Here is a 144,179-nt window from a genome sequence, read left to right as displayed (position 1 = left end):
CGTTAGAACCCCTTAACTCTGGTTTTGACGGCTAACGCAGAACTCTAAATCTAGGCGTTTATTAACAACAATGCCCTACAAAATGCCAATTTAAGGGATATTAGTAGTTTAGTGTTAGATTAGGGTTTTTTTTTTTATTTTGGTGTTTTTTTTTTATTTTTATAGGGATATTAAATTAGGTTTAACTTTTTTATTTTGAATAAATTTGTTTATTTTTCTGTAATCTTAGCTTTTGTTATTTTTCGTAATTTTAAAGTTTGTTATTTTGTGTAATGTTTGGTTTTGTTATTTTGTTTAATTTTAAATTTTGTTATTTTTTGTAATGTTAGCTTTTGGTTTTTTTTTCTTAGTATTAGGATTTTTTTAAGTTTGTAATTTAGGTTTTTTATTTTTGGTATCTTTTATTTTTAAAAAAAATAGTATTTCACAGATAGGAGTTAATTGCTTTATTTAGGGTTGACGATGTGGGAGGTGGCAGTTTAGGGGTTAATAGGTTTATCTAGTGTTGGTGGTGTGGTGGGATGGCAGTTCAGGGATTATTAGCTTTATTTAGTGTTGGCAATGTGGGGGGATGACAGTTTACTGGTTAATAGGTTTATTTAGTGTTGGCGTTGTGGGGGGCCAGCGGTTTAGGGGTTATTAGACTAGGGCCTTATGCTGGGGTGTTAGGTTTTTAAACAACTTTAATTTCTCCATAGAGTTCAATGGGGAATGCGTTAATGTGATCACCATTTCACAATCACAGGTATTATTATTTATTTTTTCCTACATGTTTTCTCCATTGATCTCTATGGGGGAAAACGTGCACGAGCACGCAAAGTCTGAACTTTGTTATTTTGCGGTGTGTAGCTTACCGCACCATATCGCACAACAAAATATAGTTTTTGGGTGACTTGTAATACCGGCGGTATAGGAATAGCTTAAAGGACCCATTTTGCGCGGTGTGTACGCTATGTCTATACCACACAACTTGTTATCTTGGTCATTATTATTATCAGTTATTTGTAGAGTGCCAGCAGATTCCGCAGGGCTAATAACATAGGCTTGGTCGTGCAACTAGTGCTGCTGATTGGATCAACGTCTGTTTCCCATTAGGATTAGCAGTGCTCTGTCGGTCCATAGTGGTGCTTCTGCTATGTGTCTATCCCGTTTGTGGGAGTTAAACACATAGAGGTGCAGGATCATTAATCCCAAAATGACTTGCTCTAACAAATTAGAACATTAAATTTGTCTCTTAAGTATGTAATGCTCCCAATACAATTGTTATACAATAAGATAACGTAAGTGGCACATAGCTATGACAGACTGCATTTGACAAACCTATCAGGAAACATACTAACCCAGACACTGTGAGACTAAAGGTGAGGTTTATGTTGTGAGAAAATACAAAAACAATGCAAACCAAGGCAAGGCATATACACATGTAATTAAAGGAACAGTCTACTCCAGATTTTTTACTGTTTAAAAATATAGATAATCCCTTTATTGCCTATTCCACAGTTTTGCAAAACCAACACAGTTTTATCTCTGTAATTACCTTGTATCTAAGCCTCTGCAGAGTGCTCCCTTATTTTAGTTCTTTTGACAGACTTGGATTTTAGCCAATCAGTGCTGACTCCTATGTAACTCCACTTGTGTGAGCACAATGTTATCTATGTGGCACACATGAACTAACTCCATCTAGCTGTGGAAAATTGTCAAAATGCCCTGAGATAAGAGGCAGCCTTCAATGGCTTAGAAATTAGCATATGAGCCTACCTAGGTTTAGCTCTCAACAAAGAATATCAATAGAACAAAGCAAATTTGATGATAAAAGTAAATTGCAAAGTTGTTTAAAATTGCATGCCATATCTGAATCATGAAAGTTTAATTTTGACTATACTGTCCCTTTAATATAACTCTGTATGTCATTAATTTAATGCTACTAAAAGCATGCAGTGGATTTGGCCTTCACAAATAAGGGAAAGAATAAAAAAATGACACATGATATATGACTTAAAATTTGAGAAAGCTAACAAAGGTGGTGAAAGAAGGTGAAAGATGTAGAAACATAATATATAGTGCCCTTCACAGTGGTATTAATGCCTGTAAATACCTTATTTGATATTCAGTTTGCCTGTGCGCTACAAGGGTGCACTCTAAAGCTTCAAGGACATGGAATATTCCTATGTAATGAAATACTCTCTCAGCACCCTCAGAGTCATTAGGCAAGAGCTCAGGTGGACAGAACAAATAGGCTAACAACCCTGAGACAAAAGATATGCAAGCCAACATCATTTCAATGCCATTCTATATTTTGTTAAAGGGACATAATACTTATATGCTAAGTCACTTGAAAGTGATGCAGTATAACTGTAAAATGATGACATGAAAATATCACCTGAACATCTCAATGTAAAAAGGGAAGATATTTCACCTCAAAATATCTTCAGCTCACCAGAGTAAGTGCTCTGTGAACAATTATACTTCAGCAGTGAATTGAAACAAAAAAATAGTCAATCAGCATTAGCAGTGCTGAGGTCATGATTTGCTCTGCTGTGATCTCATCAGATTTCACTGAAATATTGTGAGATTTTATATAAAACTTCCTTAAACTGAAAAGAAAAATAACATGACTGTGCCTGCACATGCTAGATGCACGCTCCCTTGCAAGTTCTGGGACTAGTATCGTGATTAACTGCTTAAAGTGACAGTCTACACCTTGGTCATCTTAAAGTCTTACCTTAGATTAATCTGCAAATATCTTCCTGCACCCTATATATATCATGCAGCAGGAACAGTAAAAAAGTTATTTTAAAATGAATATTGTTTCTGGCTACTTTGAAATGGCTGCCAAGCTCAGCCAATTGATTACATTATGATCTGGGCTGCATATGGCATCCAATCACAAAAGGCTCACTAGTTGGATTCAATAGACTGTCAATGCTATTCAGCAGAATGCCTGGATGCAGCCCAGATTGTGATGTCATCAGTGGGCTGAGCTTGGCAGCCATTTCAAAGTGTCTAGAAAAATATTAATTTTAAAATAACTTTTTTACTGTTCCTCCTGCATGATATAGAAAGCAGTGCAGGAGGCTATCTGCAGCTTAATCTAAGGTAAGATTTTAAGATGACTAAGGTGTAGACTGTCCCTTTAAATTCTCTTTACAGTAGGGTGGGAATACTTAGGAAATTTTGAGGTAAAATATATTCCTTTTTTACATAAAGTTGTTCATGTGATAGTTTCTACTCAGCTTTTTACAGTGATGTTGCATCACTTTCGAGTGCTTCAACTTTTGGGTATCATGTCCCTTTAAATATTCGAATAGTCTGAATTTTGAAACCCATGTAAGAATTCCTATCTTTGAAAAAAGATTTCTCTGTATTCCCATAACCTGCTACCAAACAAATAAATTCCAAATGCATCAACGTTTATTGGTTTAGAATTTGCTGATGGTGGGACATTTGTAATGTTGCCTATAATTCAAGAAACATCCCTAGATTACCATAAAAGGTAATTTAATCAATATGTACAGTGCTATGTTATCCACTATTGACAAGAGAGACTTATAGTTTTAATATGGTTCATGTCTACACTAGCAAATAAATATCTGTGTTGATAGCTCTTTATAATCACTGGCAATGATTTCCTGTGTGCATTTATTTCAGTATCTTCCTGTATATTTCACAGGCTGTCATTACAAAAGAAGATAAAATAAACTGGCTGATTAGTTGATAAAAAAGCAAAAAAAACCCACATTTTATAGTTTTTTTTCCCAATCTCAAGTCATCTATAACCGCAATGAGTTCAATGTAAGAGAAACAAAAAATAAAGAGACCCACATATTAAAGGCCAGATTTGCAAGTGGAGCGTTAGTTAATGCTCCCGCTCGAGCGTTTACTCCACTAGAAGTAAGCTTTTTGCACACGTCGGGTAGTGCTCGTATTACAAGTTGAAAGTAAACTGTTTTCACTCGCACGCTAACCCGACAAGCATAAAAAAACCCAGTAGAATATCGCAAGTGCGATAACATATTCCCCCCTAGAAGTTAATGGAGCAAAAAAAGTGGGAAAAATCCTAAAACCCTACTCACTGGCAATCCTCGCTAACCTGACATGAAAATATGAATATTTCACATTCCAATCTTCTTCACATAGAAGAATATGTTCTATGTATTCATAAATACATATTTCTACATATATCTGATTTTGTTTTGCACAAATATATATTTATATCTATATATACATGATTATATAAAGGTGTACACACATATATATATATATATACAGTGGATCAAAAAAGTCTACACACCCCTGTTAAAATGTCAGGTTTATGTGATGTAAAAAAAGGAGACAAAGATGAATCATTTCAGAACTTTTTCCACCTTTAATGTGACCTATAAACTGTACAACTCAATTGAAAAACAAACTGAAATCTTTTAGATAAAGGGAAATAAAAAAAAAAAACTAAAATAATATGGTTGCATAAGTGTGAACACCCTTTTATAACTGGGGATGTAGCTGTGTTCATAATTCAGCAATCACATTCAAAATCATGTTAAATAGGAATCAGTACACACCTGTCATCATATAAAGTGCCTCTGATTAACCCCAAATAAAGTTCAGCTGTTCTAGTAGGTCTTTCCTGACATTTTCTTAGTCGCATCCTACAGCAAAAGCCATGGTCCGCAGAGAGCTTCTAAAGCATAAGAGGGATCTCATTGTTAAAAGGTATCAGTCAGGAGAAGGGTACAAAAGAATTTCCAAGGCATTAGATATACCATGGAACACAGTGAAGACAGTCATCATCAAGTGAAGAAAATATGGTGCAACAGTGACATTACCAAGAACTGGATGTTCCTCCAAAATTGCTGAAAAGACGAGAAGAAAACTGGTCTGGGAGGCTGCCAAGAGGACTATAGAAATATTAAAGGAGCTGCAGGAATATCTGGCAAGTACTGGCTGTGTGGTACATGTGACAACAATCTCACGTATTCTTCATATGTTTGGGCTTTGGGGTAGAGTGGCAAGACGGAAGAAAAACAAAGAAAAACATCCAAGCCCAGCTAAATTTAGCAAAAACACATCTGAAATCTCCCAAAAGCATTTTGCAAAAGGTGTTATGGTCTGATGAAATCAAAGTTGAACTTTTTGGCCATAATTCCAAAAGATATGTTTGGCGCAAAAACAACACTGCATATCACCAAAAGAACACCATACCCACAGCGAAGCATGGTGGTGTCAGCATCATGCTTTGGGGCTGTTTTTCTTCAGCTGGAACTGGGGCCTTATTCAAGGTAGAGGGAATAATGAACAGTTCCAAATACCAGACAATATTGGCACAAAACCTTTAGGCTTCTGCTAGAAAACTGAACATGAAGAGGAACTTTATCTTTCAGTATGACAACGACCCAAAGCATACATCCAAATCAACAAAGGAATGGCTTCACCAGAAGGAGATTCAAGTTTTGGGATGGCCCAGCCAGAGCCCTGAATCCAATTCAAAATCTGTGGGGTGATCTGAAGAGGGCTGTGCACAGGAGATGCCCTCGTATTCTGACAGATTTAGAGTGTTTTTGCAAAGAAGAGTGGGCAAATCTTGCCAAGTCAAGATGTGCCATGCTGAAAAACTCATACCCAAAAAGACTGAGTGCTGTAATAAAATCAAAAGGTGCTTCAATAAAATATTAGTTTAAGGGTGTTCACACTTATGCAACCATATTATTTTATTTTTTTATTTTTATTTTCCTTTACCTAAAAGATTTCAGTTTGTTTTTCAATTGAGTTGTACAGTTTATAGGTCACATTAAAGGTGGAAAAAGTTCTGAAATGATTTATCTTTGTCTCTTTTTTTTACATCACAGAAACCTGACATTTTAACAGGGGTGTGTAGACATTTTATATCCACTGTATATATATATATATATATATATATATATATACACAGATATATATAGGAATATCTATTTATAAATACTTTGGACATATCCCCCTATCACCTAGATTACAAGTTTTGCGTTTGGTTTTTAACTCTGAATAAATGGCCATTTCAGCATAAAAACCGGAATGCAGCCATTACGAGTCTTGTCGGTATAGCTATACCACAAGCATTTTAGCCTGTAACGCAACGTCAGTCCCGCACAAAAAAATTTAATTTTTGGGTGGGATTTCCATAGCGCTGACATTACAAGTTTTGCGGTGAGGCTAAAAAGCTTGCATTACAGCCTATACCGACATGATCCGTTCTGCAATCTGAGGCAAGTAGTTATGAGTTTTACGCAAAAAAACTGTTACGCAAAACTCATAACTAAACTGTTACAAAGTACACTAACACCCATTAACTACCTATTAACCCCTAAACCAAGGCCCTCCCGAATCGCAAACACTATATTAAAGTTATTAACCCCTAATCTGCCGCTCCTGACATCGCCGCCACTAATAAAATGTATTAACCCCTATTCCGCCGCTCCCGGACATCGCCACCACTATAATGAAGTTATTAACCCCTATTCCCCCACACCCCACACTATAGTAAAGATATTAACCCCTATTCCGCTGCTCCCCGACATCGCCACCACTAAATAAAGTTATTAACCCCTAAACATCTGGCCTCCCACATCACTGCCACTAAATAAAATCTACAATTACAAAAAATAAAAAATACTAAATTACAAAAAATAACAAACACTAAATTACGAAAAATAACAAACGAAATTATCCAAAATAAAAAATTACACCTAATCTAATAGCCCTATAAAAATAAAAAAGCCCCCCAAAATAAAAATAAAAACCTAGCCTACAATAGCCCTTAAAAGGGCCTTTTGTAAAGCATTGCCCTAAAGAAATCAGCCCTTTTCCCTGAAAAAAAATACAAAGACCCCCCCAACAGTAAAACCCACCACACAACCAACCCCCATAATAAAAAACCTAACTCTAACAAAAACCTTAGCTACCCATTGCCTTAAAAAGGGCATTTGTATGGGCATTGCTCTTAAAAGGGCATTCAGCTCTTTTTCTTGCCCTGAAAAGGGCATTTAGCTCTTTTAAGAATGCCCAAAACCTAATCTAAAAAAAAAACACTCAAAAAAAGTTTAAAAAAACCTAACACTAACCACCGACAATCCACTTACAGTTTCTGAAGTCGAGACGGCGAAGTCTTCATCCAGGCGGCATCTTCTATCTTCATCCCGGCGGCGCAAAGTGTGTCCATCCTGAAGACATCCGGCGCGGAGCATCCTCTTCATACGGTCGCCGCCATATACTGAATCTTCAATGCAAGGGAGCCTTTTCAAAATGACGTCCCTTGCATTCCTTTTGGCTGATTTGATTTTTGAAATTCAAATCAGCCAATAGGATGAGAGCTACTTAAATCCTATTGGCTGTTCAAAGCAGCCAATAGGATGAGAGCTACTGAAATTATATTGGCTGATTTGAATAGCCAATAGAATTTCATCAGGTAAGCGTGTGAGCGAAAACCTTTACTTTCAACTTGTAATGCATGCAGTATCTGATGTGCGCAAAAAGCTGAAGATGAATGCAGCTAGTGCGGGAGCGATAAATAGCACTTCACTCGTAATCTAGCTCTAACTGAACTTGGACAGGATGCTATCAACTGCAATAAATACAAGCTCCCCTTCAGTCAATAAACAATGCTTTTCCAATGCCCTTACTGCAGTTACTGCTAACCATGACTTTTGACATAAATCTAAATGCACTGTACCAAAGCTCCTGATTGCAAATAACCATAACACTACAAATAAACCTAAACCAACTACATTAAAGCTCCCCACAGTAATTAACGTTAAACCTTCCCACACTTCAAATACATTTAATGGCAGACTCAATTCTCAAAATAGAAATTAATATAACCAGGCTGAGCTGTCCAGATACATCATCACAGTGAGCACGATGGGCTCCATTTATCATAGGTCAGGCGGACATAATTCGCTACCCGCATAAGCTGTCTGCATTTAACATTGCGCAATTGCTTGTGCAATACCGCCTCTGTTCACTTCTGGTCAATCAGCTGCTAGCAGGGGCTGTCAATCATCCTGATCATATGGTGGATAGGTTATGCAGCAGCAGTCTTAAGACTGTTACTAATTAACTATCGTTTCAGGTGAGCCTGAAACACCAGGGCCCTGAAGTTGCTTTTGCAGATTGATAAATGGGGCCCTATGTGTAATCTATCCTATTGTAAATATGTTTCTAATAATTGATTTGCACCCTATTGCTAATTTCCTAAACAACATCCACAATCACAAATCCAACTTAACTTTTAACATGTTAACTAAACAATCCCCATCTGTAATCCACCACTAAATCTAATCTCTTTATGAGTCCTTAATTTCATTTCCCCAGGAAAAATCTGACCACCTGTGCATCCCACCATTGGTACCCCCCAACTATATGACCCTGTCAACATCCAAACCCCTAACTCCAAGTCTCCCAAATTATTTGATAAACAGAATTGCAATACCCCTTAAAGGACCAGTAAATACAGTATATTTGCATAATCAACATATGCATGATAAAGAGACAATGCAATAGCACTTAGGGGCCAATTTACCAAAGTGCGAGCGGACATGATACAATGTAGCGTATCATGTCCGCCGCACATCGATAAATTCTTGTGAACTGCTTGTGCAATGCCGCCCCCTGCAGATTTGCGGCCAATCGGCCACTAGCAGGGGGTGTCAATCAACCCGATCGTATAGGATCAGGTGGATTGATGTCCGTGGCCTCAGAGCAGGCGGACAAGTTATGGAAGCAGCGGTCTTTTATTGCAGTTGCAGATTATTATTTATTTCAATCCTCCCTACTGAATTCATACAGCTGTGGGGAAATGTGATCTGCCACACATAACAGTGGCACTCATGAGATGTTATCCCTGTTTTAGCCACTCTCATAGAAAGTATTAGATGGTGCCACTACCAGTACCAAAGTGATTGAGAGGCTCAATCTTTGGGGCGGCTGGAATGTGATGACTGAAACATTGCTATTAATACTGGTAGTGCTGTGGTTCTGTCAATATCAGCTTGCATAAGATTTGTTTTAAACAATATGGCGATTGAGAGGGCGCTAAAAAGCTGGGTATACTTAACACACCTAATTGATTAAGATTATATCAAAAGTAAGAATAAATCAAATACAGTAAATTTTATCAATCATTTACTAGTGGGAATAATCCCTAATTTGTGCAATACATAAATTCATAAAACAATGTATGAAAACATTTTCAGACACATAAAATATTGGACACGATATCTATAACTTTTACTATTGGAATACCACCCTGATATAAAAAATATATAATTGTAATAAGCGCTTAAAAATAGATTTGATTAAATGCTTAAATCCTTAAAATCAATTAATTTATTCCTGAATATAATGGACAGTCTCTGTGGTCCTTATTAAATCTTCAACAGATGAAATCCCTTTTGGTTGTATGGTATATTACATACGAGACTTATCTCCGTGATTAAAATCAATATACTGGGTAAAAAACGACAAATTGTTCCTTATTTTAGGATACTTTGTATCTTTGCTTGGTTTTATATGTAGCTTTAACTCACAGAGAGTTGCAGCGGCTGTATCCAAATGTCGCTGTAATGTCTCTAAGAAACTGTGGTCCTTTATCACAACACGCTCCTTGCGTGTGGGCCGCTTTGTGTGCGGCAGCTCCTATTCTCTGGCACAGGATTCACCACTCCCTCCGTGGGGAGGTGACCGGCACAGGTACGCCGCTCCCTGCGTGTGAGTACCTGACGGGCTGTTGTCTTTTGCTTCCAATGCTCACAGCTCCCTGCTTGTAACAGACAGTCTGGAGCTTCGTAAGTGCAATCCTTGAGGTGGAATGGGCACCCGCTCTTAGCGTTAATACGCGCGGGCAAATACTAGGTACCTAGTGGGTTTGGTTCTGGTAACAGGCAACTTCTACTTCTACGCGTTTCACCCGTGTATGTGGGCTTTATCAAGATATCAGTTGCTGCCAGAACTTCGATTTAAAAAGCCGTTACTTCCTTCTCATTGGTTAATATGTTGTTTGGTTATTGTTTCTTAAGGTGGATTTCTCAGGTGAATGACTCTTAAGGTGGAATCACATTAGTTATTATTTTGTTCCTTTGTGAATCATATTTTCCGTGTTTTCTTGTTATGTTTCTTTGGCAATACTGAGATTGTGGAATGATGTATTAACAAGAATCTTCTTTGTATATATAAAACAATAATATTGTAAATTATAATTAGAATTGGGATTGTTATTGCCTCATGGTGGTAATTCCAAACGGTGGTATTCCATTTGTTTTAGACAAAAACAAAAACAAAAAATAAAAATAAAAATAAAAAATAAAAAATAAATAAATAAAAAACAAAAATAGAAATGTAAAAAATTTTTAATCGCTATGATCCAGGGAAATCTTAAGTTATTTTTATCTTACTATTGTTATGACTATGATTTGTATATAGTTTTTCTCTTTTGCTGATAAAGTGGGCTTCTTATGAATCCTTTTCTTCTCTTTGTTTATTGTCTTTAAAAATGGATCTATTAATTATTACGGGGTAGTTTCTGTTACACATGAATAGTGAGGTAAAATATTCTAACGGGTTATACTACTAAAAAGGGGGATATATCTAACTCTGAATTTAACCCTCTAGGATAGAGGGTATCCAATTTGTATATTAATTCCGATTCTTTTTTAAGGAGTTTTGCCTCAAAATCCCCTCCCCTCCAATTTCCTCTGACTATACAGATCCCCCAAAACTTAAAATGTTGTAGGTTATTATTATGGGTTTCCCTAAAATGCTTGTATAAATGGGTATCGAGGTTGCCTTTATCAATGTTACATAAATGTTCTCGGATCCTGTCACGTAACATTCGGGTGGTCTCTCCGATATAAACCAAATGGCAAGAACATTTAATGAGGTATATAACCCCCTTGTTTGAACATCTAATTATGTCTTTTATAGCAAAATCTTCTCCTATTCCATCTATGTATACAGAGCTATTTTTATTACTATATCTGCACGCTCTACATAAGTTGCAGGGAAAAAAACCTTTGGGGGAATGGCCTTTAAGAGTCCTTAAGAGTCATTCACCTGAGAAATCCACCTTAAGAAACAATTACCAAACAACATATTAACCAATGAGAAGGAAGTAACGGCTTTTTAAATCGAAGTTCTGGCAGCAACTGATATCTTGATAAAGCCCACATACACAGGTGAAACGCGTAGAAGTAGAAGTTGCCTGTTACCAGAACCAAACCCACTAGGTACCTAGTATTTGCCCGCGCGTATTAACGCTAAGAGCGGGTGCCCATTCCACCTCAAGGATTGCACTTACGAAGCTCCAGACTGTCTGTTACAAGCAGGGAGCTGTGAGCATTGGAAGCAAAAGACAACAGCCCGTCAGGTACTCACACGCAGGGAGCGGCGTACCTGTGCCGGTCACCTCCCCACGGAGGGAGTGGTGAATTCTGTGCCAGAGAATAGGAGCTGCAGCACACAAAGCGGCCCACACGCAAGGAGCGTGTTGTGATAAAGGACCACAGTTTCTTAGAGACATTACAGCGACATTTGGATACAGCCGCTGCAACTATCTGTGAGTTAAAGCTACATATAAAACCAAGCAAAGATACAAAGTATCCTAAAATAAGGAACAATTTGTCGTTTTTTACCCAGTATATTGATTTTAATCACGGAGATAAGTCTCGTATGTAATATACCATACAACCAAAAGGGATTTCATCTGTTGAAGATTTAATAAGGACCACAGAGACTGTCCATTATATTCAGGAATAAATTAATTGATTTTAAGGATTTAAGCATTTAATCAAATCTATTTTTAAGCGCTTATTACAATTATATATTTTTTATATCAGGGTGGTATTCCAATAGTAAAAGTTATAGATATCGTGTCCAATATTTTATGTGTCTGAAAATGTTTTCATACATTGTTTTATGAATTTATGTATTGCACAAATTAGGGATTATTCCCACTAGTAAATGATTGATAAAATTTACCGTATTTGATTTATTCTTACTTTTGATATAATCTTAATCAATTAGGTGTGTTAAGTATACCCAGCTTTTTAGCGCCCTCTCAATCGCCATATTGTTTGTTCCATTTCTATCTTGGGGAGATAGTGGAGAGTGGCTTAGGTATCCTTTTTAGATTTTAAGCGCTGAAATTCCTGTGCTATCTTTTAAGATTTGTTTTAAGTTTTGCCCTAATATCCATTTTTATCGTGCATTAGTCACTCAGTTGCTTGATCAGTGCTCTCAAGACCATTACAAAGAATGTTTGTTTATATTTCATGATTGTTTTTTGGGGGGTTTTGCCTCTTGATTGATGTCTTTAACTGATCCTGGTTAAACATGTCTAGGATTAAAAGTATATGTTATGTATATTGCACTTTTATATTGTGAATATTACTTAAAGGGACAATAAAAACACTAAATACATTTCATGCACCTCCTTCTCATCGCAGGTGCTGCTGTTATAGAACCTAGGTTACACTTCATATATCTGAAGGAGGGTTGCTGCACATGTGCAAACAGGCAGCACCCATGCCTAGAGCAAGGTAGGTAATAACCTCAATGCTGTGCTTATAAAATGTATTTAGAGCTAGATTATGAGTAAAGCTCTATTTATCGCTCCTGCTCGAGCATTAACATCACTAGATGGAGGCTTTTTGCACACGTTGGACTCGTATTATGAGTTGAAAGTAAAAAGTTAGTGTGAGAGCAAAAAACTCAACATGTGCAAAAAATAGAACTTAGAATATTGTGAACACATGAACATATCCTTCCATAGACTTCAATAAAGTGCAAAAACTGCAATTAAAAAAAAAACATGCTAACCCAATTTTACACACCACATTTATTCAAGTGCGCTAAACCCGACATGAAATATGAATATTTCACATTCCAATGTTCTTCACGTAGAAGAATATGTTCTATTTATTCTTAAATAATATTTCTATATATATACGATTATTTATTGGTAAAATATATATCTATACCTATATATATATATATACACACAAACAATTAAACACTTTATTAAATATGAATATTGCATATATATGATTTTCCATATTTTCAGCTACTTGACTGCAAAAAGCTCAGTTAACCAGAGCTCTGAAGTCACGCTAACCTGACATGTATTAAATTTGATTTTGCTCAAGCAAACGCATTTACTTTCAACTCAAATAGGCCTATTTATCAAGTCATCAACTGTGCTGCATTCGCCGGCACCAATACGCTCGCCTGACATCGCCTAACATCGCTGCGGTGGACCTGAATACGCTCTCCATATTTAACAAAAAAGCTGTCAAAAAGCCGCACACCAAGTACGGGGCGATGAGCAGCAGACTGTTATTAACTAACAGTCATCGATCTCGCTGCTATTCGGCTTTTTCCCAGCTTTATTTGTATACTGTCACTAAACACCGCCACTATACTAAACTGTTTAACCCCTATCCCGCTGCTCCCGGAGCCCATCGCAACTAAATAAAGTTATTAACCCCTAAACCGCCGCTTCTGGAGCCCACCGCAAATGTTATAAAGTTATTAACCCCTATCCCGCCGCTCCCGGACCCCGCCGCCACCTACATTATGTTCTTAACTGCTAATCTGCCACCCCCTAAACCGCCGCCACCTACATTATGTTATTAATCCCTATCCCGCTGCTCATGGAGCCCACCACAACTAAATAAAGTTATTAACCCCTAAACTGCCAGCCCCCCACATCGCCATAAATTAAATTATCCTATTAACCCCTAAACCTAACAACCCGCTAACTGTACATTAAATATTAACTCATCCCTATCTTATAATAAATTTAAACTTACCTTTATATTTAAATTAACCAACACTAAGTTACAAAAAAAATAAACACTAAGTTACACAAAATAAAAAAGAAATTATCAAAGATTTAAACTAATTACACCTAATCTAAGGGCCCTATGAAAATAAAAAAGCCTCCCCAAAATAAAAAAACCCTAGCCTACAATAAACTACAAACAGCAGTTAAAAGGGCCTTTTACGGGGCATAACCCCAAAGAAATCAGCTCTTTTACCTGTAAATAAAAAATACAAATACCCCCCCCAACAGTAAAACCCACCACCCACACAACCAACCCCCCAAAATAAAAACCTAACTAAAAAAACCTAAGCTCCCCATTGCCCTGAAAAGGGCATTTGGACAGGCATTGCCCTTAAAAGGGCATTTAGCTCTATTGCAGCCCAAACCCTAATCTAAAAATAAAACCCACCCAATACACCCTTAAAAAATCCTAACACTAACCCCCGAAGATTCACTTACAGTTTTGAATATCCGACATCTATCCTCAACGAAGCCAGCAGAAGTCTTCATCCAAGCGGCCGAAGTCTTCCTCCAAGCCCGCAGAAGTCTTCACCCAGACGGCATCTTCTATCTTTATCCATCCGGCGCGGAGCGGCTCCATCTTCAAGACATCCGATGCAGAGCATCTTCTTCGTTCGACGTCTTCTTCCCGAATGAAGGTTCCTTTAAATGACGTCATCCAAGATGGCGTCCCTTAGATTCCGATTGCCTGATAGAATTCTATCATCCAATCGGAATTAAGGTTGAAAAAATCCTATTGGCTGTTGCAATCAGCCAATAGGATTGAGCTTTCATCCTATTGGCTGATCCAATCAGCCAATAGGATTGCGCTCGCATTCTATTATAGTTGCGAGCGTACCTGGTCGATATTTGTTAACTAGCAAAAGTAGTCAGATAGAATTTGCATTCGGAACATCTGTAGTAACGTAAGCAATGATCTTTGTCAGACTGAGACCGGCGGATCGTATGTTACGTCACAGATTTATACTTTTGCCTGTCTGTTGGCTTTGATAACTAAGGGGAATAAAGCTCTCCACAATTACGCTGCGGAATTCCAGCGTATTTGCGGTTAACGGCATGATAAATAGGCCTCATGGTATGCACGCTATTTCCGTTGCACGCAAAAAGACAGAAATATAAAATATTGCTTGCTCGCAACAGTTAGTGCGCCACTCATAATCTAGCACTTATCATACGCTGGCGGTATTTAACTTTGCACAAGCAGTTCTGGTGAACTGCTTGTGCAATGCCGCCGCCTTCAGATTGGTGCTAGCAGGGGGTGTCAATCAGCCCGATAGTATACGGTCGGGCGGATTGCGGCAAACGAGTTAAGGAGCTGAGGTCTTAACACAGCTGCTTCTTAACTCCTGTTTCCAGCGAGCCGGAAGGCTCGCATGGAAACAGCTGCATCAAGCTTGATGAATCGGCTCCTTAGAGTGTTTAATGCCCTTAAGTATTTCCATCTTTAATCTCAAGCTATTTAAAGTATAGACCAGTAAATACAGTAGATTTGCATAATCAATAATTGCATGATAACAAGACAAAGCAATAGCACTGTTGGCATTTATCATTGCACAAGCATTTCTTGTGAAATGCTTGTGCAACACCGCCCCCTGCACATTCACTGCCAATCGAACTCTAGCAGGGGGTGTCAATCAACCCGATCGTATCCGTTCCGCTGTCCGCCACCGCTGCTTCTTAACTTCCGCTTCAGGCGGACCTGAAGGGGAGTGGGTCGGAAGCAGCATCTGCTGCTTCATAAATTGACCCCTTAGTCTGAATTTCAAATAACTAACGGATTTTTTTCAAACAATTTCATTTATGTCCATTTCCACTCCTCCTGTACCATGTGACAGCCATCAGCCAATCACAAATGCATATGCGTATATTTTGTAAATTCTTGCACATGCTCAGTAGGAGCTGGTGACTCAAAAAGTATAAATATAAAAAGACTGTGCACATTTTGTTAATGGAAGTAAATTTAAAAGTTGTTTAAAATCGCATGCTCTATCTGAATCATGAAGGTTTAATTTTGACTTGAGCATCCCTTTAAATATAAGAAACAAATGCCATTTATTCCAACAATTTTTAGTACCAATATCTTGGTAATAAATGAATCCACACACAAAGAAGCCATTATACATCCTTTTTATTTATTTTTGTAAATTCATTTAGTTACTTTCCATTTTCTTGTTTTTACTTTGCAGAATATCACTTAATTTCACATTGTTGATTACACATAGGTTACCAAGGCAACCAGGGTACGCATTGGGTGATTTTTACATGACTCTGACATATCAGGTTTACTAATAGGCAGCAAATGTGTTTTGCAATTTTTTGTTTTTTTTTTATATGTAGCTGCTATGCTAATTGTTCTGTCTTATTCTGAAGAAGGGAGTCCGACCACCCAAAAAAAGAAAAAAAGTGTGTGGGACCTTTGCAAAATCATTTGTAAAAGTGTCTTTTTTGGCACAGGACCAAAGTGAAGCCAGCAGTGACATTGCTTCCTTAGTGAAGTTTTGATATATATTAGCACAATGTAAAAAGAAACTTATGGAGATTACAAAAAAAAAAAAGAAATCTTTTACAAGGGAAATGCTCTATTTGAATTCATCTTATGTTTGCACGCAAAATAAAACCACATGTTTTTTCCTGTTCTGACAAAAGGGAAACAAAATAACATAAGCAAATTAAATCGTTCTTTCTGATAAAACATTATGCTTGCTCTGATGCATTGATCCTTTTGTAAATAACCCAGCACAGCAAAATATGTTAGGGCATTAGGTTACCGCATAACAGATTGTAATAAAAACAATACTCTTTTAGTTATTTTTTTGCTTTGCTATGTGCTGTGCTAATCCCATGCGTGTTGATTTTCTCGTATAATGGTGATTGAAAGGCAACGCTGGATGTCATTTCCCATTAGCGACAAGTTTGTTCATTTCTATATATTTTTTTAGTGATAATAACTTAAACAAGTCAACATAAATGTAATATAAGAAAAAAATGACTTCCATTTACAAAGCAAAACAGTGATCAAAAGAAAATAATTTCAACATATTGCAAAATCAAGTCATAAACGTTTTTGGATTCTCATGAGTGCGCTACAACAAATAGAATATTTAATGCTTAAACAAATATTGCCCATTATTATTCTTGTTTTAAATGTTATTTGTCAAATGTTTTCAATTAGCACTCGCAAAGAATGAAACAGAAAAATGGGAGAAAATTCAAAATATGCAAATAATGCTTTTGTCTTGTAATAACTTGTTTTTCTTTTTACTAAAGGTTGTAAACAAGAAAATGATGGGATTTGTCCAGAAATAACAAAAGCGCCACAATGCACAATTCTGCCATATTTTGTGTATTTGCAGAAAAGACAACATAAAGCTAAAAGCTTATCAGAAAGAATGAGCTGTTAACAAATTTAGCTTAGATATAAGAAATGTCATTAGAAATGTGACCTGCTACCATCATTGCACAAGTCTTGGTAGTCTTTATGACATGTATTAAAGGGACATAAAACTCCCACATTTTTCTTTCAGGGTTCAGACACACAATTTTAAACAACTTCCAATATACTTTAATTTTCAAATGTGTTTCATTATTTTGCTATCCTTTGTTGAAGGAGCAGTAATACACTACTGGAAGCTAGCTGAGCAGATCAAGAAAGCCAATAACAAGATGCATATATGTGCAGCTACCAATCAGCATCTAGCTCCCAGTACTACATTACTGCGCCTGAGCCTACCTAGGTATGCTTTTCAAAAAAGGATACCAAGAACACAAAGCAAATTAGATAATAGAAGTAAATTGGAAAGTTGTTTAAATTGCATCCTTTATCTAAATCATGAAAGAAAGATTTTGACCTTACTGTCCTGTTAAATAATAACCCCTATTTGCTATGAAGACCACAATCATATTCTAGCCCAACTCATGCATTTGCAAATACAGCTACTGTTGATTCCATAATTCATTTATCTTTAACTGAGATGTCTTGTACTTTCTGTACAAGACATTTTTCTGTATTGTATGTATTTTACTAATATTTACTAATTCTGCACCCTGCTATGGGCCACATTACAGTATTTAGCTCTCACGCTTGATCGCTAATACAATGAAAGTAAACTTGTATTACAAATTGAAAGTAAAAAGTTAGCGCAACCACATTAAATTCTTCTCCCCATAGACTTCAGTGGGGAGCGCAACTTAAAAAAACCTGACACCGCATTAGACCTACAGCACTAATCTGAAGTGAGTAATACATATTTTACATTCCTTTGTTCTCCACGTAGGATAAAATTTACTTTTTATTTATAAATATATGTATATGTGTGGAGGGTAAAAAATTTACAGTAAACACCATAATTCATGTTAATATTCAATAAAAATACTTTCTTTTTTCTTCAGATATTTGAGTGGAAAGGGCTCCAAAGTATATATACATTTGTATATATGTGCATATACACCTCTCACAATCCACCCTATTCCCTTCTCACTGTGATGGACACTCTATTGATCTGGTATTCTCCTATCTCTGCTCTCTCTCTGATGTTGCCTGTCGCCCATTTTCCATCTCAGACCACCATCTGCTCACCTTTAATCGGAAATAAACAGGCTAAACCTACTTCTCCCCCTCGCCCCCGCACCTGTAGAAATCTGCACACTGTAGCTCCTCTCCAACTTTCCAACCTTATTCAAAAACGCCTCCCCCACACTTCCACAATATCCTGCCCCAACCTTGCTAAAACCCACTATAACAATACTCTCTCCTCTGCACTTGACACTCTTGCTCCTCCGCAACTACGCAAAGCCCCCTGTTGTCAGCTCGAATCCTGGCACTCTCAGCAAACACGCCACCTACAAAAATGCTCCCGCACTGCTGAACATGCCTGGAGAAAATCATGCTCTGAACCTGATTTCATTATTCTTACACTTCTGCCCTTCACTTAGCTAAGCAAATCTACTTCTCTTCTCTTATATAAACTCACTCCTCAAAGCATAAAAGGCTCTTCTCCATTTTCAACTCTCTCCTCTATACACCTGCACCACCTCCTTCATCTGCATTCAGTGCTGAAGACATGGCTGACTACTTTTTCAATAAAACACTTACCATCCGAAGCAACATCCCAACACAATCCTGCAATCTCCCAACTTTGCTCCCAGTCACCCCCTCTGCCACTCTCTGCACCCTCCTCCCAACCACTAAGAGTGAAGTGGGTTCCCTATTGTCTTCCTCACACCTCACTACCTGCCCACTTGACTCTATTCCTTCACATCTAATACCTTTTCTGTCTCCTATCCTCACTTCAGCTTTCACTCACATATTCAACCTATCCCTTTCTACTAATTCATTCCCTGCCTCCTTCAAACATACAAAGGTAACCCTCATCCTCAAAAAACTCTTCATTGACCCTAACTCTCCTGCAAACTTCCGCCCCATATCACTGCTCCCGCTACCTTCTAAAATCCTTGAAAAACTAGTTTTTGCTCGCCTAACCCACTTTCTGTCCTCCAACTCATTGCTTGACCCCCTGCAATCTGGTAAACGTCTCAACAGTTATGGATTCATCTATCACCTCTATGCTGATGACACCTAGATCTACCTATCCACCCCTGCACTCTCTCCTTCTGTCAATTCTCACATCAGCGACTGCTTATCTGGCATTTCCTCCTGGATGGTCTCTCACCACCTAAAATTAAACATGTCCAAAACCGAACTACTTATAATCCCCCCCCCCCCCCCCCGTCTAACTCTACTCCAGTTTCTAATTTTTTTTTCACTGTTGGTGGCACCACTATCTCCCCATCACCCCAAGTCTGCTGCCTTGGAGTCACACTTGACTCAAACCTGTCCTTCATTCCCCACATCCAATTGCTCTCTTCATCCTGCCACAACCACCTATGTAATATCTCCAAAATTCGTCCGTTTCTGAGCGCTGAAACTACTAAACAGCTAATCCACTCCCTGGTAATTTCCGGACTTGACTACTGTAATAACCTACTAACTGCGCTCCCTCTCTCCCGCCTATCTCCCCTTCAATCCATCCTAAAAGCTCTGCCAGGCTAATCAACCTCTCCCGACACTCTGTTTCTGCTGCACCTCTCTGTGAGTCCTTTCACTGGCTCCACATTCACAGTAGAGTTAAATTAAAAATTCTCACCCTAACCTACAAAGTCCTCACCAATGCTGCCCCACCCTACCTAAACGCTCCCTAAAGAACTTTTAGTTCAGGGAAGTTTATCACCCAACTCAGCAACAAATTCATTTCACTTACCTAACAATTGCCCTCATCTATCTCCTCACTAATATCATTCTCACCTTTGCAGTCCCCACCTCTTGTTTCCCATCCTCCTACCCATCTAGGTGCGAGATTACATATGCGGCGCAGGCTTCATCGTAACTCGTAATTTCACCTTGCACCTAACACCCCCTAAATTAACCCCAATTACCTAAATTAAAAAATACTAAGTTGCAATTAAAATTAAAAAAAGCTAACTTTCCTTAAAAATAAAAAAACCTGATATTTAATTATTCTAAGATTACAAAAAATAATAAACCAAATTTTAAAAAATAAAAATATTAAACCTAATCCGTATGAAAATAAAAAAGTCCCCCAAGATAAAAACACCCCCTAATCTAATACTAAACTACCAATAACCCTTAAAAAGACCTTTTGTAGGGCATTGCCCTAAATTTACCAACTCTTTTACCTTAAAAACTACTATGTCCCCCCTCTAACAGTAAAACCCCCCACCCACCAAAATAAAAAAAAACTAACACTAAAAAATCCTAAACTACCCATTGCCCCATAAGGGGCATTTGTATGGGTATTACCCTTAAAAGAGCATTCAGCTATTTTACTTCCCTTAAAAGGGCATTCAGCTCTTTTACACTGCCCAAAATCCCTATTCTAAAAAAAAAAAAAAAAAAAAAAAATTAAAAAAAAATATTAACTCTAACTCTCTGATTTGAACAACCAATAGGATTTCAGTAGCTCTCATCCTATTGGCTGATTTGAATTTGAAGAATCAAATCAGCCAATAGGAATGCAAGATAAACCATATTTAAACGCGTACCTTGAATTCAATCCTCAGTGTGTGGCGGTGATTGTACGAAGAGGATCTCCACGCTCGATGACTCCGTAGTGGCTGGTCTTCTGTTCCGCACTTATCTCATTACCTCTCCGCGTTGGCTTGGTCCTGGATGAAGACAGAAGACTTCACCGCTTGGAAGAGGACCTTTTCCGCCAGACTTTAGGAGTACCTATTTGGGGGTTAGAGTTGGGATTTTATTTTTTTTAAAATAGGGATTTTGGGCAGTGTAAAAGAGCTGAATACCCTTTTAAGGGCAATGCCCATGCAAATGCCCCTTTAGGAGCAATGGGTAGTTTAGGATTTTTTAGTGTTAGGTTTTTTATTTTGGTGGGTGGGGGGTTTTACTGTTAGAGGGGGGACTTAGTATTTTTGAAGGTAAAAGAGCTGGTTAACTTAGGGCAATGCCTTACAAAAGGCCCTTATAAGGGCTTTTGGTAGTTAAGTATTAGATTAGGGGTGTTTTTATTTTGGGGGGGGGGCTTTTTATTTTCATAGGGATTAGGGTTAATTTTTTTTAAATTTGATAATTTAGGGGGGTGTAATTTGCATTGTGGGGGTTTGGCGGTTTAGGGGTTAATAGTTTTATTAGGTTAATTTCGTTGTGGGTTATTGACGGATTAGGGGTTAATAGTTTTATTAGGTTTATTGCATTGTAGGTTAATGGCGGATTAGGGGCTAATAGTTTTATTAGGTTTATTGCGATGTGGGTTAAAGGCGAATTAGGGGTTAATACATTTATTAGGTTTATTGCGATGTGGGTTAATGGTGGATTAGGGGTTAATATATTTTATTAGTTATTGCGGTGGCGGTTGGCGGCGGATTAGGGGTTAATATATTTTATTAGTTATTACGGTGGGGGTTGGTGGTTGACAGGAAGCTAGATATTGCGCATGCGTTAGGGGTTAGTTAATATTTTCAGGCAGTTATGGGAGTTACGGTGTTCACATTTTCAGCATAAGGCTTGCTGTACCTGTCTATGTGTGGCAAGGTGAAAATGGAGTAAAATTTCTCCATTTTCGCTGCGTAAGTCCTTGTGCTGAATATGTGATACCGATTTGCAACGCGTTTCTATGTTAGCTTATGGGAGTAAAAATTGCGGGCGATGGATGAAATATAAGCGCTACATTTATATGCAGCTCCATATATGTGATACCAAAACTGCGTTAAAACCGGCGTCGCCGGCTTTTGTAGGAGACCCGCATATGTAATCTTGCCCTAGATTTATCAATTCCCACTGGAATAGGGCCCTCAATTCCCTCTGTATTTGTCTGTACAATTTTGTTTTTTATTGTATTGTTTCTCCGTTGTACTATTATATTTTTACCCATGGGCAGCGCTGCAGAATCTGTTGGCTCTTTATAAATAAAGAATAATAATAATATATATATATGTGTATCTGTGTTTGTTTAATTGTGTATATATGCATGTATTTACATACAGTCATGGCCAAAAATATTGGCACCCTTGCATTTCTGTAAGATAATGCACCACTTCTCCCAGAAAATTGTTGCAATTACAAATGTTTAGGCATTTTCATGTTTATTTCTTTTCGCCTAGATTTAGAGTTCTGCGGCCAAAGGGGTGCGTTAGCTACGCATGCTTTTTTCTGGCCGCACCTTTTAAATACCGCTGGTATTTAGAGTTCACAGAATGGCTGGGTTTTCAGTGCGTTAGGCTCCAAAAAGGGAGCGTAGAGCATAATTTAACGCCACTGCAACTCTCGATGCCAGCGGTGCTTACGGACGCGGCCAGCTTAAAAAAACGTGCTCGTGCACGATTCCCCCATAGAAAACAATTGGGCAGTTTGAGCTGAAAAAAAACCTAACACCTGCAAAAAAGCCGCGTTCAGCTCCTAACGCAGCCCCATTGTTTTCTATGGGGAAACACTTCCTACGTCTGCACCTAACACTCTAACATGTACCCCGAGTCTAAACACCCCTAACCTTACACTTATTAACCCCTAATCTGCCGCCCCCGCTATCGCTGACACCTGCATATTTTTTTAACCCCTAATCTGCCGCTCCGTAAACCGCCGCTACTTACATTATCTATGTACCCCTAATCTGCTGCCCCTAACACCGCCGACCCCTATATTATATTAATTAACCCCTAATCTGCCCCCCCACAACGTCGCCTCCACCTGCCTACACTTATTAACCCCTAATCTGCCGACCGGACCGCACCGCTATTATAATAAAGTTATTAACCCCTAATCCGCCTCACTCCCACCTCAATAACCCTATAATAAATAGTATTAACCCCTAATCTGCCCTCCCTAACATCGCCGACACCTAACTTCAAACATTAACCCCTAATCTGCCGACTGGAGCTCACCGCTATTCTAATAAATGTATTAATCCCTAAAGCTAATTCTAACCCTAACCCTAACAACCCCCTAAGTTAAATATAATTTAAATCTAACGAAATAAATTAACTCTTATTAAATAAATTATTCCTATTTAAAGCTAAATACTTACCTGTAAAATAAACCCTAATATAGCTACAATATAAATTATAATTATATTATAGCTATTTTAGGATTTATATTTATTTTACAGGTAACTTTGTATTTATTTTAACCAGGTACAATAGCTATTAAATAGTTAAGAACTATTTAATAGCTAAAATAGTTAAAATAATTACAAAATTACCTGTAAAATAAATCCTAACTAAGTTACAATTAAACCTAACACTACACTATCAATAAATAAATTAAATAAAATACCTACAATTATCTACAATTAAACCTAACACTACACTATCAATAAATTAATTAAATACAATATCTACAAATAAATACAATGAAATAAACTAACTAAAGTACAAAAAATAAAAAAGAACTAAGTTACAAAAAATAAAAAAATATTTACAAACATTAGAAAAATATTACAACAATTTTAAACGAATTACACCTACTCTAAGCCCCCTAATAAAATAACAAAGCCCCCCAAAATAAAAAAATGCCCTACCCTATTCTAAATTAAAAAAGTTCAAAGCTCTTTTACCTTACCAGCCCTGAACAGGGCCCTTTGCGGGGCATGCCCCAAAGAATTCAGCTCTTTTGCCTGTAAAAAAAACACATACAATACCCCCCCCCAACATTACAACCCACCACCCACATACCCCTAATCTAACCCAAACCCCCCTTAAATAAACCTAACACTAAGCCCCTGAAGATCTTCCTACCTTATCTTCACCATACCAGGTTCACCGATCCGTCCTCGGAAGTCTTGATCCAAGCCTCGGAAGTGTTGATCCAAGCCCAAGCGGGGGGCTGAAGAGTGACGTCCACCCTCGGGCTGAAGTCTGGATCCAAGCGGCGGCTGAAGAACTCCATCATCGGGCTGAAATCGGAAGTCCATCATCGGGATGAAGTCTTCTATCAAGCCGCATCTTCAATCTTCTTTCTTCTGGAGCGGAGTGGAGCCATCTTCTTTCCAACCGACGCGGATCCAACCTCTTCAACCGACGCCTACTCGCCGAATGACGGTTCCTTTAAATGACGTCATCCAAGATGGGGTCCCTCGAATTCCGATTGGCTCATAGGATTCTATCAGCCAATCGGAATTAAGGTAGGAATATTCTGATTGGCTGATGGAATCAGCCAATCAGAATCAAGTTCAATCCGTTTGGCTGATCCAATCAGCCAATCAGATTGAGCTCGCATTCTATTGGCTGTTCCGATCAAAGAATTCAGCTCTTTTGCCTGTAAAAAAAAACATACAATACCCCCCCAACATTACAACCCACCACCCACATACCCCTAATCTAACCCAAACCCCCCTTAAATAAACCTAACACTAAGCCCCTGAAGATCTTCCTACCTTATCTTCACCATACCAGGTATCACCGATCGTTCCAGGCTCCAAAATCTTGATCCAAGCCCAAGCGGGGGCTGGCGATCCATAATCCGGCGGCTGAAGAGGTCCAGAAGAGGCTCCGAAGAATTCATCCTATCCGGGAAGTAGAGGCGATCCGGACCGGCAACCATCTTGATCCAAGCGGCATCTTCTATCTTCATCCGATGACGACCGGCTCCATCTTAAAGACCTCCACCGCGGACCCATCTTCTTCTTCCGACGACTTCCCGACGAATGACGGTTCCTTTAAGGGACGTCATCCAAGATGGCGTCCCTCGAATTCTGATTGGCTGATAGGATTCTATCAGCCAATCAGAATTAAGGTATTAAAATTCTGATTGGCTGATGGAATCAGCCAATCAGAATCAAGTTCAATCTGATTGGCTGATCCAATCAGCCAATCAGATTGAGCTCGCATTCTATTGGCTGATCGGAACAGCCAATAGAATGCGAGCTCAATCTGATAGGCTGATTGGATCAGCCAATCGGATTGAACTTGATTCTGATTGGCTGATTCCATCAGCCAATCAGAATTTTCCTACCTTAATTCCGATTGGCTGATAGAATCCTATCAGCCAATCGGAATTCGAGGGACGCCATCTTGGATGACGTCCCTTAAAGGAACCGTCATTCGTCGGGAAGTCGTCGGAAGAAGAAGATGGGTCCGCGGTAGAGGTCTTTAAGATGGAGCCGGTCGTCATCGGATGAAGATAGAAGATGCCGCTTGGATCAAGATGGTTGCCGGTCCGGATCGCCTCTTCTTCCCGGATAGGATGAAGACTTCGGAGCCTCTTCTGAACCTCTTCAGCCACCGGATTATGGATCGCCAGCCCCCGCTTGGGCTTGGATGAAGATTTTGGAGCCTGGAACGATCGGTGATACCTGGTATGGTGAAGATAAGGTAGGAAGATCTTCAGGGGCTTAGTGTTAGGTTTATTTAAGGGGGGTTTGGGTTAGATTAGGGGTATGTGGGTGGTGGGTTGTAATGTTGGGGGGGGTATTGTATGGTTTTTTTTACAGGCAAAAGAGCTGAATTCTTTGGGGCATGCCCCGCAAAGGGCCCTTTTAAGGGCTGGTAAGGTAAAAGAGCTTTGAACGTTTGTAATTTAGAATAGGGTAGGGCATTTTTTTATTTTGGGGGTCTTTGTTATTTTATTAGGGGGCTTAGAGTAGGTGTAATTAGTTTAAAATTGTTGTAATATTTTTCTAATGTTTGTAAATATTTTTTTATTTTTTGTATCTTAGTTCTTTTTTATTTTTTGCACTTTAGTTAGTTTATTTAATTGTATTTATTTGTAGATATTGTATTTAGGTTAGGATTTATTTTACAGGTAATTTTGTAATTATTTTAACTATTTTAGCTATTAAATAGTTCTTAACTATTTAATAGCTATTGTACCTGGTTAAAATAAATACAAAGTTACCTGTAAAATAAATATAAATCCTAAAATAGCTACAATATAATTATAATTTATATTGTAGCTATATTAGGGTTTATTTTACAGGTAAGTATTTAGCTTTAAATAGGAATAATTTATTTAATAAGAGTTAATTAATTTCGTTAGATTTAAATTATATTTAATTTAGGGGGGTGTTAGGGTTAGGGTTAGACTTAGCTTTAGGGGTTAATCCATTTATTACAGTAGCGGCGAGATTCGGTCGGCAGATTAGGGGTTAATAATTGAAGTTAGGTGTTGGCGATGTTAGGGAGGGCAGATTAGGGGTTAATACTATTTATTATAGGGTTATTGAGGCGGGAGTGAGGCGGATTAGGGGTTAATAACTTTATTATAGTAGCGGTGTGGTCCGCTCGGCAGATTAGGGGTTAATAAGTGTAGGCAGGTGGAGGCGATGTTGAGGGGGGCAGATTAGGGGTTAATAAATATAATATAGGGGTTGGCGGTGTTAGGGGCAGCAGATTAGGGATACATAAGTATAACGTAGGTGGCGGTCGGCAGATTAGGGGTTACAAAAATTTAATCGAGTGGCGGCGATGTGGGGGGACCTCGGTTTAGGGGTACATAGGTAGTTTATGGGTGTTAGTGTACTTTAGAGCACAGTAGTTAAGAGTTTTATAAACCGGCATTAGCCCAGAAAGCTCTTAACTACTGACTTTTTTCTGCGGCTGGAGTTTTTTCTAACGCTCACTTCAGACACGACTCTAAATACCAGCGTTAGAAAGATCCCATTGAAAAGATAGGATACGCAAATGGCGTAGGGGGACCTGCGGTATGGAAAATTTGCGGCTGGAAAGTGACCGTTAGACCCTTTAATGACTGACTTTAAATACCGGCGGTAGCCCAAAACCAGCGTTAATAGCCTCTAACGCTGGATTTGACGGCTACCGCCCAACTAAATCTAGGCCTTTATTTGTATTGGTATGACACAAAAAAATGGAGAGAAAAAAAAGCCATATCTGACACATTCCACGCAAAACTCCAAAAATGGACTGGACACAATTATTGGCACCTTCTCAAAATTGTAAGAAATTATTGCATTCCAAGTGTGTAATGCTCCTATAATTTGTAATTAAACTCACCTGTATCAATTAACAGGTACTGACAATATAGAAATCACACCGGCAACCAGTTAAAGTGGTGAAAACTTGACTCAACCTTTCTGTTGTATGTCTCTGTGTGCCACCCTGAGCATAGAGAAGAGAAAGAGCAGCAAAGCATTGTCTAAGGATTTGAGAACACAAATTATGGAAAAGCATGGAAAATCTCAAGGTTACAAGTCCATCTCCAGAGATCTTAATGTTCCTGTGTCCACTGTGCACAACATTGTCAATAAGTTTACAGCCCATGGCACTGTAGCTAATCTCTCTGGACATGGACAAAAGAGAAAAATTGATCAAAGATTGCAATGAAGAATTGTACAAATGGTGGATAAAGACAAATTCAAGCTGACCTTGAGGCACAGGGTACAAATGTGTCAGCTCACACTATACATCACCATCTGAATGCAAAGGGAGGCTAAGGTAGGAGACCCAGGAGGACCCCACTGCTGATACAAAAACATAAAAAAGCCAGATTGGAGTTTGCCAAAACTTACCTGAGGAAGCCAGAATCCTTTTGGGAGAATGTGCTGTGGACAAACTAAACAAAAATACAGCTTTTTGGTAAAGCCCATCTCTCTACTGTTTTCAGAAAAAGAAATTTGGCTTTTAAAGAAAATAATACAGTCCCTACAGTCAAACATGGTGGAGGTTCACTGATGTTTTGGGGTTGCTTTTCTCCTTTAGGCACTGGATGTCTTGACTGTGTACATGGCATTATGAAATCTGAAGACTACCAAAGAATTATGTGGTACAATGTGGGGCCCAGTGTCAGAAAGTTGGATCTCCATCAGAGGTCATGGGTCTTACAGCAGGATAATGACCAAAAACACACGTCAAAAAGCACCCAGAAATGGTTTAAGACAAAGTGCTGGATAGTACTGAACTGGCCAGCAATGAGTCCAGATCTCAATACCATAGAGCACCTGTGGAGAGATCTCAAAACAGCAGTTGGGAAAAGGAACCATTCCTATCTGAGAGACTTGGAGCAGTTGATGAAAGAAGAGTGGTCCCAAATTCCAGTAGAGAGGATTAAGAAACTCATTGATGGTTACAGAAAGCGATTGATTTCAGTTATTTTTTTCAAAGGGGTGGGCTACCAAATATTAAATTATGGGTTCCAATAATTTTGTTCAGTCCATTTTTGTGTGGATTGTGTGAGAGTCTGGAGATGGACTTATAACCTTGAGATTTTCCATGCTTTTCCACAATTTGTGTTCTCAACGCCTCAGACAATTATTTGCTGCTCTTTCTCTTCTCTATGCTCAGTGTGGCACACAGAGACATACAACAGAAAGGTTGAGTCAAATTTTCACCACTTTTACTGGTTGCTGGTGTGATTTCTATATTGTCAGCCCCTGTTAATTGATACAGGTGAGTTTAATTACAAATTATAGGAGCATTACACACTTGGAATGCAATTATTTCTTACAATTTTGAGAAGGTGCCAATAATTGTGTCCAGTCCATTTTCGGAGTTTTGCGTGGAATGTGTCAGATTTGGCTTTTTTTTTCTCCATTTTTTGTGTCATACCAATACAAACAAAAGAACTAAACATGAGAATGCCTAAGCATTTGTAATTGCAACAATTTTCTGGGCGAAGTGGTGCATTATCTGACAGAAATGCAGGGGTGCCAATATTTTTAGACATGACTGTATATAAATATATAAACACATAAATACACATTGATACACACACACACACATATATATATATATACATACATACACATATTTTTAATGTATTTATGTTGAGTATGGTGCAACTCTTTATTTAGCTCTAACCGACGAGCACAAATTTAGTTTGTGCTTTGCAGTTGAGCTGCTTGGAAGTCACCCTTTTCAAAATAAATATGCAGCCAAGTTTATATTCATGGTAACTCTCTTAAAGGGATACTAAACCCAATTTTTTATTTTATGATTCAGATAAAGCATGCTATTTTAAGAAACTTTCTAATTTACTCCTATTATCACATTTTATTAGTTCTCTTTCTATATTTATTTAAAAAGCAGACAGGTAAAGCCTAGGAGACAGCCAATTTTAGATTCAGCACCCTGGATAGCGCTTGCTTATTAGTTGCTACATTTAGCAAACCAATAAGCAAACATAACCCAGATTCTCAACAAAACAAATGGGCCGGATAAAAAGCTTTAATTCCTGCTTTTTAAATTAAGATAGCAAGAGAACTAAAAAACAAATGATAATAGGACTAAATCAGAAAGTTGCTTAAAATTGCATGCTCTATCTGAATCATTAATGAAAAAAAATGGGTTTAGTATCTCTTTAAACCAGCGGTCGCCAACCAGTGGTCCATAGAAGATGTTGGTGGTCCATGACACCATAAAGCAGGAATTAATCTCCTCTGATGGTGTCACCCCTGTTGCGCCGTAACACCCTACAGTGCCTGGCTGGATATCAGTGAAAACAGTAAAATTTTTAATCTCCCTATGCACGTTGCATAGTACTGCGCAACTTGCATAGCTAGATTGTATTTTTAACTCGTCCCACCCTGCGCGCTGCTCAGAGGAAGATGCTTCCACTCTAAAGTCAGCAGAGGTTGGTATAGTCTTGGCTTGAAATAGTGGAATTAAAGTATAAAAAAAAAAGAAAATCTTAAAAAAAAATCTCTCATATTTAATTTATTTTCTTCCCTTTTCCTGTCTCTCTGTAGTAGTTTTCCTAATTCCTTCAGATGGACTTACATCACTGTTTGTCTTCCTCCCCTCCATCTTCTTTTTTTAAAATTAAATATTAATTATTTTTGATTCTAATAATTTTCCCACGTACAAAGTCATTCCACCTGAATTCCAGTAATTGCCATCCAGCAGATCAGCCATAGCCCACCAGTATTATAGTAATTGCCAGTAACATCAGTCGTGGTTATCTCCCATCCATATTGAGAGCTTTCTGATATACATTTTATTTATGACTCCAATGTCTGTCCATGATCATAAGTAGTTTTGAATAATTCCTAACTGGGTTGGTAACTTGCAAGTCTTGTGGTCCTTTTAAACATCATTATTTTTTCCCACTTTCTGCCTCTTTGTTGCCAGCTCAAAAGTTGGCACTCACCCTTTATCTGTCATGTGGAAGTATTCTCTAAGTTCTGTCATTCAGTTAGTTAATTCCAAAAAATAATTCTTAAAAATGTGTAAATATATACATCGTGTAAACTTCACTATGGTTATACTAGTTATGTACAGTATGTGTGTGTATATATATATATATATATATATATATATATACACACACATATTATAGAGGTTTGTACCTTTTAAAAAAAAATTCATGTTAGTGGTCCACAGGATTCAAAATTATGGGTTTAGTGGTCCCTGAGGTCCGAAAGGTTGGCGACCCCTGCTTTAAACAACCATTCATTAAAGGAGAGGGCTAGTTTCTGACATTCAACAGCCCTTTTTCTTTACTTAAAAGAATATCAAAGTGATAGTAAATTTCAGACTTTAAGAATGTTGCAATGAAAAATATATTAGTGTGCAAGCAAACCACATATATATATATATATATTTTTTAAAGTGTATATTTATTTTATAATAAAAGATTTATAATCCTACTTGGTATCTTCTGCTCCTCCACCCCCCCTTAATTTCTCTTTTGACTGGACTGTTACATAGAGAGCAGTCTCACCCATTCTCTGTATAGACTTCCTAGGGGCACACTTATTGGAGGTTCATTGGAATTGTCATAAAAAAAGAGTTCATCCAAGTGGGCCAGCATAACATTGTAATAGAATCATTACTATAGGCACAGATTTAACCTTTTTAACAGATAGAAAAAAAAAGGCACACATATACTTTTTTTAATGGAAAAGATTACATATAGGGCAGTTGATTAGCTAAAGTTTTGCATCATTTTAAACATTAAAGGGATATGAAACCCAATTTGTTCTTTCATTATTCAAATAGATCATGAGATTTTAAGCAACTTTTTAATTTACTTCTCAGCAAATTTTCTTTTGCAAAAGTAGACACTCTAGGGTATTCCAAAAGGGCCATGTCTTGTCTTTTTGTGAAGCCCCTTAGCAGGGATAGGCAAGGTGTCCGTACATGGACACTGGTGTCCGTGACTAGCCCTTGCAGTGTCCGCCACAACCTTAGTATATCTTTTCTTTCTGATTAAATAATAGAAATAAAAAAAATATGTAGTGTGAATAAAGTTAGTGGCTTGTCAAGAGACTGCTAGCGATATTGGGTGATAAGTTATGGAATAAATAAAGCCTGAGTAAAATACTGGATGTGTATCTGCATCTGTATAATAACACCCAGCACTATACAAAGACACAGTAGTGACACTGGCACATGCGTATAGCCAGACAAGGGCTGGTTATGGGGTCAGTGTTATCTGCATCAGTATTATAAAACCCAGCGCTATATAATGACACAATAGTGACACTGGCTCATGGGTATAGCCAGACAAGGGCTGGTTATAGGGTCAGTGGTATCTGCATCAGTATAATAACACCAAGCACTATACAAAGACACAGTAGTGACACTGGCACATGGGTATAGCCAGAGGAGGGCTGGTTATAGGATCAGTGGTATCTGCATCAGTATAATAAGACCAAGCACTATACAAAGACACAGTAGTGACACTGGCACATGGGTATAGCCAGAGGAGGGCCGGTTATAGGATCAGTGGTATCTGCATCAGTATAATAACACCCAGCACTATAAAATAATGTTTTTAATTTCAAATGTACCTTGGTGTCCTTCACTAAGGTCTGTACTTTGGAAAATGTCTGCCACAGCCTTTGTCTGTGCCTATCCCTGCCCCTTAGTCACAACACCTGGCCAAATGTAGTGCTCATATTTTTTATAAGCTTTGTTTACACAAACTCTGCACTTTGTTTCTGTCAGCAACCTTTTATGTTTTGCTGCTATAAAACACATATATCTGTGTTTAGCAATAACCTAAGAGTACAACAATAACCCACATGTACAGGTTTTATGGGGTTTACAGAAGTTACAGGGCCAAATATGGGGTCTGCCCATTTCAGTCTTCATGCATGGAAATTTGGCACATTCATTTTCTGGGCTTAAGTCGCCTTTCATACATTTTAGCAGCCCAGCAATGAAAATTACCCCATCATGGCATACCATTTGCAAAAGTAGACACCCCAGGGTATTTCAAAAGGGCCATGTCTAATCTTTTTGTAAAGCCTCTTAGTCAGAACACCTGGCCAAATGTAGTGGTCATATTTTTTGTATGCATTTTTTTACGCAAACACTGCCCTTTGTCTGTTTCTGTCATCAACCTTATATATTTTGCTGCTATAAAACACACATATTTGTGTTTGGAAATGTCCTACGAGTACAACAGTACCCCCCATGTACAGGTTTTATGGAGTTTACAGAAGTTACAAGGCCAAATATGGGGTCTATCCATTTACATGGAAATTTGGCACATTCATTTTCTGAGCCTATGTCCTCTTTGAGACATTATAGCAGCTCAGGAATGGCATACTATTTGCAAAAGTAGACACCCCAGGGTATTCCAAAAGGGCAATGTCTCATCTTTTTTTGAAGCCCCTTAGTCACAACACCTGGCCAAATGTAGTGGTCATATTTTTTTGTATGCGTTTTTTACACAAACACTGCATTTTGGCTGCTTCTGTCATCAACCTTTCTTTATTTTGCTTCTATAAAACACACATATTTGTTTTTGTAATTGTCCTATGAGTACAACAGTACCCACTATGTACAGGTTTTATGTGGTTTACAGAAGTTACAGCGCCAAATATGGGTCTATCCATTTACATGGAAATGTTCTGAGCCTATGGGGCCAATTTATCAATGCTTCAACTGATAATATGCTGGAATCCGATGAAAATTTGATCCGCCATAGTTAACAAAGCGTCAAGATCGTCAAATGTTGAAATGGGTGATAAAATATATATGCTCCCACGATATCAATTCAACACAGATCGATGCTTGTGTTATTCAAGCGGAATACTGATCATCCGCCGTCACATTCAACTCTATTTGACCCTCTTGCCAATTTAGCAAACATTCAACACGTCTATTCCATTGCAGCATACCTATCGTTCAAACTGCCATGAATGCCATCAAAATCAATGGGAGTCTGAAAACACAGAAAGGTTATGTTCAATGCTGCAAGACAATGAATCATATTAGATAATAAAAGTAAATTAGGGAGATGTTACCCTACTTATGGATTATGTTACATCTTTGTCTCTCATTACAAAGCAAGGGGACAATATTATTTGCTCCAAATTAGTTAAATAAATAATTTTGTTTCGGCAAATTAGTTTAGTTAAGTTTAAAAAAAAATTGTTTCAGCAAATTAGTTATGTTAAGTTAAATCTTTTCTGATCCGTTCGTTTTTTCGGATCCATTCTTTATTCATATGCATTATTCTATTATGAAGTTCTATTCGGAGGGCTGAGAGCACCAGCATTAGATGCATCACCCAGGGGCTCTATATCTGATGCCGTAAGGGTTGTGCTGTAAGACAGAGCAGAAAGGGTTTCACTCCCAAAATCTTCGACAAGAATGGAATAAGCTTCTTCTGCTGAATAGCGTGCAGCCATAAGGGATTTTTTTTTTATTATTTCTACCAATTTACACTTCATCACCACCAATTCCCACTTCACCTCCCTCAAAATCCCACTAAAGCACCCCAATTACCACCCACCTATTCCCACTCACCCTAATCCCTCAATTTTTATTTTTATAAACTAAAAAAATTAGGACAGCACTGGGAAGAGTGGTGATTGGGAACAGCAGGAAAGAGCAGGAAAGGGGTTAATAGTTACTAAAGAACTCCACAAATAAACCCCAATATTTTTGGGCACTGATCACAGTAGCAGCTCAGTGATCAACAGCAAAACATATATATTTGTAACTAAAAATCCCCACAAATAAGCCCCAATACTTTTGATCAGCACTGATCAAAGTCCTATCAGGCTGATCACAGTGATATTAGGCTGATCACAGTAGCAGCTCTGTGATCAGCAGCAAAAATATATATATTTTTTTATATATAGATATATTTTTTTCTTTTTTTTTAAGCACACACACACACGCTGATCTGTCTTCCTAGCTCCCTCTCAGATCGCATTGAGGGAAGAGAGGAAGTGGATACACTTGTAACAGCCAATGAATGATCCCACTCATTGCCTGTTACAGTGTTGCAGGGCATGATCAATACACCCCCTGCATGCTGATTTGCTCCTGGGGGAGTGCCTGAGGTGCTAGGCACTTCCCCCAACCGGATCCAGCACGGAGGAGGCAATGGAGGGGGCACAGGACAGAGAAATCGTTAGGACATTCTATACGGAGGGGACGTGATGGAAACGGGAGCAGCCATGGCAGGAGTGGGCGTGGCGGGGGAGCTGCACTGCAGAAAATGGCCCGTGTACACAGGCTTTAGGACTAGTTATAATATATTTGGTAGGTGATTGCAATTTGCCTTGAATATGAGAGCTCCCTTCTTTCATAATGTGTTTTAAAGGGTTGGTAAGGATCCAAAAAAGCCCTTGGTACCTAGTTGGGGAAGATAATCATTACCACAGTTTTGGTGATAATTATGCATAAGCTAAAAGGAGTTTAACACTTGTGCATCCGGTTTTTCGCTCGTATTACAAGTTGAAAGTAAACGCAATCGCATGAGCGCAGCTGAAGTTAACACGCATTGGGATAGCGCATCCTCAGAGCTCTGGTTAACTGTTTAGCAGGGAAAAAAGTGACACAAAACACATAAAAAATAAATTAAAAAGTACAGTTATACGTATAATAACACCATCTAATAAAAATATTTAAAAAAAATTGCACAAAAAAAGTTATAAGGGCTCAAAGATACGAGGTCTAAGAAAAAGGCTGTACCTAAGTATTTATGTATTTATATGTGTATATATGTATTTACAGACATATATACACATATAAACCTATAAATACATATATGCACACACACACACACACATATATATATATATATATATATATATATATATATATATAAAATATATGTATATACAGTATATGTGTACATTGAAGCCCTTTGCAGTTAAAAAAATGAAAGCATGTAAAAGCATATTTATACAATATTTATTTTAAATAAAGTGTTATACTGTGTATTTACTGTAAATATTTCACATTACAATGTTCTGCACATGGCAGAATATGTTCTATGTATTTATAAATAGACATTCCAATAGATATCTGTATATATCTACACCTATATAATATATATATATGTACAAATAAATATGTGCAAAATACCATATATATATATATATATATATATATATATATATATATATATATATATATAAATGTATATATATATATACAGTATATATATATATGTATATATATATATATACAGTATATATATATATATATATATATATATATATATATAGACATATGTATTTATGAATAAATAGGACATATTCTTCTATGTAAAGAACATTGAAATGTGAAACATTTGTATTTTAATGTTGAGTTAGCGCACTTGAGAATATGCGATCAGGTTTGAGAGCGAAGAGGGTTTTTTTTCCATTGTATTTGCTCCATTGACTTCTATGGGGGAATACGTTATTGTGGGCACAATATTCTATATTCAGCTATTTATGCACGTCGGGTTAGCGGGTGAGCGATAACAGTTTACTTTCAACTTGTAATATGGGCACCGATGAACGTAAAAAACTGACGTCTAGCAGAGTAAGCTCTTAAGCAGGAATGCTAAATACTGCTCCACTTGTAATCTGGCCAAAAATGTTTAAAGGCAGTTTTTGTCAACATTATTTTAATTTTTGGCAACCTTTAGGGGTATCCTTTGAGTGACAGAGGGTTTTGTTGGGGAGTCATGTATCGAAAAAAAACTTTGGGTAATTTCACTTGGAGGGGGGGGGGGGTCATGTCGCTGATCAGACATCCACAGATAATATAATTATTAAGAGTAGGAGGTCAGTATTAATAGCAGTAGGGGGGTTGGGTTAATAGAAGAGCGCTACAGAATTTGGCGGCGCTATACAAATAAATGATAATAATAATACACATAGGTCTCCATTTATCAAGCTGCATAGCAGCTTGTGAGCACTAGTGTTTCAGGGTCTCGTGAGGAAGTCTTAAACACTAGTTAGGTAGCAGTGGTCTTAAGACTGCTGCTATTTAACCTCTCTGAAACCTAAAGTGTAGCAGATTTCAATCATATCGATCAGATTGGCATTATCGACAGCCCCTCTTGTGCGAGATTGGCCAATGCGTAAGCAGGGGGCAGCATTGCTCAAGTAGGGGCTTGCACTATATTAAATGCAGGCAGCGTATTGCTGCTAGCTCGCCGTAAAGCTGGACAGACGAGGTTCATAACAACAAACCCCATCAACTCTCCTGATGATAAATGGAGCTTTTAGTGTTGTTATATTTGGATGTTGTGATTAACAAAAATAAAGGTTTGGAAAGGTCAGCGAGGTAGGGAAGCTACTGTTAGGGTAAATTGTATTTGGGTATTAGGTGCAGTTAGGGTTTATTGCAGTGGTGGAAAGCTGCAGTTACATGTGATTACATGAGCAGATGATGGTCTGAAGGTTAAGAGGATTCACTGATACAGTATATTGCATTAACACTGGTGTGCTTCCTATAAAATATGTTATTGCATGTGCTTATTGCATGTGCTTTTTACAGGGCTGGTGATTCAAAGCAACTGTAAAAAATGTATATGCAATTTCAAGATAATAGCTATAGGACTATTATACTAACTTAAAAATAAAAGTGCTATTAAAATGTGCTGTTGCAAATTATTTTAAGAAAGGCTAATTTTTTTCAGCTCGACTGAGATTTACTCCTTGATCACTTGCATGTGACAGGCTAAAAGATATGTAATAAATACATGTTTTATGTTTGGCATGTGCAAAAGTAGTTTCCAAAAGTTTGGGCATGCCTTTCAGACAATTTATCTCTAGCCCCATTGAATTTGGAAACAAACCTGAAGTTGCTGAGAAAGTTCCAAAGGTTTGTAGACTGCACCATAGTCATAGGTGATTCATTTTTTCCCCTCTCACTGTTGGTTCTATGTGGGTCCTAAAACACCCTGATCTTAAAGACTGTACACCTACCATCCCTCTCCCACTGTACCTTCCTATGTAACCATGCCTTGAACCATCTATCCACACCCCAGCCCACCCAACTCTGTTCATGTTAACAACTCCATTTCCACCCATAATCCTCCCTTTTTTTTATTTCTAGACTGCTGCTGATTAGATCATGAAAATGAAATATTTGTATATTTTCTCATATGTGTTTGCATTCTCTTCTGTTCTTAAGGCCATGAAATTGTCACAGACCTAATGGAAAATAGATGATAGCTTTATAATGTTATCCTGCAAAATGTTCTCCTTATAAGCACCTTCCCTTTCCATTCAAGCAAAGCGTTCTTCTGAGTAATTAGAACCATAGAATTTCTCCTAATCATTCTAATTGTCTCATCAGTCATGCAAATTAAAGTGATTTTTTTTTCTTCTAGCAACACAGAAAGTATATTGTGTAAAGACAATGACACGTGAAATGAAAATTACAACTTCCCAGCATGTATGTTCTATAAGAACATTTTTGGCGTTATTGTATTTTTCTATAAACAAACACAGATGCTTGTGCTACCATAGGTTTTATTTTTTTTCTTCTTTTTTTCTTCTTCATCCTTTGACTGTTCATTAACCCAACTGCTAAAGAACATCACAAAAATACATAACGGCTTTCCTTCTTTAGATGTGGGTTGCCACACTTGGAACCCTCACAACATATTAGAAGTGGGCTGAGAAAAAGAAAACAAAGATTTTTTTTTATTGTATAGAACAATAGAAATTTAGTAAACACGTATGTGGCCAAGAATACTAGATATTTTGTAGTTAGGATAGTTAATTTATGATCGAAAGAAAGCAGGAAGTTGCAACACTCACTCTACTCTGCCATAAGAGAGAATGATCTATTGCTCTTGTATAAAACTGCAGATTCAAACACACATACGTAGAAAAATAAAAATCTAAGGGCTAGATTACAAGTGCCGCGGTAAAGTTACATTTTTCGCTAGCAAAAACATTGCTAGCGTAATGCTTTTTGTGCTTCTCGGGATCCGCTTGAACGATAAGTTTAGAAATTCATTACTTTGCACTACCAGTAGCCCGAAAGCGAACAAAAAAACGCTAGTGGAGTTTTCGTGTGTGCATGCATGTGTTCCCCCAAAGAAATAAATACCCTACTCACGAAAATAAAAAAAAAAGGTGAAAAAAACTAACATCCTACTATAAGCCCCTAGCCTAATAACCCCTAATCCTCCCCACATCGGAAACACTAATTAAAAGTATTAACCCCTAAACTGCCATCCTACCACAACGCAAACTACAGAAATAAAATATTAACCCCTAAGCTGCCATCCCCCACTACGCAAACTACCTGAATGAACTATTAACCCCTAAACCACCATCCCCCCACAACACAAAGTAATAAACTATCATCTTAACCCCCTAACCTAACACCCCCTAACTTAACCAAAATGAAAATACCCATAATTAACTAAAAAAAAATCCTAACTACCTTAAAATTAAAATAAAAACTTACCTGTAAAATTAAATTAAAACCTAATCTTACCAAAAATAAAAAATGAAAGCCTACCATTACAGTGCAAAACATAAAAATTCCTACAATTTACAAAAAAAACAACCTTCCATTACAAAAATAAAAAAACAAAATTACCAAAAATAAAAAAGAATCCAATTCTAATACCCCATAAAAAACAAACAAAATAAAAACCGTATTAACTACTGATAGCCGTTAAAAGGGCCCTTTGTGGGGCATTGCCCTGAAGTGATCAGCTCTTTTGTTTAAAAAAAAAAACACCCCCCTAACATTACTCCCCCCCAATAGAAAATAAAAAAATAACAAAAAAATCCTAAACTACCTCTTGCCCCTGAAAAGGGCATTTGGATGGGCATAGCCCTTAAAAGGACATTCAGCTCTTTTGCTGCTCCATCTTCATCCATCATGGGTCCATCTTCTTCCTGGTGGCGGCGGAAATGGCGGCGACATCTGTTCTCTTTAGACCTTCAACAGGGAGGTCCTCTTCATGCAGTCTCCAGCTGCACACTAACTAGTGAATGCAAGGAACCCCTTTTATATAGGGGTACCCTTGCATTTCTATTGGCTGATTTGAGACTGCAGAATTCATTAAAAGTTGCATTTCCAGTTGAATTTGGGGAAAGCACTTGAAACATTGTTGAGTTAAACAAATTTCAATTGCTTTTGTTTGATTTGTGCATTGCAAACAGCTGAAAGTCTATTTTGACAATAAACCTGATTTGTAATGGGGGTTGAATAATTTTAATTACAACTGTATATGTAAATACTTATACATAAGCATATATATATATATATATACTTTGTGTCCCATGTTATCAAGACAAGTAAAAAAGCAAGTAATGTAACCTATGTTTTCAAAATGCTGCAAATCAAATAGCTGGCTTAGGCAATTTGCAGCATTTTGTAGGTTACAGAATTGCTTTTTGGGCATTGGACAAAACACAATTTATTACACATTTGTTTTAATGTCACTTTACTTTACAACACAAAACACACAAGCATTCCTGTTTAAAAAAGTGATTCTCAGTTAATCTACTCTTCAATCCATATAGTGTTTTTATTACATTTACTCTGGGCTTTTTGATGACCCGGGATGACATATGTGATCTTTTAAATGATACTAGTTGAACTTCACTTGCTTTCTGAGGTTGTGTTTTCAGTACATTCAGGGTCATCACAACTAGAAATTTTGGGTCCCCTTACTTAACCATTGATCCACACAGACACTCAGCACTTGTTTACTTTGACCTGACAAGTAATGAACTCAAACACAAATTTGCACATACACCCAAGGAAACACCCACAGAGACAGCCTCAGAAAACACACAAAGACATACACACTCACAGGCACCCACAGAAAACACACAAAGACATACACACCCACAGAGAGACACCCACAGAAAACACACAAAGACATAAATATACCTTCGCAGAGACATCCACAGAAAATGCATAAAGACAGACACACAAACCCTCACAGAGAGATCCACAGAAAAAAATACATACACACTCATAGAGACACCAACAGAAGCACAAAGACATAAACACAGACACCCACAGAAATACTCACAGGAGGTAAAATTTCTGCACATTGCCACCCCCTAAATCAACAGCGTGTGACATGCATGGTAAAAAAAAATAGCAGAAATTAAGAGATCACTTTTTAAAGAATCATATTTGTAAATGTGTAACAAAAATACTTCTGTGACAAAGTCACTCAGTGACAAAGAATCCTCCAGTCATGGTTAGGGCAGCTGGGTGGGAGTGGATTCGGGCATGCCACTTGATGTAGCCTGCAGGCATGCTTAGTAAGGGGGGCATCCAGGTGGGTTGTTAGAGTGAGTTTGACAAGAAGTAGAAGTGGGGGGTGGATTTCATTCTTAGACCCAGGCAGCACAATTTCTGTTAACCCCTATGGCCTCTACTTATTAAGCCGTCAACCACAAATATGCTGGAATTCCGCAGCATATTTGTGACGAGGCTGATTCGCCATAGTTATCAAGCCCTACAGACCGTCAAAAGCAGAATCTAGTGACGTGACATACGATCCGGTGGACTCAGTCCGACACAGATCGATGCTTACATCACTACAGATGTTCCGAACGCAAGTTCGGCACAATCTGACTACTTTAGGAAGTTATCAAAATACAACCAGGTACGCTCGGCACTATTCCGGCCATCATACCTGGTTTTCAATCCGCCGCCCTGGAGGCGGCGGATCCCATAGGAATCAATTGGAGTCTGACAGCAGCGAGAGCTCATGTTCATTGTTGCCCAATATCCCATTGATTCTTATGGGAAGTGTCTGCACCTAACACCCTAACATGTACCCCAAGTCTAAACACCCCTCACATGTACCCCGAGTCTAGACATCCGACGCGGAGCATCCATCGATCCTGATGACTAAACGAAGAATGACGGTTCCTTTAAATGACGTCATCCAAGATGGCGTCCCTTGAATTCATATTGGCTGATAGGATTCTATCAGCCAATCGGAATTAAGGTAGGAAAAATCCAATTGGCTGATGAAATCAGCCAATTGGATTGACCTTGCATTCTATTGGCTGTTCCAATCAGCCAATAGAATGCAAGATCAATCCAATTTCTTCTCTGTGAAAGGCACATGTTGAGCAAAAAGAGGCTGCTTCTTGGGTGGTAACTAGCCATAGAACAAGTTATTATGCTTTTATTCGTTCCCAGGTTCAGCGCTTCTCTCTTTTTAGTTATGTAAATTATGACTCTTAGGAAAGTCTCCCTAAGCGTGATGCAGGAATCCAGACGTGAATCCGTTGCTCAGTGTGCCTAGAGGGATATGTCTGCACCTCACTGACAAGGCCCTCACTAGGCCGAAACGTACGTCTGGGGTTTTGCCGTTTCTCTCATTCAGAGAGGGATTGCCTGGTATTTTGGGGCTGGACTGTACTGTTAAGTCAGGATCAGACTGGTATGCTACAGGAAAGTTCTTCTCTGTGAAAGGCACATGTTATGCAAAAAGAATCTGCTTCTTGGGTGGTAACTAGCCCTAGAACAAGTTATTATGCTTTTGTTTGTTCCCAGGTTGAGTGCTTCTCTCTTTTTATTTATGCAAATTATGACTCTTAGGGAAGTCTCCCTAAGCGTGATGCGGGAATCCAGGCGTGGACCCGTTGCTCCTTCTGCCTAGAGGGATATGGCTGCACCTCACCGACGAGGCCCACACTAGGCCGAAAACATACTTCTGGGGTTTTGCCGTATCTCTCATTCAGAGAGGAATTGCCTGGTATTTCGGCACTGTACTGTTAAGTCAGGAATCAGACTGATATGCTACAGGAAAGCTCTTCTCTGTGAAAGGCACATGTTGAGCAAAAAGAGGCTGCTTCTTGGGTTGTAACTAGCCATAGAACAAGTTATTATGCTATTGTTCATTCCCAGGTTGAGCACTTCTCTCTAGAGGGGGTCTTTTAAATTGTGGTCACTTCAAAATGGACATTTTTAGTTCAATGCATAAGATTTACATTATCCCTAGGCCTGTACATATTTATATACATATACAGTTAAATACATTAATACATTTGTATATATACTGAAATGTATTTGAATGTGCATGCATACATATTTATGAGCTTATGTGTTCTGTTCATATAAATGTGTGTGTTTATATTTTTGTGAACCTATAATACTTGGCATCGATTAAATGACTGTGCATTTAATAATTTATGTGTGTGCATACATTTGTTTATTTGAGATACATTTGTTTATTTGAGATACATTTGTTTATTTGAGATACATTTGTTTATATACATATTTTCATTTCCTATTAGTGTACTTATCTGTATTTATATCTAGGTTAATATTAGTGTGGTTAGGATATGCATAGCCATCTTGTTATAGCTGACGCTCCTTTCATATGTGCAGAATATTGTATACATTTGACAGAACTGTGGTATTTTTTTCATCAGATGCAATACCAGTTATGTAGAGTCCATTAGGGTTGCAAATTAAATCACAATTTATTTCTGTGTTCCAACCATGAATAAACTAGCACTCAGGGGTCCAGGTTTTTTTATGTTCTGTTGACTGCTCTTCACAAATGTTATTCAAATCCCAGCCTGGGATTAGTACTGCTGGATTTAATGATAGTTTAATTACGACAAAATCAGTGAACCACAAAATCTCACCCTTATGAGTTTCAAAGGAATGGAAAATCCTGTTGGCTTTTCTTCACTACAGAAAGGTTAAATACTTGTGAAGTTCTAAAATTGTATTCAATTATATGCATTAGGATATATAATAGGACAATCCAGCAGGCTCTATTTACTTTTTAACTACTTGTGATCTTTCCTCTCCACCAGCAAACACCTGCTAAATATTGATGTTCACTCTCAGGTTAAGCAAAATCCATGAAATGCAGTGTGGTTACCCAGGAACAGGTATCACAAGACACATAGAAGAGACAATACTAACATATATAAACGTACCTTTTTATGCCCCAACCCCATTTTCTGCAATAGTCAACAAAATACAATTCTACTTGCTGTCTGTAAACTATCTGCCAAACAGTTCTGAAGCAAATAAAAAGGAAGACAACTAGAAAAACAGCTGCAATGGAAAAAAAATATGTGTCAAGTTGTGTATTTTTAAAACATAAATACTGTATATACCCTTTGTTTTCCATAAAATACAAGGCACATGTTCATTTAGACCCACATCAAAATCTGAAATTAAAGTTGATTATACTAATATAGAATCGCAGTATGTTTGTTTTAAGAGCCTTGGAAGAGGGCTAGCAGCTCAAGGCAATATACTTAATGCCCTTTTTGTTGTCCAATAGGTATAACAGCTGTTAACTGTAATTTTTTACTTCTGAAATCTGGTAACCTATTATTTTCCTTAACTCATGCTGCTGTGGAACAAAATAATGATAGCTGTTACATCTGGCATAATAATTGGTTGCAAATAACTGTGTGGGTATTGATATATGATAGATAGATAGATGATAGATAACTAGATAGATAACTAGATAGATAGATAGATAGATAGATAGATACCGTAGATAGATAGATATATAGATAGATGATAGATAGATAGATAGATAGATAGATAGATAGATAGATAGATAGATAGATACTGTAGATAGATAGATATATAGATAGATGATAGATAGATAGATAGATAGATAGATAGATACATAAGGTATATAGATTAAGTAGATAGATTATAGATAGATCGGTAGATAGATTAGGTAGATAGATAGCTAGATAGATATAGGTAGATAGATTAGGTAGATAGACAGTGAGACAGAGAAACAGGTAGATAGACAGACAGATTGATTCATTCATTTGCTCAGTCCAAAACCTATCTCTATTAATGGGCCATAGTTACAATTTTGATTTCCAAACTGTAGTTTCTTTTTTTAACATTCATTCTATAACAAAAAAGCTAAAATTTAAAGTACAAAAAAAATACATACTCTAATTTGTTAGAAAATAATTTTAATACTAGCAATCCTGTACTACTAGGGACTAAATTACAAGTGGAACGCTAACAGTTACACTCAAACAAAAGGAGTTTATTGCAGGTGATTGCGCATTGGGTTTTTCGCTCATATTACAAGTTGAAAGTAAGCGTGATCGCTTGAGCACAATTGAAGATAACGTGTGTCGGGTTAGCACAACCTCAGCATTACACTACTGGCAGCTAGCTGAACACATCTAGCTAGCCAATAGCAAGAGACACATTTGTGCAGGCACCAATCAGCTGCTAGCTACCACCAGTGTAAGATATGTGCATATTCTTTTTCAACAAGGGATACCAAAAGAACGAAGCACGTTTGAAAATAGAAGTGAATTTAAAAGTGTCTTAAAATTGCATGCTCTATCTAAATCACACAAATTTAATTTTGACTTTCCTATCCCTTTAAGTAGATGAAAAATGTTTATAGAGTAAGTGTAGAGCCAAATAGGCTTGCAGCGGCATAAGGGTTAAGGCTGTCAGGGAGAGTGAATACAGAGGGGAGTTTTTGTGTAATTTACAACAATGTTGCAGGGGCAGGGAGTGGCTTACCTTTCTTATGCTGGTGCCTGCAGTTCCTGTTCTTCTTTGATCCTGGACAAGAAGCTGACAAATTGATTCTTCTTTAAAGAAGCTGACAAGTTGATTCTTCTTCTCTCCATCTTCAATTCTTTGGCATTCATGAGAAGTTCCAGACGATCTTCCTGCTCCACCCCTAAGATTTAGAGAGGGAAATATTCCGGTTACTAGGCGTGGATTACAGGTACAGCAGCTAAGTATCATTGAAGCTGAGGAAATTATTCCTCTTTCACAAGTCATTGAAGAAAACCCCCCTCACTTCCCCCACTTCAGGGCCCTGTTCAAATTCCTATACCCACAACTAGACAATCCCTACATACTCTGGTAGAGGTTCACCCCCCTCCAGCTTCCCTGCTTCCCAGCCCCCCTGTTGTTCTCCCTGATTCTCAGCCTGATCCTCCTGGGTTTCTAAGTATGGAACCAAATTTAGCACCTTCAGTCCCCATGGGCCACAATCTCAGCCCAGATTTGTCCTTTCTGGGTATGTTTGCTGCCCTTCCCCCTACTGCGGCAGGTGCAGTAGCATCCCTGATTTCTTCCCTAGCTGTAGACATTTCTTCTGGGAATCCCCTGCAAAATTTAAATGATGCTGCCCAACGAACTTTGCTTGATCAATCTTCCCAGCCTTTTCCCCCCCTTTACATTTGGCGCCAGAACCGCCATCTTTGGCCTCCCCCACGAGGATTAACCCAGATCCGCCATCTTTGGCCTCCACCACGAGGCTCTCCTCCATAGCAGCCACTGCCCCTCCTCCTGCCAATCAAGCTTTTACCCCACGTGCGGTGGCTCCTCCCCCATCACCCAGGTGGCCCGTGATCTGTTTCCCCGGGTGCCCCTTGGCCCTGCAACTACCTCCACTACTTACCAGGTGAGCGTGCCAGTTGCGCTCCTTCCTGGCCCCTCTTCCATGCCTCCGTCCGGGCCGCTTCCAACTGGGCCACATCCGACTAAGCTGCATCCATCTGGCCTTGCGCTGACGTCACTTCTGGTTGAGCGTAGTTACGCTTCCGGTGACGTCAGCGCTCCCCACAGCATCACACGCAGTGGGCCGGCAATCAGACACGGACCCCAGGCAGGTGAGCACCGTAAGTGCTCTCTGGCCAGGGGCCGCCTAGTCGGTCGCCGGAGGGGCCTGGGTGGGTCTAGACAAATTTTTACCACAAATAGGGCAAGCGCTACTGGGCTTCAAGCAGGGGGTAGTGTGGCGGTAATGAATAGTGGGCATGCCGATAGGTTTGCGTCCAGGAGCGTATGGAGATGGCGAACGGGGGGAGTGATGACCAGGCTGATGAGGGTGGGGCCGATTACTTCAGTTAACTGGAGTGCCCCTCCCTCTGGGTAGGTAGGCCAGGAGAACTGGGAACACCCCTAGTAGCATCTCCATCCCTCGAGCAGAGTTTTTTGCTGTTGCCTAGATAAGGCCGCTCTCCTCTTCAGTCCGGGGTTTAGTCTTAGCCTCTCATTTGCCGCCATCTGTTTAGTCTGTCGGTTAATTTTACTATTTATTCCTAAGTTAATAGGGTAATAAAGGGGACCAGTGATGGTCCAAATTTTACCCAAATTATTGTGTCTGTCGTTATTAAAGGTAGGCCCTGTGGGTCGTTTAAAGCTATATTAATGAGTATTAAGAGTTATATGTTTTTCCTCACCCTCTTTCCTGGGATCGACATGGTAAGCCTTTAATCCCTTAAGTAAGTGTTGAGCCAAATAGGCTTGCAGCGGCATAAGGGTTAAAGCTGTCAGGGAGAGTGAAGACAGAGGGGAGTTTTTGTGTAATTTGCAACAATGTTGCAGGGTCAGTGAGTGGCTTACCTTTCTTATGCTGGTGCCTGCAGTTCCTGTTCCTCTTTGATCCTGGACAAGAAGCTGAGAAGTTGCCCACCCTCCCACCCCGATGGCGGCTTGAGAAGAATTTAGGTAGGGTGCTAAGGCAGAGATAGGGATAGGTGTCCTAATCTGCATAAGTCCTCAGCTGTAGATCTTTACCTCCCTCTGCTGACTAACCAGCTTAAGCGGCTGGTGGTCTCTGAGCCTATTGGATGGTAGGTTATAAGCACCCTAACTGCGGGAGGTTTGCGGCCAGGAGCGTACGGAGATGGCGAACGGGGGAAGTGATGGCCAGGCTGATGAGGGTTGGGCCGATTACTTCAGTTAACTGGAGTGCCCCTCCCTACGGGTAGGTAGGCCAGGAGAACTCGGAACTCCCCTAGTAGCATCTCCATCCCTCGAGCAGAGTTTTCTGCTGTTGCCTAGATCAGGCCGCTCTCCTCTTCAGTCCGGGTTTAGTCTTAGCCTCTCATTTGCCGCCATCTGTTTAGTCTGTCGGTTAATTTTACTATTTATTCCTAAATTAATAGGTTAATAAAGGGGACTAGTGATGGTCCAAATTTTACCCAAATTATTGTGTCTGTCGTTATTAAAGGTAGGCCCTGTGGGCCATTTAAAGCTATATTAATGAGTATTAAGAGTTATATGTTTTTCCTCACCCTCTTTCCTGGGATCGACATGGTAAGCCTTTAATCCCTTATGTATATTTACTGTAAATATTCCAATGTTCTACACATAGCAGAATTATGTTCTAACTATTTATAAATAGATATTCATATATATATATATATATATATATATATATATATATATATATATATACAGTATATATATACAGTTTATATATATATATATATCTATATATATATATACACACAGAGAGAAATGCACTCACAGGAACGAACAACCAGCTCAATACCATTGTTAGCCTGTTCTAAGGCGATTTTCCACCTGGGTGCAACTTCTTTTAGCCTAGCAATGCTTTTCACAGAGTAGAACTTTCCTGTAGTATATCAGTCTGATCCCGCCTATTACGGTCAGTCCAGTGCCGAAATACCAGGCAATTCCTCTCTGAACAAGGAACAAAGCAACCCCAGACGATCGTTTCGGCCTTCATTGGGTCTCGTCAGTGAGGTGTAGCAGTGTTCCTCTAAACACACTGAGCAAGGAGTCCACGTCTGGTTTCCCCTTTTTCCCATAGGGAGACTAAATACACACAGAGAGAAATCCACTCACAGGAAAGAACAACCAGCTCAATACCATTGTTAGCCTGTTCTATGGCGATTTACCACCTGGGTGCAACTTCTTTTAGCCCAGCAATGCTTTTCACAGAGTAGAACTTTCCTGTAGTATATCAGTCTGATCCCGCCTATTACGGTCAGTAATAACAATGGTATTGAGCTGGTTGTTCGTTCCTGTGAGTGCATTTCTCTCTGTGTGTATTTAGTCTCCCTATGGGAAAAAGGGGAAACCAGACGTGGACTCCTTGCTCAGTGTGCTTCAGACTCGCCAGAAACACAAGTTATGGAGCAGCGGTCACAAAGACCGCTGCTCCATAACCCTGTCCGCCTGCTCTGAGCAGGCGGACAGGAATCGCCGGAATTCAACCCGATGGAGTACGATCAGGTTGATTGATACCTCCTGTCTGCAGGTGGTGGCGTTGCAAAAGCAGCTCTTGTGAGCTGCTGGTGCAATGCTGAATACAGAGAGCGTATTGCTGTCCGCATTCAGCGATGTCTTGCAGACCAGATACGCACTGTCGGATCAGGTCCGCAAGACATTTGTGAAATTGGCCTCTAACTATCTCAGGCGATGTTGTCTCAGCAGCTGATAACTGCCCTGCTCGCAACCTGCACTTCGCTGCTTTGAACATATCAATCTTGTGTCGATGTGTCCAAAGCAAAGTGCAGGCTACTCCCACTAGCACACCTCGCTAACTCCCTTTGAATGCCTATAACTACATCACGACTAAGCTAACTCCCCCTACTCCTCTCTCTTCCTCTCACCAACCGCCTACACCTACATAACAGCTAACCTTCACCCCACTGCACCACCCAGAAAACTCCCTCTGACCGTCTACACCTACGCCACGCTTAACCTTCAGACCCCCGGAAAGCCCAGCTAAGTCCCTAATACCATCTACACTTACGTAATGGGTAAACAACACTGGAACGCCCCAGCTTCCTACTGTCAAAAATAACTAAATATAAAAAACTACTATAAGTAATAAACCTTCTTATTATAACTATGAAGCTATGTTATCATCAATCTTTAAATAATGTGTCACAGAGATGTGCTAAAATGACTGCCGGAGGACCAGCAACACCTTCTCGCCCTATCCGGGCTCCTGAAACTCAGTGCTGGACCAGAATTGAGCCCCGGTCTGGCGACGGCCAACTGCTGGAGGACCATCAACACCCCCTCGATCTATCTGGGCACCTGGAACTCAGTGACGGACCAGAATTGAGCCCCAGTCTGCCGCTTCTTAAAAGGGGTGTCGATCGAGTAGGGTGCAAGGGATTAAGTCAGTGGTTTATTATGTTGTCGGCAACTTGATGAGGCACCTAGGGATACCACTTGTTTGGGGGTGCTACTTTCTGGGAAGAATGGGGGACACTTCAATTCCGGTACTGAAGAAAAGAACATGTGGAGTGAAGGCGGCGCAAGAGGCCGCCGAAGACTGCCTCCGCAAAGATGAGCCCATGGCGCCCAGAGCCAGGATGAAGATGAACCCTGCCGTTGGAGAAGATGTGGAGTGGATGTGGCGGAAGAGGCCGCAGAAGTCTGCCCTCCATCACTGCAAAGATGGTCCCACGGCACTTGGACCTTGGAAGAACATGGGCCCAACGTCAGATCAAGAGGAACCATAGTAGGGGGGGGGGTGGCGTTATTTTTAAGAATAGGTTTTGTTATTTTGACTTTTATTTCTTAGGCTACGTTTTTATTTTTTTTTATTTAATTGTTTTTATTGAGGTAGCAATGACATCCATAAATAGCATCATATACTTTCATGGCAACATACCTATATACATACATCAAGTCTTGTGCATTTAATACATAGTTATGTCTTAGAACTATAAACAATATAAGTTCCTAAACTCTAGGAAATACAGTAGGCCATGAGCGGCGCCTCTTTTTATATATAAATATTTTAACATGGACAAAGCATAACATAACAAGTGATAATCATAAAACCTAGTTTTTGTAACAGGACTCTAAAAGAAAAGAAATAGGTCTTTGTGTGTCCACAACATAGACAGCAGCAAGGAAATGTGATACTCTAGATCTGCTTAAAGCAGTACATAGTCAGATAACAAGAATAAGGTTATTCTATAATATTGAGTAAACTCATTATCAAGAGAAGCAGGGCCACTCTTGATATTCTATAGAGATATTACTGGGTTAGCAACTTATAATGCCGTTCTAGGGAGCCCTTCTAACTTTTAAATACCCCTTAGTCTCAGAAACTGAGCCCAGATTGAATAACATTTCTCTCTCATAATCTAACTCTAATGAGGTTAAGTAGGGTGGGGATTCTATGGGGTTATAAGAAACCTATGTTTGCTCTCCATTAGGGCATCATGACAGCACATCTAACAATGGCTATCTCTCAAAATTAGGAAAGTACATATACTCTCACAAATATGCAGGGTCACTATTACACCTCTAAAGATCCAAATAACATTATTTTAGGTTTGTTTAAGTAACCTCCTTAGTAAAGTAATATTCATGAATATAATAACTTATCTTACACCGACTCTTGCTGGTCTTCTAGGGGTAGTGAAACAGTATTGTAAATGCATCTCTACATTAAGACACATACAAGCAGCAATTAATTATTTAAGCAGCCATATGGATTGAGTGCTCTCCAATAAAATATATTCACCTAGATTACGAGTCTTGCGTTAGCCTTAAAAAGCAGCACTGAGAGGTCCCAACGCTGCTTTTTAACCCCCGCTGGTATTACGAGTCTGGCAGGTACTGGTGTACCGCTCACTTTTCTTCTGCGACTCGAGCATACCGCAAATCCCCTTACGTCAATTGCGTATCCTATCTTTTTAATGGGATTTTCCTAATGGCGGTATTACGAGTCTTGGAAGAAGTGAGCTGTACACCCTCTTCTGTCAAGACTCCTACCGCATTTAAAAGTCAGTAGTTAAGAGTTTTATGGGCTAACGCCGTAACATAAAACTCTTAACTAAAGTGCTAAAAAGTACACTAACACCCATAAACTACCTATAAACCCCTAAACCGAGCCCCCCCCCCACATCGCAAACACTTAAAGTTTTTAACCCCTAATCTGCCGACCGGACATCGCCGCCACTTAAATAAATATATTAACCCCTAAACCACCGCACTCCCTCCTCGCAAAAACTAGTTTAATTTTAATAACCCCTAATCTGCCATCCCTAACATTGCCGACACCTACCTACATGTATTAACCATTAAAAGTGGCATTATAAAGGCCTTTAACCACACCCACATTACTACCTCCAATTAACCCCTTAAGTTCAACATATATACAAAAATCAATTTTAGCTCCACCTAGTGGTTGCCTTATATTTAGAGTTTATCTTATTCCAATACTTAAATCTAGACTCCTAAATATTAACACATATAGAGCTCCATCTAGTGGTTACTTGAAAGAATATACACACATTTTGTTGGATTATTGTTGTTAAAGACAAGCATTCCAATCCATCTCTCTATTTAATCCCCCTGGAGACATAGTCCCCAGTTCATGTATCCAATAGAGTTCTCTATATAATAGGGTTTTAACCCTATTACCTCCTCTCCTTGGTATTTTTATCTGTTCCAATACCTGAAACCTAAGTTGGTTAATTTGGTGCCCTGCTTTAATAAAATGGTATGAAACAGGTGCCTCTAGGTCACCCATCTGTATTTTGCTCTTATGCTGGTTTATCCGTTCGCGGACCCTATGTGTGGTCTCACCAACATACCCCAACCCACACGGGCACTTAATTAGGTATATAGCAAAATTGGTATTGCATGTGTAATGTCCCTTTAATTTATACTGTTTGCCCGTATGTGGGTGGGTACAGGTAGGACCTTTAATAATGCTGTTACAATTTTGACAGCCAAAACAGGGAAAACAAAAAAATAAAAAAAATTAAAACCCTATTATATAGAGAACTCTATTGGATACATGAACTGGCGACTATGTCTCCAGGGGGATTAAATAGAGAGATGGATTGGAATGCTTGTCTTTAACAACAATAATCCAACAAAATGTGCGTATATTCTTTCAAGTAACCACTAGATGGAGCTCTATATGTGTTAATATTTAGGAGTCTAGATTTAAGTATTGGAATAAGATAAACTCTAATAGGTAGAGCTAAAAGTGATTTTTGTATATATGTTGAACTTAAGGGGTTAATTGGAGGTAGTAATGTGGGTGTGGTTAAAGGCCTTTATAAGGCCACTTTTAATTGTTTGTAAAATAGACATGATTAAGGTTGTTTAACCGAAACGTTGTCATTTTATTGGGCTATAATGGCTTAAATAAAGATTTATAACTCTATCCTTGGTGGTGCTGCTATCCGCTTTTTTTGAACATTGACATTTGGAGACTAAGGTGCTGATCTTGGGCAGCGTGCACACCGGCATGTATTGCTAAATCCCATATTGGGAATTACCTTGGTGCTGGAACTTTCTTACTTTTGGATTATCTTGTGCACCTGTTCCTGGCACAAGGGGATATGGAAGAGCAACAGAATATGGATAAGCCACATACCTTTGGGTATACTGATACTGAAGCGGCACGCATTACTACCCTTATACGGGGCTCCAGGAAGTTTCTTAAATCTACACCCACACAAACAGTAAGCAAAGACTTTGAAAAATTGAAATAGAAACATACTGCTTTTGAACTTCATGCTGTTACCCTTGCAGAGTACTATATGGTTAAACGCATCTCTAGGGGGTTACGTATGAATGTGTACCCTACCCTAATATGGGACAATAAAGAGTACTGCCAAAAATTTGAAAAGATTTTAAACAAATGCTCTTTTGACATTATAGTCCTTACCGTGGAATGTCTGCAACAGGAGCTGGATAAGAAGAAGCTGCAATTGGACGATCTAAAGCAGGAGCTGCATAGCAATTTGTCCTCGGATGACATGCAGAAATATATTGAGACAGTGGACCAACAGATAGCTGAATTAAGGAAGGTGATTCAGGAATGCAAGAAAAACAAATTCAGCCGAGATGAGATTGATTACACATCCGGAACAGTATACCGATGGATTGGGGACAGGTCCGGTAACACCAAGAGTTCTACTTCCGGTTACAGACTTGGAGGACGCCATTACCACCGGGGCTCATGGAGCCAGACATCAGACTCAGGATCGGTGGACTCTGACCCACAGGCGGGGTGGTAGACGCCACAAGAAGAAGCACAAGGGGTCGGAATCGGCAGAGGGGCAGAGGCAGAACTCCACAGCAGGTAATGACCCACAGCAAACAACACAAATAGTACTAAACTTAAGTACTGTTATGCTATCACTTGAGGAACAAAGGGCATTGAATAAGGGACTGTCTTTTTGCCCACAACAACACCAGATGGACATTTTTGCATTACAAAAAGGCTTGCATGGATTTTTCAGGACTTTAAAATTAAAAAGTCACTTTGCAGGTTTAACAAATGTGTTGGGGGTGATTTTGGCTCGTATACACAAAACAGGCTTGATTTACAATGCTTAGGGCTCAGGAATAAAAGCAAGTTTGTACCTTTACAGGTTAATGCTGGTGTGAATACTTTTATACATCTGGTTGAACATGACATGAGTGATCTTTATAAGAAAATGAATAAGGGTGTTCCTAAGAAGGGTAAACATATTAACAATTTCAGCAAGGAGGAGAGAGATGCAATTAGTAATTTGCAAGGAAATAAACAGCTTATTTTTAAAGAGGCTGACAAGGGTGGAGCCCTTATTATCTTAGAAAAGGATTACTATGTCACAGAAATTGAGAGCCAACTTGCTGAAAAAGAGGTTTACCAATTACTACCAAATAATCCAACTATGAAGATAAAAAAAGAAATTGAGATGTGTTTCAGGCAGGCGCACAAATATGGATTGATTGAAAGTAAAGTTGTAAAATTTCTTTTAGAAACGGAAGATATAATACCAGTGTTTTATACACTTCCGAAGGTACATAAGGACAGGGATAGACTGCCTGGCTGGCCTATTGTGGCTGGGGTTGGTTCTGTCCTGTCCAAAGTGTCCATTTATTTGGATAGAGTACTGAGACCCTTTGTTAATTCCACCTCCTTTATTAGGGATACAGGTGACTTTGTCAATAAGGTACAGGATTTGACACTTGAAGGGAATAAGAATATCCTTTTTTAGTTTGGATGTAACTAGTTTATATACATCCATTACTCATGAGGCTGGACTGGGTGCTGTGGGAAGATGCCTGGGACAGAGTGTGATATAACTAAGGAACAGAGGGAATTCATTTTGAATCTTCTGTGCATTATATTAAGGTGTAAATATTTCTTGTTCCATGATCAATTCTACCTACAGCTCCAAGGCACTGCCATGGGTTCCAATGTCGCCCCAACATATGCCAATATTTTTATGAATGCATTTGAGGAATATTTTGTATACAATCATCCATTGTTTCTTCTGTATGGCGCCACTTGGTGGCGCTATATAAACGATATATTTGGCGTATGGTTGGGGGACATTGAAACCCTGGAAAAATGTGTAGAGGATCTTAACATTGCCACACAGCATATAAAATTCAAATTGAATGTAAATGAAGATAGACTTCTTGGATACTACTGTATACAAGCAAGGTAATATGTTGGCTGTGGATCTATACAAAAAAGATATGGATTGCAACAATTTGTTGCATTTTTCCAGTGCACAACCGCCTGCTCTGTTGAAGAGTTTGCCCAAAAGTCAGTTAATGAGAGTTAGAGGTATAGTCTCAGATGAGAATTTAAATGAACAGAGGAGTGGGTGAACACTTCATACAGAGGGGTTATACTATGGATTTGATCCAGAAGGAGATTCAAGCCACATTAGAAATCCCTAGGACTGCTTTATTGAAAGAAAAGGCTAAGATAGAAAAAACTCCTAGAATGATTTTTGTAAATGAATACTCCCTACTTGGAGTGGGCATGTACAAAAAATTTTACTCAAACATCTAGCCCTAAATGTTAATAACCCTATTTAGTTTAATAAATAACTTTCACATTTCCTATTTACCTTTAAACTCTCTATTTGTTATGTCTAAGTGTTATTTGCAATTTTTCCTTTTGCAATTTTACAATTAAAAAATGAATTGGATAATCTTGTCATTTTTCAAAATAAATCCCTGCAGCCATCTTGTGGGCCAAGAAAACTAAACTAAAAGCCACTTAAACTGTCATTATAAACCTAATAGTGTCAATTACGTTATGTACTTGTGCTATAGTTCTGCTGATCCTCAGCTTTGAGCCTCAGGAAATCTTCCTTAATCCTTTTGAGGTCTGTTTTGAAGTGACAGTGTGTATAATGAATAGCAGCCATATCACCGTAGACAGCAATGCATTTTATACAATGGATAATGTCACTTACATAGTATAATTATATTTTCTGCTAGAAGACTTAGACTAGAGGTGAATGCATGAAATGATTTACATCATAATAGAGCAGTAAAGAGGGAAGATTAACTTTACAGGGCATTGTCAGATATACAACATAATTTAATTACATCATAAATGAGAAAAGCAATAGACACTGATATATATAAATTAAATAGACTGTGTTTAACACATTTGAATCCATTGGCCCCCATTTATCAGATTCGCTGCTGAGAAAATGTTGTCCCAAAATTGTGCCCGTGGCCCACAGTAATCATTACACAAGAAAATGCTTGTGCATCAATGCCACCACAATTGGTTGTGCGAGAGACGGACTTGTCAATCATCCTATTCGGAACTGACCAGCATGATTTATCGCTGTCACCCTTGAGGTTAACTAGCATTGCATGCTATATCGCGCAGGCCTGCATTGCTAGGGCTCCGAAGCTCTAATCACAGCTTGATAAATGGCCCCATTTAATACAGTGGATTTTCATTATGTTAACGCACTAAATAAAATTTTTTAAAAAAAATGCAAATCACAGGTTACAGTTCCTGTAATTGAAATAGTCTGAACCTTATATCTGAACATAGATCAGGAATTTTTATGTGACATAGTTAATGTGTTAGAGCATTCTATCATTGCACTATTCTTTGCACATAACTATAGGCTTGATTCCAATCTAGCACTTGTTTGCTGTAGAAAATAATTTCTGAACTTCGTCTGGTATTGTCAGTGTGTTGTTCTAGTGATCACAATCCAAAAATCCTTGTGGTGTTAATACTCCTGAAGCTCTGAATCATTACCTTCCTAAAACAACATCAAATTGTTATCTGCCTTGATTTAATAATCCAGAAACCAAAGGCACAGGATTACCAAAAAAAAACCAATGTAATTTTAGGGGGTTTAGAGATTACATCACAGGTTAAAGGGCCTGTATGTTGATTGAGCATGTGTGCAATTAATCTGCTATGCTCCAAAACCATAGAGACAGGAGTGTATGACTTTTTAAGGGATTTGAAATGGGGCATTGTGGGTATAGTGGGCATTTGTGCTTGTTGAGTTATTGAGTAGGTTATTTTTTTAGTATCTTTAGCATTTTTATATATTTTTTCTCAACTTTAATTGATTAAGCAGGTAGCATTTGTATATGTTTGGTGACGTTGTTTTCTAATGTCAAGTAGCATTGTGGGGGTAATTTCAGAGTGTTTGCTTATGCTCAAAAACAACACTATTTTAGCTGTTGAATTTAAAAAGTGAAAAATGGTCCGGTAAATATGTTGGTAAAGGGACAGTCTACAATATAATTTTTATTGTTTTAAAAGATATATAATCTCTTTATTACCTATTACCCAGTTTTGCATAACCAACATAGTTATATTAATATACTTTTTACCTCTGTGATTACCTTGTATCTAAGCGTCTTCTGACAGCCCCCTGATCACATGACTTTTTATTTATTATCTATTGACTTGCATTTAGTACTGTGTTGTGCTAACTCTTAAATAACTCCTCGGGCGTGAGCACAATGTTATCTATATGGCCCACATGAACTAGCAGTCTCCTGTTTTGAAAAGCAAATAAACAAGCATGTGATAAGAGGCTGTCTGTAGTGGCTTAGAAACAGGAAGAAATTTAGAGGTTTAAATGTTATAAAGTATATTAATATATCAACGTTGGTTGTGCAAAGCTGGGAAATCGGTAGTAGAGGCATTATCTATCTTTTTAAACATTAACAATTTTATTGTAAACTGTCCCTTTAAGTACTAATAATTTGGATTGTTATAAGAAAAACAGGACTGAACAGGTTAAGTATTTTTCATTTTTCACCAAAACGATAATTTATAAAAGTGCTGCCAATTAACAATAAAAATGGCTGATGATGAAAAGACTTATCTGTGGTCTGTCACATGCCTATAATTATCAGACGTTAGATTTTGACTAACTCCAATGTGTTGAACCCCTGCAAGACACATAAAGTCAGCTTTAGAGCAGAAATACAGTAGTGGGACCTAGCTGAAAACTGGTGAACCATTAATAAGAGGCATACGTGTGAAGCTACCAATCATTAGTTTCCATTAATGCATTGCTCTTCCTGGGCATACATGGGTATGCTTTTCAACAAAGGATACCAAGAGGACAAAGTACATTTCATAATAGAAGTAAAATGCAAAGTCTCTTAAAATTGCGCTCTCTGGCCCCAATTTATCAAGGTCTGTCGGACCTGATCCGACAGTGCGGATCAGGTCCGACAGACCTCGCTGAATACGGCGAGCAATACGTTTGCCGTATTCAGCATTGCACCAGCAGTTCACAAGAGCTGTTGGTGCAACGCCGCCCCCTACAGACTCGCGGCCAATGGGCCGCCAGCAGGGGGGGTGTCAATCAACCCAATTGTACTCGATCGGGTTGATTTCTGGCGATGTCTGTCCGCCTGCTCAGAGCAGGCGGACAGGTTATGGAGAAGCATCATAACTGCTGTTTCTGGCGAGCCTGCAGGCTCGCCAGAAACACGGGGCATCAGGCTCCATTCGGAGCTTGATAAATATGCCCCTCTATCTGAACGATTAAAGTTTCATTTTGACTTTCCGGTTGCTTTAAATAGGAATGACCATAAGTAAATCTACATTTTGTTATACATTTGTATTAGTAAAAGCTATCACCTGCTGCTCAGTGAGACAGCGATGGTGGGTTTTGTATTGTCAATAACTCAATTTGTGTCAATGCTGACTCCATATGTGCCACTGCTATAAACAAAATCACACATTGATCACATTGGCATTATGTCAGGAATTATCTGATGATATGTACTATGGTTTCAGTGATATTACATGGTTTACATAGACAATATAAACAGAATACATGGAAACAAAATAATGTTTACTAGATATCTGATCTCAATAGTCTTAAGTATAGTAGAACATAGAAATGGCTGTTATTGTTATATGCAACAAGCTAGTTAGTAACACGTTCTAATTCTGCCTATTCATTTGCTTCTTTATCTCCTGATAGTATTCTTTTTTATAATGTTTGTGTATCAGGGTAACTCATTCATGGGTTCCTAATCCTGCTCTCAAAACACATCAGAAGTCCAGTGTTTGAGGACATCACTAGGTAGGCCACTAGGGATAGGAATTTTAAATTATTGTTATTATTGTTTACTGGTTGCTGTAAAAAAAGGCAATTTAAAATATATTACTGTTTTTTTTATTTTTTATTTAAATTATAACAAAAATATGTTCCTGTGCTGACACTATTGTATCTTTTGCTTTTGAGGAGTGGCACTAAGTTGCCCTTATCAGTCCATGACCAAACTGTCCCTAGTGATGAGTAGTGAGTTATAGCTTCAAATAAATGAGTTTTGTGTAAACATGCACGTCAATTTAACAATAAAATAACGTTACTGTAAACTTCTATCAAGCAAAAAAACTCTAAGTGCACTTTCTCTACTGTTTTAACTCTTTTTCCTTTCCTCTTGCCAACCACTTTCTGCTTAAAATCAACACTATGAAAAACAATATATTCTAATGCCTAACACAAGAACTATTCCTCAACCATCTTCCTTTCCATAAGCCACATTTTCCCATGGAATATGAAGTGTCTTCACTCTTGTCATCCTTATACCCCAAAACCTGTTCTCAGTGAGCTTTCTGGCAATAGGAGCTGCTTCTGTGTGATTGTAAGTCATCTTACCCTCTTGTTATTCTGCACTAGAAGATATGCACTTAAAGGGACAGTCTACACCAGAATTTTTATTGTTTTAAAAGATAGATAATCCCTTTATTACCCATTTCCCAGTTTTGCATAACCAACACAGTTATAATAATATACTTTTAACCTCTGTGATTATCTTGTATCTAAGCCTCTGCAAACTGCCCCTTTTTCAGTTCTTTTGACAGACTTGCAGTCTAGCCAATCAGTGCCTGCTCCCAGATAACTTCTCGTGCACGAGCACAGTGTTATCTATATGAAATACGTGAACTAACGCCCTCTAGTGGTGAAAAACTGTTAAAATGCAATCTGAAAGAGGTGGGCTTCAAGGTCTAAGAAATTAGCATATGAACCTCCTAGGTTAAGCTTTCAACTAAGAATACCAAGAGAACAAAGCAAAATTGGTGATGAAAGTAAATTGGACAATTGTTTAAAATTACATGCTCTGTCTGAATCATGAAAGTTTATTTTGGCCTAGACTGTCCCTTTAAGCAGCCTTCCTGTACAAGTATGGTGGCAGGCTTTTTTGTTTGGCCACACTGTAAGAGCCCTCTTGGAAACTCCACTACCATGTTTGTAAATACATGCACAATTTTCTTTACACTGCAAGCCCTGTTCTTCAGGGAGGGGGGGGGGGGGGGGTAGGCACAAAGATAGGCCAGGCATAATGCAGGTGGAGCCCTGGCCCCACCAGACCTTGCTGTAGCAGAACCAATACTGATCGAAGGGTTAGATGGGCCCCATAGAGGTGCGTGTCCTATCAATCCTCTGAGACCCCTGTTTCCTATCTTCCTTCAGACAAGCAGTCATCAGTACAATTTAAAGAAGTATTCCCTCAACCAAAGTTCACTTTTTATATGCTACTAGAAACTATCACACTCATGTCTGTTGTCATGGGGCTATTGACTCATTAAAGGGACAGTATACATCAATTTTCATATAACTGCATGTAGTAGACACTATTATATAGAATAACATGCACAGATACTGATCTAAAAATAAAGTATAAAGCCTATTAAAAACATACATAGAAGCACCCATTTACATAGAATCTCCCAGTTTAGCACTGTTGATGAGGTTAGGCTGGGACCAACACTGGAAAGGGCTGAGAAAAAGGAAGATTATACCCTCCCCCCTCCCCTACATATGAGAAGACCCATTACACAAACAGGCATATATACACTTTTGATCCCTTTCCAGGTAAGTACCTTGAAATATGAAATATCATTTTTAATCAGTTTTAATAATTTTTTATGTGTTTTATTGTCTTTTTAATATAAATACTTTACATTTCAATGTTCTTCACTTACTAAATATATATTTCTTTATATACATGTATATATATATATATATGAAATCTATACCTGTATAAATTCATATAGGTGTAGCTATATATTTAAAAAAATATATGTTATCAGATATATATATATATATATATATATATATATATATATATATACATATAAATATATATTTAAAAATAAAAAGAGAACTAAAGTAAAAGTTAGCGTGCCACTTGTAATCTGGCACATGGTGTGTACACCCATTATCTTTTGTTTAAATTTCTAAATTGATAACAAGAACATGCAAAATGTACCAATCTTAATTATATGAATGATATGAATAAAATTGTACTTAATTTTTCTTTTTGTTTTAATTACATTAGAGTCCAAAACAACCCTATTTGATGTTAAAGTAAAATGTCCCTTTAAGAGAAGATGAAATATTTATAATATTGTCTTACCCATTCTTATTATGACCTCATTTGTCTGTAAGTAATTTATAAGCAAAAACACCTGGCCTTAAGCAACTATAAGAAGTGCCTTCCTGTTGTACATCTCAGGCAGATGGGTCTAATTTTCATGTACTCTAGGCTATTTGCTATTAGCAAGGATATGTTGCGTCAAAGGTAGCAAACCACAGTCTATTTTCAAATGCACTGTGATAGTTAAATAATCTCTTCTCTGGACAGTAAAACCCTTTACATGCAATACTTAAATAAAATCTTATTTTTATTTACACAATCTGTTCTTGCTGAGCTAGACAAAACAGACATTATACTGTAGCAAGCAATGTTTATTTTAATTATAGCATATATATTGAAATATAAAGAGCATTGTGTTCACAATTACCTTGATTACAATAATACAAATACACGTCTTTCAAATCAAGTATTTCTGTTTTAGGATTTTTAGCTATAAATGTAGCTTTAGCTCAAAATGTAGCTATGTTCTTGTGCTTGTGTCAAATAAAATATGTTTAAATGTATTAGACATGTGCATTTCGTTTCGGACAAATTCAGAATTCGGACAAATTTTGCCCAATTTGGCGATTCGAATGCATCAGAATTTCCAAATCGGCACATCCCGAAAAATTACGAAAAATTACGAAAATGAATAATTATGTTTCCGAATTTTTGGATCCATTCATATTCGGAATTTTTCATTGTTCCTTCCTTCCTTCCTTTTTTTTTTTTTTTTTAAAACAGCTTTATTGTGTATAAATCAGTATTTTACATAGGTGGGGAGACGCAGCTCCCAAAAAAATAGATCACAACAACAGCTGTTAAATTTGTGGATAACCTTGGGTGTGCTCAAAGCACTTCAAGATTAAACAGCAGTGTTCGTACCCTGGGCAATGCCAAATCAATCAGAAAGGGGTCCGATTGTAAGTTGTGTTGCCCTAAGGGGAAGCCCACCAAAATACTTTCATTCGGTATCCAACTATTTATATTTAGATAACAAGAAGTAAATAACGGATAACAAAGAAACTGTACGTCCCGGTCCGCCGTCACCCCGATATACCACATTCAACCGGCTCACGAGAACATCTATTCCCTTGGTTAGTCATGAATAGTTCCTAGACTATGAATAAACCTATTGTTTATTTATATTGAATGTAATTGGACCAAAGCTGCGAGAACTCTGCATAGTAATCTATTTTATCTTGTTTGAGGTAATAGTATTCTTCTAGTCCAATGGTTTCTGTTACTTTCTGCCTGCACATGTCTATAGATGGTGCCTCCCTACTTCTCCAGTTTTTAGCTATTAGAATTTTTGCACTATTAGTCAAGATGTTGAGTAGATGTAAGTATGGTTTGTATTTGATGGATGGGGGGATTTGTGTAAGAGCCAAATCAATGGGTCGAGTGGTAGTAATATGTCTAGAATGGATTCCACTTCCGGGATCAAATCTCTGCAGAAAGTCTGGATGCTGTTGCACCACCACCACATATGTGCTGTATCGCTATTTACATGGCCACAATGCCAACATTTATTACTTTGGGTGCGAAATAAGCAGTGTCGTTTTTTCGGGGTGTGGTACCATCTATGAAGTAATTTAAGATTAACTTCTAAGATAGAGGATGAGATTGAAGACTTCATCACGGCTTTAAACATTATTTTACTCGTGTGTGGTAGTATTATGACACCTAGATCCCTTTCCCCGCTCTCTAGGTATGGGGGAATGAGTTAAGATCTTGTATATTATGGATAAAGTGTGCCTTAAGGGAGGGGTTTGGGTGCACAGAGACTCAAAATTGGTCAGGGGTCTGACCATGTTTTCATAACCTAAATGCTTGGTGATGAAATGGGTCATTTGTCTATAGGTGAACCAATTAGCGAAGCAATCGTGTCCCCTTGAAACCAAGTCTGCCTGAGATAGCAGAGACTCGTTCTCTGTTAGTGTATGTACCGTGAAGTCCCTATTAGGCGTGTCCACTGTCATGTGGGTGAAGAAGGGCCTCACTGTAAAGTCTCCATTTTCGATCAAAGATGTCAGGGGTGAGGAGATCGAAGAGATATTGTGCGTCGTGTTAATAGTGTACTCCCAGGTCCGATAGATTTCCTGGATCATAGGGTTATTTGTTTTAGACGTTTTAAATAAGGATGGGTTGCCCCAACAATGGTTTTCCCATTATAGAGTGTTCTAGTGTGACCCATCTTTTATAACCGTGATGAATGTTCCAATCTACTAGCCTCTGCAGGAAAATGGCCTGGCGATAGGCTGCAAGGTTCGGGACTCCTAGACCACCCTGTGCTTTGGATATTTGCATTATTTGTTTACTTATTCTGGGTGGTCTCCTGCGCCAGATAAAATCGCTAAATGCTCTTTGCAATGAGGGGATGTACACTTTAGGAAGGGGGATTGGCAAGGTTTGTAGGAGATATAGTATACGTGGAAAAACATTCATTTTGATGATATCGATACGTCCCAACCATGATAGTTTTTTTAGATCCCCATGATGACAAATCTCGTATGATTGTGTGTTTGATGGGCATGTAGTTTAGTCGGAATATGTTATCTAATGAGGGGGTAAGGGGCACTCCTAAGTATTTTAGTGAGGAGGGGCACCAAGTAAATGGGGTTACCTTTCTATTAACCCCAAAACCACACCCCCCACATCGCTGACACAAACTAAACCTATTAACCCCTAAACCGCACCCCCCCACATCGCCAACACTAACTAAACCTATTACCCCTAAATCGCCGTTCCGAAACATCACCGACACAAACTAAACTTATTAACCTCTAAACCGCAACCCCCCACATTGCCGCCACTAAATAAAGCTATTAGCCCCTAAACCGCACCCCCCCACAACGCTGACAAAACTAAACATATTAACCCCTAAACATATTAACCCCTAAACTGACATTCCAAAACATTGTTGTAACTAACTAAAGCTATTAACCCCTAAAACGCTGTTCACAAACATCACCAATACTAACTAAACCTATTAACCCCTAAAACGCCGGCCCCACATCGCAACAACCTAAATTAAACTGTATTAACCCCTAAACCAACACCCCCTAACTTTAAACATAACCCTAAACCTAACACCCACTAACTTTAACATATTAAAATATAACTAAATTAAAGTTACAATTATTAACTAATAATATCTATTTAAATCTAAATACAAAGTAACTTACCTATATTAACCCCCGAAACCTATCAATCCCTAACTTTAAACCTAACCCTAACCCTAAACCTAACACCCCCTAACTTTAACATAATTAAAATATAACTAAATTAAAGTTACAATTATTAACTAAATAATACCTATTTAAATCTAAATACAAAGTAACTTACCTGCGAAATAAAACCTTAGCTAGCTACAATATAACTAATAGTTACATTGTAGCTAGCTTAGATTTTATTTTTATTTCACAGGTAAGTTATTTATTTTAACTAGGTAGACTAGTTAGTAAATAGTTATTAACTATTTGCTTACTACCTAGTTAAAATAAATACAAACTTATCTGTGAAACAAAAATAAAACCTAAGCTGCCTTAAACTAAAACCTACCATTACAAAAAATAAAAAACACTAAAATTACAAAAAATAAATAAACCTACCATTACAAAAAATAACAAACAAAACTATCCAAAACAATAACAATTGTTCCTATTCTAATACCCCTTTTTTTTAAAAAATGAAAGAAAAAAAAAAACACCCCAAAATAAAAAAATCCCTAATCTATAATAAACTACCAAGGGCCTTTTGTAGGGCATTGCCTCTAAAGTTAACAGTTCTTTTGCTAAAAAAGAAAAACACAAAGACCCATTATTCCAATGCCCATACAAATGCCCTTTTCAGGGCAATGGATAGATTAGGTTTAACTTTATTTTTATTTTGTGGGTTTGGGGGGGTTGAGGGTTTGTAATGTTAGTGGGTCTTTGTGTTTTTCTTTTTTAGCAAAAGAGCTGTTAACTTTAGGGCAATGCCCTGTAAAAGGCTCTTTTAAGGGCCAACAAAAGGCCCTTTTAAGGGCCCTTGATAGTTTATTATAGATTAGGGATTTTTTTTATTGTGGGTGTTTTTTTTTTTTTTTTTTTTTTTTTAAAAAAAGGGGTATTAGAATAGGAATAATTTTTACTATGCATCCCGGTGGATCCCAAAAATGGCTGGGTGGTGAAAGAATCCACCATTTTCGGGAATCCAGTCACCAGGGTGCAGTGAAGGCAAATGAAGCCTTCGCTCCAGGTGAATTTTCGGAAGGTGGATTCTTTCACCACCCTGCCATTTTTGGAATCCACCGGGATGCATAGTAAAAATTATTCCTATTCTAATACCCCTTTTTTAGAAAAAGTGAAGGCAAACGGAGCATTACAAAAGCAACAACGAACCGCCCGCCTCAAGTATTAAAAAAAAAACACTGCCCGCACGAAATATAACAAAAGAAAAACCTCTTACACAAATTATTAACATATACACACCAAACCCCCACATCGCTAAATATTAAAGCAATTAACCCCTTAATCAATTAACTGTCAACCACCCACATCGGAATATAGCTATTAACCTCTAAAATGCAAAACCCCCACATCGCAATAAACCTAATTATCCTATTAACCTCCAAACCGCAAAACTCCGACATCGCAATAAACCTAATTAACTTATTAACCCCTTAAACTGCCAAAACCCACAACGCAAATAACTATTTAATTTTTGTAAACTTTCAGCTAGATTACGAGTCTTCCATTAAGATGAAAAAGCAGCGTTAACAGGTCCTAACGCTGCTTTTTCACTACCGCTGCTATTACGAGTCTTGCAGGTTTAGGGGCACTGCACACTTCTTTGGCCTTACCGCAAAACGACTTACATAAACTTCGTAAACCCTTTTTTCTATGGGACTTCCATAGCGCTGGTATTACAAGTCTGTCCTGGGAGGCCAAAAAGTGAGCGGTACACCCTCTACCTCCAAGATCCGTAACGCATTCTAAAGTCAGTAGTTATGAGTTTTACACTACAACGCCGTAGCATAAAACTCATAACTAAAGTGCTAAAAAGTACACTAACAACCATAAACTACCTATTAACCCCTAAACCGAGGCCCTCCCGCATCGCAAACACTATAATACATTTTTTAACCCCTAATCTGCCGCTCTGGACATCGCCACCACTAGAATTAACATATTAACCCCTAAACCGCCGCACTCCCGCCTCGCAAACACTAGTTAAATATAATTAACCCCTAATCTGCCGTCCCTAACATCGTCGGCACCTACATTATACGTATTAACCCCTAATCTGCCGCCCCTAACATCGCCGCCACTATATTAAATTTGTTAACCCCTAAACCTAAGTCTAACCCTAACACCCCCTAACTTAAATATAATTACAATAAATGTAAATAAAATTACTATCATTAACTAAATTATTCCTATTTAAAACTAAATACTTACCTATAAAATTTACCCTAAACTAGCTACAATATAACTATTAGTTACATTGTAGCTAGCTTAGGGTTTATTTTTAATTTACCGGCAAGTTTGTATGTATTTTTTTTTTTTTTTTTTGCAAATAAATTTTTATTGAAGTTGAAACAAAGATTAACAAACAGTATTCACCTTTAAGATAATATTACATCCAATAAAGTATTACAATGCCTATAAGCAAATATTAATGACAACACAGAATGCACCTGTAATAAGAGAATTACATATCAAAGATTAACATGGTGCTAGGCAAAAGCTTAGGTGAAAAGAATTAGAACTTCATTTTATATTATAGTACTAGCAAATGATCTCCACTACCTGATAGGTAACACTTATTGACATATCTGAATCAAGGTATCTACCTGTGGAGGGTTAGCATATGAGGCGGCCACTCTTGGGCCGAAGAATATAAGGGGGGGGGACTATCAGCGGGCGAAAGCCGCTTAAATATGTAGAAGGGGGGGGGGTGGAGGGCGGAGCCAATTAGTATGTCAAATTTATAAACAGGGGTTACTCAGGGTATGGGAATTTATATGGATAGTTGAGGGGCTTTCAATAAGATAGATAAGGAAAGTTCTTAAGAAAGTTATATAGAGAGAGAAGATATTAGTATGTATAACTTATACAGGGTCACTGGGTGAGCTCCTCCCCTGGGGAAATGTCAGCTATAGACGGTGCAGGAAAAAGGAAAAGGGATATGACCCGCAGGCAGCCAGTACCGGCGGGAAAGGGAGGAGAGGAACCCAACAGTAACAGGGTGTGAATTGATAACACGTCACACTGCCTCGGCCGCTGGCAGTGCGGAAAAATGCCAAAATATACTGGGGTCTCAGAAATTCTAATGTAATGTAACATAACACTTTCCACTATAATCCCCTGTAACATAAGGATGCAACCATGTACAATCATTGATCCCAAACAGATTAGTAGCCCCAAAGATTGCAACAGCTAGGAATAAGGATATTCAGTAATACTATATAAAATCCTACAGTAGCAGAGTGTATAGTATTAAGCTACATAAAGGAAACTTAACACAGACTTACAGGTTTCTCGTTGTATATGGAAGTTAGCTATCAACTCAGAAAAGGTTTGCTAAATAAGATAAACATCTAGGGTTGGCGTCAGATTAACAGGGCTTTATTTAACAATAGAGCTGAAGGTGTAAATCTATATGGCTATAGAGTTATTAGAAAATGTGACATATAACAGAATACCTGGTAGCAAATAATTAAACAGTGCTAGAACTTCTACAAAAGACAGAGACAATTGGGTTATAGAATGAATAAAGTCAGAGGTTGATAATAGAAAATATGTCTAAGTGACCCATAATAAGCTGTATGACCGTATGTCCAATTTTTAAACTAATCGTTAGGAGAAACTTATTAATTGCAGTAGTCCAGGATTCTTAGATCAACAGTAACCTAGACTTATTTAGATACATTCTTGTTGGTACAGATTATTGCAGGCTACGCCAAAATATGAGATATCAATTATGTTTCTGGGGGCGTTGCGGTGAAAAGGTAAAGGTTATGCTCACACGAAGCTAAACAAGCAGGTATCAGTATTTAAAATAAAAATTCAATAACATAGAAAATAAGAAATTAAAGGAGCTTCACATAATGCAATGTAAACATTTCGCTAGAGCAGGGAAATTAACAATAACTATGATCCATACTATGCAAACTGTAAATAGCTCAATACGCTAGGGCAACAAGTCTACAATAGGGCATTCCAATATATACACATATGTTAAGTTAGGTTAATGTTATTAGATTAGCAAAAGCTAATAGGTAGAACAAGAGACAACTGACTATAGAGTGCTGGTAGTAGATAAAGTAGACATAATGCTATTTTGAGCCTTAACTGTTAGGAGAGCAAAACAAATAAAAACAAATTGCGATCATATAGCTGATAAAAGATATTAATATCCAACCAGACATAACATAACAGAGCAAGGGTCAGTAATGTTCATTTCTCAATATATGAAAATATTTAAGTAAAGTTTATAAGTTAACGGTGACTAGCTAAAAATATAAGTATTGTGAACACTTCAAACAAGGGGTAGCATGAGAACTAAGTTAAATTAAGATCATATGCACATAGTTAAACACCACATCAGACATGTTAATCATATCGTCATTATGGATAATCAGTGGAGCTGAGAAATAGCTGAATATTCTTCAAAAGCCATGTAAAGTTTTCCAACTATCCTATCAAAAAGGGACAGTAGAAGTGCTGTATCCTCTCTTCATCCGATGCCACGTATTTCAAACATCAGACAACATTGTCATCATTAAAGGCCAGAATAGCAATAGTAGTATTGGTATGCATCCATGACTCAAAATTAGGCAGAGGAGAGTTCTCAAAACGCTGAGTCCCTTTTACTGCATGATATCTTGCTGCTTTATCCGATGCCAGCTACCATAAAGAAACAGGAGAAGAGATACTTAAGGTGCTGCGGGTCTAACCCTGGTCCTACAAGAGCAGTTTGAGAGTCAATCATCCAGCATTTGGGATCAGGGGACCAGCTATCTTTAAACAACTCTGACAAATTTGACATAGTTCCCTTGTGGATAGAGTGTGAGGTTGTCTTCTTAAGTTTTAGTGCTACAGGCCAGTGAGGTGGGTCATATGATGTTTCCCTCTCAGTATATTCGGCTAAGCAATCTGCTGTTAGTTCCTTCTCCCCGGGAGCCGATGCAGTATGTGGCTCGAGGTGATCTGTAAGGCGCACCGCACCTCCCGCTGCCTCCTCTGTAACCGCTATTAATTTGCAAAGTAAGCGCTTCAGTTCTTTACTCCTATCATCTAACAGCTGAGTCATCCGGGACTCCCAGTTGTCCAGGGACTCCAAAACAGCAGCCATTTTGATAGGGCACCGGACAGACATCCTCTGGCTAGTGTATTTTATAGTGCGTCTTGGCTCGTGTTATAGTGTTTTGACTTAGCTAGTTAGGAACATTATGTGGAATACGGGTACCGTCCATACTCTTACAGGGTAGTTCTGCCAACCTGTTAAGGGACATGGTGTTGGTACGAATCAGCTTCTACACCTTGTAGTTAGAGACTTATCTACTCTCTATCTCACTGCAGTTTTTTTTATGCTGTGCTGTGTGTCGGAGCTCAGAATCCCTAGCCGGGAGTGAGTGTTGAGAGCTGTAATGCCACGTGGTCAGTGCGACTGTTCTTACGGCTTAATTGTCAGTGCGCGGTTGGCGGACTCTGTGATCTGGGCTTGCTATTTCTTTAAACGGCTCTATTGGACTTCAAAATGGATCCGGTCTTAATACCCCCTATTTTGCCATTCCTTAGGTGTGAATTAGACCTCCTTTAGGCTCCGTTGTAGCTTGAGAATTGTGAAGATTCACCGGAGCTCTAAACAATTGCGGCCATGTTGGTCTGCGGCTGGCTCCGCCCCGTGAGTTTGTATGTATTTTAACTAGGTAGAATAGTTATTAAATAGTTACCTAGCTAAAATAAATACAAATTGACCTGTAAAATAAGTTATACTAACACCTAACACTACACTACAATTAAATAATTACACCTAATCTAATAGCCCTATCAAAATAAAAAAAGCCCCCCCCAAAATAAAAAAAAACCCTAGCCTAAACTAAACTATCAATAGCCCTTAAAAGGGCCTTTTGCGGGACATTGCCCCAAAGTAATCAGCACTTTTACCTGTAAAAAAAAATACAAACAACCCCCCCAACAGTAAAACCCACCACCCACACAACCAACCCCCCAAATAAAACCCTAACTAAACAAGCCTAAGCTCCCCATTGCCTTGAAAAGGGCATTTGGATGGGCATTGCCCTTAAAAGGGCAGTTAGCTCTTTTTAGGCCCAAAGCCCTAACCTAAAAATAAAACTCACCCAATACACCCTTAAAAAAACCTAACACTAACCCCCTGAAGATCGACTTACTCTTCTGAAGACCGGACATCCATCCTCAAGGAAGCTGCAGAAGTCTTCATCCAACCGGGCCAAAGTCCTCAACGAAGCTGGGAGAAGTCTTCATCCAAGCCAGGCGAAGTGGTCCTCCAGACAGGCAGAAGTCTTCATTCAGACGGCATCTTCTATCTTCATCCATCCGACGTGGAGCGGGTCCATCTTCAAGACATCCAACGCGGAGCATCCTCTTCATCCGGAGTCTTCTTACTGAATGACGGTTCCTTTAAGTGACGTCATCCAAGATGGCGTCCCTTAGATTCCGATTGGCTGATAGAATTCTATCAGCCAATCGGAATTAAGGTAGAAAAAATCCTATTGGCTGATGCAATCAGTCAATAGGATTGACATTCAATCCTATTGGCTGATCCAATCAGTCAATAGGATTGAGCTTGCATTACTTGCGTTACTGAGTTTTATGCTGCTTTTTTGCAGGTGTTAGACTTTTTCTCAGCCGGCTCTCCCCGCTGATTCCTATGGGGAAATCGTGCACGAGCACGTACGACCAGCTCACCGCTGACTTAAGCAGCGCTAGTATTGGAGTGCGGTATGGAGCTCAATTTTGCTCTATGCTCACTTCTTGTCTTTTAATGCTGGGTTTGTAAAAACCCATAATACCAGCGTTGCAGGTAAGTGAGCGGTGAGAAAAAACTGCTCATTAGCACCACACAGCTCCTAACGCAAAACTCGTAATCTGGCCGTTTGTTTTTTTCTATTTTTTTTAACTTTAGAATTTATTAGTTTAGATAATTTGGGTTAATTTAAGGGGATGTGAGGTTAGGGGGTGTTAGGTTAGGGTACTTAGTTATTTAAATAGTTATTTACGTTGTGGGTTTTTGCGGTTTAGGGGTTAATAGGGTAAATAGGTTTATTGCAATGTGGGGGTTTGCGGTTTAGGGGTTATTAGTTTAATTATGTTTATTGCAATATTTAAGACAGTAGTCCATTATAATTATAGTATTGCTACACCTGTAGCTTAAATATTTATATAAAAGAAGAGTTACAAAATAGGTTGTTTCTACATCTGTAGTTTAAAAATTATTAGAGTGCCTTCTGGGCAGGCTTATCGACTAGTTTAGTTAATAATTTAAACTTTAATTTAGGTCTATTTAAATTATGGTAAAGTTAGGGGCTGTTAGGTTTAGGGTTAGGTTTAGCATTAGGGTTAGGTTTAGGGGTTAATATAGTTTAATTTAGGTTGTTGTGTTGTGGGTGCCGGCGGTTAAGGGGTTAATTAATAGGTTTAGATAGTGTTGGTGATGTGGGGCGGTTTTGGGGTTAATAGGTTTAGTTAGTGTCGGCGATTTCAGGGAACTGCAGTTTAGGGGTTAATAGTTTTAGTTAGTGTTGGCGATGTTTGGGAACAGTGCTTTAGGGGTTAATAGGTTTAGGTAGAGTTGGCGATGTGGTGGGGTGCTGTTTAGGGGTTAATAGTTTTAGTTAGTGTCGGCGATGTCGGGGGATGGCAGTTTAGGGGTTAATACTTTATTTAGTTATTTATTTAGTGTTGGCGATGTTTGGGAACAGCGGTTTAGGGGTTAATAGGTTTAGGTAGTGTTGGCGCTCTGGGGGGTGCGGTTTAGGGGTTAATAGGTTTAGTTTGTGTCGGCGATGTCGGGTAACTGCGGTTTTGGGGTTAATAACTTTATTTTGTTATTTAGTTAGTGTCGGCAATGTGGGGGGTGACGGTTTAGGGGTTAATAGGTTTAGATAGTGTTAGTGGTGTGGGGGGACTGCGATTTATGGGTTAATAGCTTTATTTAGTGGCGGCGTGGGTGGCGGCGGCTTAACATAATTGTGTTTTGGCAATTGCCGGAACATTAGTTAGAAATAACGATTCGGTCCGTAATAAAGATTCAGTCCGACATTAATAATAATTCGGTAATGGTTTTGAATGCATCTGAATTTCAAAATTCGGAACAACACTTATAAATTCCGAAACCGAATTACCGACACATATTGAATTATTACGAATGTCTCAAACTTCATTTTTTATGACCCGAATCAAACCGAATTTTTCGATCACACACAAGTCTAAAATGTATATGAAACCCAAATTTTTCTTTCGTGATACTGATAGAGCATGCAAATTAGAAAGTTGCTTAAAATTGAAAGAAAAATTTTGGGTTTGATATTCCTTCAACATCAATTTATTTATTTTTATATTTTAAAATCTAACAAATAAAACTAAGCTAGTAAAATATAAATATATTTGTGGATATTATTGTTTGATATTCCTAAATTAGTTAACATGTTTGGGTGCTCAAAAAAGTTAAAATTTAAATAGGTCACATCTCAATATTTTGAGTGGCTGTGTTAAAATTAATTATACTAAAAACAGATATTATAATAAGTATATGTGCATATTACAGATTTCCCATCTTTCCCGCATTTTATGGGACTGTCATTTTTTATGAGTTCTGTCTGCTATCGTCCAGCAGCTCCCCCAGGACCATACAAAAATTATTGGATGCCAAGGGCTAGGCACACAATGACCCACCCACTCCATGTCCATCTCCAACTGGATCCCCCCATCAAGCTCCATTCACTGCCCCTCTCAAAAGGTCCTGATGCCACCCCCACTAAAACATTATTGTGCCCTGGATCTCCTTGACTGAGCCACCAGCCTCTCCATTCCAAATAGTCTCTAGTAAATGCTGGGATAGGTGATATCACCCTACCCCTCAGGCAAGCTTTGCTCCCCATATTAAGTTCCTTCCTTACTCAAGACACAACTAAGATTCTTATCCACTCCCTTATCTTTTTCTGCCATTACTACTCAATTATGTTTTCTGTGGTCTCACAAGCTACCGCCCGTCCCCACTGCAATCCATCATGAATGCTTCTGCCAGGCTCATCTTCCTTAAAAATCGCTCCACATCTTGGCCAACACCTCCAATGATTTCCCTTAGCCTCACGAATAAAATTCAAAATTGTTGCCCTTGTCTGCAAATACTCCCCAACCCACCCCTCCACTCTGCCCAAAAACTACTTCTCTTCTCATCTGTCATTACTTCCTCACACTCTTGTCTGCAATATTTTTCTAGAACTGTACCTATCATATGGAACTCCTTGCTTAACTCAGTCAGACTTTCTTCTAATCTCAAAACCCCCAAGTGTTCCTTATACACATATCTGTCTCCCTCTCAGCTTCCCTATGTACTTCCTTTAGAAAGCTCAGAAGTCCAACTGTCCAACTGTTGGTCACTTTATTGAAAGATAGCTTACAGCTTACAATGACTCAAGGGCAGGGCCTTCTACCCTCAAGATTTATGTAAATGTCTTCTGATTATTGTACCCCATAACTGTATACTTATGATTTATGTAATTAACTTCTATTGTACTTCATAACTGTATACTAATGATTTATGTAAATGTCTTTTGGTTATTGTACTACTTAACTGTATACTTAAAGGGATAGTCTACACCAGAATTTGTATTGTTTAAAAAGATAGATAATCACTTTATTACACATTCCCCATTTTTGCATAACCAGCACAGTTATATTAATATATGTTTTACCTCTGTGATTACCTTATATCTAAGCCTCTGCAGATTGCCCCCTTATCTCAGTACTTTTGACAGACATGCAGTTTAGTCAATCAGTGCAGACTCCTAAATAATTCCACGGGAGTGAGCACAATGTTATCTATATGACACATGAACTAGTACTGTCTAACTGTGAAAAACTTTCAAAATGCTCTGAGCTAAGAGACGGTTTTCAACGGTTTAGAAATCAGTTTGAGCCTAGCTAGGTTTAGCTTTTCAAAAATACCACCAAGGGAACAAAGCAAATTTGATGATAAAAGTAAATTAGAAAGTTGTTTAAAATTGCATGCCCTATCTGAATCATAAAAGTTTAATTTTGACTAGACTGTCCCTTTAATATTTATGTAAATGACTTATGTTATTGTACTCCACAACTGTATACTTATGTTTTATGTAAATGTCTTTTGGTTATTGTGCTCCATAACTGTATACTATATATACAGCTTTGCATAATATGTTGGCACTTTATAAATAAATGATGATAATAATAATTATTATTAGCAAAGTGCCACAAAATTCTGTATCTCTGTATAAATGAGTAGAGACACACAAGAACACTGATTCATATTAATAAAAGAAAGACAAATGCATAAAATAAACTAAGCAAAAGTTATTAATGTAGGAGGAGGATGCCCTTACTCATCAAGGCTTTTATGTTACAGTTTATAGTAAAATATATTAAAGGGATAGTCTAGTCAAAATTAAACTTTCATGAATGAGATAGAGCGTGCAATTTTAAGTAACTTTCTAATTTACTCCTATTATCAATTTTTCTTTATTCTCTTGCTATCTTTATTTGAAAAAGGAAAAATGTAAGCTTAAGAGAAAGCCCATTTTTAGTTTAGCACCTGATTGGTGACTACATTTAGACACCAATCAGCAAGCGCTACCCAGGTTCTGAACCAAAAGCATGTGATATGTGTACAGGATTCTAATAGCTGTGGGATCAGGACTTAATGGTGTTGCTCTGGGGATTGTTTGCCATTCTCCTCATTGATGAGCTCCTCTTCAGCGCTATTATTGTAGGCAAAGATTCACTTGTTCTGCAGCAGTAAGTATTCTGACTATGCCTAAGTATTAATTTGTTAATAACAATCAGTAGATTTGCACCCAGTGCTCCCTGGGCACTAAGTAACTACATAGCAGTACCAGTCATGATGTAATATAAGATATATACACAACTATTGTATTTATGCATGTCTATATATTTGTGCTTCTTCTTGGTCCTCTTTGTAATTTGACACATATGATTCCTATCTTGCTGGAAATAAATATTTGCTGCTTGTGGTACCAAGCAGGCCTGTAGCTTCAGCTTCTAATGCTGTTCCATATTTAAAGTTCTATCTTTACTGTAATTTGAGCTAGATTAGGAGTTCTGAAAAGAGGTAGATAGTTAAAAAATCTACTTTATTAGCATTTAAAGGACCACTAAATGCAGTAGAATTGCATTAATAACAAGTACATAATAAAAAGACTATTCAATAAACCTACTCTGAATTTCAAATAAGCAGTAGATTTTTTTTCCTGGCAAATTTATCTTTTCTCCTATTTTCCATCCTGTTGTATCATGTGACAGACATCAGCCAATCACAGACTAGTATATGTATACCATGTGAGCTTGTTCCCCAGAAAGTGTGTACAATAATTTGATATGGGAAGTAAATTTGAAAGTGTCTTAAAACTGTAAGCTCTTTCTGAATTATAAAAGTTTATTTTGACTTGAGTGTCCCTTTAAAAACAGTAGTAATGCTAGAAATGTCTTATATGTTGTTTCCTTCTAACAATCTGATGAATGGATGAATACATGCAAATATTTCCAAGGTAGTTAGCTTTCTTTTCTTTTTACTTCCTGATCATTATAAAATGACTTAATCACTCTTGCCCAAAACAATGCTTGGTGCATTCTAATCCTATCTTGTTTTCTCCCTCTCAACTTATTTCTTTACACAATGACACAGTTGCTAGCATTTGAAAACAAATTCCAGGGACACTTGGCAGCAGAACCACGCCCATTTATGGTTTGTGTTGCTCCACCCTCTCCAATCCATACCTGTCAGGGTACCAGGAATCAGACTGAGACGTGAAATGCAAAAATAATAACACCTTTATTAATAATAACAAAAAATAATGAGTCCAAAAGCCAAACGACAAGCCAGGAGTCAAAGTGAGAGCAACTGGTAGTCAGATAAGCTGGGGTCAGGAACTAAGAGATCAGCAGATTCAGGAATAAGCCAGGGATCAAAACCAGAAGGGACGTCAAACAAGCCAGGTTATACACAGGAGCTGGAACACAGGAATTCACAAAGAAGTCTGAGACCAGGCAGGTGCAAAGGCAGACTTAACTGAGACTAGGCGCTAGCGAAACACTTACAACATTATTTGATTGGTTGTGTGTTCTGTCCCTCACTGACACACGGACCAATCAGATAATGCAAAAATGTCCGAAGGCACATACGTTCCAGAGCGCTCTGCTTTAATCAGAGCCTTGGGCGCCCAACCGCCTCTGGGAACCTAACCATGGGTCACATACCCCCACGACGTTCTTTTACCCGAATTCTGTCAGAGAACCTGCAAAAGCACAGTAGTGGGGGATGGGACCCACGGTTAGGTTCCCAAAGGCAGTTGTGGCACCCTAGGCTCTGATTAGAACTGATTGGTCCGCTTGTCCATGAGGGACAGGAAGCAGAACCAATCAGATAATGTTACAAGTGTGTTGTTAGTGCCTTGTGAACTGAGGCACTTTAAATAGTAAGTGATGACATCATAATTCTGGGACTGTAAGCTGTCTCTCACTGACGATGTTCTCCAGTTTGGCCATAAGAGGCCGCCTAGGTGTAGTGAGCAGTGTAACACACTCTGCAAAAAGCAAGGGTAGAGACAGGTGAGTAAAAATGGCAGCCAGCAAAAAATGACAAACGGAAGCAGGGTTAAACCCTGACAATACCAAAACCAGCACATACATATTAATAGTATCATTTAGCCATTCTGATTGCTAAGAGTCAGGAAAGTTAATTAAACTTTTATGATTCAGATAAAGCACGTAATTTTTAAATTCACTTCTTTTATTGCATTTACTTTGTTCTCTTGGGTACCTTTTTGAATATAATATGTACATATTCTCAGCAACAGCAATATGTCACTGTGAGCTAGATGTTGATTAGTGGCTACACACATTTGTCTTTTGTCATTGGCTCACCAGATGTGTTGAGGTAGTTCCCAGTAGTGCACTGTTTTCTGGAACTGCCTTTAATTATGTGTTTAATCCCTTTGCAGGGGTTAAATACATGGTTATGTGCAAGCAATAGTATAGTTTCTAAAAATTAGAGCATTTTCTTTTTTGTACTGTAATAGCCCTGTAATGCAGGTTAAATCATCAAGCTCCTCATCACCTCCCTTACTCTGGCAAGGCAGAGGGTTTTAATTAATGGAGTACATTCAAATGAGGGTTCAGTTACTAGTGGTGTTCCCCAAGGGTCAGTTATTGGGCCTGTTTTATTTAACATGCTCACCAGTAATATTGGAAGTGGGCTTCAGGGGTAGTTTGCTTGTTTGTTGATTCAAAAATTTGTAACAGAGTTGATGTTCCGGGAGGCGTAGATGAAATGAACAGTGCTATTAATAAAATGGAGGGCTGGAAAAATAAATGAGATCTGAAATTTAATATCATCAAGAGCAAAATTATGCATATGGGATCCAAAAACCCAAAGGCCAATAATAGTCTCTCTCAATGGTACATTACTGACTATAACTAAAGAAGAATGGGACTTGGGAATTATTTTTTAAGATGATTTAAATTTGGTACACAATACAGCAGTTCAGCCAGTAATTTCAATTGAATACTTGGTTGCATTGGGAGAGGTATTAGTAGCAGAAATAGCAAGGTTCTTATGCCACGTTACAGATCATTAGTTAGGCCTCAGCTGGAATACTGTGTACAGTTATGAGAACATATCTTCAGAAGGATATAAATAAACTAGAAACGGCACAAAGGAGGGCTACTAAAATGGTACACAGTCTAAAATATAACAAGTACAAAGAAAGACTCTATGACCTAGATATGTATAGTTTAGAGAAGAGAAATGAAAGATGTGACATTATAGAAACCTTCAAATATAGAAATTAATTATATTATATTAATTATAATATTAATTATATTAATATTATAGAATATTAAAGTGGAAGCTGAAAGCATTTTCCACAAAAAAACAAATGCCAAAACAAGGGGTCACAATCTTAAGTTAGAGGGTAGCAGATTCAGGAGAAATATGAGGAAGCATTGTTTTACAGAAAGGGTGGTAAATTCATGGAATTTACGAATGCTGCTTCAGAGACCCGTTGTTTCAGGCTCGCCTGAAACGGAAGTTAAGAATCAGCGGTCATAAGGCCGCTGTTCCTTAACCTGTCCACTACCTTTTAGGTTCCGGATCTAAATCCTCCCAATTCAATATGATCGGGATGATTGACAGCCCCTACTAGTGGCCGATTGGCAGCCAGTGAGCAGGGGGCGGCATTCCACAAGCTTTTCACCATTTAGCGAGGTGGAGCAGACATGATTAGCATCGCATTTCAACCCCAAAGACTTTAAAGAAATTCAAAAATGCCTGGGACATGCATAAGGCTATCCTAAGGAAAAAGTAACATGTAATATGGGTAGACTTGATGGGCCTTTCTGGTTCTTATCTACCGTCAAATTCTATGTTTCTACGTTTTTCTATCAAGCACTTAATTGGCATAAAAAGAATAGCTTTACAGCTAATACCAAAATAGGCAAGCAATAGTTAAATAATTAACCTTTCCGCATCTGTATAGCAGGACACCACAAAGCACCCTATTAGACTAGATTAGACAGTAATCTGACTTTAGTATGCTTAACCTAATAACCACTGTCCTGGAGCTGCTGGAATTGTGACCAATATAAATAGATATGTTGAGGATTTGTATTTAAAGGGACAGTAAACTGAAAATTTAACTTTCACGATTCAGATAGAGAATGTGATTTACAACTTTCCAATTTAATTCTATGATCAACTTTGCTTTTTTCTCTTAAAATCTTTTGTTAAAGAGTAAAGCTAGGTAGGATGATAGAAGCTTCTAGCACATGACTTTAGCAGTCTGTGGGTCAGATTACAAGTAGAGCACTAATTAATGCTTTCGCTCAAGTGTTAATTGTGCTAGAAGTAAGATTTAGCATAAAAAACTACTATATCAAGTGTGTGTTGACATATTCCTCCATAGAAGTCAATGGAGAAAATAGTTAAACAAAAAATCATAACACTCCTCTCTCGCGCAAACCCGATCGCATATTCTCATTCGCGCTAACCCGACATGCAAATATGAATACTTCACATTCCAATAGTCTGCACATAACAGAATATATTCTATTTATTCATAAATAAATATTTCTACATATATCTGATGGTATTTTGGTACAATATATATCTATACCTACATATATATATTTATAGGTATAGGTATATAAAGATATATATATATCTATTTAGAAATATTTAGAACATATCCTGCTATGTGGAGAACATTGGAATAAGAAATATTTACAGTAAATACATACATAAAACCTTTATTAAAAATGAATATTGCATAAATATGTTTTTTTCATGTTTTCATCAACTTAATTGCAAAAGGGTTCAATGCACTTCTATATATGTCTTTATATGTATTCTTTATATGTATACATATGTATTTATCTATTTATTGATATAGAAACATAGATATTGATGGCAGATAAGAGCCATAGGCACAGCAAGTCTGCCTGATATTTTCTAAAAGTATAAACTTATCTAGTTCCTAGGATAGCCTTATGCTTATCCTAGGCATTCTTAAAGACCCCCACTGTGTTTGTCATTACTACCTCTTGTGGAAGTTTATTCCATGGGGCATATTTTTCAAGCGTTGTACGGAAACAGAAGTTATGAAGCAGCGTCTAAAGACCACTGCTCCATAACCTGTCCGCCTGTTCTGAGGCCGCGGACAGAAATCTGCAGAAATCAACCCGATCGAATACGATCGAGTTGATTGACACCCCCTGCTAGCAGCCGATTGGACGCAAATCTGCAGGGGCAGCATTGCACCAGCAGTTCACAAGAACTGCTGGTGCAATGATAAATGTCAAGAGCGTATTCTGTCGGCATTTATCGATGTGCAGACCGACATGATCCTCTATATCGGATCATGTTCCCTCGCACAATCATAAATATGCCCCCATGAACCAATCAACCTTTCTATAAAGAAATGCTTCCTTAAAGTACTCCTGAATATACTACCCTTCAACTTGAGATCATGACCCCTTGTTCTTGAATTTTTCTTTTTATGTAAAATTCTCACAGCCTCAGCTTTATTAAGCCCTTTGATATACTTAAACATTGCTATCATATCATCACTTTTCCTTCTCTTCTCTAAGCTATACATATTTAGGTCATTGAGCCTCTCCTGGTAAGTTATTTTTTAGACCATGTACCATATTTGTAGCCCTCCTTTGCACAAATTCCAGTTTGTTTATATCCTTCTGTAGATATGGTCTCCAAAACTGCACACAAGACTCAAGATGAGGCCTAACTAGTGATCTGTAAAGTAGCATAAGAACCTTACTATTTCTGCTGCAAATACCTCTACCAATACATCCAAGCATTCTATTGGCCTTACTCGCTGAAATACTTAATTGGTTACTAAAGTTTCAATAATCTGAAATAATAATTTCCAAGTCCCGTTCCTCATGTGTATATATGTCTGTATATATACACATACATATCCATCTTTAGACATGTATATGTATGTATCTCAATGTTAAAATCCTTTGCAGGCTTTTTTCTCCTAACACCTGAGATCTCATCTTTGAACCTTTATAACTTTTGTATTCAATAGTTTTTTTTAATAATTATTATTAGATGGTGCTATTATGAGTGTAACTATACTTTGCAATGTATTTTTATGTGTTTTTTGCAAATTTTAAGTTTTGCAAAACAGTTAAAGGGACACTGAACCCAAATTTTTTCTTTTGTGATTCAGATAGAGCATTCAATTTTAAGCAACTTTGTAATTAACTCCTATTATCAAATGTTCCTTATTCTCTTGGTATCTTTATTTGAAATGCAAGAATGTAAGTTTAGTTGCCGTCCCATTTTTGGTGAACAACCTAGGTTGTCCTTGCTGATTGGTGGATAAATTCATCCACCAATCAAAAACTGCTGTCCAGAGTGCTGAACCAAGAAAAAAGCTTAGATGCCTTCTTTTTTATATAAAGATAGCAAGAGAACGAAGAAACATTGATAATAGGAGTAAATTAGAAAGTTGCTTAAAATTGCATGCTCTATCTGAATCACGAAAGAAAAATGTTGGGTTCAGTGTCCCTTTAACCAAAGCTCTGAAGTCGCAGTAATCATTCTAGCGTAAATCATAATTGCGCTCAAGCGATCACGTTTACTTTCACCTCTTAATACGAGTGGTAAGCCCAACGAGGGCAAACACCCACGATAAACCCCTTATCGCTCACGTGCAAACGTTTGCGCTCCACTTATAATCTGGCCCTAGATTGCTAGACATATGTGCACGCTCCTTTTCCATCTTCTCCAAATTACTTTGATGGCTCTTAGTTCTCCAATGTCTAAAAACAGAAGAAATCTGGTGATCCATATATTTATTTATTCCATTATTTTTATTTATTTATCATTTTTCAGTGATGTGACCTGCAGGATGTGCAGATATAGTTTCCACGTCAATTAAATACTGATATAACAGATATTACATGCAATTTAAAGTAATAGATGAGTCATCTGAACAAAGCTGCATTTGATTAATGTGCAAATGATCAGCTTCCTATAGCTACACAGAGCACAAAACAAGTGCTAGAAATTTATTGCAGAAAGATTGCAATGTTGAAAGTTTAATTATCTCTTCCATCACTTCCAGTTCTTCCAGCAGTGCCGTTTGAATGCATTTTGTCTTGAAGCTTGTGATCTTGTGATAGTACAAGAAACCTTTTGGTGTATTGCCCAAGTCATTATAGACAAAGCAATCATTTTCCTGAGGATTTCTGTGAGACTGTGGGTGCTCTGTACTGCTTCCTTCCAAAGCAACCACACATTACCTTTTTTAAATAAAATGGCTCATTTAATTCTACCCCTGATTGGTTGTATAATCATGACCCTCTTAAAGCTAAAATTAGTGAGAAGAAATTGTTTAATAATTGCAAAATCAGTGTATTAAAATTAAAAATATTAATGACTGCTTGTATTGTAAGTAGTTTGATGCATTAAAGTCACTCCCATATCCCTTTAATCAAATATTTCATGTGATACTACCTCTTATTGGCACTATAACCACAAACTTATTTTTAGCTAAAGTTAGTCTGAGGGGATGGATCTAAAGAATGAAAGCTAATAATTCAGATTTTTGGCTGAAAAATGACACTGTTTGTGTTGACAAAATCATAATAGCAGGTTTGTGGGTGTTTCTCAGATCTGAGAACATATTTTCGGGCTAACTAGAAGAAGCCCTATGTTTAACATGGAGTCAAAATTTTATTGACAGTCACAATTAATTTTCTCAATACATTCAAAGGGTTTTCAAGATTATTTTACACTTATAAAATTCTACACCAAAAGACACTTGATTATATTTAATACATATTTAATATCCCATATAGCTAAAGGTATTTTCAGGGAAACTGAGATTAAGACCCCAACTTCTGGAAATGACGTGTAGCAGTCACTTTCTGTAAATGTTTCTAATTCACACTTGAATTGTCAAGATTGTCATTTTTAGTACAGGCATCTTCTTAACCAGCTTTCAAATGGAATCACACATTCATTCACTGGGCTTTCAAACAGGATTGTGTTGTTGTGACTGAGTAATGGAATTGGAATGCATTTTCGAGACTGCAAAGACAAAACCCATTCACCGCAGTGCGGTTTCTAGTTTTTGCGGCTACAGTATTAAAATCCCAGTTACAAAGGTACAATATGTTTGGAAACCAGGGTCACAAAGGTGCAGTTCCTATATAAACCCCTATCACTAAGATGTGATCCTGTCTGCACAGCATTTTTGCTGTTACATTATTGAATTGGAGCGGTTTCAGGGTTTACATTGTGAAAAGTATAAAGATACAATTTTAGAAAATGAGAAAGTAGTGTTTTTCTATTTCAAAAGTATATCTCACCAAACTGGAAAACTGTGCTTTTTAAATCAATAATTAAAATATATATAAATCTAATATATTAAAAGTTTCATTATAAACATTGAGCAGTATACCCATCATGCCTATCTACAAATGACATTCATGTTGTTTACCAGTTATCAGGATAAATTCAGATTACAATAGGTCAATCTCACACATCTAAATTAGTATTTCCCTTTAACAGTGTACAAAGGGGTTAAGTCAAAAGAACTCTAATGTAACCTTAAGAGGTTAAAGGGCCTTTGTAAATATCAGTTTTACTAGTTTCGATACCTATAACAAATACTTAGCAACTGAAAACACATTTTCTGGAAATTGTCTATTGAGAGCACGATCACAGCTGTGGGCTTTTAGCAGACCAAATCCATTTTGGCATGTGATGACCTTAAAAACACGCTTTCTATATCAGCCGAAACCAAAATCGAGTTATCTAGAGCCAATATTGGATTGATTGTGATTGAGACTTTTATTTCAAATAATTGCAGAGTGAATTAGTAGTTTAATTCATTAAAATAACTTCCATATCCCCTTATTAAAATTGCTAATGTGATACCACCCCTGATTGGCAATGTAACCATGAACCTCTTTAAGATAAAGTAAATCTGAGGGGATCACTCTAGAGGATGCTGGCAATTTTATTTTAAAAATCAATCTATAAAAAATATGCATTACTGCAAGTATTAATTTGATGCATTAAAGTCCCACTCATATTCCTTTAATTGATTAATTAATTTATAAAAATGATTCTTATATTCTTTGATACTAATAAAAGATAAAGTGACCAGGCTTGCATTGCATGGGAAATGTCACTTATTGTTACACAAGGTAATGCCATAGTATTTCAATCAGCTGCTTGTCCTACTCAGAAACCCCTTGCTTAGAAGTAAACGATCACAGCTGTGCATTTAACTCTGGAACAGTCCATTGCTGATGGAAAACCAATTTAAACAATGTGTTTTCTGTTTTATAATCATTTGTTCTGAAGGTCATTATTTCCTTTTTTTCAAAGTTCTTTTAAGCATAATAGACATTTTATATGTATGGTCAGCATTACCTACTGTGTGATGGTCAGTAAAAATCTGTTAAGGTATACATTATTTTTTTTTACATACAGTGTTTTACTGTTAGCATGAAATATATTTTTTAAATACCACATGATATATTAATTTATCATGCTATTTTATACAATGTAAATAGACCAATGTTACCATCCTCTGGCAACCCCTAATCTTTTTGTAGCTGTTGACAGATCAGCCTATCCAATGGCTAACGACTGTGCAATAAAAAACAAAAACCCTTTATTAAAATCAAATTATAAAAATATAAACGTTATTACCCTGCGCTAATGATTGCACTCACATATCATCCAGCCCTAAATGTGATGTGCGTGTAATACAAATAGATGCACTTGAGTATTGAAATCCCTCCGTTACTTTGATTATTCCACTACTGCTTGCGTTTAATACACTGAGACTAGGGATGGGCGAATGTTTCTAAAAATTTGAAATTTAAAACAAATTTTGATACATTTATTCGTTCGAATCGAATTTCGAATGTTTATATAACATTCTAACATTCTATTTTCGAATTTTCGCTTTAGAATTTTTCAATAAAATTCGAAAATATTCATTCGAATAATAGAATGTTTAACTATGTATTCATTCAATTTCGAAATGTAATATTCGAATTCGAATGTGACATTCAAATTTGAAATAGTATTTCTAGTCTATAACTGTGTTTAATAAATGTAATATTCGAATTCGAATGTGATATTTGATTCGAATGTGATATTCGATTCGAATGTGACATTCAAAATAGTGTTTCTAGTCTAATACTGTGTTTTAAATGTGATATTCGATTCGATATTCGATTTGAATGTGACATTCGAATTTGAAATAGTATTTCTAGTCTAATACTGTGTTTTATAAATGTAATATTCGAATTCGAATGTGATATTTAATTAGAATGTGATATTCGATTCGAATGTGACATTCAAAATAGTGTTTCTAGTCTACAATTGTGTTTTATAAATGTAATATTCGAATTCGAATGTGATATTCGAATGTAACATTCAAATTTGAATGTGACATTCGAATTCGAATGTGACATTCGAATTCGAATGTGACATTCGAAAATCGAATTTTTAAGAATATTCGTTCTTATCAACATTCTATTATGTAAATCGAATTTCTACAATAACATTCGTTCTAACATTTGAATTCAGATATAAACACATTCGCCCATCCCTAACTGAGACCTAGCTGAACACATCTGGTGAGCCAATAACAAGAGGCATATGTATCTTATCACCAATCACTAGCTAGCTCTCAATAGTCCAGGGCTGTTCCCAAGTAAATTTAATAATAGTAAAATAAATGGAAAAGGCTGTAAAAGTTGCATTCGCTATTTGAACCATTAAAGTTTTATTTTTACTATCATGTCCCTTAAAGTTAAAATTCTACACTTCTTTCATAAATAATATTGAAGTAAATACATTTAATAAATACATTTAAGAAAACTCTAGTGAAGAATGATTAACATGATTTTTCACCCCGTTGTAGTTTGGCGCTATAAATAGCTCTATTTTGAAGTCTTGCCTGTTTTCCATTACATGCATGGCACATACCACTCAGTTATCAGAATTCAGCCAAATACATTGTTACTACAAAATATTAGACTTATACTTACCTCTTGTGTGTTGGGGGAGCTGCGCTAATCCCGAGCCTTATTTACAGAGCACAGGGTCGCGTTAATAAGAGGCTTAGCAGGGCAGGGCCCAGAGCCTTTCCTAAAGGACTTTCTCCTTTAGTGCAGGCTCCGGGGAACCGTCGCGCTAAACCTCATATTTTTTTTTTTTTTTTTTAATTTTTAAAAGGAGCTTTATTGAAAAATAAAGATATAAACATACAAACATCTCAACAATGTCACATCAGGTTACAATATACAGTCTCAAAAACAGAATCTATAGTTCTCGACAGACTATAAACATCCAAAGTGTTCTAATTCAAATAAGCATTGTTCGAGAAATTGTCCGAGGTCCAAAGCTCCTGTTTTCCACATTTTCTTAGATTTTCTTACAGCATGTGGACTTTTAAAACAATCCAAACTTTTGAAATAACATTAACAATATGGTGCTCCGTAGAGCAGGTACAACTTAAAAAAAAAAAAGATAACTGTATAGAACCGCACAGAAATGTCAGGTAAACAAGGCCTAACACAGGCGGCTGATACAATCAATAAGAAGAAAAAAGAGAGGAAAAGAAGAAGAAAGAGGGAGAGGGGAAAAAAAAAAAAAAAAAAAGGAGGGGAGAAGGGGAAGAGGGAGAGGGGTAAGGTTCCATCAATAGGGGGAGGAGGAAGAGGGCAAGGGGGGAGGGGAAGGGGACAAGGCGCCAGCGAGTGGGGTCCAGTTCCATCATGGCTCAAGCCATTCGGATTTCACCTTCGCTCCAAAGTTGGAGCAACAGTTCATGGGTGTCCAGTTTGCCTATACGGGCATAGTGATATCTTTCCAAGCGTAAGAGGTTGGTCACCCCCTGTTTCCACTCCGAAGTCAGGGGGATTTGGGTCGTTTTCCATTTGGCAGGTATCAAGTTTTTAGCGCTTGTCAACATCAGCAACAGCAGTGTTCTCTTGGTCATATCCGGAATCTTTGTGGGAAAGTGAAACAATAATGTCTCCATGGTTTTTGGTATTTCTAGGTTCAGTGTCAAATGGATGTGCTCCCAGACCTCCCTCCAGAACACATCCAGCATAGGACAATCCCACCAGATATGTGTCAAGGAACCCACCTCGCCACACCCCCTCCAGCACTTGTCTGAGGAGTTAGGGTAGATTTTTTTGAGACGAGATGGCGTGAGGTACCATCTGCTCAGAACCTTATATTGTGATTCCTGTATACGCGCGGACACAGACACCGTTCTGGTGGCTCGGAAAATCCTTTGCCACTCCTGCGGCTCCAGTACAACCCCCAGCTCCCGGTGCCACTGTCTAGTGTACACCGGTAAGCTGTCAGTTCCTTTACATAAGATCCCGTAGATTTTTGAAATTAAATGCCTGGGCACTGTTTTCTGTGTACATAGTCCCTCAAAGAGTGTAAGGTCTCTTAGGAACAGTCGCTTATGTTTATGCGTTGTGATGTAATGGCCTATCTGCAGATACACAAACCAGGGGATCTCAATGGCGGGTTCGCCCGACCTGAGCAATTCCCTCGGTTTCATGCTTCCATTCGCCACAAATTCTCCCACGTGATTGTTGGCAAATTGTAACTGAGCAGTTGTCACCTGAGTCTGTAATGGTATGTCAGGGTTTCCATAAACCGGTGTCAGTGGGGAAAAAACTGTGGATATGTGTGTTTCTGTGCGTACAGACCTGTCCCATTCCTCCAAGACCACTTTGGTCAAGGGGTATCTTTCCACCTCTGCGGGCCTGAATTTTTTATCTAACCAGGGAAGGGAGGCAAGACCCCCCAGCTGGAGGACACCAGCTTCTAACGCAATCCAATCTTTTTGAGGGTCGTTGTGGCACCACTCAACCAACCTCTGGAGAAGAACAGCCCTTCTGTAAAAAGATACATTAGGGAGCCCTAGTCCACCCTCATCCCTAGGGAGATACATAGTTCTTCTATTTATTCTGGGCTTAACATCCTTCCATATATAGTCTTCTATCAGATTTTGCAGAGAGGGGAGAAAGGAGCGTGGAAGAGGGATTGGAATAGTCTGGAGGATATACAGCACCCTGGGGAGGACATTCATCTTAATGACGCCTATCCTCCCCAGCCAAGAGATCATTTTGTGTTTCCACACCGAGAGATCATTCGAGATATTTTTCCTAAGAGCTGCATAATTGGTCTCGTACATAACCGAGGTCTCTGCAGAGAGCTCAACTCCGAGGTACTTCAGCGAGACAGTGTTCAGGACAAAAGGGCTATAGGTCTTGAGCCAAGTCAGGGTGGTAGGGGTCAAGTTAATGCTTAGTAATTCCGACTTGGTGTTATTAAGGAGAAAATTCGAAACAACCCCATATTTATGGAACTCGTCCAACAGTGCCGGAATCGAGGATTCAATTTCGGAGATAGTAAACAAGAGATCATCAGCATACATAGCAATCTTGTATTCCTTATTATTTACGTGGACCCCCTGCACTAACTTGTTGGCTCTGATGCTGCACGCAAGCGCCTCTACCGAGATGGCAAACAGTAGGGGGGACAATGGACACCCCTGCCTGGTGCCATTGGTGATCTTAAAGGGGGAGGAAAGGATATTATTCACCTTAACTCTGGCATTAGGTGTTGAGTACAATGCAAATGTCATACTCAGGAATTTATTCCTGAATCCCAACTTTTCCATTACACTTCTGAGGAATTGCCAATTCACCCTATCAAACGCCTTTTCGGCATCGGTTGACAGTAAGGCTATAGGTTGGGCACTATTTTTAGAATATTCAATTAGTTGTAGAACTTTTAGGGTATTGTCCCTCGCCTCCCTTCCCGGGACAAACCCCACCTGATCTTGTGAAATCAAAGTGGGTAGGATAGTGTTTACTCTGTTTGCCAGGGTTTTAGCTAAAAGTTTGACGTCTGTGTTGAGTAATGAGATAGGTCTGTAGCTTTGAGGGACGTCTGTGGGTTTGCCCGGTTTTGGCAACACAGTTATATATGCAGTCAACATTGATGAAGGTAGTGTCTCTAGGTCAGATGTACTGTTAAATAAATTTTGTATATATGGGAGTAAGATTGGTAAAAAAGCTTTATAATATCGGGCTCCAAAGCCATCAGGGCCTGGGCTCTTCCCAGATGGTAGGTCTAACAAAGCGGCCTGTATTTCTTCTTGCGTAAGGGGAGTGTCAAGGGAGCAAGCAATTTCGTTCGGCATAGTGTTCATATGTATGTCCTCCAGGTACTTTGCTATCGCTAGCGGTTCCTGTTGTGTGTTAGGTGTATTGGCTATCGCAGTGGCTCTCAGGTTATATAATTGGCTATAGTAATTACGGAATGTCTCCGCAATGTTTGGGCTGTCTTTGTGTGTTTTACCAGTTTTGTCTTTAATTGTGTGAACGTATGTTTTAAGTTGAGAACGTTTGAGGGCCCTGGCCAGTAATTTACCCGCCTTGTCTCCCCCTTCGTAGTATGTTTGTTTAAGCAGCAGTGCTTTCCTCTGATTTTCTTCCTGTAATAATTGTTTAAAGTCTGTCCTAGATTGTGATAGTTCAGCCAACAAAGCGACATCTGTCGGGGCCTTTTTATGACGTTCCTCCAGTCTTCCTATCTGCAAGAGCGTATTATTATATTTTTCCCTAGCCTGTTTTATCCTCCTACTTTTATGGTCTATCAGGAGCCCTCTCATAACACATTTGTGCGCTTCCCAAATTGTTGTCAGTGGGAGATCCTCAGTCACATTTAAAGCAAAAAACTCAGTCAATTTGGTAGATATGTCCTCTTTGATAAGCGGGCAGTCCAGTAAGGAGTCGTCTAGGCGCCACAAGAATGGCGTTGCTGGAGTGTTTGGCCAGTGCATTAAGCACGATACCGGGGCATGGTCTGACCATGTGATAGGGGTGATGTCGCTATTTGTGGTATATGCGATGCCCTGGGAGTCAGTAAAAAAGTAGTCAATTCGCGAGTATTTCAGATGTGGGCTAGAGTAGTAAGTAAAGTCAGATTCCGTCGGGTGCAATGTACGCCACACATCGTGTAATAGATGTGTCTTCATCGTGTTATTTATATGTTTTAGGATATGGTGCGGGACGCTAGACACCCCATTTGATGTGTCCAACTTAGGGATTAGTGGTGCATTGAAGTCGCCTCCCATAATCACCACCCCCTTAGAGAGCTCTAAGAGTCTCGAGGAAAGTGTTCTGAAAAAAACGTGTTGTGCAGTATTCGGTGCATAAACATTTACTAGGGTAACTGGCCTACCGTACAAGAGACCTATCACGATAAGGTACCTACCCTCTTTGTCTCGTTCTACTGTTTGTACCTGAAAGGGAACATTATGATGTATGAGTATTCCTACTCCATTGTGTTTGTGTGGGCCTGAAGCAAAGATTGCAACCGGGTATTTGTGGTTAAGCCATCTCGGTTCTTTATGCTTGGTAAAGTGGGTTTCCTGTAAGAAAAACAGGTCTCCCCGCATTCTATGGAGTTCACGTGAGACTATAGAGCGCTTACCAGGACTGTTAAGTCCTTTTACATTAACAGTAATGAATTTAGTTGGATGAACCCTCGGGTCCCTCTCGGCGGCCGCCATGTGGAGGAGAGGGAGGGGGTGAGAGAGGAGGAGAGAGAGAAAAAAAAAAAAAGGGGGGGGGAGGAAAAAAGATGGGAGGGAAAAAGGTGGTTAGGGAGAGGGGATGGTAATGGGAGAGAGAACAGAAGAACAGAAAGTAAGTGAACAAAAGAGAGAGGAGTCTAGAAAAGAAGTAAGTCAGGAGACACAACAATTAAATAATACAGTGTATACTTCGTGTGTGACTAAAACACACAACCACAAGTGACACTAGCAATGAAATAAAAAGGAAAATTCTAAAGGGTATGTGCCTTTGGCTAGTCATATTATTTAAAATAAAAAGGAGATGAGCTACTATGGAAAAGTGCATATAGAAATAACATTTGGAAACAATACCCAGCTATAACTTAGGGTACTGAGAAATATCAGGTGAACCGAGGGGGGGGGGAATATAAGGGGAGGAGGGGAACCGTAAGGGTTCCTATAGACATAAGTCTAACTAGGGCTGATAAATGTTAATTGTGACAGATATATTTCACTTATGAGTACGTTCACAGGGGTTAAAAAGGCCTCATCCATAAACATTTAGTTTGCTACAGGACACAGTAAAGTGGAGATATGGGTAGAAAATTAAGGGTACCAAACATGAGAGTAACTTAAACATTTACAAACAATGCAGACAATATATAGAAAACATTTATGGCTAGTGCCCATTACCATAGTCTTGAACATATCTTTCGTGCCCGTAAGGGCCAGGAAGCAGTCCATTTCAGTGAACTCTGTGAAATAAAAGTAAGATTAAGGCAATTGAATGATAGTGTGTTCTCACACTTGCTACAGCAAGTCCTCCTGAGGTCTGTTCGTTAGTTGTTGGCCATCAGAGTCTGGAACTGGAATACCCAGGGTAGAGCAAAAGGCGTCTAAGTCCTCTATAGATCTGTAGACGGCCGACGATCCATTGTTGGTAGCCACTATGCATGTTGGGAATCCCCACCTGTATTGTATTTTGTTGCTTTGTAATGAGGTGGTAAGAAACCTCAACTCCCTGTGTTTTTGGAGAGTCGCAGGGCAGAGATCCGAGAACAGTTGAAGAGTGATACCAACATGTTGGATTGGTTGCTTATTCCTGCAGTGGCGTAAAATCTCATCTTTATCCTTGAAGTTTAAAAGCTTGAGGATGACATCCCTTGGGGGAGCTTTGGCAGAGGGTTTTGGGCGTAAGGCTCTATGAGCTCTTTCTATGGTGATCTCCGGTGACATGGGGGTGCCCTTGATTACCCTGAATAAGTCCTGTAAATAACCCTGCAGAGCAGTGGAGTTAACACTCTCAGGGATACCCCTGATGCGCAAGTTATTCCGCCTCCCGCGGTTATCCAGATCCTCAATTCTTTCTAGTAAGTTCTGTATAGCATTAGTGTTCTGCTGTACTTGGGGAATTGTTTCTTTTATTTGGGCCTGCATAGTTGTCTGAGAGTGTTCAATATCTGTGACCCTTTGAGTTAAAACAGATACATCTTTACGTAGTTCCCCAAACAGATTTTTGATCTCACTCGCTATTTCCTTAATATCTTGTTTGGATGACAGATTTTTCAAGTCCTCCTTTGTGACATATGGTGTTGGAGGTGTAGGGTCTGGGAGAGCGTGGTCAGGGTCTGCTACACTAGGCCCTGGCTGAAGCGTGTTATCCTCAAAGGTCTGGGGCTCTATCCCTTTCAAGTAATGATTCATGTTCCTAGTTTTAGTGTTCTTTTCCCCCAAGCCAGCTTTCCTATGTGCCATTGTAGTCTTAATTTATACTTATATAGTGGGTATAAGCAGCTTATGATGCAAATCCAGTTGGTAGATAAGTTCAGAAAAAGGAGATGCAGTAAACAGAAAAAATAATGGTGCTTTTTGTTTTTACTAAGCCCCCTATTTCTTTATACAGATGTCCGGTTTGCAGAGACAATGTACAAATTAGCAGTGGTCTTAATCCCACAGGGTTGTGTGCTTAGGACAATAAGTGGATTATGCCCAGTTCCCTGTATATCTCCCAACCCGGTCTGGCCAGGGAGTTAGCAGTGTAGGGATGCGTACTCACCGGAACACAAGTTTCTCAGCTATCAGCGCTCCGGGCAGGGGGAAGAGGCTCCGCGGCCTCCTTTATTCCAGGCTTTTCAGGCACTCCACGTGGGCGACCGCTCCAACGGTCGGATCTGGGCGCTATGTAGAAGGCGGGTAAGTTAGCCGTGTCACCGCCAAGTAAAGGTACTTCACCTGCAGGCCTTAAGAGACAGTCCGCGCTGCATATGTGAATGTGCCCAGGTCACAGGGGTGCAGAATTTAGACAACAATCCCGGCTTGAGTTATGTGTAGGGTGTAGTTCTCTTCAAAGAGTTGGGTGTTGCCGGGTATTATACAGGCCCGCGGCCCACAGCTGCAGCGATGCGGTAGGCTCGCCGGACTTCAGTGTGCCCTTGAAAAGTAAATTTCTTCACAGAGATGTGTCCCCCTCGGTTCAGTAAGGGTATTTATGAAATTTGTAGCTCAATTGTGGGCATTTAGATATAGTAGACTAGCCTTTGGCTCAGGAGCTCTACACAATTGCGGCCATTATCCTGCACAGCCAGGCTCCGCCCCCGCTAAACCTCATATTAATGTGGCCCTGAGCTCTGTGAATAAGGCTCGGGATTAGTGTAGATCCCCCAGCATGCAAGAGCTAAGTATTTTACCTTGAAAAGATCATTTAAAGGAAATGAATGTATACTAACAAATTTGTTTAGGTTTTTAAGTGCATTCGTTTAATGAAAACTAAACAAATATCCCTGAATGAGTGCACAAGCCTACGGTGTGTCCATTTAACATTTACTAAAATATAATGCTAGTCACACTGAGTAATGTTGTATATGACAAGATAATAAAGCACAGCACCTTCTGTTGTAGTGCACGCTGATTCAATGACCCTGCCAAGGCCTTTAATCACATCTCAACAAACAGCAGCACTTGTATAATAAAATCACTGGTGTCATCAGTTAGGATTTTATAAATAAATATATTATGCATTGTTTAACAGGTTTGCTTAATTGTGGATTTTTTGACCAAATGCCGTGTAGGCGCTAAATTTAATTTGTTTTATGGTCTCGTGTTTTTGAGCCTGTTATTAGTGGCTATACTAGGTTTTAGAAGTGTAGTTTGATTGGTTATCTGGGATATTCAATATTAAATGTATGACAACAAATGCAAGAAGCATGACAGGTAAAATGGGGGAGCTGACGCTCTTAGTTGCAGAAGAGGACTATGATGTTATCAGTATAACTGAAACTTGGTGAGATGATTCACATGACTGGGCAGTTAACTTAGAGGGGTATACATTATTTAGGAGGGACAGGAATAATAAAAGGGGTGGAGGAATCTGCATGTATATTAAACCTAACCTTAAACCTACAATAAGGGAAGATATTTATGATGCAAGTGACAATGTAGAGACCCTGTGGGTTGAAATAAAGAGTGGGGGGAAAAATCCTAAAAAAATATTACTAGGAACATGCTACAAGCCTCCCAACATTAGTGACCCGGAGGAAACTCAACTACTTATCCAAATAGGTAAGGCTGCTAATAACAGTGCTGTAATTATGGGAGATTTTAACTACCCTGATATAAACTGGGCCAATGAAACTAGTAATTCAGCTAAGGGGGATAGATTTTTAAATGTTCTCAGGGATAACTTCTTGTCACAATTAATAGAGGAGCCAACTAGGAGTAAAGCTATATTGGATTTAGTGCTATCAAACAATACAGATATAATATCAAACATAGAAGTTAAAGAACATTTGGGTAACAGTGATCAGAACATGGTCACATTTGAAATCTATTTTCAAATGCAGTGTTTTAAAGGCTTAATTAAGACTTTTAATTTCAAGAAAGCAAAATTCAACGATTTAAGGAAATCATTAAATAATATAAATTGGGACAATGTATTTTCTAATAAAAATACAGAGAATAAATGGATAATATTTAAAAATGTGTTAAATAAATATACATATCAACACATACCATATGGTTATAAAAATAAAAAAATAAAAAAACAAAGCCGTTATGGCTAAATAAAAATGTGTTAAGAGAAATTAGGAAAAAACGTAGGGCATTTAAATTATTAAAAGAAAATAGTACAGACTCAGCATACAATATTTATAAGGAATGTAACAAAGCATGCAAAAAAGCAATCAAATTAGCCAAAATTGAAAATGAAAAATTAATTGCCAAGGATTCTAAGTCTAACCCTAAAAGGTTCTTTAAGTACATAAATAGCAAAAAATCTAAGAAGGATAATATAGGTACATTAAAATGCGTGGAGGGTAGCATGATAAATAATGACAGGGAGAAGGCTGAGGTACTAAACCAGTTTTTTTCTTCAGTATACACAAGAGAGGAACCATTGAATGATACTTTGGAACAGAATAGAACATGCCAGTCCATACCACTAACTGGGTTTTGTTTAGAGGATATCAGGAAAAAACTGGAAAATATTAAGGTAAATAAAACTCCAGGCCCAGATGGAATACACCCAAGGGTGTTAAGGGAACTTAGCACTGTTATAGACAAACCTTTACTCTTAATTTTTCAAGACTCATTATCCTCAGGCATGGTACCCCAGGATTGGCGTAAAGCTGATGTGGTGCCACTCTTCAAAAAGGGAAGCAGGGATGATCCAGGAAGCTATAGACCAGTTTGTCTGACATCAATAGTGGGGAAGATATTTGAAGGGATTATAAGGGATTATATTGATGAGCATATTCGTGTAAACAAGATTATGAGTTCTAATCAGCATGGCTTTAGGAGAAATAGATCATGTCAAACTAATCTAATTAGATTCTACGAGGAAGTAAGTAAAAATATAGATAAAGGGGAATCAGTTGATGTGATATACTTAGATTTTGCAAAGGCATTTGATACAGTGCCACATGAGAGATTAATGCACAAAATTAAGGGACTGGGAATAGCTGAAAATGTTAGCTCATGGATAAATAACTGGATAAAAGATAGGGAGCAACGAGTAGTAGTAAATGGATCATACTCAGATTGGACAAAGGTAATCAGTGGCATCCCCCAGGGATCAGTACTGGGCCCTGTTCTTTTTAATATTTTTATAAATGACTTGGAGCAAGGATTAAATAGCGACATCTCTATTTTTGCAGATGATACTAAATTAAGTAAGGTCATAAGGTCAGAGCAGGACGAACTCTCTTTACAAAGGGATTTGCTAAAATTAGAACTATGGGCAAGTGAATGGAAAATTAGATTTAATACGGAAAAATGCAAGGTTCTACATTTTGGAAGTAAAAATAAGCAGGCTACGTATTTTTTAAATGGGACAAGACTTAGCCAAACACAGGAGGAAAGGGATTTGGGAGTAGTAATAGATAACAAGCTAAAGATGGGTGCACAATGCAGGGCAGCGGCTTCAAAGGCTAATAAGATACTAGCATGTATTAAAAGAGGCATTGATTCAAGGGAGGAAAGCATAATTCTGTCATTATATAAAGCCCTGGTAAGACCTCACCTTGAGTTTGGAGTGCAGTTCTGGGGACCAATTGCTAAAAAAGATATTGCAGAACTAGAAAAAGTTCAGAGAAGGGCAACAAAGCTAATAAGGGGATTGGAGGAATTAACCTATGAGGAGAGGCTAGCCAAACTGGGTCTGTTTTCTTTAGAAAAAAAGGCGCTTGAGAGGTGACATGATTACTTTATATAAATATATTCAAGGCCCATATACAGAGATGGCAGAAGCTCTGTTTATTCCAAGAAAATTGTTTCTGACAAGAGGTCATAATTTAAGGTTGGAGGAAAGGAGATTTAATCTCCTGCAACGGAAACGTTTTTTTCACTGTAAGAGCAATAAAATTGTGGAACTCATTACCAAAGGAGGTAGTGAATGCCAATACCATAGATACATTTAAAAATAGTCTGGATAAATTTCTGTATATAAACAAAATTCATGGATATGATTGCTAGTATTAAATGGGTCACATTTTAATGGGGTTATTTAAGCTTAACTGGAGCTTTTTGTAAGTATTTTAGATTTGTATAGGTTGAACTCGATGGACTTCAGTCTTTTTTCAACCTTATCTACTATGTTACTATGTTACGTGCTACTTCCATTCTGCATACATGTCATCCAGATGTAGATGTTAATTTGCCTCTCATGCTAGCCTTAAGGAGGAGATACAATCTCAGATATGAGCTTGTAAATACTTATGTAGGGAGTTTAAAAAGGGTGAAACATAGTTTTTTGACCTGTAAAAGCAATGGTTGCTATCCATGTCTGAAGTATGGTAACTATAATTCTGTAATAAAAGATTCATTTTTTCTACACCATTAACCGGCAAAAAGTTTAAGATTAGGGGATACTTTACATGCGAAAATACTCATGTCATCTATTTAATAAAGTATCCATGTGGGAGTATCTATATTGGTAAGACACCTGCAATATCTGTGACAAGATTGATGAGCATAAAAGTAATATTAGATATAAAAATAGTGAAGCTTCAGTCTCATCAACATTTTACAGTATGGTCACAACAATAGTCAACTTTGTTATTAGGTTATAGATCATACACCATATCCAAAGAGAGGGGGCTATAGGAAGCTCCTTCTAAAAAGGAAATACTTTTATATATATATAAATTAAATTCAACACAACCTGTAGGTATGAACAAAGAGTTGAATCTTGCTTATGTCGTCTGTATAGGATAATTAATATTATGTTTAATGGTTTTAATTTTGTTTTTAGCTACAATGTAACTCCTTGCAAACTGTAATTTGGTATTTTAATTGTATATCATGCAATGACATTTTAATCCACTAGGGGCGTATGTACAGCTGGACACTAATTGGTGTTGGAAGGAGTGTTTGATGTCAACTAAGCATGATTAAGGGCCAGGTGCCCAAAACGTTGCTTGATACATGACCTTGATGCTTTCTGAATAAGGCTCATTTTATTTTACAAGTGCTGCTGTTTGTTGTAATGATGTCAATGGCCAGTGATAGCTTAACACAGTCAGGCAAAACCAGGAATAGATTGTAATTCTTCTTTGGTCAGTGGGGTTGTGTTAGCCAATCAAGAACATATCCCTTCCAATGCTGTCCAACAAACATTTCATCAAGAATACACCTGTATTGTAAAAAGAAAAATATTATTAGCCCTGAGGTAAAATCAATTGCATTTGAAATATAAGATGATTTGTCATAGGTCTGTAGGCCATATGCATACATATTTGCACAAACAATCATATACAAAATATCTCTAATTGAATTTAAAATATACTGCTGTTCAGTTTTCAATCCATTCAAATTGTCCTGAACTTTTAAGACCCTGAAATTTTTTAAATACAAATGTGAGTCATTAATGCCAGAATATTCTGTAACTGGAAATATCTAGAAATATGTATAGATGATTATATATACATATGGTTTTAATAGCTGTTTTTTCAGAGTAAAGCATTCCACCTTGCTTTCTATCATAGGCATGGCAACAGATTAATGCTAATATTGATGTAATAATATGGTATAATTTTTGTTTTTACAGTCAGATAAAGTGTGCTAATAATAATAAAGTGTTTGGTCTTTTAATGTACCTATATATAATAAAGATATGGCACATAAACACATATTTCAAAACTTGTAGCCATGTGATTAAAGTGACAGAATTTTACATATTTATAAGCCACACACAAAAAGTAGATTCCTAAAAACAAATATTACAAAAAAAGATATTAACAAACTTGAGTGTGATTTAATGTGTTCAATCTTCTAAGGTATCCAAGATTTTTATGTTTTCTAATTTAAAATTAAATAAAATATTAAATTAAATACAAATTCATAATAACATTGCATATTGTACACTTTTTATTATAGACACAGGTTAAATGTGTTTATATGAACACTCTGTGAAAATGTGAACATTATCTTTGTTTCACATTTGTTTGTGCTTGCATAAAATGAGTTATTACTGTTTTTACTGAACATAACTTTTATATCAGAGTTCTTATACATAACTATTACAATTAAAATAAATAATAACAAAAAAATATTTTCTGATACCTTGGATGACCATTGGTGAATCAATTATCTGAATGCAAAATATTAATGGCATTTTCATGGTACAAAGCCACTTTAAAAACCAAGCGATAGCCAGGTTTTCTAGTTAATTTATTTTGAACTGAAATGACCTCTAATTTGAAAACACACAATAACCTTGTGAAACACTTTACCCAGTATTTTAAAGAATAGATATGGGTTTCAACAACATATTCATAACATTGGTACAAAAACAACATGGATTCAGTGTTTCCACTGAGTTTTGGAAGGAATCAGCGGAATGTTGGAAGAAGTTATAAGTTCTGTTGTTTCATTTGTCTTTATTGTACACACACACATACACGCACATACACGCACACACACGCACACACACTTAAAACAATTAAGGCTGCATTGCGATGCTTTAAAACCAAGATGTTGAGTGTTGTAGTATGATCCATTCAAATTGCAGACTTCAATCTAACTCAGAAAATGTTAAATTGCTGTTGAGCAGTGCTGTTTATTTAAAATCTGAGTGCATGGGGGGCGGAGCTAGCCTGAGACCAGAGCAGACGTGTTTTCATTGAGCTCCTGCATTCTTACAATAAACCTTAGATTTAAACCCTTTTTTATTATTTTATTACTTGCTTCTCAGACTACCTAAAGTACTAACCAGCTGATGAGACTAGCCTGCTGTTGGTTGCTGCGGGAAATTAACTGATAGGAACCAAGGGCGCTAGCTGACATTCTACATCAGAGACCCCAGGAGAAGTACCTGCCACCCGGGAAACTACCGCATCACAAGGACTAACACACCCCATCCAAGGTGTTCCGGTTGCTGAGGAAGACACCCGGTTTCCAAACATACCTGGCGGTGTGTGGTTATTGATCCCATACTACCTATACAGCTGTGGGGACCTAGAAGCAGAAAGGCGCGAAGATCGCCATTACGGAGTGACGTCACCAGAAAGCTGCGGGGAAGACGGAGACAGCCGACCTGAGAAGTGGAAGCGGTGCTGCAGTCTGGGACATCAGCGGAGGCTCTTCTGCTGAGACGCTGCTGGGAGGGTTGGAGGCCACAGTGAAAGAATAAGAAGACCAGGAAGGGTGAGTGACTTTAGCACACTGTGTTCCGGAGGGTCGGGGCTCCGCTCCGGAACGCTCACCCACGTGACATCCACACTTTGAGACCATAACAACCTCCCTGCACATTGGTGGTACCCACCGGACTGCCCTGCTAAACCTGCCACAGCCATAGCTTAGACCACAGCTACGGAGAATAACACAAACCCTTACTCACGACCATCCGGCTCTACTGCCGCTTTAACTTTGCAGCGCTTGATTCACTTGACTCACAACCAAAGTGTTAAGCCCCATCTGAAACTTGGCTGCATCTCTTACAAGTAAACGCTTTGGGCCTAAACTTAACTCCTGCTGCCCCAGATACTATACCCAGCTACTATACCTGGAGGTACTTATCCATTCAAAACTGAGAGGTTTACTAAGAGAAGCAGGATAGAACTTTCTAAAGCACTCCCAGCCTATCTATTGCTATTAGCCTGAGTGGCAGCAACACCCTGATAACAGTGGAAGCCACTTGCCTCTCACTCTAAATCAGAAACACCACTGCGTGCCTTGTGTCACCACCCACACCCTGCAGCGGAGTTCCCTATTCAAACAACGGCAGATACTGAGCCACTACCTTCCAAAATTGTTGCACTCACTGGGGTCACCCCCTTCACTCAGACATAGTAGTCCTCTATTTATACCCACAATAGCCGTGGACTCAGAGACTCCATACAACATCCCAAAGCACTTTGAACTTCCTGGCTTACCACAATCCAAAAACCACGATCCCTCTATACATCCCAGATTGCCACTGCTCTATAGTGACTCTCCTCCTCCTTTCCCGCTCTGCTCCCCAGAGCGGGTCATAACCTGCATCCTTTTCCCGGCTGTGCCCAGTGGTGGCATTTCCGCTGAGGAGAGCCACACTCTACCAAAGCCCCTGCCCACAGAAACCACCAGACCTCTACAATACTGCAGCTTCTATAATACTTATTTCTCTTAATTACCTGGCATAAGCAACTTAGCCATGATTTGCTAAATCCTGTGGCGCCCCTCCCTACCGGTGTATTCCAACTGAACCCGCCAGGTTCTACTCTTTCCCTGCAACTACCTATTGACATCCCGCCACTATCTGTTACAACATCTGGTATACAATGTCACAGCAAGCCAAGAAGAAGACAAAAGGACTAAACCCTTCAAAGCATACAGTTCGGGACCATTTTCAACCTATCAGGGACCCACTACCGGACATATCAGATGATGATAGATCTGTCTCACCTCCTCTATCAGAGGGGAGAGCTAGTGTGAGGAGCTCTCCACCCTCTCTCAGGCAATCTGAAATGATCACCATGGATTCCATGAAACTACTACTAGAACAACAGACTCAGTCATTCACGAAAAGATTTGACAAATTGGAAAGGTCCTTTGACGACCTCATAAAAGATATTGTTACAGTTAATGAACGAACAGACATAATAGAACGCAAACAGGAAGACCTGTTAGTGGACCACACAAACTGGGTCAGCTATACACAGAATCTAGCGGATCAGGTGTCCTCTTTAGAGGCGAAATTAGCGGACCTGGAGGACCGTTCCAGGCGGAACAATGTTAGAATCAGGGGAATTCCGGAGTCTGTGGGCCCCCAGGAGCTAGAAAAATTTGCCCAAGCACTATTTAGATCTATCATAGGTCCATCAGGGGAAAAAGATGCAAGAATTGACAGAATACACAGGGCTGCTAGGCCGCAAAACCTCCCTATGGATAAACCCAGAGATACCATAGCTAGGTTGCACTATTTCTCCTTCAAGGACAGACTCTTGAAAGTCACCCTGAGGCAACCTCAGCTCCCGGATCAGTTTAAGGACATCTCACTATACCCCGATCTGTCCTCATTCACGCTTCAACAAAGAAGAAGTTTCAACGAAACTACTAGAACGCTGAGGGCCCACCAAATTCGATACAGATGGGGATTCCCTACTAAATTAATTATCACTAAAGATGGTACACAGCACACTGCTCTTACTCCACGTCAGGCGCAGGACCTGCTAAGAGTCTGGAACTTACCTCCTGTAAATGGAATTGAGGACCCTCCACGACCACAGAGAGCAGGACCCCTACTGAGAGTGGGAGCCCAAGCATGGAACCCGGAAAGACAAGAGGCACCCCGACAAGATCCTGGCCGATGATCCTTACCTTCCTACACCATCAGAAATAACTCCATGATTGCCTATCTACCCCTAAGGGGGTGTTGTGAAGATTCCCCATTATTACCTAAATCCCGAAAGGATTGAGTCATCTACTGGCGCCATAGTGGTGCTGAAGAATTGGTAATGCACAGAGGATTGACGCTCTTGTATATTGCTCACTACTCCCTTCCTTTCCCCATCCCAAGTTGCTAGAGTCCTGCTTGACTTGTTCCCTCGCCTCCAGTAGACTGAGTTATGGAACACAGATGTTAGTTCATTCCTTCAAGAGAACTGTTAATGCTACCGAGACCTGGAGGTGGCTAGGGAACTGGTAAAGTACATGTGAAAGATCATCTAGCTCAAGTTTAAATGTTTACTGTTCATATAAGTTAAAGTTGCAATGTTTGTTGTATTTGATGTCTCAGCTATGATGCCAAATCAATGTTTACATAAAGGTACCTCAGATGGTTGTGTCGCTTTCCCCTGCCTCTCCTCCTCTCTATCATCTCTCCCTTATCCCTCTTTCCCCATACCCTGCCCTAATCACAACCCTCCTGACTCTATTACCTCCCTTACTATCCTAGTCCCTCTTTTCCCTAAATGTCCTTCCTTTTCGCCTGGAATGTTGGTACCCCCAACCAACCACATTCATCCACTACCTACCCCTCTGCCCTTCCCAACTCTCTAATCCTACTAGGCCATCTCCTCTTTCCTTTTCGCCTCCTCTCCTCCCTTGCCTGAATCTCTTTCTCTCAACTCTTACACTTCGCCAATGTTGTTTGTCCAACCTACTACCGCTTCCTTTAGGCATGGGAAACCACTGCCCTGAGGGGAAATACTGGGAAACCGGTATAGTACATTGACATTATTAATTGCCAAAAGCAGCTGTATTTGAGGTCTATATTAGTCTGACTTACACTGTTGATTGTACATAGTGCTTCATTGATGATTTCAGATTAATGTTCTACATAAAGATGTTTTGATGGTTATGTCTTCCTCTCCCATCTCTTTCTATCTTTACACCTCTCCCATTTCTTGCCCCCTCCCTATACCCCGCTCCCTCACTAACTTTCTCAGTCCTAATACCCTTTTACTACCATATTCCCCTTTTTTCTCCCTCCTCTCCCTCCCTCGGATTGCTGATGGCCTACTACCCGCCTATTCTACCCCTCTCCTTCCACCTTCTTTCCTCCCTCCCTTCCCTCCTCACTTTCCCTTAGCCTTCTATCGCTCAACTTTTCCATACTCGCCAACGATACTGCTTAATCTATTATCACTTCCTCTGGATCTGAGAGAGGATTGTCCCTATGGGAGCGACGAGGTAGGGATTTGCTTTATAGACATTGCTGAAAGTTGAGTACAGATTGTATTTAAAAAATCTCTATGGGTTTAATTTGCACTGTTATTTTTTACAATGCTCCACTGATGATGTTTTACAAATTGGTGTCTTCTACTGTTGGTATTTCTCTTACTACCTCTTCTCATATCCACCACCTTTCCCTCTGTTTTTCCTTTTTTCTCAGTACTCACTCATCTTACTAAAGCAGCTGTATTTGAGGTCTACACTAGTTTGACTTACACTGTTAATCTTGCATAGTACTTCATTGATGATTTCAGATTATTGTTCTACATAAAGGTGTTTTGATGGTTATGTCTTCCTCTCCCATTTCATTCTAACTTTCCACCTCTCCCATTTCTTACCCCCCTCCCTATACCCTGCCCCCCTCACTAACCTTCTAAAAGGACAGCTACCATATGCTTACTCGTACCTACCCATACTTTGTGACTTATCTGACCCCTGATGTAGGCTTTTAGCACCCTTTAAACTCTCCACCCCATACATTGACTTGTACCCCGATATATAGCATAAACACATTGCACTTTCCTAACCTGACTGGACTCTCTGATACCTTCTCTCTATCTTTCCTCTCCCTAGCATTTTACCACTCTTCTTTTCTTTTTTCCATCACGCCCTTAAGACTACCTGGCCATAGGTTCCTATGCAAGACGATTAAGTGACATATAACACACACCGGTAGTGGAGGGGAGCCTCCAAGCTCTCTCCTCTAACACTACCTTTCCCCCCCCCCTACGGGGGCTGTATTTTTGGTGCGGTTAGGGATTATTTACTTTATCCTCCGCACTCTCTATTTGGCAGAGTGTAGTAGTCTCTGCCCAACCCCGAGAACCTGGTAGAATCCAGCGCGTACCCTTCCTTATCTCCCATAGCTTTTGCCTCGCACCCTTATTCCCCCCCCCTTTTTTTTTTTTTTTTTTTTTTTTCCCGCTCAAAATGAAAGTGGGCACGCTGAATGTTAGAGATATGAACTCCCCCACTAAAAGAAGTTTACTCCTCAAGTTTTTGAAAACCCAACGTCTGGACGTTGTATATATACAGGAGACTCACTGGACGGAGTCTCGGGCCGCCATGTTCCACCCCAGGGATTTCCCGATTCGCTTATCTTCCACGTTCCACAAAAAAGCCAGGGGAGTCACTGTCCTAATTGGTAGACATGTCTCCTACGAGCCTATATACCTTGAAACGGACCCATCTGGCCGTTACATAATATGTGTATGCCGCTTGGATAATAATCTGGTCACGTTAGTCGCTCTGTATTCCCCCAATGTCAACCAGACTCGCTTCCTTGGCAGCCTGTTGGGTAAAGTAAGCCGACTTAAACAGGGCCATGTTATTGTGGGGGGTGATTGTAACCTAGTGTGGGATCCGCGAAGGGATAGAAAGTCGCAAAGAAAGGGACCCCCACACCGAGGAGAAGAACATTACTCTCACCTCTTCAGGAATGTTGTCTCACAACACTCATACCACGATGTCTGGAGGGCCCTGCACCCTGATGTCGATGACTACACTTGTTATTCGACTTCCTTCCAGTCTTTTTCTCGGCTTGATTATTTTTTCTGTCACTCATGGACATTACAGACAGTTGCGGCAGCTAGGATTGCACCTTGCGTTTGGTCGGATCATGATGCAGTAGTTGTAGATATCACTTTTTCTCCCTCTGGGGAGGGTAGACACTCTTGGCGTCTATCAGAACGCCTCCTCGCGGACCCACAAATCCCGCTTTGGATACGGGAAATAGAGGAGTTTTTGAAAATAAATGATACGGGAACCACATCTGTGCTAACCCTGTGGGCGTCGCTTAAGGCTTATCTCCGCGGGCTCTTCATGCAGAAATCCTCAGAGATTAGACGACACAGAGGAGCCAGCCTGGCCCAACTGTATCATGACTATTCTACCTCTAGGACTCAACTCAGAAAAACCAGAACAGACTCCTTGGTCAGGAAGGTTCAGAGTCTCAAAAAACATATTGAAACTTATGAATTGGAGAGGGTCCAGAGAGGACTTTATCTCCTGAAGCAGAGATATTACCACAAAGGAGACAGGGCGGACCGGCTCCTGGCCCACAAACTTCAACAGAAAACCTTATTGAACAAGATAGCGTACATCAAAAGAGATAACAAAAATTTTTACTCTCCTAGTGATATTGGAGATGTCTTTGCAGACTATTACAGCGGTTTATATCAGATCTCTGCTGATCCCTGTTCCCAGTATAAGCCGGCACACGCTATCCCTAAGTTTCTATGTGAACTCCAACTGCCGCAGGTTCCGGACGATATGAGAGATCCTCTCACTGCCCCTATCTCGGTGGAGGAGATCGAGAAGACGATCAAAAGTCTTAAGACACATAAATCTCCTGGGCCGGATGGCTTTGATGCCATGTTCTATAAAAAATTAATTACCCCATTGTGTCCTCTTCTTGCTCGAGTGTTTGGTGAGGCCATGGATGCCGGTAGCTTCCCCCGGGAATTTCTAGAGGCTTCAATCATAACTATACCCAAACCTGGGAAAAGCCCTGATCTATGTGAGAATTACCGCCCAATATCTCTTATTAATGGGGATGTTAAATTATACGCGAAAATTTTAGCCTCAAGGCTGAATACAATCCTTCCAGACCTGATCCACCAAGACCAGGTGGGATTTACTCCGGGACGACAGGGCTCAGACAATACCAGACGCCTATTGAATATCTTTTCTGAGACAGCCGCACTTGATATCCCACTGGTTACCCTGTCGTTGGATGCTGAGAAAGCGTTCGACAGGGTCTGGTGGGAATATATGGTCGAGGTCCTGCGTTCTTTTGGATTTCCCTCCACATTTATTACAGCGGTAATGGCCCTATACTCGGGCCCATCCGCTAGAGTCAGAGGACTGGGGTTTGTATCTAGAGCATTTGAGATTAAGAACGGCACGAGACAGGGGTGCCCCCTGTCGCCACTTCTTTTTGCTCTCATGATGGAACCGCTGGCAACGAAACTTCGAGCATCCCCCTCTATACAACCCCTGGTATTGCATGATATCCCGCAAGTCCTAGCACTATTCGCGGATGACTTGACAATCTTTTTAGCAAATCCTGAGGAGTCGCTCCCTGAATTGTTCAAGATTCTGACCGAGTTTGCTAAGCTAACATACTATAAGCTCAATTACACCAAGACTGAAGCCTATGCTATTGGTCTAGATGAGAGAACTCTGGAGACCCTGAGAAAAGCATACCCATTTAAATGGTCAACCGAAGGATTGAAACATCTGGGGGTAGTACTCTCTCATGACCCTAAACGAATAGTGACCGCAAACTACGGGTCACTACTCAAAGAATTCCAACAGACTGTCTCTAGTTGGAGAGTGCCAGAGGTCTCCTGGACGGGTAGAATTGCGGCTGTAAAGATGCTTTTACTCCCAAAACTGATCTATTTCTTCAGATGCCTCCCGGTCCCTGTTCCGGCATATCTTCTCAACCACTTTCAATCCATCTTTACTAAATACGTGTGGAAGGGACGCCATGTGCGGCTTCCCCTGACCCAACTACAAAAGCCAAAACGCTGCGGAGGCTTGTCGATGCCAAACATTACATTATATTATAAGGCTGCTATGCTTTCGCATATCACCGCCTGGGGGGTGAGAGATTGCTCTGCAAGATGGTACCAATTGGAACAGGGATCATTGCCCGCTGGTGTGGACTTGGCCAACCTCATATGGATCCCAGACCATGCAGAGGTACTGAGCGGAATACATTGCCGCACAGTCAGGACCTGTCTGAAGCTTTGGAGAGAGCTACGTTCTCTTGATTCGGTAGCCCCACACCCCTCCGCTATACACTCCATTAAAGCTTTATTGCAATGCCTTCCTGACTCGCATCCCAGGAAATGGGAAACCCTAGGGATCGGACTAATCTCAGATTTATATAAGAGAGATGCTCTAGCTATCCCACCCCAAACTTATCCGACAGACAACTTCCCTAGAGAGTTGCAATTTGAATATCTCCGATTGGTCTCACTCCTTTTATCCTGGGGATTTCAGAAAGCTAACATGAGAGTACTCACCAAATGGGAGAGGAGGTGGCTGGTCGGTAGGCATCTACGGGGCTCCCTATCGTTCCACTACAGAATCCTCCTTAACTCCCCACACTTCCTAAAAACCCGGACCACAGAGGACTGGGAGAGAGACTTGGGGGTAGTATCATCGGACGACAAATGGCAGCGTGCTCTCCAAGATGCTGGTGCAGCGGTACGCTGCTCCAACCTTTTCGAACTATACCTTAAAATCCTACTTCGGTGGCATTGGGTACCAACCAGGCTACACAGAATATATCCCTCTAAATCAGCGGACTGCTGGAGAGGATGCGCCCAGCGAGGCACCCATCTACATATCTGGTGGGAATGCCCCAAACTGACCCAATTTTGGACTCAGGTGGCGGGTCTGCTTCGGAGATTGGGTCTGGTAGATGACCTCACAGGAGATACGGCGCTCTTTCATCTTGGCTTGCAGAGCCTCCCAAGGGCAACCCGACTACTAGGTGTTGTCATCCTTTTAACGGCAAAACTGGTTTTAGCTAGGCAATGGATGAAACAAACCCCGGTGACACTTACCCCAGTCCTTGAGTCTTTGGACTACATCCAAAACATGGAAGAATACGCGTTAAGGGTCGAAGGTCGTTATGACTTCTATTGCTCTATATGGTTGACATGGGAAGAGTTTAGGAGACCTGGCAAAGCCGACACTCTGGGAGATGACCAGACATTGGGACAACTTTAACCCTGGACTTGGCGGCCTGACTACTCCTCCACCTTTCAGTGATCCTCCGCTCTCCCCCCCCCCCCCTTTTTTTTTTTTTTTTTTTTTTTCTCTCTTCCTTCTCCCTTTTCTTACCTTACCCTTCCCCCACATCTTGACCATGGTTCTCGGGGAAATACCCCTTCACTGTATTCATGAGTTGACCTCCAGAGGTTCCCCCCTTCAGAACCTAACAAATACATCAGTGATTGTTTTAAGATATTGACAACTATTCAAAACTTACTTTCTTCTCTGTAAGACCTATACTGCGAACCCTTGATCCAGAGAGTTTCTGTCTCCTAATAAGTACCAGATTGCAGGGCCCATAAGTGGCCCTAAGTTACACTGTTGACGCTTGTATGTTATGTTAATTTATTATAAGAAAAGAGGCATTATTAAGGGCAATACCATGTTCCCAAAATAGCCAAATGTATCTATGTTTGATTGCAGGAATTATTGTCATATAATATTGATTGAGATATTGTCCTTGCAACTGTGAATGTAACCTTACTTATGTCATTGCCTCAATAAAAATAAAAATTTAAAAAAAAAAAAAAAATCTGAGTGCATGAGCTTTTTTACCTTGAAGAATGGGCAAATAATGTATAGCTTAAAGGGACGTGGAACCCAAAATATGTATTTCATGATTTAGGTAGAACATACAATTTTAAACAACTTTCCAGTTTACTTCTATTATCAAAGTTGCTTCTATCTCTTTGTATAATTTGTTGAAGGAGCAGCAATGCACTACTGGTTTCTAGCTAAACACATGGGTCAGCCAATGGCAATCAGTATATATGCAGCCACCAATCAGCTGCTAGAACCTAGCGGCTAGATTTAGAGTTTGGCGTTAGCCGTCAAAACCAGCGTTAGAGGCTCCTAACGCTGGTTTTGGGCTACCGCTGGTATTTAGAGTCGTGTAGGTAAGGGTCTAACGCTTACTTTGCAGCCGCGACTTTTCCATACCGCAGATCCCCCTACGCAATTTGAGTATCCTATCTTTTCAATGGGATCTTTCTAACGCCGGTATTTAGAGTCGTGGCTGAAGTGAGCGTTAGAAATCTAACGACAAAACTCCAGCCGCAGAAAAAAAACAGGAGTTAAGAGCTTTTTTGGGCTAACGCCGTTTCATAAAGCTCTTAACTACTGTGCTCTAAAGTACACTAACACCCATAAACTACCTATGTACCCCTAAACCGAGGTCCCCCCACATCGCCGCCACTATAATAATTTTTTTTAACCCCTAATCTGCCGACCGCACACCGCCGCCACCTACTTTATACTTATGTACCCCTAATCTGCTGCCCCTAACATCGCCGACCCCTATATTATATTTATTAACCCCTAATCTGCCCCCCTCAACGTCGCCGGCACCTACCTACACTTATTAACCCCTAATCTGCCGACCGGACCACACCACTACTCTAATAAATGTATTAACCCCTAAAGCTAAGTCTAACCCTAACACTAACACCCCCCTAAATTAAATATAATTTAAATCTAACAAAATAAATTAACTCTTATTAAATAAATTATTCCTATTTAAAGCTAAATACTTACCTGTAAAATAAACCCTAATATATCTACAATATAAATTATAATTATATTGTAGCTATTTTAGGATTAATATTTATTTTACAGGCAACTTTGTATTTATTTTAACCAGGTACAATAGCTATTAAATAGTTAATAACTATTTAATAGCTACCTAGTTAAAATAATTACAAAATTACCTGTAAAATAAATCCTAACCTAAGTTACAATTAAACCTAACACTACACTAGCAATAAATTAATTAAATAAAATACCTACAATTATCTACAATTAAACCTAACACTACACTATCAATAAATACATTAAATAAAATACCTACAAATAAATACAATTAAATAAACTAACTAAAGTACAAAAAATAAAAAAGAACTAAGTTACAAAAAATAAAAAAATATTTACAAACATTAGAAAAATATTACAACAATTTTAAACTAATTACACCTACTCTAAGCCCCCTAATAAAATAACAAAGCCCCCCAAAATAAAAAAATGCCCTACCCTATTCTAAAATTAAAATAGAAAAGCTCTTTTACCTTATCAGCCCTTAAAAGGGCCATTTGCGGGGCATGCCCCAAAGAATTCAGCTCTTTTGCCTGGAGAAAAAAAACATACAATACCCCCCCCAACATTACAACCCACCACCCTCATACCCCTAATCTAACCCAAACCCCCCTTAAATAAACCTAACACTAAGCCCCTGAAGATCTTCCTACCTTATCTTCACCACACCGATCCATCCTGGCTCCGATGTCTTGATCCAAGCCCAAGCGGGGGGCTGAAGACATCCATCCTCTCGCTGAAGTCTTGATCCAAGCGGGCAGAAGAGGACATCCGGCCAATCGGATTGAACTTGAATCTGAATTTTCCTACCTTAATTCCGATTGGCTGATAGAATCCTATCAGCGAATCGGAATTCGAGGGACGCCATCTTGGATGACGTCCCTTAAAGGAACCTTCATTCGTCATCTAGTCGTCGGAAGAAAAGGATGGATCCGCGCTGGAGGTCTTCAAGATGGAGCCGGTCATCATCGGATGGAAGAACATAGAAGATGCAGCTTGGATGAAGATGTTTGCCGGTCCGGATGTCCTCTTCTGCCCGCTTGGATCAAGACTTCAGCCGGAGGATGGATGTCTTCAGCCCCCCGCTTGGGCTTGGATCAAGACATCGGAGCCAGGACGGATCGGTGTGATACCCGGTGTGGTGAAGACAAGGTAGGAAGATCTTCAGGGGCTTAGTGTTAGGTTTATTTAAGGGGGGTTTGGGTTAGATTAGGGGTATGTGGGTGGTGGGTTGTAATGTTTGGGGGGGTATTGTATGTTTTTTTTCTCCAGGCAAAAGAGCTGAATTCTTTGGGGCATGCCCCGCAAATGGCCCTTTTAAGGGCTGGTAAGGTAAAAGAGCTTTTCTATTTTAATTTTAGAATAGGGTAGGGCATTTTTTTATTTTGGGGGGCTTTGTTATTTTATTAGGGGGCTTAGAGTAGGTGTAATTAGTTTAAAATTGTTGTAATATTTTTCTAATGTTTGTAAATAATTTTTTATTATTTGTAACTTAGTGGGTTTTTTTTGTACTTTAGTTAGTTTATTTAATTGTATTTATTTGTAGGTATTTTATTTAATTTATTTATTGATAGTGTAGTGTTAGGTTTAATTGTAGATAATTGTAGGTATTTTATTTAATTAATGTATTGCTAGTGTAGTGTTAGGTTTAATTGTAACTTAGGTTAGCATTTATTTTACAGGTAATTTTGTAATTATTTTAACTAGGTAGCTATTAAATAGTTCTTAACTATTTAATAGCTATTGTACCTGGTTAAAATAATTACAATGTTGCCTGTAAAATAAATTTTAATCCTAAAATAGCTACAATATAATTATAATTTATATTGTAGCTATATTAGGGTTTATTTTACAGGTAAGTATTTAGCTTTAAATACGAATAATTTATTTAATAAGAGTTAATTTATTTCATTAGAATAAAATTATATTTAACTTAGGGGGGTGTTAGGGTTATGGTTAGACTTAGCTTTAGGGGTTAATACATTTATTATAGTAGCGGCGAGGTCCGATCGGCAGATTAGGGGTTAATAATTGTAGGTAGGTGGCGGCGACGTTGGGGGCGGCAGATTAGGGGTTAATAAATATAATATAGGGGTCGGCGATGTTAGGGGCAGCAGATTAGGGGTACATAGGGATAATGTAGGTTGCGGTGGTGTACGGAGCGGCAGATTAGGGGTTAATAATAATAATATGCAGGGGTCAGCGATAGCGGGGGCGGCAGAATAGGGGTTAATAATTGTAAGGTTAGGGGTGTTTAGACTCGGGGTTCATGTTAGGGTGTTAGGTGCAGACTTAGGATATGTTTCCCCATAGACAACAATGGGGCTGCGTTAGGAGCTGAACGCTGCTTTTTTGCAGGTGTTAGGTTTTTTTTCAGCTCAAACTGCCCCATTGTTTCCTATGGGGATATCGTGCACGAACACGTTTTTGAAGCTGGCCGCGTCCGTAAGCACCGCTGGTATCGAGAGTTGCAGTGGCGGTAAATTATGCTCTACGCTCCCTTTTTGGAGCCTAATGCACTGAAAACGCAGCCATTCTGTGAACTCTAAATACCAGCGGTATTTAAAAGGTGCGGGGGAAAAAAAGCATGCGTTAGCTACGCGGGTTGTTACCGACAAAACTCTAAATCTAGCCGTAGGTTATTTGCTGCTCCTGAGCTTACAAGAGAAGGAAGCAAATTAAATAATAGAAGTACATTGGAAAGTTGTTTAAAACTGTATGTTCTATCTGAATCATGAAAGAAAAAAAATTGGGTTTTATGTCCCTTTAAGTGTGCAAAGCTGATTGAAACCTACCCAAAAATTTGCAGCCATTACTACTGTTAAATTTTACACTAACTGCTATGGAAATACTTATGCAACAACCAAATTAAATAATTTTTCATTATTTTCTGTTTCACAATGAACAAGTATTTTCCATCTTTAATGATCATTGTGATGAAATATAAACTGAAATACATTATTTATCATATGAAAATTAAAGGGGGATAAAAAAAGGCAAACTGTATTTGTTTTCTGGCAGCTTGTTCACACTGTGACAGTGCTGAGGGACTCTTGATAGGCCTCCCAAAGTACAGTTATTTTTTCTCATTTATGAGCTGTAGCTGACATTGTACAGCTAGATTTTGAAAACAATATGCTTGTAAATTATGTGAGTAGTGATTTGTTTTCTCAAGAGATTTCAATACATTGGCTAGAATTTTTTTTACTTAAAGGGACAGTAAAGTCAAAATGAATTATTTAATGGATTGGATAGAGCAAATCATTTTAAACAACTTTCCAATGTACTTATATTATAATTTTTGGCGTGGTTATCTTGTATCTTTTGTTAAATGTAATCATAGATGAGTTGGAGTGTGCACGTGTCTTTAGCCATCTGGGAGCAGTGTTTGCAACAATATTTATATCAATGTTATACATAGTTACATGCACTGCTACAACAGAATGATACAGACACTCTATGGCAGCTAAGTTTGCAACTATGTATAACATTGCTGTAAACATTATTGCAAACACTGCGCCCAAATGGCTATTGACACATTCACGCTCCTAAGCTAACCTAGGATTACTTTTAAACAAAGTGTACCAAGAGAATTAATCAAAATATGATAATAAAAGTAAATTGGAAAGTTGTTTAAAATCACCTGATATTTTTAAATCATCAACATTTAATTATGAATAAATAGAACACCTTATTGTATGTGAAGAACATTGAAATGTTAAATATACATAATTTCATGTTGAGTTATTGCACATAAGAATACACGGTCGGGTTAGAGCACATCAGAATACGCAATCAGGTTAGTGAATATGTCGGCATTTAACATTGCACAAGCAGTTCTGGTGAACTGCTTGTGCAATACCGCCCCCTGCAGATTTGCGGCCAATCAGCCGCTAGCAGGGGGTGTCAATCAACCCGAACATATTAAGATTGATGTCCGCAGCCTCAGAGGCAGCAGATGTGTTAAGGAGCAGCGGTCTTAAGACCGCTGCTTCTTAACTCCTGCTTCCGGGGAGCCTGAAGGCTTGCGCGGAAACAGTTACATTGGGGCCGATAAGGGGTTCTGTAGATTGGCCCCACAACCTCCTCATCCTCTCATCCCCTTTCCCTCACATAAAATTCCTGCTCACCCTTCAAAACCACACATTCACATTTCTCTATTGGCATCACCTATACTGTTACAAACTTTACAAAGTTTGTTTTTATTTATTTTTTCACGAGTGATGTTAACGATTATGTAATCAACAATGTCATGTGCGATATCATCAGTGATGTCATTAATGATGTCATGCAAAGCTCCCAAGGGGGGAGTGGGGGCAGTTTAAGTTAGGAATTTCCTTGCTTTTAAATGTTTGATAGAAAACAAACTCTGGCTTTAATGCAATTTGCTTGTTTTTCCCTAAGAAAGTAAAACAAAAATAATTTTTTATAATTATTTTTAAATATCATTTTTAAAACAAATTAACACCCTTTTTTACTGCAATTAGTTTTCTATAGAAAAAAATCCACAGACAGCAAAACTAGGAACGTTATAATGTTAGTAGAATTTACAAAGTTGTGCACTTGTTATCTAATAAAGCAAATTAGGGACAGATATGTAGCAGATTAAGTCTTGAAAAATCAGCAGGGTTTATTTCAAGTTCTGATAATTAGCTATTGCTCAATTTTCAAAGCTAAATTGCAGGAAAAGGAGGGCATATAAATAATGAAAACATATCGAAACATTTCTTCATGCATAAACATTTTAAATAAAAATATAATGGTATTTCCTGTCCCTTTAACTTGCCAACTGTATGCAGGTGAAGTTTATTCAAAATTCACAATACTCTTACTTACCTGACATAAAAGTAATGTTACCAAACTAGAAGCAAATACAAATTAAAGTATATTGAAAGCATTTCAGTTGTCAGTTTAATTTGTATTTGCAGCAAATTGAGAATTTATATCAGGGCCAAGTGCTCTCTGTGAGATTCACTATCCCAGAAAGCTTCATTGCTTTCTATGTTGAATCACTTCCTTTGAAATATAAAATGGATTCAGCATAGCTGTAGAAAGCTGACTTGAAACTATCACCTGAAGTCTATGTAAAAAAAAAAGAAGATATTTTTCCTCAAAATGTCCTCAGTATCCCCATGCCATTGTGAAGGGACTTAAAGCAGCCAATCCTGCCAGACTTGCAATGGGGGGGGGGGGACACAAACTTGCATGGGGGGCAGACCTGCAATTGGAGGCAGACCTACAACTGGGGAGCCAGAGTTGCAATGGAGGGGGAGCAGACCTGCAACAGACGAGCCAGAGTTGCAATGGGTAAACCAATGCTGCAGTGAGGTAGACAGATTTTTGGTGTTGGAGCCAGCGTTACATTGGGGGAGTCAGATCTTCAGTGGAGGAGCCACATCATAATTAGGGAAGTTGATGGTGATGGGTAAGCAAACCTTTAGTGCAAAGGCTTTCTGATTTTGAAAACTGTTTTGTCAAATTAAATCAGACTGTAGCTATTATATTTGACATATAGGGGTAGATTTATTAAGCAACAGATGCTGCTTTTAAGCCCATCGTTTCAGGCTTTTTTATTTTGGATAATTTCGTTTATTTTTTTCTGTAATTTTAGATTTTTTTAATTTTTTGTAATATTAGAGATCTTTATTTTAATTTAATCTTAGTTTTTTGATGTAATGTGAGGTTTTTTAATTTTAAGTTAGGATTTTTTTATTTTGGTACTTTTTAATTAATTTATTAAGAAGATAGTCTTTTTTATTTTATGTAATTGAGGTTAACTAAGGGGGTGTTAGGTTAGGGGGCTTAGTGATTAGATTAATTCTTAGTGTTGTGGGGGGGTTGGCAGTTAAGGGTTTAATAGTGTAATTAGGACATTGGCGTTGCGGAGGGTTGGCAGTTTAGGGGTTAATAGTGTAATTAGGTAGTTGACGTTGTGGGGGGTTGGCGGTTGGTGGTTTACAAGTTGTGAGCTAAACCAGGTGCGTAAATAACGCAAATAAATTAGCTGTATCGCACTCTCCATATCGCTGCCATTACAAGTTACTGACAAACCTTCTTTTGTTGTGTAATATGGTGCGATAAGCAATTCCCAAAGCCTGACTTGACGTGCTCATGCAGGTTTTACCCCATAGACATTAATGGAGAGAAAGTATTAGGTGAAAAATTAACACCTGAATCGTGGAATGAAATGCCCATACAAATGCCCCTTTAGGGGCAATGGGTAGCTTAGTTTTTTTTAGACTTTGTAATTTTGTATGTAAAAGAGCTGTTGGGTGACGTGTCCAAAACGCATACCTGACAGGATGCAGCTACTGTAAGCTCTGAAGGAATCCTCTTCAATCATCCGATTTTAGAGCAACTAACAGCCAAATTATATATACTATCCAACAAATAATAGTGACCAAGCAAATGATGGCTATATTTCAACTTTTAACAGCTGTTTTTATGAAAACAGGGCCTCAGTTCGGAAGATTAAGACCTATGGCAGCAGCCTACTCATAGGTAGCGACCCCCACTGGATCCTCTGGGTTATCAGTGCCGGCAGCAGGTGGCTGCCTTACTGACTTTCACAGCAACAATATACAGGGCGAGCATTAAACATCTAATAACCTTACAACAACACAAATCCTTATCTTCAATCCACTGGCCATAAGATCATCCCGAAATGGCGACCACATGGGAGACAAGCCTGGCACAGGAACTGGATCAGCGTTTTGCTAAGCTAGAGAATCTGCTTCTCAAGATCTATTAAAGATCACTACCACTAGACCATATGGAGAACGCTTCACTGTCGTTAAAGCACACAAACACAGAAGACCCAATACAGATTCTTCCAATAAATGCAAATAAAGATGGCGATCGGAAGGGAATAATAAAGGAGGAAAAGCTTTTATCTATAAAAGATCTCCCGATACAGTTGGGGGAGCGAGAGCTAACTAAAGTGCCACAAGTTGACAAGGGTAATTTATACTGCAAAGAGACAGCCCTGGGTGACTTTAACCTGCATGCTATGCCGAAGGGCCCCAGGGTGGATAACAGGACATCATGCACTCTCTGGCTGCCGGATAAGAACACTCCTGCTCTTTCTTATACTGGTGAGTCAGCTATGATCAATTCTGACAAACAGACAGGTGCTGATTAGACATGTGCATTTTGTTTTAGTTCGGATTTATTCGTAACATTCGGATGGCCATGGACTATTCACAATTACACTAGTATTGTACTGTATATTAGGTTATATCACTCTGCTATGGGTTACACCTAATATTACAGTACATAATACTAGTCTAATACACAGCACATCCCACCTAACACATACCGAACTTTCGAATTTATTAATCGAATCTGAACTGAATACATCTGAATACATCCAAATTTATTTGAATCCGAATGAATCCAAACGAATCCAAAACGAATGCATTTGAATGTATCTGAATTCGAATCGATACGAATCCGAATTTCGAAAACATCCGAATCGATCCAAAATGAACCGAAACAAATTTTTTCGCAGCGCACAATTCTAGTGCTGATACTGAAACAACCATTCTAGCATCAGAGTAGAAATCCGACATTGTTAAACTACCACCAACATTTAGTGAGACTGGGATATCTACATCTACAAATACAAACCCTTGCAAAGAAGATGTACTCCAGCACATCACTCACAGTAATCGTCCCTACAGGACTAATAATTCAAAGCTTGCTTATTATAACAACCCAATTTCCCCATGGCACCTACAAAAAGAAACAAGCACAAGTGTCTCGCCAGGTGAAACCGCCATGAGTCAATACATACTACGGAACTGTCCACCATAGCATTCGTATGCATGTGAACTTGGAGCAGTTGATTGGGGATTTGGTATGCCTTAAGTGCACCTGGACAAACATCATAAGATTACCAACATCTTTATTTATTTATAAAATATTTTACCAGGAAGGATACATTGAGATTTCTCTCGTTTTCAAGTATGTCCTGGGTCCACAAAACATTGCATTGATACAATAGGGTACAATAAAATTAAAAAACAATAATAATACACAATATATGCAAAAAATTTACATAGAACAGGTAGGAAATATATAATCAACCATGACAGGTGCATTCTGTTTTGAGATATGTAGAGAGGGATCTCTTAAAGGATGTTAGGCTTGGGGAAGGTTTGAAAGTGTGCGGGAGGTCATTCCATAACTTTGGCGCTCTGTAGGAAAAGGAGGATCAAGCTGCTTTCTTTTTGTATTGAGGCAAGCTAAATAATGTGCTTGTACTGGATCGGAGATTATAGGAGGTGGGAATAGCCAGGGAGAGCATTCTGCTCAGGTAGGGTGGGAGCTTCCCAGAAAGGCAGGAAAGATGGAGGGTGCGTCTGGATTCCAGCGACAGCCAGTTTAGTTCTTTTAGCATGTCACAATGGTGGGTCCTGTAGTTACATTGTAGTACAAAGCGGCAGAACGAGTTATACAATGTATTAAGTTTATTAAGGTGAGTTTGCGGTGCAGGTGCATATACTATGTCCCCATAATCCATGATAGGCATCAGCATTGGCTGTACAATCTTTTCTTTACTGTAGGGCTGAGGCAAGATTTGTTTCTGTACAGGGCACCTAATTTTGGATAAAGTTTTGATGCAAGTTTTTCTATGTGGGGGCCAAAAGATAGATTAGGGTCTAACAACATAGCCAAGTATTTGAAAGAGTGGACTGCAGTAAGCGTGCAATTGGATTTTGTTTTGATGCGTAGGTGGGAATTTTGTAATTTGTATAATTTAGGACCCATTCCAAAGATCATTGTGACAGTTTTGTCAGTGTTTAGGAAGAGTTTGTTTTTTGAGATCCACTTTTCTACCTCTGTGAACTGGTCTTGGAGCACTGCTTCAAGCTGCGGCAGATCAGATTTGTTTGCATAGATTAACGTGTCGTCTGCGTACATGTGTACAGTTGAAGATTTGCAGACATTAGGCAGATCATTTATAAATAATGTGAATAGTAGGGGGCTGAGAATGGAACCTTGGGAAACACCACACGTGACTGGGAGAGGGAGGGAGTCACTGTTAGAAACAGAGACATATTGTGATCGATCCGATACATATGATCTAAACCAGGTTAACGGACGATCAGCAATACCAGAGTTTTTTAGTTTGAGCAGTAGTATGTTGTGGTCCACTGTGTCAAAAGCCTTTGCAAAATCAAAGAAAAATAGCTCCAGTTAGGTCTCCTTGTTCCATGCCCGTTTGGATGTCGTTGCAAACTTTTAGGAGGGCAGTTGCAGTGGAGTGATTCGGTCGAAAACATGATTGATCAGGGGTCAGATAGAAAGTTTGTAATATTCGCATAAATGCGTATGACGCATTATATTATATAATACTGGGAGCAATGATATAGGGCGATAGTTAGAAACCAAGGTTAACTCCCCATTTTTTTGACTAGGCACTACTCTTGCAGTTTTCCAGAGTTTGGGTATATATCCAGACATCAAGGATTCATTAATTAGGGTTGTGACAGGCTTAGCAATTGCTGGCGCACTGAGCTTCAACAGCATTGCTGGGATTTGATCAGGTCCAGACTGGTTTTTCATTTTTAGATTATTAAGGTGTTTCTTAACGACATTGATGGGTACAGGTCTAAAATTGAACTTTGATATTTGAAAATTGAACTCTATATTGGGCTGTTTTAGTGGGGCCTGATCCACATTTGTAGTTTCAGGATGCGTGCCATTAATTAGTTTGTCAATCAGGGTTGTGGAGCATCCAACAAAATAATTGTTAAAGGCATTTGCTACTTCTAAGGGGAGTTGCAGGTTTTGGTTATCCACTTTGATAGTGGAGGGTTGGGAGTGGATTGGTGGATTTTGTAAGTTATTTATGAGTTTCCAAAACTTTCTAGGGTTAGATATGTTATTGTTCAGATTTTCACAGAAATATTGGGCCTTGGCCAATTTATATTTCGCCATTGTCTATATACACAGTGATCGTTCATAGAGCCAGTATGCTTGAACTTTGACCACAATGAATCCCGAAATTGGTACATTTGAATGAGGTCAGCTGTGATCCAGTTCAAGTGTGCTCCTTTTACTCTCACCTTACGCAGCGGGGCATGTAAATTCCAAACTTGTAGGAGTTCAGACTGAAAAAATTCAACGGCAGAGTCTAGATCTGGGGATTAGGTTTAATATGTGCCAGGGGAGGTTCTTGATGTCATTTAGAAATGATTGAATATTAAATTTTTTTGAAGGACCTGGTGATTTTAACCTTGGGAGAGGATTTATTTGACTTTATTTTGAATACACAGTACACTAAGCAGTGGTCACTGAAATTGTTAGGGAGAACACCTGCCTCCTGGATTCGGTCGGGAGAAGTGGAGAGAATCCAGTCGAGCAGGGTATGATTATGGCATTTGATGTTTATGCGAGTTGGGGAGGAGATTAATTGCGTTAGCTGCAAAGATTTAAACAGCGAGCGACAACTGTTATTTTTTGGATTCATCAATATTAAAGTCTCCAAAAACCAAAATTTCACTTTTTGGGTTTTGAGCTATGGATTCACTAAGGAGATGTGCTATGTCCGAAATGGAATGCACAGGGGAGCTAGGTGGGTGGTAGATTCCTGCAACAATGATTGATTTACTGCACGGGATCTCAATTTTGCCAGAAAGGAAATCAAAGGTGGCAGGAGAGCTAGATTTTTGTATGGGGGTGAACTTTGTGGAATTGTCAACATAGATTACAATGCCGCCTCCTCTCTTTGCTCTGTCATTTCTATGGCATGAATACCCATGTATTGCAATGGCAGAGTCAGGTATTTTTGCAGTTAGCCACGATTCAGAGATCACAATGATTTTGGGCTTGTATTGCAAACACCAAGATTGCATTGCATCGATTTTTGGTAGTAAGCTGCGGATTACAGTGCACAAAAAGAGAGGCATTTTTTAGCTGGAAGGCTAGGAATGGAATTTGCTGGGGGACCAGGGTTAGACTCTACATCATTTGCAAGGGCAAGTAACATAAGGCATAGGAATTTGGACATAGTTTTTCTTTGGCCATATAATGAATGGCATACTTAATAATTTTGTGAGGTGGGGGTAGGAGGGTTATTTTTTATAACTCTCCATCAGCACTCAGCAGATAAGTTAGAGCAACAGAGCAGGCCATGGTGTATGATAATTTGTTTTTCAGTTTGAGGTGTGTGCTTATGGCGGTAATGATGTGAACAAAATTGGAGTGAGAAAAGGGTTGTCATGAATATCAGTATGGTCATATTTGGATTCATGTTAGTGCTTTGAGGTGTGTAGATGAAACTTAAACAAAAATAGTACAACATAAAAAGAATATATATATATATATATATATATATCGATGTGGGATATATAGTTATTTGTAGGGAGAGAGGGTATGTATTCTAAAGGGTAAAGTGAATGGAAGGATGTGCTGATCAGTGTTTGCAGCTGTCAATTTAGGAGATTGAAAGTTGTGTGGGAGACTATCTATAAATGAGTGATTGAGCTTGGGGTGGGTGGGCTGAGGGGTGGGATGGGAGGGAACCTATCTTCCAGAGGCTACCTGTTGCAAAAGGCTGTGTCAGCTGAAGTGAGTGGGTCTGTGAATTTTCTTTAAGACTGTGGCAAGATACTTTAAAATTCAGCTGTGGGAGAGAGAGATATTAGTGTTAGATTGGCCTGCAAAAAAATTTAAGGGAGGGGGTAGACATTGGAGCTAGGGATCATACAGACAAAAAGCACAATTAGCCATTTTGTTTAGGCATTAGAGGTTTGCCACTTTAGTATATGTTAAGTTACTGCTTAGTAATGTTTCCATTACCATCTTTTACTTGTTATTTTATATGCACTATACAGCTCTTAATATTACACTGCATGTTTTGATATACAGTATATAGGCACTTTTGTTTTAACGCTCCACTTGGGGATTAGTGGGGGATGCCGGGAGGGACTTTTATACCTGTGCTTGAAGCTATCATAATTATATTTTTTATCAGTTCTGAACGTAAACTTTACAAATTACATGTGTCTCTTCATTGGTCATCGGACGGGGCCATAAGGATATCAACATAGAGAAGGCATAACCGAGGAAAGCACTAACTTATGAATAGCTAAAGTAAATCTTACTCAGGTAGATGTTACAGATTATGGTAGTCTGAAATCAACACAACTGTTATATCAACTTGGCACAAAAAAACTATAGAGACAACACCCTCAACCCTTTAAAATAGTAAGAAGCCACTTAATACAGTCAATCTAGTTTGTATGTATTCAGATGGTTGGGCACTGGTCACTAGTCAAGTCAACAAGGTTTAAGTAAGTAAATAGTTATAAAAGCCCTAAAACGTGTTCCAGCATAACTAACAAGGAATCAAAAGAGATTCATACGATAAGTGTATATCTGATTGCTCGCCCCACTATCGAGCTATAGCTCAAGTTATACTTATGTTACCCTGTATTATTGAGATGCAATTTTTCTTCTTGTTGCATGTGTTTGTGGTTCATAATTAACCCCTAGCTTGGATTTGATTTAACACCATAGGTCCAAGAGTGACCTGCTCTGCATTTAGGGGATAAGAGAAAATGAAAAGAAATAGGGACTGGACACTCTATTTTACAATCTATAATACCAGATATGCTGTAATTATCTGAAATGTCTATTGAATACCTTGTAAATGCTTATACTGTATTGTTTTGTACTCAATAAAAAAAATGCAAAATAAATGATAAATCTATAAAAAAAAAAGAGCTGTTTAATTTAGGGCAATGCCCAACAAAAGGCCCTTTTAAGGGCTATTGGTAGATTATTGTTGGGTTAGGAGGTGTTTTTATTTTGGGGTGGCTTTTTTTTTTTTTTTTTTATTATTATTTTGGATCATTTCGTTATTTTTTGTAATCTTTTTTTTTTTTTGGTAATGTTAGATTTTTTTTATCTTTTCCTAGTGTCAGGTTTTTTTAATTTTGTTATTTAGTTTTTTTTATTTCTAGTTTATTTTCTTTTCTTAAAATAGTTATGTTAGGTTTATTTATAGTTTAATCTTAGTTTTTTTTTATTTCACAGGTAAGTTTTTATTTGAAGATAGTTATATTGTAAGTTTAATTTAAAGGTTTAGGGGTTAATAGTTTAATTTAGTGTGTTGTGATGGGGGTCGACGGTTTAGGGGTTAATAGTTTTAGTTTAGTATTAGTGATGTAGGGGGCTGGCAGTTTAGGGCTTAATAGGTTTATTATAGTAGTAGCGATGTGGGGGGCGCGGTTTAGGGGTTAATAGGTTTATTATAGTAGTAGCGATGTGGTTTGCGGTTTAGGGGTTAATACTTTATTTTAGTGTTGACGATGTGGGTGGGCGGCAGATTAGGGGTTAATAGGTTTTATATCTTATTTGTGATGCTGGAGATGGCGGTTTAGTGGTTAATTGTGTAGTTTATGGGTGTTAGTGTACTTTGTAAAATTTTTGTTATAAGTTTTGTGAAACATTATTGTTTGCAAAATCTATACCTACTGGTCTTAGACAGCGGAATGGATCGTGGCGGTATAAGCTATAATGCTAGCGTTATTGCTGGACCTCACCACCTGTATTTTGGGTGCAATGAAAAGCCCGCACTCAAAAGCCATTATTTGCGTAAAGGCTAAAATGCTAGCGGTATAGCCATACCGATGCGACTTGTAATACGTGAGACCTGCATATTCAGCACGCAATGGCCAATTTTTTTTTAAATCCGAAATCGGTTGGAAGCGTTAACATGTTAACTTACACCTACAAGAAAAGAGTGACTGTGCACACTTATATTATTATATTTAAATGAAAACCTGGTACTAAAATTAAGCCATAAACTACTTTTAGCTGTCTGAAACTTCGGTAGCTTATGACTTTTTATGGCTCAATGGAAACAAGCCCTTAGACACCAAAGTTAGAAAAGTTACTACAAAAAATATTAAGACTTACGGCTAGATTTAGAGTTTTGTCGGTAAAGACCCGCGTAGCTAACACTGCTTTTTTTCCCCAATGCACCCTTAAGACAACGCTGGTATTTAAAGTTGTCTGAGGGGCTGCGTTAGGCTTAAAAAAGGGTGTGTTGAGCCTAACTTAGCTCCACTTCAACCCTCAATACCAGCGTTGCTTACGGTAGCGGTAAGCAGCTAAAACTTGCTTGTGCACAATATCCCTATAGGAAACAATGGGGCAGTTTGGGCTGAAAAAAAGAGCAGCGTTCAACTCCTAACGCAGCCCCATTGTTTCCTATGGGGAAACACTATCTAAGTCTGCACCTAACACCCTAACATGAACCCCGAGTCTAAACACCCCTAACCTTACACTTATTAACCCCTAATCTGCCGCTCTGGACACCGCCGCAACCTACATTATCCCTTTAAACCTCTAATCTGCTGCCCTTAACACCGCCGACCCCTATATTATAATTATTAACCCCTAATCTGCCCCCCCCCCAACGTCGCCGCCACCTTACCTAAACCGCCGCACTACCACCTCGCAAACTCTAGAATAAATAGTATTAACCCCTAATCTGCCCTCCCTAATCTAAGGGGGGTTTGGGTGGGTTAGAGTAGGGGTATGTGGGTGGTGGGTTGTAATGTTGGGGGGGTGTTGTATTTTTATTTTCAGGTAAAAGAGCTGATTACTTTGGGGCAATGCCCCGCAAAAAGCCCTTTAAAGGGCTGGTAAAAGAGCTGATTACATTTGTATTTTAGAATAGGGTAGGGATTTTTTTATTTTGGGGGGCTTTTTTATTTTATTAGGGGGCTTAGATTAGGTGTAATTAGTTTAAACTGCTTGTAATTCTTTTTTATTTTTTGTAATTTAGTGTTTGTTTGTTTTTTGTATTATAGTATAGTTTATTTTATTGTATTTTATTTTAGCTAATTGTATGTAATCTATTTCATTAATTTAATGATAGTGTAGTGTTAGGTGTATTTGTAACTTTGGTAATTTTGTATTTATTTTAACTAGGTAGCTATTAAATAGTTATTAACTATTTAATAGCTATTGTACCTAGTTAAAATAAATACAAAGTTGCCTGTAAAATAAATATAAATCCTAAAATAGCTACAATGTAATTATTATTTATATTGTAGCTATATTAGGGTTTATTTTATAGGTAAGTATTTAGTTTTAAATATGATTAATTTAGTTAATTTTAGGAATATTATTTAGTTTAATTTAAATTATATATATGTTAGGGGGGTGTTAGGGTTAGGGTTAGACTTAGGTTTAGGGGGTTAATAAATGTATTATAGTAGTGGCGATGGTGCGGGCGGGAAATTAGGGGTTAATAATTGTAGGTAGGTGGCGGCAATGTTAGGGAGGGCAGATTAGGGGTTAATACTATTTATTCTAGTGTTTGCGAGGCGGGAGTGCGGCGGTTTAGGGGTTAATACATTTATTATAGTGGCGGCGAGGTCCGGTCGGCAGATTAGGGGTTAATAAGTGTAGTTAAAGTGGCGGCGACATTGGGGGGGAGCAGATTAGGGGTTAATAAATATAATATAGGGGTCCGCGATGTTAGGGGCAGCAGATTAGGGTTTTATAGGTATAATGTAGGTGGCGGTGGTGTCCGGTCGGCAGATTAGGGGTTAAAATATTTTATTATAGTGGCAGCGATGTGGGGGGGCCTCGGTTTAGGGGTACATAGGTAGTTTATGGGTGTTAGTGTACTTTAGAGCACAGTAGTTAAGAGCTTTATATTCCGGCGTTAGCCCATAAAGCTCTTAACTAATTACTTTTTTTGGCGGTAGGAGTCTTGTCGGTAGAGGGTCTACCGCTCACTTCTCCCAAGACTCCAAATACCGGCGTTAGGCAGATCCCATTGAAAAGATAGGATACGCAATTGTCGTAAGGGGATCTGCGGTAGCCTGGAATCGCGGTAGGGAAGTGAGCGGTAGACCCTTTCCTGGATGACTCTAAATACGAGCGGGCGGCCAAACGCAGCGTTAGGACCCTTTAACGCTGCTTTTGACGGCTAACGCAAAACTCTAAATCTAGGTGTTAGTTTGTGTAAAACCTTTTTTACCATGAAAAAATAGCATTTTATGTAGTTTAATATATTTCTATTTATCTTTCTAAGGGCTAGATTACAAGTGGAGCATTAAATTATTGCACTCCCACAAATGGGCAAATTTGCCTGTGATCGCATTGTGATTAACTTGTAATACCAGTGCACATTATCATGCGCTGGTATTACAAAGTGGTGCACTAATATCGCTTGCATGCAATCAATATGTACCTCTCCACTTGTATTCTGGCCCTAAGTTTGGTAGCCAAATATGATGATAGGCTTTTTTTCTGTAGCATAAGCACATTGACAGGCTATGCATAGCACTGTTTGCTTGTCCACATTATTGTTCACATTTGGCACACATTACTTTCCATGTATTCCATATATATATACTGTATACTCATAATACACACAGTGTGCTTAGAGAAATGTGACTACAGTTCGCTGACAAGGTCCATTAAAGCCCGAAATGATCATCTGGGATTGCTGTGTTCCTTGTTCAGAAAGGAATTGTCTGACCTTGATAGGTGGGATCAACCTGATATACTACATGCTCTGTGAAAAGCATTACTGGGCTAAAAGAAGCTGCACCTAGGTGGTAAATCGCCATAGAGCAAGCTAACAAGTTATTAAGCTGGTTATTATTATCGGTTATTTGTAGAGCGCCAACAGATTCCGCAGCGCTATAAACAAAGGGGGAGTACAACAAAACAATTATAGGGTAGAGGGCCCTGCCAAGAGTTGCACTGTTGTAGTCAGCTCTTAAGAAGGTGATCTACAGACAGCTGGACTTTTAGGCTTACATGCTAAGAGGGTTCAGGGGATTGCAGTGGAGGAGAGGAACTGGTATTAGGAAAGGTTAGCGTAGGTTGTATGCGTCCCTGAACAGTAGAGTCTTTAGGGAGCACTTGAAGCTTTTAAAACTAGAATAGAGTCTTGTGGAGCGAGGCAGAGAGTTCCATAAGATGGGAGCCAGTCTGGAGAAGTCCTGTAAACGGGAGTGTGATGAGGTGACAAGAGAGGAGGAGAGTAGGAGGTCATGAGCAGAGCGAAGGGGACGGGAGGGAGAGTATCTGGAGACAAGGTCTGAGATGTAGCGGGGAGCAGTGCAGTTGAGGGCTTTGTATGTAAGAGTGAGAGTTTTGTGTTTGATCCTAGAGGCAAGAGGAAGCCAGTGAAGGGATTGGCAGAGAGGCGCAGCAGATGAAGAGCGACGTGTAAGGAAGATGAGTCTGGCAGAGGCATTGATTATGGATTGTAAAGAAGCTAGGCGGTAGGAGGGGAGACCAGAGAGGACAGAGTTGCAGTAATCAAGGCGGGAAAGAATGAGAGAGTGGATTAAAATCTTAGTTGTGTCTTGTGTAAGGAAGTGTCTAATTTTAGAGATGTTTTTAAGGTGGAAGCGGCAGGCTGTAGCCAAGGACTGAATGTGAGGAGTGAAGGAAAGATTTGAGTCAAATGTGACCCCGAGACATCGGGCATGCGGGGTAGGGGTAATGATGGAGTTGTCGACAGTTATAGAGATATTGGGGGTGGAGATTTTGGAAGAAGGGGGGAAAATGAGGAGCTCAGTTTTGGAGAGATTTAGCTTGAGGTAGTGAGAGGACATCCAGGAAGAGATGTGAGAAAGACAGTTAGTGACACGGGTTAGCAAGGAAGGAGATAGTTCTGGTGCAGAGAAGTAGATTTGGGTGTCATCGGCATACAGATGATATTGGAAACTGTGGGACTTAATAAGGGAACCTAGTGATGACGTATAGATTGAGAAGAGAAGGGGACCGAGGACAGAGCCTTGCGGTACTCCGACAGAAAGGGGTGACGGGGCAGAGGAGGCCCCAGAGAAGGCTACACTGAAGGTACGGTTTGACAGGTAGGAAGAGAGCCACGAAAGGGCTGTGTCACAGATGCCGAAGGATTGGAGGGTTTGGAGCAAAAGAGGGTGGTCGACAGTGTCAAAGGCTGCGGACAGATCAAGGAGGATAAGCAGAGAGAAGTGGCCTTTTGATTTAGCTGTAAGTAGGTCGTTGGTGACCTTAACAATAGCTGTCTCTGTGGAGTGATAGGGACGAAATCCAGATTGCAGCGGGTCAAGAAGGGAGTTTAACGTAAGGAAATGGGATAGGCGTGCATATACAAGTTTTTCGAGAAGCTTTGAAGCAAGAGGGAGGAGGGAAATTGGGCGGTAGTTGGATGGGGAGGTAGGATCAAGGGAAGGTTTTTTGAGGATAGGTGTGACCAGTGCATGTTTCAATGATGAGGGAAATGTACCAGTGCTGAGGGAGAGGTTGAAAATGTGTGTTAGTATAGGGGTAAGGGTATCAGAGAGAGAGGGGAGCAGTTGTGAGGGGATAGGGTCAAGGGGACAGGTAGTGAGGTGAGAGCGCAGTATAAGTGCTGAAACTTCGTCCTCAGTAACAGGGGAGAATGAACTAAGTTTCAGGTTATGAGGGTTGTGGTTGAGTGAGAGTATTTGAGGGGGGGAGAGAATGGAATTGTGTTGAGAGCTGATTTCATGTCTGATGGAATCAATTTTGTTAATGAAGTGACTGGCAAAGTCTTGAGCTGACAGAGAAGTTGTATTAGGAAGTGGGGGAGGGCGGAGGAGACTATTGAAAGTGGAGAACAGACGTTTTGGATTTGAAGAAAGATTAGAGATAAGAGTAGAGAAGTAGTGTTGCTTGTGGAGATTAAGGGCAGAGTAGTAGGAGTTCAAGATGAATTTGTAATGAAGAAAATCAGCTGAACTCCGTGATTTTCTCCAATGCCGTTCAGCAGTACGGGAACATCTGCGTAGGTACCGTGTCAGAGGAGTATGCCAGGGCTGGGGATGAGTGTGTGATTTCCTAGCAGTGGTAAGAGGGGCGAGATTGTCAAGGACGGATATAAGGGTGGAATTATAGTGGCAGATAGATTGTTCAGGGCAGGAAAAGGAGGAGAAGGTTGAGAGGAGCGGTTGAAGGGAATTAGCAAGTTGTTGCTGATCTAAAGACCTAATGCTTCTGTGAAGTTTGGTGTGAGGAGTAGAAGGTGGGAGAGTTGTAGGAAGGGATGATATGTTGCAGGTAAGGAGATGGTGGTCAGAAAGAGGAAAAGGGGAGTTTGAGAAGTTTGAGAGAGTGCATCGATAGCTAAACATCAGGTCAAGGGAGTGACCGTCTTTGTGAGTGGGAGAATCAGTCCATTGTGACAGACCGAAAGAGGAAGTGAGTTGCAGAAGTTGTTTAGCAGATGAGGCAGTGGGATTGTTAATGGGGATGTTGAAGTCGCCAAGAATGAGGGCAGGGGTGTCTGAGGAAAGGAAATAAGGAAGCCAGGCAGCAAAGTGATCTAAAAATTGAGTTGGGGAGCCAGGGGGGCGGTATATGACTGCAACACGTATAGAGAGGGGAGAGAATAACCGAATCATGTGTGCTTCAAATGAAGAAAATGTGAGTGAAGAGAAGGGCTGTATTTGTTGGAAGGTGCAACGAGAGGAAAGTAAAATACCGACACCACCTCCTTGTCTATTGCCAGACCTAGGAGTGTGGCTGAAATGGAGACCCCCATGTGACAGTGCAGCAGTGGATGCTGTGTCTGAAGCAGAGAGCCAGGTTTCTGTAAGAGCCAGAAGGTTAAGAGAGTGGGAGATGAAGAGATCATGGATAGAAGTTAGCTTGTTGCAAACAGAGCGAGAGTTCCAGAGTGCACAAATGAAGGGGGAGGGGGTTTTAGATGTAAGAGGAATGCGATTAAGGTTACCAGAGTTTAGTTTTTGAAGTCTATTGAAAGGCACACAAGGATGTGAAAGGTTAGGAGGTTGTGAGGGACCAGGATTAGGGGAGATGTCGCCAGCAGCTAGTATGAGCAAGAGGGAGAGTGACATGAGATGAGAAGCAGATTTGCAGTAATGAGACTGTTGTTTAACTGAAGTGCAGGGGGGAGAGAGAGTATTGTTTGTTCCTGAGAGTGAGCCTCTCTGCGTGTGTGCGTATATATATATATATATATATATATATATATATATATATATTAAAATTATGGGGGGGGGGGATAAAAAACTGAAATTAAAATCCTCCATGTCTCAAAATTAAATCAATTTAAATATTTGCATAGGAAATTAGCACATCTGGGCAATGTGCTAATTTCCTATGCAAATATTTACGTTGATTTAATTTTGAGACATGGAGGATTTTAATTTCAGTTTTTTTATCTCCCCCCATAATTTTAATGAATTTTGGTTTAACCATGAAAATAGCTTTACCAATGCAGCAACCAGAAATCTATCTCCTACTGATGAGTTCCAAAAAGAACGAAACAGGCTTGTCTAGTGAGTGATTTCTGGTTTGCTGTCATAATCCTGTTAAAAGGAATCGCTGTGTCAAAACAGTATTTTTGAAGCAAAAAAACTGAGAATTTGCATATCTAATTTACATATCTTACCCACAATTCTATTGTGCATTGGTAACATTGTATATTGAGAATTTCTGGGGAAAAGCGAGCGGGGATACTTGCCTAGATGTGCTAATTTCCTATGCAAATATTTACATTGATTTATATTATATATATATATATATATATATATATATATATATATATATATACACAGTATACAGTATTTTTTTTCATAAAAGAAAAGATGCCGGTACTCATTGAGATATTCTTCTCAGTAACTTTGACTAAAGCAAAGGGACAACGTTATTTACAGTGCTTGATATATTTTGCAGCCACCTCTTGTTAACACTAGAGTATTTACATGATGATTACAAATACTACCTGTTATGAGATGGCAGAGGTGGTGGTACTCAGTACCTGTGAGTACCCCCACAAAAAAGCTCTGTGTGTGTGTGTATATATTTATATATATATATCCCTATGTGTGCCAATGATACTGTCCATGTATAGCACTATTTGCATGACAACTGTAGAACCCAGGGTTGTCAGTCCAGAACGCTGTCACTAATAGCACCCTGGACACAAATGCCCAGGAGGACCCAGTCATATATATGACATTGGTCATGTGTCCCTATTATGTTTCTCATTATTAGAATTCAAGCTCCTTGTTTGTGTTTATGTGCTCAATTGTACTAACATGTAACATCCTATGTAGATGGTTGTGCAATGTATAATGCCCTGTGTGTTAGTTTGCCCAGGGTACTATGTTCCGCACCCAGTTTGTGCCAAGCATGCTGCTCATGTTTACCATTCTATGTGTGGACAATATGTTTGGTGATTACACCCCTGTGTGTTTAGTTCCTTTAAAGTGAATGTTCATGACCTTATTTTAACATAGTAATCTTTACAAATTTATATTTGATCTTAATATGCACATAGGCCATTGCATGGATATATTAAGACACATACAAAAGCTTAGTTAGGGCTAGATTTATCAAAGGCTAGGCGAACTCTGTATGTGCTTCGCCTGTAACTGCGCCCCAGCTCGCCTCAGGAGAAGCGCACATGTGCGCCTGAATTTATCATTAAAATAGAGGTAACTTTGTGCAGGCGAGCTGGGGCGTAATAATGATAAATTTCGCCTGTCGGAAACGGCATTTACTCCCTATTTATCACAGTACATCCCTATAAATATTTACGCTTCCATGTTTTGATTATTAAAAAAGTGTTTTTAAGTTAATATTTAGCTTATATTTATATTATATAATGTTTCTGTGCTGTTTTTTATTTATAAAAAGAAATTCCTGAGGAGGAAAAACCTAAGAGGATGCGCTTGGAACACAGGTTATCAAAGTAGGACCTAACACTTTATGATTGGGTTTGTACCCGTATGCATATATAAATATAAACCGGACAGTGTTTGGTATGTGTGAAAAATTAATAATAATGACGAAAATAAATTGTGAGTAAAACAAGTGCTCAGGACAATTTGTGTATAATATTAGTAATACATTGAAATAATCAGATGTCACAGATAAACAATGATATTTGTGGCGATAAGTAAAATATATAAAAAGTACTTATCAATGTCCCAAAAAATGCTGTGATGTAAAAAATAATAAGTGTCCAATCCTAATATGTGAACGGTGATGTGTTCAGGTGTTTGGCGTGCTCCTCTTGTGTCCCGCGGTGCGATGGGTCAGGGTGTCTAGAATGGAAGATAAACAAGAGGCGCCAACATAGTGTGAATCGTTAAAACAACAAATATAAAAGTGATGTTCAAAAAACTACTCACAAGGAAAGTGGCACCTTAAATGAATACGGTGCGATAAAGCAGGCTGACATTCAAATTCCAGCAGTCAGTACGCTGGAGGTCTCACCCAGAGGACCTATGGAATCCAGATAGGCGTCTAGAAAGTAGCACCCACGTTTTTTAGGGCCAATGGCCGGACCAGGTGAGCTGCAAGCTGATAGGTGTTCTCCTGCTGCACTCACGCCACCGAGACTTTTCTCCAAAACTGACAGTGTCAGTGTATGAAAGGTTCCGTGGTAAAAGTCCTGTTTCAAAAACAAGTGGATCGTGGAAAGAAGCAAAAATACCGGGTCGTGGTATAAAAAAAACAGTATTTATTTTGCAATGCGTTTCTCAGTCTATTCCAGACCGTTTCATCAGGCATAATCATAGTTAACAATAGAGATCTGTTTAAACCCACAGTGACCCGGAATTGAAACAAAAGGTCAACTCTATTAACAATGTTGCAATTGCAAAAACATTTAACTTTTGATACATTGTATAAATTGGTTTGAACAATTGTGACCGCACAGATAACACTTAAATAAAAAGTATATAAAAAAATCTTATTCGCAATTACCAAATATATCTGGAAAAAATATATCATAGTAAACTGGACATATATTAACATGTGTGTATATGTATATCTTATCTCCTGGTTGGATTCAAACCCAGGACCTAATGTGTGCTAGGCAATGGATAAATCAAAAGGCTTCCTTTATGTCTTGTTTAAATTTCTTGCAAAAAGCATTAGTATTGATACAAAATATATAAATCGATCTACATGTCTCACAATGTCTAGAAGATAATCTTATTTGGTCTTTTTAATAAATAACTCTAATTTTTTAAACCAAACTAAAAGGAATTTTCTTATAAATATAAAACTAAAAAAGAAATGTTCGTGACAAATGCTTACTATAAATAAGTGACATATAAAAATGATAAAAAATGATAAAAAAAAATATATGTGTATATATATTTTATGGCTCCACTGGACTTGAACTTGGGACCTTCTGTATGTTAAGCAAGAATGAAATTGATAAGGCTATCTTGAAGGCCTAATTTTATGTTATATATTGGAGCGGAAATATGTTAGGAATTATGTTATTAATAATATGTATATATATATTTGGGACTCCACTGGACTCGAACTTGGGACCTTCTGTATGTTAGGCAAACATGAAATTGGTAAGGCTATCTTGAAAATTTATGTTATTTATTGGGGCAAAAATATATTAGGAATTATGTTATTAATTGTTTCCAATTATATACAACAACCAAATAGACTAAAAAGTGTATCCAGAATGTATATAAACAATTGTAGGTGTATGTGTTGATGAATAATCAAACATTCAAAAAGATGAAATGTGCAAAATGGTGTATCGTAAAAAATATTATTAATCAGGTATGTAAAATATAATATAATATGAAACTATATAGGTGCTTGGACTATTAGGTTTAGAACCGGATAGACAAGTGCATACATATACACAACTATGTGGACATGCTCGTCATGGGCATATACACATAAATATAAGTGTATGGAAATATAACATATTCTATATGTGTCTAAATTGCATTAATGCAATATATTATTGAAGACTGACAAAGAAGAGAAAAAGAAATAAGAGAGATATAATGTAGTGGTATCGACGTATGGTAGTGTTTGTTAATGTATATCAAAAATATATAAGAAAATATGATGTACTAGACCCTAAAAGCTAAATCTCATGTTAGATACAAATGTAACCTGTATAAAAGTAATAATTTATGTTAAGGCTGCCAAATCTACATTGGCATTTAAGCCTAATGGATACAAGGTTTTGAGTTTATGTATCCAATATGTTTCTAATTGCCTGAGTTTAATCAGACGATCATAATCTGTGGAAGGTGGTACATGAGCAATAGGGATAATTTTATAGATATCTGAACTCCCGTCGTGTATCGTTTCACAATGGTTGGGGACACTATGGTTGGTTTTAGTTTTTTTACAATTTTTACAATTTCGATGATGTTCACCCCAACGGGTACGGAGATTTCTAATAGTGCGCCCTACATACTGGACGCCAAAAATACAATTAAGGAGATACACTATATATTTAGATTCGCAATTGAGACGATGTGTGATTTGATAAGTTAAACCAGTAATATTGAATTTAAAAGATTTTTGTGAAATTGTAAATTTGCACATGTTGCAACCTCTTTTGCCACATTTAAATGATCCATGGGAAGCTAAAAAGTTTAAAGTTTTGGTTTGTTTATTGGACCGAAATAGGCAATGTTTTACTCTTTTACTGGGGGCTAATTGATTCCTTAAAGTGGGAGCTCGTCTATATACAATTTTGGGTTTTTCACCGACTATATCTTTAAGGAAAGGATCCTTTTGGATAATGTTCCAATGTTTATGTAGTATGTTTCGAATTTTATAGTGGTTGTTATTGTATTGTGTAATGAAAAGTGGTTCACAAACAACGTTGTTTGTGGATTTCTTTTTGGTTTGATTGTTGGTGCTATTTTGGACTTTTTCAAAGATTAATTCTCTATCTAGATTGCGTGCTTTTTTTAAGACATTGATTTAGTAGATCTATAGGATAACCTTTGTCTACAAAGCGTTGGTAAAGAACCTTGCTTTGAACGTCAAAAGATTCTAAATTGGAGCAATTCCTACGTATTCTCTTAAATTGGCTGTATGGGATGTTTCTTTTCCACCCTATATGGTGGTTACTAGAGAAGTCTAGATAGCTGTTGCTATCGACTTTTTTGAAAAAGGTTTGAGAAATGATGTTACCTTGATTATCCCAACTTAGTAATAGATCCAAGAATTCTATTGAAGATTTTTGTATATTAGCTGTGAAGGTTAAACCCATCTGATTCTGATTTAAGTGTTCTATTAGTGTGTTAGCTAGCTCGTGGTTCCCTCTTAAAATAAAAATCAGGTCATCTATATAGCGGCCATAGTATACCAGGTTCGTCCCAAAAGCTTGAGGAATAAATATATCGGTCTTCAAAGATTCCCATAAACAAATTTGCAAAGCTCGGGGCGAACCTGGTACCCATGGCCGTCCCCTTGACCTGTAGAAAAAATCTATCTTGAAAAATAAAATAATTGTGCTTGAGAATGTATTCTATTTCTTCCAATATAAATTATTTTTGGATGTCTGGCATATATAGGTCCTTTTCCAAAAAGATGGAAACTGCATTAATACCCATGTTATGGCAAATGTTAGAATAAAGGGAGCCAACATCACAAGTGATCCAAATTAGATCATCGTTAGTAGAAATGTTTTTAAGTTGATATAGTAAATGTGTGCTATCTCTGATATAGGAGGGTAAAGTAACAACATATTTTTGTAAAAATTGATCTAAATAAAAAGATAAATTGTATGTGAGGTTACCAATGCCTGCTATAATGGGGCATCCAGGTGGATTAACTTGATCTTTGTGGATTTTGGGCAGGTGGTAATAGTGTGCCACACTAGGATTTGTGACTTTGAGAAATTCTTTCTCTTCTTTATTTAGAATACCTGTGGATATGCCCTTTTGTATTAGTGTACTGTACCCTTTTAGGAAAATACTTGTTGGATTGAAAGAGATTTCCCTATAGTATTTAGTGTCTGTTAAAATTCTATTGGCCTCTTTGAGACTAGGATCTAGGAGATTATCTCAAAGAGGCCAATAGAATTTTAACAGACACTGAATATTATAGGGAAATCTCTTTACTTTTACTCTTTACTATATCAACTTAAAAACATTTCTACTAACGATGATCTAATTTGGATCACTTGTGATGTTGGCTCCCTTTATTCTAACATTTGCCATAACATGGGTATTAATGCAGTTTCCATCTTTTTGGAAAAGGACCTATATATGCCAGACATCCAAAAAGAATTTATATTGGAAGGAATAGAATACATCCTCAAGCACAATTATTTTATTTTTCAAGATAGATTTTTTCTACAGGTCAAGGGGACGGCCATGGGTACCAGGTTCGCCCTGAGCTTTGCAAATTTGTTTATGGGAATCTTTGAAGACCGATATATTTATTCCTCAAGCTTTTGGGTGAACCTGGTATACTATGGCCACTATATAGATGACCTAATTTTTATTTTAAGAAAAGAAATATCCCATACAGCCAATTTAAGAGAATACGCAGGAATTGCTCCAATTTAGAATCTTTTTGACATTCAAAGCAAGGTTCTTTACCAACGCTTTGTAGACAAAGGTTATCCTATAGATCTACTAAATCAATGTCTTAAAAAAAGCACGCAATCTAGATAGAGAATTAATCTTTGAAAAAGTCCAAAATAGCACCAACAATCAAACCAAAAAGAAATCCACAAACAACGTTGTTTGTGAACCACTTTTCATTACACAATACAATAACAACCACTATAAAATTCAAAACATACTACATAAAAATTGAAACATTATCCAAAAGGATCCTTTCCTTAAAGATATAGTCGGTGAAAAACCCAAAATTGTATACAGATGAGCTCCCACTTTAAGGAATCAATTAGCCCCCAGTAAAAGAGTAAAACATTGCCAATTTCGGTCCAATAAACAAACCAAAACTTTAAACTTTTTAGCTTCCCATGGATCATTTAAATGTGGCAAAAGAGGTTGCAACATGTGCAAATTTACAATTTCACAAAAATCTTTTAAATCCAATATTACTGGTTTAATTTATCAAATCACACATCGTCTCAATTGCGAATCTAAATATATAGTGTATCTCCTTAATTGTATTTGTGGCGTCCAGTATGTAGGGCGCACTATTAGAAATCTCTGTACCCGTTGGGTTGAACATCATCGAAATTGTAAAAATTGTAAAAAAACTAAAACCAACCATAGTGTCCCCAACCATTGTGAAACAATACACGACGGGAGTTCAGATATCTATAAAATTATCCCTATTGATCATGTACCACCTTCCACAGATTATGATTGTCTGATTAAACTCAGGCAATTAGAAACATATTGGATACATAAACTCAAAACCTTGTATCCATTAGGCTTAAATGCCAATGTAGATTTGGCAGCCTTCACATAAATTATTACTTTTATACAGGTTACATTTGTATCTAACATGAGATTTAGCTTTTAGGGTCTAGTACATCATATTTTCTTATATATTTTTTGATATACATTAACAAACACTACCATACGTCGATACCACTACATTATATCTCTCTTATTTATTTTTCTCTTCTTTGTCAGTCTTCAATAATATATTGCATTAATGCAATTTAGACACATATAGAATATGTTATATTTCCATACACTTATATTTATGTGTATATGCCCATGACAAGCATGTCCACATAGTTGTGTATATGTATGCACTTGTCTATCCTGTTCTAAACCTAATAGTCCAAGCACCTATATAGTTTTATATTATATTATATTTTACATACCTGATTAATCATATTTTTTACGATACACCATTTTGCACATTTCATCTTTTTGAATGTTTGATTATTCATCAACACATACAGCTACAATTGTTTATATACATTCTGGATACACTTTTTAGTCTATTTGGTTGTTGTATATGATTGGAAACAATTAATAACATAATTCCTAATATATTTTTGCCCCAGTATATAACATAAACTTTCAAGATAGCCTTACCAATTTCATGTTTGCCTAACATACAGAAGGTCCCAAGTTCGAGTCCAGTGGAGTCCCAAATATATATATATATATATACATATTATTAATAACATAATTCCTAACATATTTCTGCTCCAATATATAACATAAAAATAGGCCTTCAAGATAGCCTTATCAATTTCATGCTTGCTTAACATACAGAAGGTCCCAAGTTTGAGTCCAGTGGAGCCATAAAATATATATACACATATCTTTTTTTATTATTTTTTATAATTTTTATATGTCACTTATTTATAGTAAGCATTTGTCACGAACATTTCTTTTTTAGTTTTATATTTATAAGAAAATTCCTTTTAGTTTGGTTTTAAAAATTAGAGTTATTTATTAAAAAGACCAAATAAGATTATCTTCTAGACATTGTGAGACATGTAGATCGATTTATATATTTTGTATCAATACTAATCCTTTTTGCAAGAAATTTAAACAAGACATAAAGGTAGCCTTTTGATTTATCCATTGCCTAGCACACATTAGGTCCTGGGTTCGAATCCAACCAGGAGATGAGATATACATATACACACATGTTAATATATGTCCAGTTTACTATGATATATTTTTTTCCAGATATATTTGGTAATTGTGAATAAGATTTTTTTATATACTTTTTATTTAAGTGTTATCTGTGCGGTCACAATTGTTCAAACCAATTTATACAATGTATCAAAAGTTAAATGTTTTTGCAATTGCAACATTGTTAATAGAGTTGACCTTTTGTTTCAATTCCGGGTCACTGTGAGTTTAAATAGATCTCTATTGTTAACTATGATTATGCCTGATGAAACGGTCTGGAATAGACTGAGAAACGCGTTGCAAAATAAATACTGTTTGTTTTATACCACGAACCAGTATTTTTGCTTCTTTCCACGATCCACTTGTTTTTGAAACAGGACTTTTACCACGGAACCTTTCATACACTGACACTGTCAGTTTTGGAGAAAAGTCTCGGTGGCATGAGTGCAGCAGGAGAACACCTATCAGCTTGCAGCTCACCTGGTCCGGCCATTGGCCCTAAAAAATGTGGGTGCTACTTTCTAGACGCCTATCTGGATTCCACAGGTCCTCTGGGTGAGACCTCCAGGGTACTGAGTGCTGGAATTTGAATGTCAGCCTGCTTTATCGCACCTTATTCATTTAAGGTGCCACTTTCCTTGTGAGTAGTTTTTTGCACATCACTTTTATATTTGTTGTTTTAACGATTCACACTATGTTGACGCCCCTTGTTTATCTTCCATTCTGTTTTTTATTTATGTTGATAATTTAAGATCGCAAAAAATAAATATATTAAAATATTGATCTATATATATAACTGTTGGTACCCATATGCGCCAGTGGAAGAGCAAATTTCTGGCAATAACAGTCTCTTCTTGGCGATGAGCCTTTGAAAAAGTAGTTAAAAGAAGAAAGTACTGCATCACAACATGTAAAAGCTTGTTTTATAATTGTGTTCGCCTCAGTCTGCATGGCGAAATATACAACATGCAATTGAAGCAGAAATTGCAGTTCCCTATCAGCGCAAAGCAATGATAAATAAGAAACTGGGCGGATTTGTAGGTCGGGCTGTTAAATTACGCCTATTACTAATGTAAATTGTAGCACTCCGGAGCGCGCCTGTGCGCCTAGGCGAATGCACGCTGAGTGTGAAGAAGTTTCTTCCAGATTTGAGCAATTATAGGCGCAGAGTGCTTTGATGAATATGACGATCAGTTTGTATGAGCTATTTTGGACGGAATTAAAGGAGAATAGCTTTGATAAATCTAGCCCTTAGAGTGTGAGAATGTGTTAGAGTGAAGAGTGTGAGAGTGACAGTATGCATGTGTGAGTGAGTAGGTAGGTGTGTATCATTAAGTGTAAGTGTGTGGGAAATGCTCTGTCTGGTTAAAGCCTTCTCTGTGTGTGGACTGCATCCAAGATGCATGTTCATGCCCTTATTTTATAACAGAGCACTTTACAAATGTGTGTGTGTGTGTGTGTGAGTGTTTGTGTGTGAGAGAGTGTTTGTGTGTGAGTGTGTTTGTATGAGAGTGTGTATGTGTGTGTGTGTGAGGGAGAGAGAATATGTGTGTATATATATACAGGGAGTTCAGAATTATTAGGCAAATGAGTATTTTGACCACATCATCCTCTTTATGCATGTTGTCTTACTCCAAGCTGTATATGCTCGAAAGCCTACTACCAATTAAGCATATAAGGTGATGTGCATCTCTGTAATGAGAAGGGGTGTGGTCTAATGACATCAACACCCTATATCAGGTGTGCATAATTATTAGGCAACTTCCTTTCCTTTGGCAAAATGGGTCAAAAGAAGGACTTGACAGGCTCAGAAAAGTCAAAAATAGTGAGATATCTTGCAGAGGGATGCAGCACTCTTAAAATTGCAAAGCTTCTGAAGCGTGATCATCGAACAATCAAGCGTTTCATTCAAAATAGTCAACAGGGTCACAAGAAGCGTGTGGAAAAACCAAGGCACAAAATAACTGCCCATGAACTGAGAAAAGTCAAGCGTGCAGCTGCCAAGATGCCACTTGCCACCAGTTTGGCCATATTTCAGAGCTGCAACATCACTGGAGTGCCCAAAAGCACAAGGTGTGCAATACTCAGAGACATGGCCAAGGTAAGAAAGGCTGAAAGACGACCACCACTGAACAAGACACACAAGCTGAAACGTCAAGACTGGGCCAAGAAATATCTCAAGACTGATTTTTCTAAGGTTTTATGGACTGATGAAATGAGAGTGAGTCTTGATGGGCCAGATGGATGGGCCCGTGGCTGGATTGGTAAAGGGCAGAGAGCTCCAGTCCGACTCAGACGCCAGCAAGGTGGAGGTGGAGTACTGGTTTGGGCTGGTATCATCAAAGATGAGCTTGTGGGGCCTTTTCGGGTTGAGGATGGAGTCAAGCTCAACTCCCAGTCCTACTGCCAGTTTCTGGAAGACACCTTCTTCAAGCAGTGGTACAGGAAGAAGTCTGCATCCTTCAAGAAAAACATGATTTTCATGCAGGACAATGCTCCATCACACGCGTCCAAGTACTCCACACCGTGGCTGGCAAGAAAGGGTATAAAAGAAGAAAATCTAATGACATGGCCTCCTTGTTCACCTGATCTGAACCCCATTGAGAACCTGTGGTCCATCATCAAATGTGAGATTTACAAGGAGGGAAAACAGTACACCTCTCTGAACAGTGTCTGGGAGGCTGTGGTTGCTGCTGCACGCAATGTTGATGGTGAACAGATCAAAACACTGACAGAATCCATGGATGGCAGGCTTTTGAGTGTCCTTGCAAAGAAAGGTGGCTATATTGGTCACTGATTTGCTTTTGTTTTGTTTTTGAATGTCAGAAATGTATATTTGTGAATGTTGAGATGTTATATTGGTTTCACTGGTAAAAATAAATAATTGAAATGGGTATATATTTGTTTTTTGTTAAGTTGCCTAATAATTATGCACAGTAATAGTCACCTGCACACACAGATATCGCCCTAAAATAGCTATAACTAAAAACAAACTAAAAACTACTTCCAAAAATATTCAGCTTTGATATTAATGAGTTTTTTGGGTTCATTGAGAACATGGTTGTTGTTCAATAATAAAATTAATCCTCAAAAATACAACTTGCCTAATAATTCTGCACTCCCTGTATATGTTTTTTTATTATTATTATTATTATTATTATTATTATTATTGGTTATTTGTAGAGCGCCAACAGATTCCACAGTGCTATAAACAAAGGAGGAGTACAACAAAACATTTAAAGGGATCAAGCAGGTAGAGGGCCCTGCCAAGAGTCACACTGTTGTAGTCAGCTCTTAAGAAGGTGATCTACAAACAGCTGGATTATTAGGCTTACATGCTAAGGGGGTTCAGGAGATTGCAATGGAGGAGAGTAACTGGTATAAAGAAAGTTTAGTGTAGGTTTATGCATCCCTGAACAGTGGGTCTTTAGGGAGCGCTTGAAGCTTTCAAAACTAGGGGAGAGTCTTGTGGAGCGAGGCAGAGAGTTCCACAAGATGGGAGCCAGTCTGGAAAAGTCCTGTGAGGAGGTAACAAGAGAGGAGGAGAGTAGGAGGTCATGAGCAGAGCAAAGGGGAAGGGAGAGAGAGTATCTGGAGACAAGGTCTGAGATATAGGGGGAGCAGTGCAGTTGAGGGCTTTGTATGTCAGATTGAGAATTTTTAAGAGGCAAGTGGAAGGATTGACAGAGAGGTGCAGCAGATGAAGAGCGACGTGTAAGGAAGATGAGCCTGGCAGAAGCATTCATTATAGATTATAAAGGAGCTAGGCGGCAGCTTGGGGGGACCAGAGAGGACAGAGTTGCAGTAATTGAGGCGGGAAAAGGATGAGAGAGTGGATTAAAATCTTAGTTGTGTCTTGTGTTAGGAAATGTATAATTTTAGAGATGTTTTAAGGTGGAAGCTGCAGGCTTTAGTCAAGGACTGAATGTGAGGAGTCAAAGAAAGATCTGAGTCAAATGTGACCCCAAGACATTGGGCATGCGGGGTAGGGGTAATGATAGAGTTCTCAACAGTTATAGAGAGATTGGGGGTGGAGGAGGGGGGGGGGAATAAGGATCTCAGATTTGGAGAGATTTAGCTTGAGGTAGTGAGAGGACTACTGCCTTTTTTAAATATACAACATACTAGTGCTGGCTTGATGCTTTTATGACGGAGTTTACTGCCTTTCAGGCTTGACAACACATATTAACGTATGCACACATTTTAGTCACATTGCACCTTGAGTGCTCTAAGATCTAGGGTCAGATTCAGAGGCTTGAGCGATAACCCAAAAGTTCACTAAACCAAAGGTGCGCTTAAAAAAAAAAAATAGTTTAGTTCTACAAACAGTATAACATAATTACAGTGCAACACTCAAACGTTTGTGATAATGGCTGGGTAATATTTAAACAAGATACACCACTGCAGTATTTGTGCCCATGAGCAACTTTAACTGTATATGGCACATGATTTGGATGCTGTGCTCTTGAGAGACATGTTTTAGTGCAGCATGAAAGGTCTATATACATACATATATAGAAAGTGATACATATATATAATTATTTTTGAGTAGATAGATATAAATTAGATATAAAATAGAATATAGGCTGACCATACTGCCGCTTTAAAAAGGGACACATATGAAAAATACATATGTCAGGGCTGTTTTGAGGGCTGTTTAAAGAAATGGTTTTGTATAAGAACCCTCACATATGTCTTTTTCATATGTGTTCCTTCTTAAAGCGGCAATATGGTCAGCCTATATATATATATATAATGTTGATGTTCTTTTAAAGTGGTTGCTAGCAGATAAATATAAAATAGAATATAGGCATATATATATATATATATATATATATATATAAACACCTTGCACTAGCATTGACTGAACAGTAACGGGAAGTCAGTTTCTTACCGGTGCTTAGCAGAGGACTTTTGCAGCACAAATCATGTGATAGAATGCAACTGGAGAACTTAAAGGACCAGTAAGTACAGTAGATTTGCATAATCAACAAATGCATGATAAAAAGACAATGCACTTCAAATGAGTAGTAGATTTTTTTTTCTGAGAATGTTCAGTTATTTCTATTTTTACTCCTCCTGTATCATGTGACAGCCATCAACCGATCCCAAATGCATATATGTGTATTCTGTGAAGTTTTGCTCATGCGCAGTAGGAGCTGGTGACCCAAAAAGTGTAAATATAAAAGGATTCCTCACATTTTGTTAATGGAAGTAAATGGGAAAGTTCTTTAAAATGGCAAGATCTATCTGATTCAGAAAAGTTTAATTTTGACTTGAGGGTCCCTTTAAGTTATAAACATGTCAGCTGCCTTTTCTCAGTATAGGCTGTGGTTACTAACTGCTCATCTTGCAAGAAAACAAATGGCTAGATTACGAGTCTTGCGTTAGCCTTAAAAAGCAGTGCTGAGAGGTCCCAACGCTGCTTTTTAACGCCCGCTGGTATTACGAGTCTTGAAGGTACAGGTGTACCGCTCACTTTTTTGGCCAGACTCAAAAATACTGCAAATCCACTTATGTCAATTGCGTATCCTCTTTTTTCAATGGGATTTGCCTAATGCCGGTATTACGAGTCTTTTAAAAAGTGAGCGGTAGACCCTCTCTTGTCAAGACTGATACTGCATTTAAAAGTCAGTAGTTAAGAGTTTTATGGGCTAACGCCGTAGCATAAAACTCTTAACTAAAGTGCTCAAAAGTACACTAACACCCATAGACTACCTATTAACCCCTAAACCGAGGCCCCCCCACATTGCAAACACTAAAATAATTTTTTTAACCCCTAATCTGCCAAACCAGACATCGCCGCCACTATAAAAAATATATTAACCCCTAAACCGTCACACTCCCGCATCGTAAACACTAGTTAAATTTTATTAACCCCTAATCTGCCATCCCTAACATCGCCGACACCTACCTACATTTATTAACCCCTAATCTGACGCCCCCAATGTCGCCGTAAGTATATTAAAGTTCTTAACCCCTAAATCTAAGTCTAACCCTAACCCTCCTAATTTAAATATAATTTTAAAAAAATCTAAATAAAATAACTATCATTAACTAAATTATTCCTATTTAAAACTAAATACTTACCTATAAAATAAAACCTAAGATAGCTACAATATAACTAATAGTTACATTGTAGCTAGTTTAGGATTTATTTTTATTTTACAGGCAACTTTGTATTTATTTTAACTAGGTAGAATAGTTATTAAATAGTTATTAACTATTTAATAGCTACCTAGTTAAAATAAAGACAAATTTACCGGTAAAATAAATCCTAACCTAAGTTACAATTACACCTAACACTACACTATAATTAAATTAATTACCTAAACTACCTACAATTAATCACAATTAAATACAATTATCTAAAGTACGGAAAAAAAACACTAAATTACAGAAAATAATAAAATAATTTCAAGTTTTTTAAACTAATTACACCTAATCTAATCCCCCTAATAAAATAAAAAAGCCC

This window comes from Bombina bombina, chromosome 2, assembly GCF_027579735.1.
Source record: "Bombina bombina isolate aBomBom1 chromosome 2, aBomBom1.pri, whole genome shotgun sequence".
Lineage (NCBI taxonomy): Eukaryota > Metazoa > Chordata > Amphibia > Anura > Bombinatoridae > Bombina > Bombina bombina.
The sequence above is the reverse complement of the archived record's forward strand: the minus strand, read 5'-3'. Positions refer to the sequence as shown.